General features: G+C 38.3%; 6 protein-coding genes across 10 annotated transcripts; all 6 read right to left on the bottom strand.

The window, feature by feature from the left end:
• Window positions 1–2,177: 2,177 nt before the first annotated feature.
• On the bottom strand, window positions 2,178–23,623 carry fam199x (family with sequence similarity 199, X-linked). Its single transcript, XM_083561413.1, has 7 exons — window positions 23,503–23,623; window positions 15,928–16,109; window positions 10,838–11,057; window positions 9,790–9,942; window positions 7,498–7,659; window positions 5,819–6,061; window positions 2,178–4,482 (listed from the first exon to the last, which is right to left on the bottom strand). The coding sequence occupies exons 2-7, from the start codon at window positions 16,092–16,094 to the stop codon at window positions 4,309–4,311; spliced, it is 1,119 nt and encodes a 372-aa protein (XP_083417539.1). The 5' UTR covers window positions 16,095–16,109; window positions 23,503–23,623; the 3' UTR covers window positions 2,178–4,308.
• Window positions 23,624–24,355: 732 nt separating this feature from the next.
• On the bottom strand, window positions 24,356–39,627 carry LOC310736651 (uncharacterized protein). Its single transcript, XM_083560373.1, has 7 exons — window positions 39,532–39,627; window positions 31,523–32,552; window positions 31,309–31,439; window positions 31,087–31,235; window positions 30,822–30,976; window positions 25,040–25,122; window positions 24,356–24,931 (listed from the first exon to the last, which is right to left on the bottom strand). The coding sequence occupies exons 2-7, from the start codon at window positions 32,533–32,535 to the stop codon at window positions 24,843–24,845; spliced, it is 1,620 nt and encodes a 539-aa protein (XP_083416499.1). The 5' UTR covers window positions 32,536–32,552; window positions 39,532–39,627; the 3' UTR covers window positions 24,356–24,842.
• A 2,842-nt stretch (window positions 39,628–42,469) lies between these two features.
• Window positions 42,470–44,731, bottom strand: gjb1b (gap junction protein beta 1b). Of its 3 annotated transcripts, none has more exons than XM_083560456.1 (3): window positions 44,569–44,730; window positions 44,094–44,331; window positions 42,470–43,932 (listed from the first exon to the last, which is right to left on the bottom strand). In XM_083560456.1, exon 3 carries the CDS (start codon window positions 43,916–43,918, stop codon window positions 43,091–43,093), a length of 828 nt encoding a protein of 275 aa, XP_083416582.1. In that variant the 5' UTR covers window positions 43,919–43,932; window positions 44,094–44,331; window positions 44,569–44,730; the 3' UTR covers window positions 42,470–43,090. The 3 variants fall into 3 exon arrangements, with proteins under 3 accessions (XP_083416582.1, XP_083416581.1, XP_083416583.1); XM_083560455.1 differs by having other exon boundaries at window positions 44,094–44,267; XM_083560457.1 differs by lacking the exon at window positions 44,094–44,331 and having other exon boundaries at window positions 44,569–44,731.
• Window positions 44,732–52,828: 8,097 nt separating this feature from the next.
• Window positions 52,829–62,128, bottom strand: rnf128b (ring finger protein 128b). The gene is made up of 7 exons (XM_083559906.1): window positions 61,528–62,128; window positions 58,675–58,919; window positions 57,298–57,369; window positions 57,126–57,208; window positions 55,270–55,357; window positions 54,725–54,851; window positions 52,829–54,216 (listed from the first exon to the last, which is right to left on the bottom strand). The coding sequence occupies exons 1-7, from the start codon at window positions 61,946–61,948 to the stop codon at window positions 54,119–54,121; spliced, it is 1,134 nt and encodes a 377-aa protein (XP_083416032.1). The 5' UTR covers window positions 61,949–62,128; the 3' UTR covers window positions 52,829–54,118.
• A 2,658-nt stretch (window positions 62,129–64,786) lies between these two features.
• Window positions 64,787–78,140, bottom strand: commd5 (COMM domain containing 5). 2 transcript variants are annotated; one of them, XM_083560480.1, is made up of 8 exons: window positions 78,028–78,140; window positions 76,600–76,904; window positions 76,323–76,483; window positions 71,258–71,286; window positions 69,296–69,346; window positions 68,420–68,515; window positions 67,465–67,540; window positions 64,787–65,692 (listed from the first exon to the last, which is right to left on the bottom strand). In XM_083560480.1, the coding sequence occupies exons 2-8, from the start codon at window positions 76,709–76,711 to the stop codon at window positions 65,585–65,587; spliced, it is 633 nt and encodes a 210-aa protein (XP_083416606.1). In that variant the 5' UTR covers window positions 76,712–76,904; window positions 78,028–78,140; the 3' UTR covers window positions 64,787–65,584. The 2 variants fall into 2 exon arrangements, with proteins under 2 accessions (XP_083416606.1, XP_083416605.1); XM_083560479.1 differs by lacking the exon at window positions 78,028–78,140 and having other exon boundaries at window positions 76,600–77,161.
• Window positions 78,141–80,249: 2,109 nt separating this feature from the next.
• On the bottom strand, window positions 80,250–119,602 carry LOC310736677 (uncharacterized protein). 2 transcript variants are annotated; one of them, XM_083560433.1, is made up of 7 exons: window positions 119,169–119,602; window positions 106,011–106,095; window positions 100,348–100,524; window positions 100,214–100,248; window positions 81,653–81,704; window positions 81,363–81,493; window positions 80,250–80,857 (listed from the first exon to the last, which is right to left on the bottom strand). In XM_083560433.1, the coding sequence occupies exons 1-7, from the start codon at window positions 119,448–119,450 to the stop codon at window positions 80,597–80,599; spliced, it is 1,023 nt and encodes a 340-aa protein (XP_083416559.1). In that variant the 5' UTR covers window positions 119,451–119,602; the 3' UTR covers window positions 80,250–80,596. The 2 variants fall into 2 exon arrangements, with proteins under 2 accessions (XP_083416559.1, XP_083416560.1); XM_083560434.1 differs by having other exon boundaries at window positions 81,369–81,493.
• Between the last annotated feature and the right edge of the window lie 2,294 nt (window positions 119,603–121,896).

The raw sequence follows: 121,896 nt of genomic DNA, 5'->3' as shown, positions 1-121,896 counted from the left end.
GACAAGTCTGAGATTCAGGGAAGAGGTCAGACTGGGGCTCGGTGGTGGTGAAGAGGTGCTGGATGATTGGGAAACTACTGCAGGAGTGATGAGGGAGACAGCTAGAAAGGTACTTGGTGTAACATCTGGAAATAGAAAGGAAGACAAAGAGACGTGGTGGTGGAACGAGGAAGTGCAGGAAAGCATAAGTAGAAAGAGGTTGGCAAAACAGAACTGGGATCGACAGAGTGATGAGAAAAGTAGGCAGGAGTACAAGGTGATGCGGCAGCAGGTAAAGAGGGATGTGGCGAAAGCCAAGGAAAAGGCATATGAAGAGCTGTATGAGAAGTTGGACATTAAGGAAGGAGAAAAGCATTTATACCGATTGGCCAGGCAGAGGGACCAAGCTGGGAAGGATGTGCTGCAAGTTAGAGCAATAAAGGATGGAGATAAAAATGTGTTGACATGAGGAGTGTGTGTTGAGAAGATGGAGGGAGTATTTTGAGCAGCTGATGAACGAGGAAAATGAGAGAGAGAAAGAAGGTTGGATGATGTGAAAATGGTGAAGCAGAAAGTGGATAGGATTAGTAAGTAGGAAGTGAGAGCAGCGATTAAGAGGATAAAGAGTGGAAAGTCGGTTGGACCAGATGACAAACATCTCCATGCTTCTGTTCTGTCTGTCTAAGAGAGATGGCAGTGGAGTTTTTAACCAGATTGTTCAACAAAATTCTGGAAGGTGAGAGGATGCCTGAGGAATGGAGGAGTGTGCTGGTACCGGTTTTTAAGAATAAGAGAGATGTGCAGACCTGCAGTAACTACAGGGGAATGACGCATTATTTGCTTTGAGAATGTTGATGGAGAAGTATAGAGAAGGTCAGAAGGAGTTGTGTGTTTGTGGATTTAGAAAATGTGTACGACAGGGTCCCGAGAAAGTAGTTGTGGTATTGTATGAGGAAGTCAGGTGTGCCAGAGAAGTATGTGAGGGTGGTGCAGGACATGTCTAAGGACACTGTGGTGAAGTGTGTGGTGGGAATGAAAGGCTGGTTCAAGGTGGAGGTTGGACTGCATCAAGGATTGGCTCTGAGTCCTTTCATGTTTGCAGTGGTGATGGACAGGTTGACGGACGTGGTCAGACAGGAGTCTCCATAGACTGATTTTTGCGGATGATATTGTGATTTGTGGTGAGAGTAGGGAGCAGGTTGAGAAGAGTCTGGAGAGGTGGAGGTACATGCTGGAGAGAAGGGGAATAAAAGTCAGTAGGAGTAAGACAGAGTACATGTGTGTGAATGAGAGGGAGGGCAGTGGAGTGGTGCAGTTGCAGGGAGAAGAGGTGGAGGAGTTCAGGTACCTGGGGTCAACAGTGCAAAGTAATGGAGAGTGTGTTAGAGAAGTAAAGAAAAGAGTGCAGGCAGGGTGGAGTGGGTGGAGAAGAGTGACAGGAGTGATTTGTGATAGTAGGGTATCTGCAAGAATGAAAGGGAAAGTTTATAGGACTGTGGTGAGACCTGCGATGTTGTATGGATTAGAGACAGTGGCATTGAGTAAAAGACAGGAGGTGGAGCTGGAGGTAGCAGAGCTGAAGATGTTAAGGTTTTCGTTGGGAGTGACGAGGATGGACAAGATTAGAAATTAGTTTATTAGAGGGACAGCACATGTAGGATGTTTTGGTGACAAGGTGAGGGAGGCGAGATTAAGATGGTTTGGACATGTGCAGAGAAGGGACATGAATTATATTGGTAGAAAAATGCTGAAGATGGGGCCACCAGGTAGGAGGAAAAGAGGAAGGCCAAGGAGGAGGTTCATGGACGTGGCGAGGGAAGACATGCAGGTAGTTGGTGTGAAAGAGGCAGATGTAGAGGACAGGGTGGTATGGAGACTCATGATCCGCTGTGGCGACCCCTAATGGGAGCAGCCGAAAGAAGAAGAAGAAGATATAATTATATAATTATATAATTATATATATATATATATATATATATATATATATATATATATATATATATTTTTTTTTTTTTTTATAATTTATTTATTATTTATGTATATTCTAACTTTGTGTTAGAATAAACCTACCATAAAAATTCTAGACTGTTATTTTCTTTATAATGGGGTAAATTTACAAAATCAGCAGGAGATTAAATATTTATTTCCCTGCTGTGTATGTAATACAGTGTATGTATTGCTGGCAAAAGTTCACAATGTTTTGATCCAAAAAGATTTAATGTTTCCATTTTTACTGATATACTGCCTTTAGAGCAAACCATTTGCAATTAAGCGCAATAGTCCTGAAATATAATGTCAGAAAAACAAGTATATTTTCAAATGTACAACTTCTAAGGGGTAAGTTGAGAAAAACAACACAAATACAGTAGAGGCTCTGCTTTTTAAACACAGTGTTCTTGTCCTGTGAACACAGAATAAGTGCTTCATGCAGTGTTTAAACACCCAGATACCTTCTTGTGAATGTGTGCACACATGCCCACAGCATTATTGTCAGTGTCTCACATGGTGTCACCTAACTTTTTAATATAAAAATAAAAACCACAGGGCCCCTTGTCCACATAATCTTGTCAGTTCCTTCTGTTCATTGTTTGATTTGATCTAAAATCTTTTATTTTCTGATCAACACCTTCTTCCAGGTGATCACTTTGACAAGAAGATGGAAGGCTGCATGCTTTATTGCTAAGCCTGCCATGCATACACTGCATTTGTCCACAAGTAGAAAATCTAATCGCCAAAGTTCCTGCTAATAGTCAGATCACCCACTTTTAAAAGTAAACAGACTATGCAGTCCTTGCTATGACCAGTGTGTGCTTCATGGTTCAATGTGGTCATTAGATCAGTTGATCATCTCTTTTATTTGTGGAAAGACTTGTGAAGCTCCCCAGTATAAGCAAAGACTGACCCACTGTATAGTATATGCTAACACCTGGGCAAATGCCCAGCATACCACTATGAGTAGTGCCTCCTCATCATATGCAGTGTGTGTAACAACCAAATTGGGTATCGCCATGCACCCGTCCCAAATTCAGGTCAATCACACTATTGGTGTTTAATTACATGCAGGTGTTTAAGCGCTGTTCCTGTTGGTTAAGAGGGGTATAATAGAACAATATTTAAAATGACATGTACTCTACTGTACAAAATTATTCATGAAACCGATCATAGAAACCTGAGTGGTTTACGCTCTCAATCTTTATCAAATAAATGTGAAACTTATGACTAGATATCAATTAAATAAACATAGAAATCCCCCCCCACTGAAAGAAAAGTAAGAACATACCTCCTCATTAAAACAAATCTGGTTTATGCAAGTCACAATACTTAATTTTTTTAGTGAGTTTAGAACTTGACATCCGATAACTAAAAGGTTGAACTGAATTCTCCAATTATAAGTGCATACTATGAAGATTATAATATTTACAAAGAAAACAAAGTCACAAAATTATTGATCCACAAGGACTGATGTATATTTAGCTTCATGTTCAGTAATTCTTATGTTCGTTTCTCTAAACATGCCCAACACAAAGTATAAATGAAAGACCTCAGACATAGATGCTTGTAGAATGTAGCACAAACCAAATTCCAAAAAGTTGTGTAAAATGTAATTATAAAAGTAAGACAATGCTAAACCGCATTTAGCATCTATTACAGCATGGCTTCATAGCAGAAGAGTCAGAGTGCTGAACTGACCAGCCTACAGTCCAGATATTTCGCCAATTGAAAAAAATTCCAAACAAACAAACAAAGAAAAAAGTCCCGAGACTATTGAGCAGCTAGAATCCTGTATCAGTGATAAATGGAACAACATCCTCTCCCAAAACTCCAGCAACTGGTCTCCTCAGTCCCAGATGTATACAGGTCATTATTAAAAGAAAAGGGTTTGCTGAACAGTGGTAAACTTACCCATGCCCCAACTTCTTTGAGACATTTTGCAGCCATCAAATTCAGATTGACTTTTGATTTTTCAGTAAAATGGTACATTTCCTCAGTTTAAACATTTCACATATTTTCTTTGTTCTATTGTGATTTAAATATGGGTTTATGAGATCTGCAAATCAATGCACTCTGTTTCTATTTACATTTTACAGTCATTTTTTGGACATGGGGTAATACAAATTAATAGACACATTTTTGGTCTAGTAACAAGTAACTGTGCGCTACTTGAATTTTTTACATAATTTAATTTTATTACTTACAAGTAATATTTATTTATCAGGTTTTGTTTGTTTTCTGCTTGACTTGTAGTTAATGTACTTAAAAGTGAGAGAATAATGACAGAGGTGGAATAAATGACAAGAATTAGAGGGAACACTGAATAATATGCTTTCATCACATTAGGATGTCTATGTCATCACCATGGTCATCCTCTTCAGTGACTTTAAGCGACAGGACCTCTTCATTCAGAAACAGACCACTCAGTCTTTCCTTGCGAGCCTGTCTCTGTTCTTTCAGATGTCTTTTACGCAGAGCCTTCTGCTGCAGTTTTCTCTGCTTAGAGCGTTTCTATAAAAAGGATGGCAAACCATATAAAAACCTTAAACAATTATTCAAGTCATTCAACTAAACTCAAAATGTGACTGCAATACACACTTATTAAACTGTACTTTGTTTTGCTGTGAAATGATAAAATAAAAAAAACTGTGAAAAGTTCAGCGAGAAAAAGGATACAGGTTTAGCAACAAGGTGACAAATGTAATAACTGACACGCTTTTTAAAACAATTGAGCTTCCTATTAGGCTAATAGACTAGTGTATTTCTAATGGATACTTCTTTTTCCAACGTGATATTAAAATAAAGAACATCTTTATTTTTAGTTTTCGTAAAGACCTAGGTTTTTATTTTGGCCCTCTGGATTTTATTAGGGCCCAAGCACCGAGGAGCAGGCCAGAATGGCCTGCACCAAAGGTGCGAAGCCCTATTGTTTTCCCTAGAATTTATTATTATTATTATTTATTTATTTATATTATTTTTTTTTACACACATTGGCCAATTGGGGTACCTTACCATGCTCGAAAACTCTTGAAATTTGGCACACACGTCAGAGTCGTTTGTCACTAGGCCCGGGCAAAGGCTGAAACACGGGTGTGGCAGGGGGGCTCTGTAGCGCCCCCTGTAATGCAAAAACAAACATTGGTGCACGGATCGGGCAATTATGTACGCACATGCACGAGAGTTGGTATGCATATAGATCTTATCGACCCGAACAACTTTCACAGTCAAACCTATTAGCTCCGCCCTACAGGGAGTCGGCCATTTTGGATTGTTTTATAAGTGCATGCGGTGAACTTTTCAATACTCCTCCTAGTGCATTCATGCGATTGACATCAAACGTGATTTTTGATATCTTGAACGCTGTTTCCATGGCAACGCATCAAACTTTACTTTTATTTTAGGCATATTTAGGGCTTTTGGCATGCTTAGATTAACTTGAAATTTGACACGTACATCACATGTTAAGTGTGGACAAAAAGGTCGGACAACGGTGTGTCTCTTAAGTGGCTCACTAGCGCCCCCGTTTGTCTAAAATGTGGGGATTCTTTTACCTACAGTCCCCAAATGGGTCAGTAACAACATAAAACAGTCCACTGATATTTACCCACTTGATGCACTTGCCCACCGTGCATTGTTTTCTGGGAGGCACCGTATAGCGATACACAAACGTGCGAGGGAACGCCATCGCTGCTTGCAGCTATATTTTCTATTAAAATAGTAGTTTGTACCCTATAATACTAAGTCCTTGAATACGGTTCTATTCAAGCTGAAATATCCACAAATATTTAAGGTGCTTCTCTGTTTAAATGTTTTACAATAGAAAAAAAAGACATGATCTTATGTTTACCTTGGAATCTCGGATGCGCTCAGCCACAGTGGCCAGGTTGCCATCGCTGTGAGCACAACTGATGCTTGTGGACGAATTGGAGCTTACTGATCCTGCACTGCTGCTGGTGCTGCTAACCATGCTGACATTGCTGCTGCTTTGCACACTTACAGCACTGCCACTGCTGGGGACACTCCTTTTCCAGTTGTCTCGCATGCCTGTGGGTCTCTGGCGTGGATTGTGATCTCTGATGTAATTCCTTACCTGGATAATCACAAAATTATTAGACACTATTAGATTTGGCTTACTTCCATTTACACTCTTCGAACAAAAGAACACTGCTGACCACATACAGAATCTCACAAAAGTGAAAACCCCTCACATTTCAGCAACCATTTTAGTATATCTTCTCAAGGGACAATACAATAGGAATTAATCTTCGATATATTTTAGAGTAGTCAAATGTGCAGCTTGTATAGCAGTACAGATTTACTGTCATCTAAAAAATAATACCAGCAGCACCCATGCTGGACACCATCTGAGCCAAACAAGTTTATCTTGGTGTCATCAGACTACAGGACATGGTTCCAGTAATGCAGTCTTGGACAGGTTGTCTACAGAATATGTGGCAGATTAATAGGACATGTGGCTTTGTATGGTCAAATGACGTACAGCTGTTATCACTTAGTGTGTACTCACTTTTGTTGCCACTTATTTTGACATTAATGGCTGTATGTTGAGTTATTTAGAGGGGACAGTAAATATGTACTGCTACACCACCTGCACATTGACAGTTTTTAAATGGTCAGAGCTGCACATTGACTACAGTGGTACCTCTGAATACGAATGCCCCTGAATACGTTTCCTTTCAAAAAATAATTCTCCCTCCTTCTCCTCCGAACGTCATCTCCATCATGCCAGCATTCACTCTTCTCAAAAGGTAAAGTAAAGATAATGGTTAACTCTTTTAGATGTTTAGGCACCATTTTTAAATGCTAAATACAAAATAGTATTAGTGCATATTGGTTGTATTTTTATATTAATATTTTGGGTCTTCCTTCTTTTTTTCCAAGTTGAGAAAATACAGGAAAATATAATAGCTGTTGTCTTTTTAGGTGAAAAGGTCAAATCTCTGTTTATTTGTAAAAGATTACTTCATGAACAAACTGACTGCTAAGGTTATATTTGCATGTGGTTCTTTCAGTTCGCCACCCTTTTCATCAAGATGAAAGAGAATGAGGAACAGTGCATTTGAATAATATAAGTCCTAAAACAAGCCAAGGTCCTAATGTGTTCTTGTGTTGGTAATAACAATCTGCTACATTAATCTGTTGTTCATGGCTATATATATTCTGCTATATACTACACTATACATGTGTAAAAATAACCAATGACTTCATAAGCATGTGTAAAATGTGTTTACTTTTAGCTAAAACCTAAATGTGCATCCTACTGTGGTGCAGTGATATTAACAGTATTTAATTTAATTACAACCCAAAGGAATAAAATTATGATAAATGTTCCTAGAATTCTACCTTATAAACAGCAGTATAACTTTTTACTGCACCCTTTCAGCCCAATTCATTGTGGGTTTTAATTAGTGTGTCATTCCATAACATAGAAAGCACAACATACAATACTAAATGCTTAGATATATTTTTTTTATTTCTCTCTCTCTCTCTTTTTTTTTTTTTACCAACCTGTTTTAGTTTATCATCCGTGAGGCAGTTCAGCTCAATGATGAACTCACTGTCCGTTGGAGATATCTGAGCACTCGGGTCGATTATTTTGATTATGTCAAGTTGCTCCCTTAGTCCCATTTCTGTACTCACTTTCCGGCTCAAATACTCAATATACTCCACCTAAAAGAAAAACAGGCAATGTTTTTAGAAGCCTGCAAACTGTGTGCCAAACGCATTTTATTCTTTTTGTATCCATCTTGAAATCACCATTCCATTTAAAATCGGAACAGATCAATAATCAATATGTATTATGTAAACTCTAATACAAACTCATTCTGTGATTTTTCTTTAGTCTTTTGACTGTCAGCTAAGGTACAGACATTAATAGAATAATGCTATGTAGTAAATATGACATTATATATAATATATACACACACACACACACACACACACACACATGCAGTGAGGAAAATAAGTATTTGAACACCCTGCTATTTTGCAAGTTCTCCCACTTAGAAATCATGGAGGGGTCTGAAATTGTCATCGTAGGTGCATGTCCACTGTGAGAGACATAAAAAAAAAAATCCAGAAATCACAATATGAGATTTTTTAACTATTTATTTGTATGATACAGCTGCAAATAAGTATTTGAACACCTGTCTATCAGCTAGAATTCTGACCCTCAAAGACCTGTTAGTCTGCCTTTAAAATATCCACCTCCACTACATTTATTATCCTAAATTAGATGCACCTGTTTGAGGTCGTTAGCTGCATAAATACACCTGTCCACCCCATACAATCAGTAAGAATCCAACTACTAACATGGCCAAGACCAAAGAGCTGTCGAAAGACACTAGAGACAAAATTGTACACCTCCACGAGGCTGGAAAGGGCTACGGGGAAATTGCCAAGCAGCTTGGTGAAAAAAGGTCCACTGTTGGAGCAATCATTAGAAAATCGAGGAAGCTAAACATGACTGTCAATCTCCCGCAGACTGGGGCTCCATGCAAGATCTCACCTTGTGGGGTCTCAATGATCCTAAGGAAGGTGAGAAATCAGCCCAGAACTACACAGGAGGAGCTGGTCAATGACCTGAAAAGAGCTGACCATCCCAAGAACACCATCCCTACTGTGAAGCATGGGGGTGGTAGCATCATGCTTTGGGGGTGTTTTTCTGCACATGGGACAGGGCGACTGCACTGTATTAAGGAGAGGATGACCAGGGCCATGTATTGCGAGATTTTGGGGAACAACCTTCTTCCCTCAGTTAGAGCATTGAAGATGGGTCGAGGCTGGGTCTTCCAACATGACAATGACTCGAAGCACACAGTCAGGATAACCAAGGAGTGGCTCTGTAAGAAGCATATCAAGGTTCTGGCGTGCCCTAGCCAGTCTCCAGACATAAACCCAATAGAGAATCTTTGGAGGGAGCTCAAACTCCGTGTTTCTCAGCGACAGGCCAGAAACCTGACTGATCTAGAGTAGATCTGTGTGGAGGAGTGTGCCAAAATCCCTCCTGCAGTGTGTGCAAACCTGGTGAAAAACTACAGGAAACGTTTGACCTCTGTAATTGCAAACAAAGGCTACTGTACCAAATATTAACATTGACTTTCTCAGGTGTTCAAATACTTATTTGCAGCTGTATCATACAAATAAATAGTTTAAAAATCATATATTGTGATTTCTGGATTTTTTTTTTTTTTTAGATTATGTCTCTCACAGTGGACATGCACCTACGATGAGAATTTCCGACCCCTCCATGATTTCTAAGTGGGAGAACTTGCAAAATAGCAGAGTGTTCAAATACTAATTTTCCTCACTGTATATATATATATATATATATATATATATATAATATATAAACTTTTTTTTAGCAAAACAGTTTATATATAACATGTTTTGATCCCAGTTTCTAACCCCCTTGGTTGTCTGCCAATTCATACTCAGCAGGGCAGTATAACAAGTGGTACCTGCCCTCTTCCAAATGCACAATCCCATATGCACACAATGGTCTTCTGTTGATGAAATTGTTAGTGGGAAGAGTAACACCAGACAGCATAACCAATTTAGTTTTTTTTTGTCTTTCTGGACTTGCATTAATTGATTTCTATAGCACTGTCTGGATTTTGACTGTGTCAGGACTCACAGAATCACCTGAGGATTGGACAAACTTTTCTGTTGGCTCTCTTTCAGAAAATACGCATCATTTATAAAAACATTTGTTTAAGTTAGTAGTATACTGAGACTAATAGTACACTTTGCTTATGAGACTTGAAGGATCATTTAAGCCAATTTTGATGTCAGACATACCTGTTCATCATTAGTCATGGCACTCCAGGGAAGTTCATCTAAGTTCCTATTAGGTTTGGTCTTTCGTTTTGAAACAAGGCAAGGTGAGCTTGGTATACTGGGTATGATGTCAGAGAGGACATCACTACTGCTGGCAATATCACTTCCTGGTAACTAAAAAAAAAAGAAAATGCAAGTTTAAGCAGCTTAAATATGCAAACATCAAGATAAAAGCCCTTTACACATTTTTGTGCGTGTGATATGACTCGCAGAGCCCCAAACAAATGGTTTCACATCTACACTTAAAATACACTGCCTGGCCAAAAGAAAATAATTAACTAAACAAATAAAGTAACATGTGGTTGTGGTACAGATGTTACTCTGTTTCTGTTTGGCCTGCAACAAGCAAAGAAAGCAACTAAGGTGATTGCTAAAAGTATTAAAAAAAGGTTTAAAACTGTTTAACACAATCTTGACATAATTGGAGATCACTTTGTAAAAAAAAAAAAAAAAAAAAAACAGTGAACTCACAGCTATGTTTAATAGTAAACGTATGAGCATTATCACATGCCTGATTAAAAAAGAACATGGTATTGGGACTACACAGAAGAATAGCCATATTAACTTCACTTATCGCTAAAGCTAATTGGAAAAAGGCTTTAATTTGCCAAAAGCATAAAGACTTCATGTGGTCTGATGAGTCCAGATTTATTCTCTAACAAAGTGATGGATGCATCTTGGTAAAAAGCTACTGCACCAATCATTCCTTGTGCCTAGCATACAAGTCTGTGGTGAAAATGTTATGATCTCAGGTTAAATCGTGAATGCATGGCATAATTAACCAAAAGGTAGTCCAACAAATTAATGCACATTTAACATATCACAAAACTAGAATCACATTTAAACTAAAATTAATTAACATACACAAAATTTAATGAACAACTGGAGGTGAATTCAGCTGCATTGTAACCCTAATACAATAACTTATTTTTAGATCGTATCTTTAGAGCCTCAAAGTCAAATGTTGGGTCTAAGCAACTATTCGATATGTGCCATTGATGAGCCTCACCTGCCACTCAAACTCACTGTCAGACCAGTCCCAGTATGTGCTGATTGAAGATGATACATCACTGCAGACGCTGCCTTCTGGGAAGAAGTCAAAAGATGTGAGATCCTGATCATCCAGGAGAGAGAAGCAGTCATCTTGGTCTCCGACTGACACAGAAGAAAAGAGCTCCTCACTGCACTCTGAACTTGCCACACTAGTTCCACAAGAGGTCAGGTTCCATCTGGACCAAAAATGCAAAGGGAATGCAATTAAAACCAGATAGGAAAGGTTTGCCATGAAAAACTTTTATGTTGGCTTCAGAGAGTCAGGTTGAGAGTTTAAAATAGTTTATGAACTTAATAATTTGAAGCTAAAAGACAGAAAGAAAAAAAAGGTTGACAGACAGAATTTACTTGTAGAAAGATAGATACCGATACAGAGTGAATTAGAATAGATAGAAGCAGACAAAAGGAGAAATAAAAAGTAACTGTTCCATACAATGATTTGTGTAATGTTCGATCGCTTACGATCAAACAAAGCTAATTTTAATATTTTTGCAAAAAGCTGTTAGCAAAATGTTAGCTTGCTGACTAACAAACATGGCAAATTTTATTATTGTGAACACGAAATGAAAACGAAATGAAAACGCAATGCGCCAGGTTTACCCTCTAAGAGATATGAAGGGGTTATGTAATAAGAGCATGTCAGCCAAACAGTGTCAAAGATGTTATAACACCCATGTTTTATTGCAAAAAGGCTGCAATTCTGTAAAAAAATTAAAATTATTGTAAATAAAACAATATAATGATTTGCAAATCCCCTCAAATCCATCCTCAATTGAACATAAAATGAGAAACTTTTTAGTATAAAACTAGATACACCAAAACAGCCTTTATCAATTCTTCTTGAACTGTTTTTTAAAGGAATTTGGCACGTAGGTTGTTCTAAACAACTTGAAGAACTAACCAGGCTGTCTAAAATCCTTCTGTCTCTACATGTAATCTCAGATAGACTTGATGTTGTGATCAGGGCTCTGTGGGGCCAAACCATCAGTTCCAGGACTCCTTGCTCGTCTCAAAGCTCATGATAGTTCTTATTGACATAAGCTTATGGTATTGCATAATGAAAAGTATCTGCCTGTATTTCTCAGCATTGGAAACACCATTAATCCTGAGCCCCAAACTTTCAAGGAACTTCCACCATGCTTCACTGATAACTACAGACACCAGCCCTTCACCAAACAAACTACCTTCTGCTACAAACAAATATTTCAAATTTTTGAGCTTATATTTGCATCGGCTTGTAAGTTGTTTAACCTTGTTTTCGAAGTATGAATTTTGGCAACAATTCTTCCATTAAGACCGCTTCTCGCCAGACTTCTCCAAACTGTAGATGGGTTTACCTGGGTCCCACTGTTTTGTGATAGCTTGCACTTTGCATTTTATAAACAATAAAAAAAATGTATATATATATAGTAAGGAAAATTAGTATTTGAACACCCTGCTATTTTGCAAGTTCTCCCACTTAGAAATCACGGAGGGGTCTGAAATTGTCATCGTAGGTGCATGTCCACTCTGAGAGACATAATCTAAAAAAAAAAAAAATCCAGAAATCACAATGTATGATTTTTTAACTATTTATTTGTATGATACAGCTGCAAATAAGTATTTGAACACGTGAGAAAGTCAATGTTAATATTTGGTACAGTAGCCTTTGTTTGCAATTACAGAGGTCAAACGTTTCCTGTAGTTTTTCACCAGGTTTGCACACGCTGCAGGAGGGATTTTGGCCCACTCCTCCACACAGATCTACTCTAGATCAGTCAGGTTTCTGGCCTGTCGCTGAGAAACACGGAGTATGAGCTCCCGCTAAAGATTCTCTATTGGGTTTAGGTCTGGAGACTGGCTAGGGCACGCCAGAACCTTGATATGCTTCTTACAGAGCCACTCCTTGGTTATCCTGGCTGTCTGCTTGGGGTCATTGTCATGTTGGAAGACCCAGCCTCGACCCATCTTCAATGCTCTAACTGAGGGAAGGAGGTTGTTCCCCAAAATCTTGCAATACATGGCCCCGGTCATCCTCTCCTTAATACAGTGCAGTCGCCCTGTCCCATGTGCAGAAAAACACCCCCAAAGCATGATGCTACCACCCCTATGCTTCACAGTAGGGATAGTGTTCTTGGGATGGTACTCATCATTCTTCTTCCTCCAAACACGTTTAGTGGAATTATGACCCAAAAGTTCTATTTTGGTCTCATCTGACCACATGACTTCCTCCCATGACTCCTCTGGATCATCCAAATGGTCATTGGCAAACTTAAGACGTGCCTGGACATGTGCTGGTTTAAACAGGGGAACCTTCCGTGCCATGCATGATTTCAAACCATGACGTCTTAGTGTATTACCAACAGTAACCTTGGAAACGGTGGTCCCAGCTCTTTTCAGGTCATTGACCAGCTCCTCCTGTGTAGTTCTGGGCTGATTTCTTACCTTCCTTAGGATCATTGAGACCCCACAAGGTGAGATCTTGCATGGAGCCACAGTCTGAGGGAGACTGACAGTCATGTTTAGCTTCTTCCATTTTCTAATGATTGCTCCAACAGTGGACCTTTTTTCACCAAGCTGCTTGGCAATTTCCCTGTAGCCCTTTCCAGCCTTGTGGAGGTGTACAATTTTGTCTCTAGTGTCTTTGGACAGCTCTTTGGTCTTGGCCATGTTAGTAGTTGGATTCTTACAGATTGTATGTGGAGGTGGACATTTTAAAGGCAGACTAACAGGTCTTTGAGGGTCAGAATTCTAGCTGATAGACAGGTGTTCAAATACTTATTTGCAGCTGTATCATACAAATAAATAGTTTAAAAATCATATATTGTGATTTCTGGATTTATTTTTTTTTAGATTATGTCTCTCACAGTGGACATGCACCTACGATGACAATTTCAGACCCCTCCATGATTTCTAAGTGGGAGAACTTGCAAAATAGCAGGGTGTTCAAATACTTATTTTCCTCACTGTAATATTTATATATATATATATATATATATATATATATATATATATATATATATATATATATATATATATATATATATATATATATATAAAAAATTTTTATTGTTTATAAAATGCAAAGTGCAAGCTATCACTTGTGTGTATATATATATATATATATATATATATATATATATATATATATATATATATATATATATATAAAACCCAGCCATTAGGGTTGCACAAGCCAGTGCACTCTTAGTGCCGGTCCCAAGCCCGGATAAATGGGGAGGGTTGCATTAGAAAGGGCCAAATCCAACATGTGGATCACAAATACAGACGATCCGCTGTGGCGACCCCTAATGGGAGAAGCCGAAAGAAAGTGTAGTGCATGTATGTATGTATGTATGTATATATATATATATATATATATATATATATATATATATATATATATATATATATATATATAGATATATAGATATATATATAGATATAGATATTTGTGTGTTTGTATAGCAGTACCGATTTACTGATCTCAAAAAATAACTCAACGTACAGCCATTATTGTCTAAACAAATGTGAGTACACCCTAAGTGAACATGTGAAAACTGGGTCAAAAGGGTCAATATTTTCTGTGAGAAATATTGTTACCTGGCACTGCTTTCATTACTTCTGGGCATGGAATTCAACAGAGCTACACAAGTTGTTTACTGGCATCCTCTTGCTGGATGTTAGACACATGGCGCTCCACCACCATCCGCCTAAGGATGCCCCACAGGTGCTCAATAGGGTTCAGGTCTGGAATTGGCCCGGACTTGGCCCATACTTGGCCACTCAATCACCTTCAGCTTCCTGAGCAAAACAGTTGTCATCTTGGTAGTGTGTTTGGGGTTGTTATTTGTTGGAAAACTGTTCAGAGTGCATCACTGTTCTGCTTCAGAATGTCACAGTACATGTTAAAATTTATGTTTCCCTCAATGAATTGCAGTTCCCCAGTACCAGCAGCACTCATGCAGCCCCAGACCATGATGCTACCACCACCATGCTTGACTGTAGGCAAGACACAATTTTCTTGGTACTCCTCATCAGGGTGTCACCACACATGCTTGACATCATCTGAGCCAAACGAGTTTATACTGATTTCACGATAAGGATGGTCTTCAGCAAACTGAATGTCAGCCAGCTTCAGAAAAGGCTTCCTTCTGGGACGACGGCCATGCAAACCGACTTGTTGCAGTGCGCAATGTATGGTCTGAGCACTGACAATCCGGACGTACTCACTTTTGTTGCCAGATATTCTGACATTAATGGCTGTATGTAGAGTTATTTTCAGAGGACTGTAAAACTGTACTGCTACACCACCTGCACATTGACTACTCTAAAATATATCCAAGTGTTATTTCTATACGATTATCCCTTAAGAAAAAAAAAAAAAAAATTAAACACACACACACACACACACACACACACACACACACACACACACACACACACAGTAATAATAGAAGTAATACAATTCCACCACCACAATACATCAACTCAAAGTATGTTTTATTCATCATCATCCTTGCCATGCTGCTGTAAGTCTACAGTGCTAAAAACATTTAGTTGCCATTTTAGTTGTCAGTTGTCTTTAAAGCATCATTTGTTTTTAAAGTGACGCCTCAGGCACTACTATATGGTACTTAATATGTTTTATTTTTCCTAGGTCAGAGAATTTGGTTATTCAGTCATATTTTGGGAGAATTTCTATGCATTCATTTTAAAAGATGATTTTAGAAAGATGCATTTTATTTACAGTTTTAAACTTCAGTTGGTAGCATTGTATTTTATTAAGCTTTATAAAGACAAAATGCACATTGGTTTACATTGGTATGATTCAGAACTTAGAAAATGTTTTCCTCATTTGCATTTTCATTTTGATTGAGTTAACCATGAATTTAAAAGCCGGTACTGTGAATTGATTTAAATTCAATTAATTAAATTGCCATGTACACTGTCTGCCAGAGGTTTGGAAACACCTAGATTTTATCATTTTTAAGACACAAACATGCTCCTTTTGTTTAAATGCAACAAACAACAAGACAATGTGTTTAAATTTAATTATTGTTATACCTGTTGCTGTGGAAGCGGTGCAGAGGGTCTGTCCGATGACAAGAGGACAGTCGATAGCCAAAGTCACTAACATCCACTGTGCCATCTTCACTGAGGTTCCCCTGCTGCAAGAGCATTGAAAAAGGCTCCTCAGGAGAAAGGAAGTCCTCATAAATGCTATCAGACATTTGTAACCTGAATACCTGTACGGGAAAATAATTAAAGTGATTTCTGTCAATACTTTGTAAACATTGCAAAAATTATACAAGCCCTTAATAACTCCAAACCATCAGATGTGTAATTATTATTTTCTGAATTCAATTTAATTTTTTTATATATTATTTATCTGAATTTCTATTACACTGCTAACTCAAAAATGTATTTTCACAAGAGTTAAAATACATAGAGTAATACATTTCAAACATAATATGTAGTCTTTGCAAGGGGTTTGTATAAACAGTGTGTGCCTTGAACTGAATACAGAATACCGGTATCAGAGCACAGTATTGCTGTATTTTTAACCTTTACTCAAACCTAAATAAAGCTAACATGTTACATACGTAAGCTAACATGTTACATACAGTTGAACAAGTAGTTTAGAAAGTTTAGTTCATATATGGTTCCTCCACATTCTGAAAGATTTTCAAATAGCAGCAGTTATTTAGTTAATTTAGGTATATTCTCCCATAGATGTTAATGTTAATTATTATTATGTTGTCAAATAGTAAATTATAGTTCATTATAAAATGTGTTTTTTCCACCCAATATTGAGGTGGGGCATACGTAAATAATATGCACTTAATTTGAACTTTCTGACTACTTTATTACAGTAATACATCTTACATATGCATTAATCAATTTGCAGTGTTATTTACCTAGATTTCATTATAGTTTTATAAAAATGTATAAATGTGATCATGGGAAACAAATAAAAGCTTACTAATAATTGCTATTTAAATAATGTTTCCACAAACATGACCACACATGATTACATGTGAACATTTTAAGTCTCTCACTGTTTTTTGTTTTGTTTTCTTGATTGATGTGTTTGCCTAAATTGTGGAAAACATGAAAAAACAAGCATAAAAAGATATATTCCCTTTTTTTTGTTTGTTTTTTGAGTAGTAGCAGCAAATGCCAAAGGGGCAGGGGAAATAAATGCTACATTAAAGGAAGAAACAGGGAAAATGTGGAGAGCTCTAAACTGACACCACAAATCAGACTAGTATCAGAGATGAGCGAGAACACTCCTGGGCCCGGTTTTTCAGAAGGTTTAATCCGGATAAAATTGATCCAGATTTAGTAATCCTTTTTTTTGCGATCCGTGATCACGTAATCCATCTTACTTCTTGAGCCAGTTTTTCAAAGCAACATCGGATTGGATCAATCTGATCCGGATAGGAACTTTTCAGGATCACCAAATCTGGATAAACAGTGCTCAACAAGTAGAATAGCCAGTGTGGGGTCCAATATAAGTTTATTATTATTTGAAATGAAGACACACACATTTAAAAGAAACTAAACACAAGAAAAACCCCACCCCATCCTCTTCCAGCAGTCCGCTCATCTGAGACCTACAACACAAACACTGTACATTGAGGATATTTATAACAAGTTTCAAATATAGATGTATTGAATTAAAAAAAAAGACTTAATGTCAAATACTCCACAATAATTTCAGACTTCCTCATCTGATGTGGAGAGACCAGCTTGTCTGAGCGTAGCCTTTAGGAGGCGGATCTCAAGTCTGGCTTTGGTTTGCTGCAGTTTGGTCAGAGTCAGTTGTTCCTCTGCCAGATGAAGCTGTGCTTCTGCCCTTTCAGTCTCTTTTTGCAGAAGTGCCTTGTAATCATCATCTTTGTTTGATGAAGGGCGCTTCAAGCCTTTGCTCTGGGATCCTGTGGCAACTACCACTGGCTCAACCAATGAGGATCCAGCTTCTCCCTCAGGAACAGAGCTGAGATTCAATATAAATACGCTCTCTGGATCAGCCTCAGGAGGAACTGGCAGATTCTCCTCCTCCTCAATCCAAGGCTCGCCATCCCCTACAACACCTTGAATACCATGGAGAGCTTGCGACTTCTCACCTCCAATGATGTCGAGGACCACATCTGTGTAATCTCCCCTCTTAAATGGCTTGTTGCCTGTTTGTGGGTTTTTTGGCTTCAGCATGGTCCTTTGTTGCCCTGGCCTTAAGATTCTTCCACCGCAATTTGATTTGGTCTGTGGTCCTCCTCTGGCCAGACCCTATGGCATTCACATTTTCTGTGATTAAAATCCAAACATCATTTTTCTTTTTGTTGGTATCCTTAGCAGAATTCAAACTTCCCACTATTGTTCCATAATGGCACCGAACACCCTCTAGTAGTGCATTGGTTTCAGCAGCAGTGAAGTTACAGCTTCTTGAGTCCATGGTTCCGTTGCTTTACTATAGTGAACATTGTTCATCAATTATAGGCCTTGGGTCCAATTGGCTTAATTGAACATAAGCCAAAACTAATCAGTTGTAATAGGTGTGTCTGAAAAGACCAACTACACAGCCATATAAATCAGCCTTTCTCAGAGGATTCACAGAGAGACAGTGAAATGGCAGGCAGGGTGTATGTTGAACATACCAAGCCACTGGAGCAATACACCACTGAGGAGCTGTATGTCCGGTTTCGCTTTGGGAAGGCTGATATAGAGTACCCTGTGAACCTTCTCAGGCCAAAACTTCAACACAGAACCCAAAGGAGTCACGGTCTGTCTGTGGAAGACCAGATCCTCATTCCACGATTTTATACATGTGGGACTTTCTATCAGGTTGTTGGTGACTATATGGGAGTGGTGAAATCAGCTGTGTGTGATGTGGTGAGAGATGCGTCAATCGCACTGGCCAGCATGGTCAATGAATTTGTTTCTTTTCCAAAGGACAACCAGATTGCCCAGGCCAAGCGCAGCTTTTTTCTTTTGGGGAATATGCCCAATACTATTGGAGCAATCGACTGCACACATGTGCATATACAAGCACCTCGTGAGAATGAATGGGAGTTTATAAACAGAAAGGGAAGGCACAGCATCAATGTCCAACTTGTGTTACAAGTACCGACGACTGAAAACCCACCTCTTCCTGAAATACCTAAATTAGCACTTTCCAAGTTTGTAGAATTCGAGTTATATTTATATTAAGTTTGTAATCTTGCATACCAGTGTAGATTTATTCATTACTAGAGATTTAAAGCACTTTTGTACGTCGCTCTGGATAAGGGCGTCTGCTAAATGCCACAAATGTAAATGTAAATGTGTGTGATGCTGACCTCATCATCACCAACTGCGTTGTCAAGTGGCCTGGGTCTGTCCATGATGCACGCATCCTGAGGGAGAGCGCTCTATAAAGAGACCTCCAAACCAACCGACCGGATGGCATAATATTAGGAGACAGTGCCTACCCACTCCTACCATGGCTGATGACTCCTTTTCTAACAGCAAATATACTGGCACAGGCACGCTTCAACACTGCTCATTGCAGAGCAAGATGTGCAATTGAGCGTTTAAATGGAGTTCTTAAGAGGCGCTTTGCATGCCTTAACTACCTGAGAGCGGAACCACAGAAAGCATGCAACATAACCCTTGCCTGTATTGTCCTGCACAACATCGCTACTAAGCGCAATGTCCCTCTCTGTGCTGACAATGATGCACCTGAGCCCCTTGGAGACCCTAACCAACCTCCTGCATTCTGCCAGAACGAGCAAACAGGACGTGCAACAAGGGACGCAATAGTTAGACACTATTTCTGATTTGGAATTGTTTTGGATTTCAAAAATCAGTGATTGCCATTCTTTGCATTTTTGGGGTTATTCTGTAATCATTGCATGCATCACTAATAAATATTCTAAAAACAAAAATATTTTCGATTGTGATGAAATTATATATAATATACACACAAATATATATATATATATATATATATATATACACACACACAGTGAGGAAAATAAGTATTTGAACACCCTGCTATTTAGCAAGTTCTCCCACTTAGAAATCAAGGAGGGGTCTGAAATTGTCATCGTAGGTGCATGTCCACTGTGAGAGACAATCTAAAAAAAAAAAAAAACAGAAATCACAATGTATGATTTTTTAACTATTTATTTGTATGATACAGCTGCAAATAAGTATTTGAACACCTGAGAAAGTCAATGTTAATATTTGGTACAGTAGCCTTTGTTTGCAATTACAGAGGTCAAACGTTTCCTGTAGTTTTTCACCAGGTTTGCACACACTGCAGGAGGGATTTTGGCCCACTCCTCCACACAGATCTACTCTAGATCAGTCAGGTTTCCGGCCTGTCGCTGAGAAACACGGAGTTTGAGCTCCCGCTAAAGATTCTCTATTGGGTTTAGGTCTGGAGACTGGCTAGGCCACGCCAGAACCTTGATATGCTTCTTACAGAGCCACTCCTTGGTTATCCTGGCTGTGTGCTTCGGGTCATTGTCATGTTGGAAAACCCAGCCTTGACCCATCTTCAATGCTCTAACTGAGGGAAGGAGGTTGTTCCCCAAAATCTCGCAATACATGGCCCCGGTCATCCTCTCCTTAATACAGTGCAGTCGCCCTGTCCCATGTGCAGAAAAACACCCCCAAAACATGATGCTACCACCCCCATGCTTCACAGTAGGGATGGTGTTCTTGGGATGGTACTCATCATTCTTCTTCCTCCAAACACGTTTAGTGGAATTATGACCCAAAAGTTCCATTTTGGTCTCATCTGACCACATGACTTTCTCCCATGACTCCTCTGGATCATCCAAATGGTCATTGGTAAACTTAAGACGTGCCTGGACATGTGCTGGTTTAAGCAGGGGAACCTTCCGTGCCCTGCATGATTTCAAACCATGACGTCTTAGTGTATTACCAACAGTAACCTTGGAAACGGTGGTCCCAGCTCTTTTCAGGTCATTGACCAGCTCCTCCTGTGTAGTTCTGGGCTGATTTCTCACCTTCCTCAGGATCATTGAGACCCCAGGAGGTGAGATCTTGCATGGAGCCCCAGTCTGAGGGAGACTGACAGTCATGTTTAGCTTCTTCCATTTTCTAATGATTGCTCCAACAGTGGACCTTTTTTCACCAAGCTGCTTGGCAATTTCCCCGTAGCCCTTTCCAGCCTTGTGGAGGTGTACAATTTTGTCTCTAGTGTCTTTGGACAGCTCTTTGGTCTTGGCCATGTTAGTAGTTGGATTCTTACTGATTGTATGGGGTGGACAGGTGTCTTTATGCAGCTAACGACCTCAAACAGGTGCATCTAATTTAAGATAATAAATGTAGTGGAGGTGGACATTTTAAAGGCAGACTAACAGGTCTTTGAGGGTCAGAATTCTAGCTGATAGACAGGTGTTCAAATACTTATTTGCAGCTGTATCATACAAATAAATAGTTTAAAAATCATATATTGTGATTTCTGGATTTTTTTTTTTAGATTATGTCTCTCACAGTGGACATGCACCTACGATGACAATTTCAGACCCCTCCATGATTTCTAAATGGGAGAACTTGCAAAATAGCAGGGTGTTCAAATACTTATTTTCCTCACTGTATATAATATATATATACATACACACACATACATATATATCTATATATGTGTGTGTGTATATATATATATATATATATATATATATATATATATATATATATATATATATATATATATATATATATTAGTGACAGAATAAAATGTATTGTTTTTTGTCAATTTTGACAGCTGTTTGGGGGATTATTGTATGAGGCCAAACTCTTTCTACTTTGCTGTAGGCCTATACTGAAAGGCTGAATACGTTAAAGCCTACCTAATCACTGTAGCCTGACGGATGAACAAATAAAATTAAACCCTTATGAATAAATAGGATATCTTGTAAGATACTGCATGATCCAAATATAGTATTATTTGATACATTTTTAAAGTTTTCATTACATTTTGGGCATGGAACCCACGCTGAATCCACCCTTCTGATGGGATCAGTTTAATCCAGATTTTTTGGATCAAAGTGATCCAAATCCTACAAAAAAGTTCTGAAAAACCCAAACAAAAGGTTTGATCCGGATCAAAACCAAGATTGGATTACATGATCTAATCCGATTATGTAATCCGTTTTTTCTTTTGAAAAACCCATTTTCAAGATTTGATCCAATCCGTTATCCAAAATCCTAGTGGATTACTTTTGAAAAACCGGGCCCTGAAGTCAGTAATTGCCCACCAGGTATGCAGGTTACATTAAGTTGTGTCTGCAAAAATAAAATAAAATTCCAGTACGCAATTGAAATCATTAGCATCTAAATACAATGAAGAATAATGTGGAATAAGGATTGGATATTATAATGTTATTTTACAAAGTACAGAGGTGAAGCTTCAGTCCAATCACAACTAAGGTTTCTCTTTAGGCAGACAGAAGAAGAAGCTTTAAGCGTGAGTGGTACACAATTCACCCCTGTTAGAATTCTCCACAAATGCAGACTCTACCTTCTGTTCTGCTCGTAGACATTTTAGCCTCACCAGCACACAGAATCAGTGCTCACTGCATGCTCAGGATATCAAAACTGGAAGAAATTGATATTTAATGAATATATTACTTTATTTAATTATTTATTGCGCATTTGAATGCCTGTAATTTCCTTATATTTTACATGCTATCTGTGTTGTTTAAATAACCTGCCTAATGTTTCTCATTTGTACAATTTCCCATTTTGTAATGTTATGAGAGTTCATGGTAAAGGCTTCTCTGACTAAACGAAACAGTTGAGGAATGTCTGCTCTAATATACAGATATAGTAAGCAAAAGGTAGAGTGTATATATGTGTGTGAAAGACTTGTGTTCATTTCGTTTAATGGGAGTCCCATAAGATTTTTTTTTCTTCCCCGACTTCATGAAACGGGAATTTTATACTGAAATTATTCAATTACACGTTTCCTTGTTTTTAAAGCGATTGGAAATGAAATGTTAGAAATTATACTTTATAGTATACATTTAACAACATTAAATTAAGTAAAATGTACATTTGTCTGTAGTTTGCTGTTGGCACAGTAAGTCACAGTCTCTAGTGATTTATTTATGATTAATTTTATTTTATTTTTTAACCCTGGTCATTTTAAAACCTCTTGAAGCAAAACATTACATACATTACAGCATAAACATCGGTCATTTTTTTCCTACCACACGATTTTTGGGATCTGGCTCCAGTTTAATGCTGACCCCTAAAATGACGACATGATTTACGTAGTTCTATCAAGCAGACCCGCTGCTACGGATTAGAAAATCCAAGTCTTGACTTTTCACTTATCCGGCCAGAAAAAAACAAGCTGCTGTTTAACTGTTAGTGTATAAACGCGATATAAGACTTGTTGACTCGTCATTAACCATCGATCGTTGCTGGGTCTCAACACACCAGGCCTTTGAAGACGCGCAAAACCTTAGTTAGCTTATGCTATCATGGTACAATACGCAATCATGAGCCAACTACAGCATAGTTGCTTATATCTGCTGATTAAAGGAATACTCGCGACTCTAAAAGATAATAAAGACTTAACAAAAAAACAATAGCCTTATTCTGAAGCGTAATACATACCTGTATTAATATCCTCACTGCACCAACACATCCGCTCGTACAGCTTACGCCTGTCCTCTGTCACATGACCAACACCCCCCCGCAAATCCAGTCGCTCCAACGCGTCAGCCATAAACTCCGCCCACTGAAGACGTTAGGTGTGTTCACATGGGTTTAACCTTATATTATATGCTTAAACAAAACTAACTTTTAAGTGCTTTAGTTATTAACGGCGATTTTTTCAATTTAACCCAGTCGCTCAAAACGTTTGATTCCAATAATATTAAACAGATAAGCCAATCCCATAAGCCCATGAGTCTGTCAGATGAGATCTTTGACTTGATGACAGAAAACACTAACACTGTATATTTGGTCTGCAACAATGTTTACATAATACATGTAAAAGTATGGTAATACTGTATGTGTCAAAGTAATACCCGCATGAATCACAGAATCCCAGGAGAATGCCCAGATAATTACTCTGAATCTTGATGCCAGCTTTCATCCATGTGATGTAAAAGAAAAGTTGATTCATCATACCAGTCCAAGCAATGATGTTCACATGCACAATATATGCTTATTTAGCAGAGGACAGGGGTAAGCACAGGCACTCTGACCAGTCTTAAAGGCTTGCCTCTTACAAGTGTTCAAGCAATTCCACAGCCAAACACATATGTGGATACCTATACATCAGACCCATATGTGGGCTTTCCCCAAGCTTTCCAAAGATGGAGAAGTCCTGTATGCTTACAATTACAATTTCCCCTAACTATAAAATTATTTGAAATAATTCAAATATACCACATTGGAAAGTATTTGAGTTCCATAGAGTACATGTGTAAAGATTCATATGCAAGTAGGATAACTTTGGGTTGATCTTCGTTTTAAGGTTATTCTAACACCAGCACAATGCCTAGGTTGCCCATTTACAGGTTCTTTTAAAACTGACAACAATTGTTTTTAACCAATCTCTTCTGCATGGGGAAAAAAGTCATTTTTATATGTATATAAGGGCATTTTTTTTTCAATTTGCAGAAAATTATGAACACAAATATGAATATTGCAAATCACTACAACACAAATACACAGCAATACAGCAAATTTGCCTCAAACAACCATTTTGCTTAATTATTAATTTGTAAGTTTGCAGTGTCCAACTTCAGGAAGTCATCTAACCCTGGCATTACCAATGGCCCAACACAAAAGTATTATAGTTTAACAATCTTGACTGATTAAGTCATTGACAAAAATGCAATATATAATAATTTTTAAATAAAAGACAAGGAACAAAAATGTCAACCTGTCAAAAAGATCAAGCTAATCAGTGACATAAAGCAGGAATCACTGTCATTCTTATATTGCTAAGATGTGTGAATGTCCATTCTGATACAGGATCTCATATACTTCTCCCAATCTGCAGAGTGTTTTCTTGATTGCTTGTGGGCATAACCTAAAAGATAATTATACACCCAGTTTTAGCATAAACCCCTATTATCAAATGAATCAAATGCATCCATTATTAACTAATGTTTAGTGTTAAATACTATAGTCTACTTACTTTTTTTCAGATGCATGCTGTTCATTCGATCATGCCTAGCATGACCATTTTGAGTCAGTCTCAAAGACAAGCAAGAACTTCTTCTGTTAAAATTAAACAAACAGAGAACCATTATACAAAATCCAGATTAAAAGTAGCCAATATTATGAGTACATTTCTTTTGTGGGGTCATTTTTCACTAAACAGTTTCCATTTGCCCCAACACAGACACAGTATTTCCATGTTAAGTAATTAATACATCATTCCACATTATGTAATTAGTACACACCAAATATGTACTTTTTGACTTTGTTGATACAACGGTCATTAACATCACTATACAATGTTAAACTGCCATGTTATCCTTTGATGTAAAAGTGATTACGTCTTGTAAGCCTACTAGCCAGGATTGCTTGATACTTGATACGTGATTAGGGTTGCAAAGGAGTGGAAAACTTTCTGGGAACGTATTTGGAGAAATTATGGAAGAATTCCAAGTTGGAATCTTACTAGGAATATATGGAAATTAATTAGAAAATCAGGGAAACGTATATTAACTGCATCATATACAAACATAAATATCAACATTTTGTTTGGTTATAAGCTGACATGCATGCAAACATACAGATAATAAAAAAACATTGTAATTGTAGGTAGAACTTGAATAAATACTCCTAAATTAGCATGCTTGCTAAAACAAACTAAAACCTAGTATATACAGTACCGGGTAAAAGTTTGGACACATTAATAATTTAAAGTTTTTTTGTTTTTGTTTAAAAAAAAAAACAGTATTTTGCTCATCAAGCTTGCATTTGATCAACTTGATCATATTTGATCAGAAATACAGAACAGATTATATTGTGCAATATTTTTACAATTGTTTTCTGTTATACTTTTAAATATATTTTATTTCTGTGATGCAAAGCTGAATTCTCATCAACCATTATGCTAGTTTTCTTCTGTATTTATGTGATGCCTATGATGCAAATAAATGCATCACAGGCTTGAAAGATGGGCATAAGATACTTCTTCCAATAACAGTGCTGTAATTCTGTATGATAACATAAAACTGGCTAGCAGAAGGTAATAGAAAGAACATCATAAAGAACTAGCTAGCGTCATAAATTGTCAATAAAATAGTAATAGCTTACATTTAGCATATCTGATTTACTGGCTGGCTAGCTACTGTATAAATACATTTTGGGATTTGTTAGTTAAACTTTAATATCAAAACTTTCAAAACTTACTTGAATAGATGTAATCTTCAAATGCAAATGCAGAACTGTTTCTTTAATATTCCTGTGGTAGTCAGAGTCCGAAGACGGTGGGAACCAGTTGACTAAGGGGGATTGTTTGTGAGGATTGGTCGTTTTTAATTTTTTGATTAGTATGATTTTTTTTCACTGTTATAGGCTAACCTCAATTATGTAAATTTCCAGTTTATTGCCATTAATTCTAGGTTAATTCCCATATATTCCTGTTAATAGTCATATTTTTCTGATAAATTCCATGGAAAGTATCCAGTCTTGCAATTTCCCAGAATTTTTCAACCCTACTTCTGAGGCAAGGTCAAAACATCACAGCTAACAGTAACACATTTTGGTTAAAATGTCCGGTGTTTTCGAGCATTTTAAGGCACCCAACGTGCATGCCAAGAGCTTAAATACGCCTAAAAATAAAAGTAAAGTTTGACGCGTTGCCATGGGAACAGCGTTCGAGATATCAAAAATCCCTTCACAATTTATCATCTACAATGTCTCAGCATCATGATGACCACGTTTGGTGTCAATCGCATGAATATCTTAGGTGGAGTATTTAAAAGTTCACCACATGCAACTGTCAAAAAATCCACCTTTTGTGACTGACACACTTCCTGGCGCCTGTTGGTGGCGCTATGTCCGAGATTCACAATAGGCACATCGATGCGATCGGAATCTTTGGCTGAACATACACACTGCGTGTCATCCCAATAAGAAATTTTTTGCTTTAGATATTAGACGCTTCCTGTTCTCAGAATGCGCCATAAATTAGTCGCCTCGCCATGGCAGCACCGTTCGAGATATCAAAAATCCCTTCGCAATTTAGCAGGAGGAGTAAAAAGGCTTGCAACCGAAAGCCCTGTACTAAAATGTTCGGTACGAGTTTTTCAAAGAGCAAGCAAGATTCTGCTTTTTTATGAACTGATTGATACATAAAATCAAAAATCCATGATGATGTATTTGTGTAGAAGAGGATATTTTGTTAAGATAGCCATATCACAATTAACCTAGCCAGTGCACTCTTAGTGCCGGTCCCAAGCCCGGATAAATGGGGAGGGCTGCGTTAGGAAGGGCATCCAGCGTAAAAGGTACCAAATCAAATATCAGAATTTCATACCGGATCGGTCGAGGTCCGGGTTACCAACAACCGCCACAGGTATCGTTAGCCAACAGGGTATTGGTGGAAATTAGGCTACTGTTAGCCAAAGAGTGAAAGAGAAAGTTTATAGGACTGTGGAATAGAAGAAGAGTAAGAAGATGTCTACAGAGATGGCGTTGAAAGGAGAAGCGTTGGAGAGTGGAGGTTCGGGTTGGTACTTTAAATGTTGGTAATATGACTAGTAAAGGGAGAGAGGTAGCTGATATGACTGAGAGGAGAAAAGAGGTAGATATGTTGTGTGTTCAGGAGACCAAGTGGAAAGGGAGTAAGGCCAGGAACATTAGAGGTGGGTTTAAACTGTTCTATCATGGTGTGGCTGGAAAGAGAAATGGTGTAGGAAATTCTGAATTCTGAATAATTCTGAAGGAAGAATACAGAAAGGGTGTAGTGGGGGTAAAGAGAGTTTCTGATAGGGTGATGAACGTGAAGCTGGAAGTTGAAGGGGTGATAATAAATGTCATCAGTGCTTATTCTCCACAAGTGGGTTGTGAGATGGAGGAAAAGGAAGATTCTGGAGTGGGTTAGATAAAGTGGTAGATGGGGGTACCTAGGAATGAAAGATTTAAGACTTAAATGGGCATGTAGATAAAGAGAACAGAGGTGATGGGTAGGTATGGTTTTAAGGAGAGGAATGTAGAAGGGCAAATGGTGGTAGATTTTGCTAAAAGGATGGAAATGGCAGTGGTGAATACGTATTTTAAAAAGAAGGAGGAGCATTGGGTGAGGTATAAGAGTGGAGGAAGAGGCACACAGGTGGACTATGTTCTATGTAGGAGATACAACCTGAAGAAGATTGGAGACTGTAAGGTGTTGGCAGTGGACAGTGTAGCTAGAAAGCATCGGATGGTGGTCTGTAGTATGGTTTTGGAGGTAAAGAAGAGGAGGAGAGTGAGAACTGAAATAATGAGATGGTGGAAACTGAAGGAGGAAGACTGAAGTGCGAAATTCAGGGAAGAGGTCAGACAGGGGTTCGGTGGTGGTGAAGAGGTGCTGGATGATTGGGAAACTACTGCAGAAGTGATAATGGAGACAGCTAGAAAGGTACTTGGTGTGACATCTGGAAATAGAAAGGAAGACAAAGAGACGTGGTGGTGGAATGAGGAAGTGCAGGAGAGCATAAGGAGAAAGAGGTTGGCAAAACAGAATTGGGATCGACAGAGAGATGAGAAAAGTAGGCAGGAGTACAAGGAGATGCGGCAGCAGGCAAAGAGGGATGTGGCAAAAGCCAAGGAAAAGGCATATGAGGAGCTGTATGAGAAGTTGGACACTAAGGAAGGAGAAAAGGATTTATACTGATTGGCCAGGCAGAGGGACCGAGCTGGGAAGGATGTGCTGCAAGTTAGAGTAATAAAGGATGGAGATGGAAATGTGTTGACTAGTGAGGAGAGTGTGTTGAGAAGATGGAGGGAATATTTTGAGCAGCTAATGAACAAGGAACATAAGAGAGAGAGAGCGAGAGAGAGAGAGAAGGTTGTATGATGTGGAGTTGGTGAAGCAGGAAGTGGATAGGATTAGTAAGGAGGAAGTGAGAGCAGCGATTAAGAGAATGAAGAGTGGAAAGTCGGTTGGACCAGATGACATACTGGTAGAAGCATGGAGATGTTTAGGAGAGATTGCAGTGGAGTTTGGAAGGTGAGAGGATGCCTGAGGAATGGAGAAGGAGTGTGCTGGTACCGATCTTTAAGATTAAGAGAGATGTGCAAACCTGCAGTAACTACAGGGAATTAAGTTGATCAGTCACACCATGAAGTTATAGGAAAGAGTAGTGGAAGCCAGGCTGAGAGAAGCAGTGACCATCTGTGAGCGACAGTATGGATTTATGCCAAGGAAGAGCACCACAGAAGCGTACGGCAGGGTGCCGAGAGAGGAGTTGTGGTAATGTATGACATGCATTAGAGCCTTGGCCATGACCCTGTTGCTGGTTTACCACTGTTCATCCTTAAACAACTTTTGATAGATACTGACCATTGCTGACCAGGAACACCCCACGAGAGCTGCAGTTTTGGAGAAGCTCTGACCCAGTCGTCTAGCAATCACAATTTGACCCTCGCTCAACCCTTACCCTTTCCCATTTTTTTTGCCCCACTAGCTCCAGTAAAGGGTTAATGCAGAATACGAAGCATACAAAAATTAATACAAATCTGACTGGTATAAAATTCAATTAGAATGACCAAACAGTATGTGATCTATGTTGCTCAAATAGAGCTTAAATATTTGATGACACAGAAAAAGGTTTGCTACACAAAAAGTGTACCGTATTTTCCGGACTATAAGCCGCTACTTTTTCCCATGCTTTGAACCCCGCGGCTTAAACAACGAAGCGGCTAATTAATTGATTTTCATGCCAAAAAACTGACCCCCCATAACATTAGACCAATGAAATCGCTGAACGGGATCAGGTGAACCAATAAAAATCCTTATATTAAATCAGATGCGCTCCCACTGAATCGGCCCGCACCACATCATAAATATGGATGAGGTTCCTCTGACGTTTGACCTGCCGCTCACTCGGACTGTCTACAGGAAATGCGAATCATTCGCACTTTACCTGTGTTCTGAGCTGCACGGCATCTGGAGAAAAGCTTCACCGATGGTGATTTTTAAACGCACGACGATGCCAAAAGATAAACTCTCCAGAGAAATTGTTGTGGAAGACAGTGAACAATGACTTTCTTGGTAGGCTACTGTTTAGATACAAGCCGTGTAACAGCCACTGTCTTTCGTTAAAGCCTGTGTAAAGTTCATTAGTTTCAGTGTAGACAGTTTAGGCTTATAGACAGGTGCAGCTTATTTATGTTCAAAATAAAAATCTTTGTAAAATTCAGTTTGTGCGGCTTATATTTTGGTGCGCTTAATAGTCCGGAAATTACGGTAACTTCAAACATCAACGGCCACTGCTCATGTAAATGTTTTTGCAACATGCACCTGGCGCAGTGCAATTTACTTTAAATTCGTTTGAGGAACAGTTTGTAGTCATGCAGCAGAGAAGCAAATGCGCAAATTGAACTGTACAGAAAATACTAATTTACATATTTAATATGTGCTACTACGGTGCTACTATGACTTCATTCTGTAAGTGCTACAACTTTATTCTCATAATTTCGACTTTATTCTTGTATTGCTACAACTTTATTCTCATAATTCCGAGTTAATTCGCATAGTGCCACGACTTTATTCTTGTAATCTAATTTTTTTTTAACGTGGCACAAATGCCGTTAAAGAATTAAAATGTATCATATTTATGAAAAAAAAAAAAAAAAAAAAAAAAAAAAAACAGCACTGTTGTCAGAGGCTTCTTATATAGCAATAAAAGCTATATAAATAAACTTGTAATATTAGTTACTACTGCTTTACATATATTATATCGAATTTATATCAAACCTACCTCATAGCCCCAATTTTCCCTTTCTCCAGAAAGAGTTCCACAATAACTCTGCTTTCCGCTGGATAGAGCCTAGCATACAGTGTCCTCTTGTTTACTTTGTCTTTAAACCAACTGACAGCTTCAGTGGACCAGCTCTTTCCATTCACTGGTTTTACCTAAAAAAAAAAAAAAAAAAAAAAAAAAAGTAAATAAAAAAAAATATAATATAAATTGTTTTGTAAGGAATGTCACCAGATGAAATAAGATATAAGATGATAATACCTACATCTGCCAGAGAGACTTGTAAAGCTTGAGCTGGTATTTTAGCAACTTCACCACAAAGTTGCTTAATTTTCCAAAGTGAAAGGCAAGTTAAATCTCCATAATCAATTCTTCTGATCTCCACTTCAATGTTGATGCACAAGTGACCACTTCCTAATAAAAAAAAATAATAATAATATAATGGTCCATTAATTCTTAGCCATTTTTATTTGTTTTCTTGTCTCACCATGGTTCATTCCACATATCTTTGTCACCTGGGCACGACACCACAACTCTTGCTCTGCGTACCAGCCCATTACATAAGCACCTATATCTGGGATGCAGTTTAATTCACCATAGGACTTACTGTTTTTCTTTCTGTTTTAAATAAAACAAATAAAGCATTAGGAAATATTAGCAAGCATGTGGAAAACAAGGAAAAAACCCACACTACTACTTACACAATAATTTCAGACAGTTCCTGTAGGCTGTTATCCTTAAGCTGTATGTAGAAGTTGTTTGGGCTGACCACATGAGTGACAACAACAGGAATCTCTTCAAATTTCTTAATCTGAAATTCAGGTATTTTTCCTGTTGCCTCTATTTTACTGCTGCGATCCACTGATTTACTGCTCACTCCTTCAATGCCACATTGGTGTGCCATCGATTCATTGCTTGAAATACAGAAGCTCTGTGTAAATGGATCTATGATACATGAGTCATTGCAGTCAGCAAAAGTCAAACTTTCAATTATGGAAGCAAGTGAGTTTTTCACTTCTGTGGAAATATCCCCAATATCCCACAATTCAGAGTTTGTAGCAATCACACATCTGTAGGTGACAGACCCTGCACAGGTGTTTTTCACATTGAAAATGCATGCAGAATTATTCCTCGGCTTCTTGTGTGTTTTCTGGCATTGTATGACCTCCTGATCCATATTTGTTTCAGTTTTGCCTTTTAATTGTTGCTTTAACTCAAAAGCCCCCTTCTCAGAGCCTGCAAAACTGAAACATTTCATATTTCTGTTTGTTCTTAGAAAATGTATGAGCTGAGAAGAAGTTTGTTTCTGGTGTTGAATTCTAAAGTTATTTTCAAACTGCTGCTCAGTTATGCTGTTGGTCATACTCAGGAATTCCGCTTCTTTCTTTTCAGTTTCTGTTGGAATTATGTCCTGAGGAATTAAATACTTGCCATTTTCCACCTTACACACTTTTGATTCCTGCTTCAAGAACATCTTTGTAGAATGTTCTGGTGGAATACTGTCAGGTGACTTTTTTTCAGCACCATTAAACAAAGCTAGTTGCTGGAGGGGCAGTACTGCTTTTGTTTTTGAGTTTGCCAAGACAGCATTTTGAAGCAAGGACCCAAACTTTAACACATGTGGAACACATTCTCCAGTCTGACGTCTTAAGTTACTGAACTGGAACAAGTGTTGTGGTGACAGGCTGGATATTTGTGCAAGATTCATGTTCATACACTGGGAACCTATAGCTAAAGAGAATATTGATTAGTTTTGCCAACATCACTATTACAACAGGTAAAATCCTTATAATGCACTTTCTACATCAACTTTCTACTCGACAAGTTTTTTTGTCAAGCTAAAATTTTAGATAAGATTTTAGATAATATTTTAGATTTTTTTATTTCATGTTTCCCACATTAAATATAAAACAAACATTTCCTGAAGATTGCATGTTAAATAATAGGACTAGAAACAGTGCTATGTTGATATACATCTCTTGATTAAAAAAAAACAAAAACAAAACAAAAACAAAAAAAACAACAAATCGGATACAGTCTTTTATCATTAAATGTGAAAATAGACAGAATCACCATTTTCCAAAGCTGCTTTTGGAATTGCTTTAAGCCTACTGAAAACCATTAAACATCATTAAGCCTATATTGTCGAAGAATTAACATTGCAATTATTCAGAGGTGGAAAGTAACAAATTACATTTACTTGCGTTCCTGCTATTTTTTTACATCCCCACTTTAAAATTTTTTAAATATCACTTGAACATTCACACATCTGTTTATTTTGAAGTGACTGTAGTTATATCCTAAAATCCTAAGTTATATACCAATCTACATTTAAACAGGTACATAGTATAATTAATAACTAGCTTGCATAAATAATAACTAGATAACAACAGGTTACTAGCGCTGGACCCCACAAACAATGTTACAAACATTTGATTTTTGGTTAATTTAAGCAAAGGCTCTTACTAAACTATTAAAACATTTTTTTAACTACCAATGCAGCAGTACAGATATTATATAAACTCTAAATGCTTGTGCAGGCTTGATTTGGATATTTTAAAAGCTGCTAGTTCGGTCTCTGTGCAAACACAGCTTACTGCATATCAAAGACAGAACTGACCGATCTGAGAGCAAAGTTAATGATATGAAAGGGAAAAAGCAGAGAGGTAACATTCGAATTTTGTCAAGCTCCACCATGTCCGTATCTAAATTACTGACCGAAATCCTGCAGATGGATAAGTACCTCCTTATCAACCACTTGTATAGAAGTCCCGCTCCTAAGAAGCAACGGGGATTGCAATTGTTGCTAAGTTACACTACCATCAGGACTGTCGAAGTACTGTGCCATGCCTGGTCTCGAGCTCCACTTTGCTTCAAGGGGAGCAAATATCTTTATTTACCGACTATATTCCCTGCATGGCCAAGGCTCGGGCGGCATTTACAGAGGTCAGAAAACTCATAGGAACCAGGGATGGTGTATGCCCTGGGATTTTCGTTAGCTCAAGTCGTCTCATCTCCAAGGAAAATACACTGAATAAAACCTTATTATATCTTTACATACTCTTTCTATTATGTTTTTATACAAGATTTGTTATTTAGAAATGTATTTTCCAATTTAATAACATGAAACATAAAAACAGGTTGTCATTTTAAGGGTTGAAACGGATTAATGCCATTTTAAGTATTTTCAATATGGAAAACTGATTTGATGTGCGAGCAAATTGAGATACGAGCTCGTCCACGGAACGAATTAAACTCGTAGATCAAGGTACTCGGAAATTTCATTGGTCTAAATGTTATGTTGCTCAGTTTTTTGGCTTGAAGTTTGTGAAACCCAGGAAAAATCCATATATTAACCGCTTCGTTGTTTAAGCTGCGGGGTTCAAAGCGTGGAAAAAAGTAGCGGCTTATAGTCCGAAAAATACAGTAGTTAATGTTTAGATCAGTTTATGTAATTTACATACTTTAAGTTTATATGAAAGCCAGTGAAAGCCTGATCTTTGGTTAAATAGATATTTGGTTCGTGAGGGTTGGGTTAATTACCTGGTTATAATGTGTGATAGGAGTAGGGCTCAAGTCAGTCAATTTCCGCTTAAAGGCGAGGGGGGCTGCTATTTTGATGAATAAAAACCTACTGTTTATAGCAACAACTGTAGACTCAGACACTGCAGGCCATCATATAATTGTAGTCGAAAAAGTATACAGGCTCCCACTTATTCTAAATCCTACTACAAGAAAATACTAATTTTATTCTTCAGTACATAATACTGTTTCACACAGATTATTTTCTTTTAGATAAAAGACTTCTTGCTCTGATATCAGATTCAGACCACTCTCCACTGACTTTGTCAAACCATATTACCGAGGCTGGATCTAACTATTGTCTGTGGAGATTTAACTCCTCACTTCTTTCAGATGAAAGTTTGATGAGTTTTATGAGAACAGAGTTTTTTTTTTAAACGTCAACCAAACTCCAGGCATGTCATCCTTAAATCCCTAAAGGCATATCTAAGGGCAGATTATTTGATTTTGCGCAAAACAAAATAAAGAGGCCACTGAACTGCTTACAAAACTAGCACTGTCAATGCCACTGTCTCTAAACCATACAACATTGCAGCTCTCACCACAGTCCTATAAACTTTCCTTTTCACTCTTGCAGATACCCTTCTATCACAAATCACTCCTGCCACTCTTCTCCACCCACTCCACCCTGCCTGCACTCTTTTCTTCACTTTTCTAACACATTCCCCTTTACTTTGCACTGTTGACCCCAAGTACCTGAACTCCTCCACCTTCCCCACTTCTTCTCCCTGCAACTGCACCACTCCACTGTCCTCCCTCTAATTCACACACATGTACTCCGTCTTACTCCTACTGACTTTCATTCCTCTTCTCTCCAGCACGTACCTTTAGCTCTGCAGGCTCTTCTCAACCTGCTCCCTACTCTCACCACAAATCACAATATCATCCACAAACATCATAGTCCAGGGTGACTCCTGTCTGACCTCGTCCGTCAACCTGTCCATCACCACTGCAAACAGGTAAGGGCTCAGAGCCAATCCCTGAACCAGTCTGTCGTTTCTACTGCACACTTCACTGCTGTCCGCATACACGTCCTGCACCACCCTCACATACTTCTCTGACTTTCTCATACAGTACCGCAATTCCTCTCTCCGCACCCTGTCGTACGCTTTCTATAAATCCAAAAACCCACAATGCAACTCCTTCTGACCGTCTCTGTACTTCTCAATCAACATTCTCAAAGCAAATATTGCATCTGTGGTGCTCTTCCTCGGCATGAAACCATACTGTTGCTCGCATATGGTCACCTGGCTTCCACTACTCTTTCCTATAACTTAATGGTGTGACTGATCAACTTTATTTCCCTGTAGTTACTGCAGGACAGCATCTCCCTTATTCTTAAAGATCGGTACCAGCACACTCCTTCTCCATTCCTCAGGCATCCTCTCACCTTCCAAAATCTTGTTGAACAATCTGGTTAAAAACTCCACTGCCATCTCTCCTAAACATCGCCATGCTTCTACTGGTATGTCATCTGGTCCAACCGACTTTCCACTCTTCATCCTACACTCTTTATTTTCCTCCATCCTCTTCATCCTAATCGCTGCTCTCACTTCCTTCTTACTAATCCTATCCACTTCCTGCTTCACCATTTCCACACCATCCAAACTTTTCTCTCTCTCTGCCCTTCCACATTCCTCTCCTTAAGGCCATACCCACCCATCACCTCCTCAAAACCTCCGGTTCCTTCACCTACATGCCCATTAAAGTCTGCCCCAATCACCAATCGTTCATTTGGTCCATCTACCACTTCATCTAACTCAATCCAGAATTTTTCCTTCTCCTCCATCTCACAACCCACTTGTGGAGAATAAGCACTGATTACATTTATTATCACCCCTTCAACTTCCAGCTTCACGATCATCACCCTATCAGAAACACTCTTCACCTCCACTACACTCTTACTGTACTCTTCCTTCAAAATCACTCCTACACCATTTCTCTTTCCATCCACACCATGATAGAACAGTTTAAACCCACCTCCAATGTTCCTGGCCTTACTCCCTTTCCGCCTGGTCTCCTGAACACACAACATACGTTATATACCTCTATTCTCCTCTCCATCATATCAGCTACCTCTCTCCCTTTACTAGTCATAGTACCAACATTTAAAGTACCAACTCTCTTAAATAGGACCTGCCTGACAAAGTGAAGTAGACCAAAAGATCCTCAAAAGCTAGACATCATGCTGAGATCCAAAGAAATTCAGAAACAAATAAGAAAGAAAGTATTTGAAATATATCAGTCTGGAAAAGGTTATAAAGCCATTTTTAAAGCTTTGGGACTCCAGCAAACCACAGTGAGAGCCATTATTCACAAATGGCACAAACATTGAACAGTGAAGAACCTTCCCAGGAGTGGCCGACCAACCAAAATTACCCCAAGAGCACAGCGACGACTCATCCAAGAGGTCACAAAAGACCCCACAACAACATCCTAAGAACTGCAGGCCTCACTTGCCTCAGTTAAGTTCAGTGTTCATGACTCCACCAGAAGAAAGAGACTGCCATGCAGACCATTTTTGCCCAGAGTTCCAAAACGAAAACCGCTGCTGAGCAAAAAGAACATAAAGGCTCGTGTCAGTTTTGCCAGAAAACATCTTGATGATCCCCAAGACTTTTGGGAAAATACTCTGTGGACTGACAAGAGAAAAGTTTACATTTTTGGAAGGTGTGCGTGTCCCATTACGTCTGGCATAAAAGTAACACCGCATTTCAGAAAAAGATCATCATACCAACAGTAAAATATGGTGCTGGTAGTGTGATGCTCTGGGGTTGTTTTGCTGCTTGAGGACCTGAAAGACTTGCTGTGATAAATAGAACCATGAATTCTACTGTTTCCCAAAAAATCCTGAAGGAGAATGTCCAGCCATCTGTTTGAAACCTCAAGCTGAAGCAAACTTGGGTTCTGCAGCAGGACAATGATCCAAAACACACCAGCAAGTCCACATCTGAATGACTATAGAAAACCAAAATGTGGCCTTTGGAGTGGCCTAGTCAAAGTACTGACCTGAATCCTATTGAGATGCTATGGCATGACTTTAAAAAGGCGGTTCATGCTCGAAAACCCTCCAATGTGGCTGAATTACAACAATTGTGCATAGACGAGTGGACCAAAATTCCTTCACAGCGCTGTAACAGTCTCATTGCAAGGTATCGCAAATGCTTGATTGTGGTTGTTGCTGCTAAGGGTGTCCCAACCAGTTATTAGGTTTAGGGGACAAACACTTTTTCACACAGGGCCATGTAAGTTTGGGATTTTGTTTTCCCTCAATAATAAAAACCTTCATTTAAAAACTGCATGTTGTGTTCAATTGTGTTATCTTTTACTAATATTTAAATTAGTTTGATGATCTGAAACATTAAAGTGTGACAAACATGCAAAACATAAGAAATTAGGAAGGGCCAAACACTTTCACACCACTGTATATAACTTTCTTTCGGCTTCTCCCATTAGGGGTCGCCACAGCGGATCATCCGTATTCATGATCCGCATGTTCGATTTGGCAAGTTTTTACGCTGGATGCCCTTCCTAACGCAACCCTCCCCATTTATCCGGGCTTGAACAGTGCAAAGTAATGGAGAATGTGTTAGAGAAGTGAAGAAACGAGTGCAGGCAGGGTGGAGTGGGTGGAGAAGAATGGTAGGAGTGATTTGTGATAGAAGGTGAAAGAAAAATTTTATAGGACTGTGGTGAGAGCTGCGATGTTGTATGGTTTAGAGACAGTGGCATTGACTAAAAGACAGGAGGTGGAGCTGGAGGTAGCAGAGCTGAAGATGTTGAGGTTTTCGTTGGGAATGACGACGAACAGGATTAGAAATTAGTTCATTAGAGGGACAGCACATGTAGGACGTTTTGGAGACTAAGTGAGAGGCACCAGGTAGGAGAAAAAGAGGAAGGCTAAGGAGGAGGTTTATGGATGTGGTGAGGGAAGACATGCAGGTAGTTGGTTTGAAAGAGGCAGATGTAGAGGACAGGGAGGTATGGAGACGGATGATCCGCTGTGGCGATCACTAATTGGAGGAGCCGAAAGTGAAAGAAGATGAAGAAGACTTTTTTGTCTAAATTAAAAATAATCTGTAAGAGTGAAAACTTGCAAACTACAGAACATGCATAATATTGCTAAATTTTGTGCATGCTGGTGTGCAGTCAGTTGTTGATTGCAAGTCAGCTATTTTTAAACCAAATATAAATTTATACAAATTATGCAACAGTTTAAAAAAAGTGTATTAAATTCTATAGAATTGTACAGCATTTCATAAAACCACTAACAAAAGAAAGATATCTATTTAAGCTGATGACATCTTCATTTAGTGTTATATTTTAATCAGTCACATTTTTATTACAAAGTTAAATAGAATAACCGCATGTATTTTTGATAAGCAATAATTTTTAATTCCAGATTTCACTATAAGAATTTAGTAGATGGTTGAAGTGAGTTGCATTTCGTAGCTCGTATTAACTTGTTACATTCAGGCGGTTATGTCACTCATCACATTTGCCTTTTTTTTCTGGGATTCAGAGCTACATACTCTATCGGATTTTATAGTATGTCTAATTATATTACATTTAAATGACAAATTCAAATCATGCATTCTTGCTAATGCAGGTCCTTCCAAAATCCTGACTATAAAACTTACTTTATTGCAGGAGCCAAAATCCTGATAACACGGGATTTTCCCACATTCTTGGACACTTGCTATTGAAAATCTAATTATCCAAAACAACATTTATTTCGTTTGGTAGGCAGATTTCACCCACCGTCAAATGAGCGTAATTGCAAAACTCGTTTATGCAACATTACGTTAACTTTAAAGATCATTGCGTTTATTATAATAAGGTTATTTATGGCTAGTTTAGCTAAATAGCTGTGCTAAAGTTTGCAACTAGGCAACAAACTACTGTTAGCAAAAAGAAAGAGGTATGCTAACTAGCAAAATCTACCGCGAACAAGTTTAGTTGTTTAAAAAACAAAGTCGTTTACCCTACCGTTTCCGTAAAATGGTTCAGTGCTTCGTTTAGCCTGTTTCTGCTCGGTTTAATTAGGAGCCATTTTTAAATAAGCGTAGTTGTCATGTCTTTAGGGCCGTATCAGCCGGCAGACATCATTTTTTTTTTTTTTTTTAACCAAATCCAGGTTTAATCTGAACTCTCCCGGCGCACCTGCCCAATTTCTCGCGCAGACACACGTGAACAGAGGCCCTGTAGAGCCCATCAAGATGTTGTGCTGCGTTTCATCAAATCTGTGAAAACTACTTTTTAACTCAAATAAATGTTTTTTTAAAAAATCGCATTTTTATTGTGAATCGTTTTAATTTGGCATTAAATTGTAATACAAATTTTGCAATAATGAAAAAAAAAAGTAAATTGTTTTATTATACATACGGTGTCAAGATACAAGACAATAAAAACCCAGTGTTTTTTTCGAATCAATGAAATGCAAAGTAAATATTTTTAATTTCACTGTTCTCATTGTTCTCATGAACACTTTTAGTGCTTCATTAAATTATGCAATAAACTGGAATTTATTTTATAGATTACAAAGTCACACACTTCACACTGTGAATTAATATATAGATACATGTAAATTAATAAATAAAAAAATAAATGTGCATATCCTGGTTTTAATACGCATAAGATGAAACACGTTTTTAAATAATTGATTAATTTGTCTGTCTCAGGAACTGAGAGCAGGGTTGGGAGACTTGTTCGATGCCATTCGTTCATGAGGAACCCTTCATGAAGCCACTTTCCCAAACTTTTCCTTAGGCTGCCGGACCTCTGGAGTAATTTCAGCCAGTCAAGCTTCCTCTGGCTCTCCTAGATCTGCTTCGCAGCGTCCTTATACAATCTGTGAATGCTGTGCACAGTATATTTACAGAATGCATAAAGAAGCTGAGGAGCAGAAATATTGAGAATACAGTATATTTTAATAATAATAATTAAAAATATATCTCTTTTTTTTGTATCACAAAATCACATTTACTTGCAAAATAGGAATGAGTAAATTACTAAATGTCCTCACCAAGGACAAGTCTTTTGGTTTTTGTTATACCTTGAAATGAATGTAAAATTATTATTTTCATATTTCATTTCCTAAACAACATGCAACATTACATTGTTTGTTTAACCGAACCATTTCGCATTCCAAGTGATCCAAAATATTGGGACATATGACCGAAAGCTGTCTTTGTTTGGTTTAGTGTGCCATAAAAACACTGCATTTGCTGCAACAAAAACCTAGAACTCTGAAAGCGTTGATAGACATGAAGAGCATGCTTAGCAGGTGCGTGAGAGAAGGTCAAGATGAAATCCAAATACAAAAATAATTTTTTTAGAAAACCCTGGATACTGTAGTTGATCATGGCATGGAACACTGTTGGAGCATTAGTGAGGCCTAAACGCATGATCAAATGTTCAAAGTCGCCCAATGGGTGTGTAAAAATACAGTTTAGTAAAGATATTGGTCATAGGCAGAGGCTTAAAAGCCAAATTACAGAGATGCAAGTGTATTGATTTTAATGGTTAAGCAGTTCATATCCTGGTAATCTATCCAAAGACAAAACAATTATTGGCCATAAAAGTAAAGCCAGCACCCAAGTGTAGAGAGTAGAGAAAGGTCAGATGGTACTAACAGCAAGCGAGCCATAAATGTGTGTATGAATAAATAATCCATGGCGACTTCTTCTGGAGATGCTATTTAGCCAGCTGAATGTAGTGTGGAACATGTATCGGTTCAGTGGTAATGTATTTAGAAAGACACATTTTATAATTAATAGCATCTGCATATAGAACAGGGAAGCATGTGGTGGCACTATCATGCACTGGAGCTGCTTCTCTTTAACTGACACTGGAAATCTTGTCAAGTTAAAACAATAAAAATCTTAAAGGCTGAAAAATGTCACCTTCTGCCATGATAATGTTTCAAATAACAATTTTAAGCAAATAAAGTAATGGCTGCATAATAAGATCAATATTTTACAATGGCCTGGTCCGATTTCAGATTTAAATCCTATCAAAAAACTGTAGAACATGGCTGTACACAGGAGATACCACCATTTGAAACAGCTGTAGAATTATTGTGAAAAAGCATAGAATAAAATTGCCATATGAAGATGCTATGTTGTAGATTCTTATCTTAAAAGTGTAAGTGCTGTATTGCAAGCAAATGTATTAGTTAAGCAGTGTGCACACAAACAGGTTGCTTGAATTTTGTTGGTTATAACATGAAATGTTGGAAAATAATCCGCTATGATTTAGTGAAAGTTATGTTTTGACAGTCATGATATTTATTTTTTTTACAGAAGACTGTATAATCCTATTAACTAACTTATTCAATTTATTCAAGCAAAATCCCTGAACATTAACACAGCTAAATATAATGTTATCATGGGTAGATATATAAATGCAAATATAATTTCTTTATAGTTTCCTTTATTGACTAATAATGCAGATTAACCAATAGACTGGTTTTAAAAATTGTAAATGGAAATATATTATGTGTACCAATCACTTGTCACCTAATATCAGAGTGACTAGGATACTTATGCAAGCATATTTTTGAGCAATAATACTTGAACAAGCTGTGACTCACCTTTTTAATGAATACACTGCAATAGTAGAAGAGAGGCTGTATGCATCCATGTTATTTATTCACACAAAGCCAAAAATGGGTCCTTGATTGAGAACAAAATCCACACTGCCTGTGGTAGGGTTTTGATGAGCAGAAATTAATCTAATTTTGTCTATATTCAAATCACTGTTTTTTAGGTAGATATCTCCTTTTATATACCTTTTGTCATTATTTGTTCACATTTTCACATATTCAAGCTTTCTGAAAACACTACAAAAAGGTTTCTGCTCATTTCAAATTTTTTACTCAGATTAAATATGATATATCGCTTACCCTCTAATGTAAACTATTAGTCAAGTGACAGGGTGGCCAGCAGGTGAGACATCCATAACCTAACCAAAAAGCATAGCTAAATGTAGCATTTTTTACTTTCCTACCATAGCACAACACTATTCCTTGTGGAAAAAATTTTTAATTGATCTAACGAGCAAAATGTTTTTATGTTTTATTTATTTGACTGCAGAAAAAGGCAGTAAGCAAAATCCTATTAATAGTCCTGTTGTGCCAGGATATTAATCTACAAAATAGGAAATCTCTGAACCTCAAGTTACATTATGCAAACACTGAACAAATACAATAGCCTTGCAGTTTATGCAATATCATTAAACTTTACTTCACATAATAACATTTACATTACATTTATATATACCTATTATAGTATTTTAAACTTAATTTGGGCTAGATTGCTTCTTAATTTTACTGTATTTTAAAGCATTAACATAACATTTAATGCATGTGGGTGCTTTTACATATTAAACATAACATTTTACAGAATCACCCACACAAACAATTAAAAATATCCTGGGGAAGACAATAAATTGAATCAACAGTAGTTCTTCTGTTGCCTGGACCCCCACGTTCTAAGTTGAAGGATTCCACAATATATGCAAATGTTGCCTTTTATCATTAAAAAAAAAAAACTCTTTAAAATTGCATAAATCCAACATTTTTGTGTAGTTTAACATTAACATAATAAATGAATAAATATGAAACTTGATTACTAAAAATCCGAGTTAGTTACCACTGATTAGTGAAACCTCCCAATTTGTAGCAGCTAAAAAGCAGAACATCTCTCGCCCTTGTCAGTAGGGCTCTTTCTGGTTAAATTTAATCTTGGCTTAAATGAATGCTCCGATATGAGCTGATTGATTTCATTTTGCTTGTACGGGGACAGCATTTGAGTGAGCCAAGGTCCCTGTGGATCCCCTTCTGGTTTCCGAAAGTAACGGACACATGCTCTTCCTACCAAATACAGCACCTCTGCGATGTTTAGCAAAACACAAACTCCAGATACCACCAGCATAAAAACCGTAAAGATGGTCTTCTCTGTTGGACGAGAAACAAAGCAGTCCACTGTGTTAGGGCAGGGATAAGAATCACATTTTACAAGACGCACCATTTTAAAATCAGGGTATATTACATAAAATATGTACAAGAAAGCCACCTCAAAAATGATGCGGAAGATTATGCTTATCATATACGTCCACCAAAGTGCACCAGTAATCTTGAATTTCTGGTTTTTTAACTGTTCAAACTCCTTAGTGGCACCTCGTCCTGATAATTTGAGGATCTTTTTGTCAATGTGTCGACGATGGGCAACATGCATAGCTACCAGCAGTGCTGGCGTTGAGACAAGAATCAGTTGCAGGGCCCAGAGGCGGATATGGGAAATTGGGAAGAACTGGTCATAACACACACTGTTGCAACCAGGCTGCTGGGTGTTGCAGGTGAAGCCAGACTTCTCATCGCCCCAAACACTTTCAGCAGCCACTACCAAAACCATAATGCGAAAGATGAAGATGACAGAAAGCCAGATGCGACCAATGCCTGTTGAATGCCTATTTACACCGCTGATAACGGCGTAAAAAGACGCCCAATTCATTTTTGATTCCAGGTCTGTGAAAGAAAGAAAAAAAACTATTACAATTCCTGAATTAGTTTTGGCATATACTAATAATAAGACCTAAATGTAAAACATGATAAACAACAGCCAGACATACCCGTATAAAAAGACAATAATGTAAGCCCTTTATATTAATAATAAACTCAAAGTTTACCAGCTCAGCCCGTGGTGTAAGCAGCATAAGCCTTGCCAGGTCCAAAAATATCGACCATCAGGTGCAGTCTTGACATTTGGACACTTTGGGCATTTGGACACTTTGTGCAAATTGTGTGTGCCCTGGAGTTGAATAAAAGAGCATGGGCGATGCTCTATTGCCACATGCTGTCACCTGATGCAAAAAGAAAAGCCAATCGCAATATTTTGGGCAAGGCCATGTGACAGCCTCTCCAGCTCTATAAAAAGCAGATTAGCTGTATTTAAAGCACCTAACTAGACTGTAATGCAACTAACTGTATACAATACCAAGAACTAGATTAAACAGGGCAAGGAGATTTAAAGAAGTATAGGGTCTAAAACAATATGTAAAACAGTATGAAATAAAGGAAATATAGATATTATTGCCTCATAATGACAGTCACTAAAACATTTTGTTCTAAAAAATGAACTACAACAAATATTTAGTCATTTACCTTCAGCAGTAGTGGTACACAAATATGTCCAGAAAATTGTTGAAACACTACACAAACTGTTGCCGTGAAGAACACCATGCCATTTGGAAATGCAAATATTTTCCTCAACACTAGCCGCTGCCCTGCACCATAGAAGTCATATGCTCTTGTATAAGTCATTTACATACAATGGTGTCCCTTATTGAGGCTAACAAGACTGGAATTCATTTCAAATGCCTCAAGTTCCGCCTACCCAGGGCAAAAGAATGAATCTGTGTGGACACAAAGGCCTCAGCAAAATTATTTATTGTGCCTGGCAGCTGAAGGGAGAGAACTATCTTTGAACTGAATGACTTATGAATGAATGAAAAGGACAAGCACTGCTTTATGAATTTCTTCTGAATTATTATAAAATGTTTTGTGTCAATATTTAGGTTAGATGTTTAAAAAAAAGTATATATTAGGATTATAAATTAACTGTACAATATATAGTCAAGCAGTGCTAAGTGTGGTGAAAGCACAAGCACCAAGGTAAAGATTATAGTATCTACTTTAATTATTCTGTGTATAAAGAATGTAGGTTGTAGTTTTAGTAAATGCAATCATTTATACATCCAGCTGAAACATATAGCTATTTTGTATGTTTCCATGAAGCACAGCAATCATACAGCAAAATTATTTAGTAGAGCATCAAGATGAGCCAGGCAGGTTCAGAATACAGGACAGAATGTCTCATTAGGCAGCTGTCATAAAGTGTGGTGAGAGAGAAAAAATGTTAATCTCCTTCTTCTTACTTCTGTCCGGGAAAGACAGAGAATAGTTTAACCTTATACAGTGAGGAAAATAAGTATTTGAACACCCTGCTATTTTGCAAGTTCTCCCACTTAGAAATCATGAAGGGGTCTGAAATTGTCATTGTAGGTGCATGTCCACTGTGAGAGACATAATCTAAGAAAAAATCCAGAAATCCCAATATATGATTTTTAAACTATTTATTTGTATGATACAGCTGCAAATAAGTATTTGAACAACTAAGAAATTCAATGTTAATATTTGGTACAGTAGCCTTTGTTTGCAATTACAGAGGTCAAACGTTTCCTGTAGTTTTTCACCAGGTTTGCACACACTGCAGGAGGGATTTTGGCCCACTCCTCCACACAGATCTTCTCTAGATCAGTCAGGAAACACGGAGTTTGAGCTCCCTCCAAAGATTCTCTATTGGGTTTAGGTCTGGAGACTGGCTAGGCCACCCAGAACCTTGATATGCTTCTTACAGAGCCACTCCTTTGTTATCCTGGCTGTGTGCTTCGGGTCATTGTCATGTTGGAAGACCCAGCCTCGACCCATCTTCAATGCTCTAACTGAGGGAAGGAGGTTGTTCCCCAAAATCTCGCAATACATGGCCCCGGTCATCCTCTCCTTAATACAGTGCAGTCACCCTGTCCCATATGCAGAAAAACACCCCCTAAGCATGATGCTACCACCCCCATGCTTCACAGTAGGGATGGTGTTCTTGGGATGGTACCCATCATTCTTCTTACTCCAAACACGTTTAGTGGAATTATGACCCAAAAGTTCTATTTTGGTCTCATTTGACCACATGATTTTCTTCCATGACTCCTCTGGATCATTCAAATGGTCATTGGCAAACTTAAGACGTGCCTGGACATGTGCTGGTTTAAGCAGGGGAACCTTCCGTGCCATGCATGATTTCAAACCATGTCGTCTTAGTGTATTACCAACAGTAAACTTGGAAACGGTGGTCCCAGCTCTTTTCAGGTCATTGACCAGCTCCTCCCATGTAGTTCTGGGCTGATTTCTCACCTCCCTTAGGATCATTGAGACCCCATGAGGTGAGATCATGCATGGAGCCCCAGTCCGAGGGAGACTGACAGTCATGTTTAGCTTCTTCCATTTTCTAATGATTGCTCCAACAGTGGACCTTTTTTCACCAAGCTGCTTGGCAATTTCCCCATAGCCCTTTCCAGCCTTGTGGAGGTGTACAATTTGTCTCTAGTGTCTTTGGACAGCTCTTTGGTCTTGGCCATGTTAGTAGTTGGATTCTTACTGATTGCATGGGGTGGACAGGTGTGTTTATGCAGCTAACGACCTCAAACCGGTGCATCTAATTTAGGATAATAAATGTAGTGGAGGTGGACATTTTAAAGGCAGACTAACAGGTCTTTGAGGGTCAGAATTCTAGCTGATAGACAGGTGTTTAAATATTTATTTGCAGCTGTATCATACAAATAAATAGTTTAAAAATCATATATTGTGATTTCTGGATTTTTTTTTTTTAGATTATGTCTCTAAGAGTGGACATGCACCTACGATGACAATTTCAGACCCCTCCAAGATTTCTAAGTGGGAGAACTTGCAAAATAGCAGGGTGTTCAAATACGTATTTTCCTCACTATATATATATATGAGAGGATTTGAGCAAGTTTGACAAGGGCCAAATTGTGATGGCTAGACCGCTGGGTCAGAGCATCTCAGAAACACAGCTCTTGTGGGGTGTTTCTGGTCTGCAGTGGGTCAGTATCAATCAAAAGTGGTCCAAAGAAAGAACAGTGGTGAACTGGTAACAGGGTCATGGGCAGCCAAGGCTTATTGATGCGCGGGGGGAGCGAAGGCTGGCCTATGTGGCACGATCCTACAGATGAGATACTGTAGATCAAATTGCTAAAGAAGTTAATGATGTTAATGCTTGATGGGTCAGGACTGTTTTAGCAGCAAAAAAGGACCAGTAAAACGGACGGACAGACAGAAAGACAGACATTACTGTGTACAGTAAACCTAAATAGAATAAATGTAGCAGTCTGTATGGCTGTGAATAGTGGATGTTAGGTTAAAATATTGGCTAATCCTAAGACAAGAGATCGGCCTACTGCTGCTTGCTGTGTGAGGATCTCGGCCTACTCCACCTGGTTCGTTGCCTATCTGCTTGCTGTGTGAGGATCTCGGCCTACTTCACCTGGTCCGTTGCCTATCTGCTTGCTGTGTGAGGATCTCGACCTACTCCACCTGGTTCGTTGCCTATCTGCTTGCTGTGTGAGGATCTCGGCCTACTCCACCTGGTTCGTTGCCTACCTGCTTGCTGTGTGAGGATCTCGGCCTACTCCTCCTGGTTCGTTGCCTATCTGCTTGCTGTGTGAGGATCTCGGCCTACTCCACCTGGCTCGTTGCCTATCTGCTTGCTGTGTGAGGATCTCTGCCTACTCCACCTGGTTCGTTGCCTACCTGCTTGCTGTGTGAGGATCTCGGCCTACTCCACCTGGTTCGTTGCCTATCTGCTTGCTGTGTGAGGATCTCGGCCTACTCCACCTGGCTCGTTGCCTATCTGCTTGCTGTGTGAGGATCTCGGCCTACTCCACCTGGTTCGTTGCCTATCTGCTTGCTGTGTGAGGATCTCGGCCTATTCCACCTGGTTTGAGGCCAATATTCGTTGGCTGACGGGAGCTAAGGACATTAGCTTACTGCGTGCTAATATGGATGCCTAGCTGGTTAGCTGTGTGGCTCTACTGGGAAAATTGACAGTTCATTGCATCGAAGTAAGTGCACGCCCCTCTGGAATAAGGTCTTTTCGTTGGCTTTTTGACTTTCTCTGTTAAACCATGGATATACTCAAACTATTTTGCATTCTCTCCGCACTTTTTTCATGTCTCTCAGTTCCTTGCGTTACTTCATGTGCAATCAAACAAAATGGCCTTGCTTATTTAGGCAGTAAAACAGACAAAGTCTATTCAAATGATAGAGACTCTGCCTCTTTAATGATATTACAGACTTTTGGGTTAATGCCTGACAGATTTTCCATTACTCCGGCTCTGCTGTCATGTTTTATTATGAAAAAGCTCATTAATATTATTCCATTACCTAACAAACTGCATACAACTGTATTGTCAAATCAGCATTACTGTAGTACCTCAGCTGTGCTCTGTCGGGCCTTGATTATATTACTGCTTATGATCTCTGGTAATGTTCATGTCAACCCTGGCCCTTCTTCTGATGTTCTTTCTGATGTTGTTTTCCCTACGGATCATGTGGCCTCAAATAATATATACTTTGATGATTTTTGTAATCGCCATAACCTTGGGTTTTTGCATTTAAACGCAAGAAGCATATTATCTAAACTGGACCAGCTTAAAGTATGGGTTGAGAGTTCTAACCCTGATGTTTTAGTAATTACTGAGACATGGTTGCGTAACTCTATTCTCTATCCTGACCTGTATTTATCTGGTTACAACCTGTTTCGGCAGGATAGGTCATCTAAGGGGGGGGGGGAGCAATTTTTACTAAAGAATATTCTCAATGCAGTATAGCCCTGGCAAAGTCTATACCCAAACAGTATGATCTTCTTGTTCTTAACATGAAATTATCTAACAGTTTTTCTTTATCTGTGGCTGGCTGCTATCGCCCTCCATCTGCACCAGCATGTACCCTAGAGACCTTGAGCAATGCTCTTGCGCCATTCACTAGGTCCGAGTTGATCATACTTGGTGATCTTAACTGGGACATGCTTAAGCCCCCTGAGAAAGTTGTACGACAATTTGATTGCTTAAACCTTCATCAAATCATAAACCTACCTACTAGATATAACCCAAAAGGTTGTGACAACGCCACATTGATAGATGTTGTGTTCACAAACGCCCCACACATGTACCTATCGGGTGTTTTTTGCAATGATCTCAGCGACCACTGTTTTATTGCCTGTGTTAGAAAACAACTTTCTGTCAAACAGCCAGTCGTAATCACCACTAAACATATTCTAAAAAATTTTGATGCTCAAGCCTTCTTACATGATTTGAATCATTTAAGTTGGTATAGAGTCAGTCTGATTCCTACAGTGAATGATGCATGGTTGTTGTTTAAAGATCTTTTAACTGCTGTGATCAACAAACATGCCCCAAACAAAAAGATGCGTATAAAAAACCGCAACAGCCCGTGGATTAATCGTGATCTAGTGGTTCTGCTTCAGCAAAAAAATACAGCCTGGCGCAGAGCACGCAAGACACATTCTGTTAAAGACAACATTTTATTTCGTCAAATCAGGAACAAGGCCACACAAGCGGTGAGGGAGGCTAAAGCTGGCATTTTTAAAAAACAGCTCACACTTTGTGGCGCGAACCCAAAAGCTTTTTGGAATACGGTAAAAAAACTTGAGAACAAACCCCGGACCATACCATTGTCCCTAAAATTGGATGACATAGTTGTCACTAATAAAAACTCCATGGCTGAAGCATTCAATCACCACTTCATAAATGCTGGCTTTGTTTCAAAGACATTAAAACCTATTTCTACAGCCCCTGCAACCTCTAATACTTGCAACCTTTTAGCACCTCCTTACAGTTTTTCCATCCAGCCTGTTTTAGAGGGGGAAGTCTTGAACGAACTGACTGCTCTGGACCCCAATAAAGCAGCTGGGTCAGATGATCTTGCTGCCTTTTTTATTAAAATTGCTGCCCCTGTCATTGCGGCTCCACTAACAGCCCTCATTAACCTCTCCCTCTATACAGCCGAGATTCCACCTGCTTGGAAAGAAGCGGTTGTGCTTCCTCTGTATAAGGGCGGTGATCAGGCTGACCTTAATAATTACAGGCCGATTTCCATCTTGCCATGTGTGTCTAAAATTCTGGAAAACCTTGTCAATAAACAACTAATCAATTATCTAAATGTTAACGGCATCATCTCCGGGGCACAGTCTGGCTTTCGATCAGGGTATGGTTGTGTTACAGCTACCACTAAAGTGCTCAATGACATTACATCTGCATTAGATAACAAACAAAACTGTGCTGCTATATTCATTGATCTTGCAAAAGCTTTTGACTCGGTGGACCACAACACACTTATCCACAGACTCCGCAGCATTGGTGTCACTGATCACTCACTGGTTTGGTTCTCAAATGATCTTTCTCAACGGGTTCAACGTGTAAGATTTGAAAACCTTTTCTCCCATTCTCTTCTGGTCACCAGGGGTGTCCCCCAAGGCTCCATCCTTGGTCCCACACTTTTCTCAATTTTATATTAATAACATTTCCCAGGCAGTTGGTAATTCACTCATTCACTTATATGCTGATGATACAATCCTTTATGCCATAGGTCCCTCCCCTGATGCTGTTCAAGCTACCCTGCAACATGGCTTTTACCAACTACAGCAGTCTTTTACACAACTCAAACTCACTCTCAATACCTCCAAAACAAAAAGCATGTGGTTTGGCCGTACGGGTACTACGCCTCCTCCTGCCCTTAACATCACCACCTGCAAGGGAGCTATTTTAGAACAAGTCACTGCTTATAACTACTTAGGCATCTGGTTGGAAACTTCACTCTCTTTCTCTATCCACATATCAAAGCTGCAATCTATGGTCAAAGCCAAGCTTGGTTTCTTTTACAGAAACCGCTCTTCCTTCACCACTTCTGCCAAACTTATTCTTATTCAAATGACCATTCTACCCATGTTAGATAATGGAGACACTATATATAGGGTTGCTTGCAAGTCCACCCTATCAAAACTTGATGCTCTTTACCATTCTGCTATCAGGTTTGCCACAAATGCTCCTTTCAATACACACCATTGTGCTTTATATTCATCTGTTAACTGGCCCTCCCTTCACAATCGCCGTAAAATTCACTGGTTCACCTTCATTTATAAGACCCTTCTCGGCCACTCACCTCCTTACTTAGGTCACTTGCTGCAGCTAAAGCCTGTCACATATAACACCCGGTCCTCACTTCATTTTCAATTAAGCATTCCTAAAACCAACTCTGCGTTTGGTCTCGCATCTTTTCAATCTGCTGCCGCTCGCGACTGGAATGCTTTGCAAAATACTCTCAAACTGGACAAATTTATTCCAATTTCAACCTTTAAAAATAGTATATCGTATTTGTTCACGGATATATGCAGTTGCTTCTCGTCATAATTTTGTTTTAAAATGTATTTATGTAATTGTTTACATGTATGTATTTTTAATGTTTTGTACTTATTTTAGCCCTATTTCCCTAAGTGGTTTTTCCACTTGTCAGGCCGCCATTTTAAATAAGAACCTGTACTTAATGACTTGCCTGTAAAAAATAAAGGTTAAAAAAAAATAATAATAAAGGTTGGAACAAACGCACTCCTTTCTGCATCCATGCTGAATGAATCTTCTGCAAAAGGATCTTCACTGTTTTATCAGTAGATCATGGAGGGTTGTTGTTTATTGTCCAGAATGCCTGTGTCTCCTCTTTTTGGGCAATTTCTTGAGCTTTTTTTTTTTTTTTTTTTTCATCACTAGCACTGGTGCTTTCTCCTCAGCATAATGCTGCAAAGATAACTGCACTGGCTACCACAGACTGTTTAAAGATCTCCAACTCTTACTGCAACTATAAAAGGACCAGAAATTCTTCAGAAAGTAGTCCCTTCATCTCATGTTTACAGCCTTTTTGGATTTACCCTTGTATTGGTTACTGATTGCATGACTAATTGCCTGTCACAATTTAAATATTTGGCTTTATTTTCTAGATCAAAGTTTTAGAGGAGTAGGTCCACAAATCAGCCAATATTCAAACCACTCAACATAGGCAAATCCAAAATACCAAAACCAGGAATTAAGAAATATAAAAAAAACAAAAAAAAAACAGATAAACACAAGATAATGTAGTGCTAACTGCAACTGGTGCTTGTGTATTGGGAAGTGTAGTCCAAAATGGCGATTTTTGTAGGCTGTGACATGTTCTGGGAAACAGTTCTTGGTGTATGAGGGAGTTATTGGCATAGATTAGGATTCCATGGGCCAGAATCCAGTACTTTTTCTCAGGGCCATACCCCTCCTCTTCTAGGAACAATTTTTATTCCTCTCAGAGATGTCGACTTTCACTATGAAAAACTTTGGATGTCTGCAAGTCAAGTGTGTGCAAACCATTGTTGTCAATTATATTACATTTCCATTTGTAAGAAAATAAATAATGGTTTACTAAAACAAACCTTTAGTTTTATTGCAAAAACATGAGTGCAAATGCAAAGGCAATGACAAAAAAAAAGGTTCAGTGGTCTTTCCCCCAGTAGATTCTTTTTTAACACTTTATATAAAATGCACAAATTTGTCATGGTAACATTACATCTATATCTACATCGGACAAAAGCAGTGCTTTCTTTGTTCATTACTAAAAATAAGCATAAGTAATCATTAGGGGTGTAATGGTACACAAAATCCATGGTTCTGTACTTACCTCGGTTATTAAGTCACGGTTTGGTACATGTTCGGTACAATCAGGGGGAAGAAATGCTAAATTTAAAATGCGCAGTTTATTATAATTAACATTTGGGAACATCAACAGTTTACATTTTTAAAACAATTTAAAATAAAATACCTGCATGGTTAAATAATATATAAAATTATATTTTATAATATTTTATACAAATAATAGATATACAAATAAAATATAATACCTAAATTAATACAATACACATTTTTATCATATTGATGTATGGAGTAAGTAGCTACAGTGACATTGGGCTTACTCAAGTTTCTTTTTTTATACCCCTGGCATTGCTGTGTACGTTTTCAAATTAAATAATAATTAAATAAATGTGCTCAAAGTGGCGTGTCGAAAATAAACAAAACTTGCGGTCCACCACTAAATACGTTTCAAGGGGAACACAGATTTTAACACAGATGTTCAGCACATCAAAAGGATTGCATTCCGAACACCCTGTACTGGAAAAGTTAAGTACGAATACATGTACCATTACACCTCTAGTAATCATATAATACATTTGGCAATTTAGTAGTGAAAGCAGTTTGATGTATGTTAAGTTCTTTTTTCTGACTGTTTCATTCTGTTTTTATGCCCCTTTTTTCTTTCTTAATAATATTTTTGATGGGGGATTCTATTCATTTCTGTCTTTTTGCTCATTGGTATGAAGTGAGTCAAGGAGGATCCATGATATTTCATCCATGATATTTTGTGATATTTTAAGCTGTTTGGCTGGATAAAATATGTTAGTAAATCATGTGTATTAAAAAGTAAACAATTGCATGAATTTACTGTACCAGATATGTTTTAACACATCTAACTTGCAATTATAAAATTACATTGGTCTCGCATCATTAAAATATTTGTATTTATTTATATAATCTCACTGGCCAATGAACATATGAACAGTAAGTAATAATAATGATTAAACAATAGTACATGGGAAAAACTATAAATTATTTGATTGCACAGTTCAGAAACATGCATAAATCACTTGCAGATTCTTAGAATCTATTGAGGTTCTTGATAAGTAAAATATTTTTTGCACAGCAGACCACTAAGCAAATGATCTTGAACTACAAAATTTGAAAATCTGCAATGTGCATATTTTTTTTCTAAATTAAGAACTTTATAGTGACACTATATTCTAAATATCTGCTGGATTTTCAGTTTCATAATTTTTATCATTCAAATACATGCAAACCATTGTAATATGGTTATTAGTACTACTTGTTTAAATAGATCTAAATGGCACAAATAAGTACACAGATCCTTTATTGCCATGCTATAAAATAGGAAATACACTTCAATTTAAAAAAACTGCATGAAATCTTTAAGCTTAATGCGAATAAATGTCAGTGATCTGGTGTTCCTCTTCAAATGCTGGGTTCATATAGCTGTGATCCATTCGGCTGCTGTTTTGCTCTTCAGCAGCTACTGTGGGGTAAAAGCATTATACAACATATATCTCAGAATGTGGTCAATATTTCAGCATTATTACATTCTGAATGTAAACTCAACATTAAATCATTTTTGGGTAAATTTATATTTTACTTGAGTTATTGAAATTTAATGTTTTATTATTTAAACAAACTTTACATACAAACTTATACTTTTTACTCATTAAATGTTTTATTTAGACCTTTTAAAAATTTCAAAGTTATTTTTTTCTCTCATCCAGCCAATAATGTCAATCAAATATGTGTGCATCTGAAGATGGATAAGTCTTAAGAGCCAAAACATTACAAAATAGTACATTTTGTGTAAATTGGTTAAATAGGCTTGGCCCATTAATGGCTGGACATTATCTATACCTTTGACTACAATTTTACATTACTATTATGCAGTTATTTTATACAACATATTATTTAAGGAAAACTGGGCTAAAGGGAATGTGAAATATAAAATTACTCAAGGTGAATAAAAACATATTTAAGTTACTTACATTCAGTAGTCTGGAATCCTTGTTGCTCTGGAGACGTGACCACCCCTGGTGAGTTGATCAGTAAACCTGACACAGAACTTGGATAAAATCTGACATCTGCTGGTGGGATAGGGGATTCCTGGCCAGGCTTCATGGCAGCGTTTAAAAAACAACATTTGTTATTAATTAAATTTGTAATTGTACTGAGCTATCCTAATGTCTCCAAAATATTTAAGTTAACCTCTTTGCAACTTTATTCAAGTGTTTTAAATATGATATGAAATGTTAAAAATGCTAGAATTTTAAATCAGACAAAAAGGTTTTTTTTCTTTTTACCATAAATAAACTGTAGTCAAATAAGAAAGAGTGGATTTAATGACTATAATAAAAGTAATCCTTAAAATGTATTAACCACTGTAAAGTACATAATATGAATTATTTGTTTATGTAAACATTTTTTATTTAGTAAGATGAAACTTTATAATAATGAAAAAAATATGCCTGAACCTGTCTACAGGCACTGGAGATTTAAATGGTTAAGTCAACAGTGTATAAAAGGAACTTACCTCTCCTATAAGAATGTCATATTTACACATTGGACAGGTGTGATGTTCCAGTAACCATGGCTCAATGCACGTTTTGTGGAAAATATGGCTTGCAAAAGCAATAAAAGACCATAATAAAATTAAAGTGTCATGAAAATTCTCATAAAGCTGACAATCACAATCATTTTATAAAAGATCTATGATCTTGAAGTGAACTCTGCTCATATCATGTGACATATCATAAGGCACATTACAGAAATTAGGACAATACTGTTCCATGAACAGTTTATACATTAACCACTTTATTTAGTAGATTTACAGATTAAATATAAAGATTTACAGATAGTGATGTGGTAGCTCAGTGGTTAATGAGTCCAAATCCCAGCACCACCAAGCTACCACTGCTGGACTCTTGAGCATGGCTCTTTAACCTCATCTGCTCACTTGTAAGTCACTCTGGATAAGGGCTTCTGCCAAATGCTCAAAATATACAGATGCATACATTAAAGATTTTAATTTATAAGATAAGCCCCTTTTCACTTTTCAATTGACAATATGCTCAAATTGTGTTAACATCAAATTGTGTTGAAACATCAAATACAGTGGGGTCCAAAAGTCTGACACCATGTAATTTAATTACAAATTAAATACTTGAAAACAAATGTAATAAAAAGTACTCCACTTTTTTTATTTTTAATTACAGTGTGCAAATGTACAATGTTTTTTTTAAAGAATGCTTTCGCTTAAACAGGGATGAAAACAGAGCAGAAAATGGAAGTAAAGAATGTTTTTGGTGAACTATATCCCTGAGCTTCCTCGGGCCTGTGTTACCTTCTGGCACTCCCTTTCAGTAATGCTATCATTGCTGTTATTGAAAGAGTCTTTAATTGCACCCTAATTATACTGCAGTGTCCTTAACTATTATGTAGCAATAAGGATACTTAATAACAGATGTTTTATCTCTCTCGACTCACTCACTCATTTACTCACTAATTTACTCACTCATTTATTCACTCACTCACTTACTCACTCACTCACTCACAAGTTAAACATGGTAACATGGTAAACAGGTGTTAATGACCCTGTTTCTTATTTCTTTACAAACCTGCCTAATTCATCCTGGCACTCTACCTCTGGAGAGAGGTATTTTCAATTCAAGACCACTCAGTGCTGCTAGGGCATTCTACAGATCAATGAAATTACTGTGGAGGGTTACACTGAAGAACCATGCTGATGGATTTGGACTGTATTTAATGTAAACAGTCTGCTACAATGGCTTAGGGCTGCAATTGCAATGAACTGCCATTCACCTGCCATTTAGGTAAGGGTTAACAACAATTAGGTTCAGTTAACAACAATGAGTGTTACTCAGATGAGGATGGGTTTCCTTTTGAGTCTGGTTCCTCTCAAGGTTTCTTCTTCATAATATCTCAGAGATAGTATGAGGATGTATCCTTGCCAGTGTTGCTACTGGTGTGCCCATTAGGGATTAACATTCAAACTGCTTAGGGACAATGCCCACTGTTAAATGGACTATACAAATTAAATGTAATTGATAGTGTTACATACTGCTGTATGATACAATACTTGCAGTAAATATCACTCAAATACAAACCATCAATCTCTGGAATCTTACTGCATTCTTACTAAGTTGTCTCTGTTTTCCTAGCTTAATTTTATATGAATATGTAATAAAAATTGATTGTCAGTTAACTCAATATTATAAGACAAAATCTAAAATTGGATGCAAATATATAAACTAAGAAAGTCTGAATTTTACCATTGGAAGGGATTCAGTTCGGAATATTTCTATCTGTGAACAACTTGATTTACATATGTCAAAGCACAGTGTTTTTTAAAGTTCAGCCATTAACTACCTGCAAGGCAGAGTTGTCACGACATCACACCTCATAAAGGCATCCAAGCAAACAACACAGCTGCTCTCTTCTGCCTCAACTTCCTGTAAAGACATTTATTTAATTATTATTAATACTTCACAAATAAATACTTAATACTTAGTTAATAATTGTCTATTGTGTTAAAAAGTACCGGATCAGTTCGCCGAAGAGTCCGAACTTCTAATTTGGCAATAGCTTTCTCTGCCACTTTTTTAAGCTTTTTCTGTAAATTATTGAGAGAACATTAGCTTATTAGTTTTCTAAATGGTTGTATTTACTTAAATGTTTAATATAATAAAAACTTCCAACTTCCAAACTTCCTTAAATAATGGCGCTAATATAGTGTACATTCACAACTGCTATAGTACATTATATATATTTTTTTTCTTAACTGTAGGACAAGTTTTGTGAACAGATAAAAAATTAGGCAGAATAGCTATTTCACAAATTACAGGCTCAATTTAAAAATGATTTGTATCAATTGGAAGTACACCCTCTTTAAATTCTATAGTTTATTGAATTATTAGTAAAAAGATTCTGTCCTTTTCATGTTTTGAATTTTGGTAAATACAACCTCAGTTGAACAACATATAACATATTACACTGTAATTATTTATTTTACAACAATTAAGCCAAAATGGAAATGTCATTTGTACACAAGTACACATTTACTCCTTCTGAAGGACATAAGAGGCTAAGTAGCAGCCAGGTGCTGTGAATTAAATGCCCATGATTATTTGATCATCAGCAAATGTGACCAGGTCTATAAAATCACTTCACACAAGTCTCTTTAATTTGCTGGTCTGGATCATTCATCAAATTGTTAAAACAATGCAAAGGAGTAAAGACATCATAAATGAACTTTCAAGCAATTTAAAGGAAATGATTTGGGCATATTTTGCAGTTACAGACCCTGGGCACCTTGCGTTTATTGAGTTGGGCATGAACCTCTCTGTATACCAAAGTATTTAAGAGTCAAATATGATGCCATCTGTCTGATAGCTTAAGCATGGTCAAAACTGGGTCATGCAACAGGACAATGATCCCAAGCAAACCAGCAAATCTTGAAAAAATGGCTGAAAAAGAACAGAATCAAGGTGTTGCAGCAGCCCAGTAACAGAACACATGTCAACCCAACTAAAATGTGGTGGAAGGACCTTAAGAGAGCTGTGTGTTAGCAAATTGGTGTGCAACTTAATAAACTTAAGCAACATTGTAAAGAAGAATGAACTAAAATTCCTCCACAATAATGTGAGAAACCTCATCAAGAAATTACTGATTATATCGAAATGATTACTTTACATTATTGCTGATAAAGGTGGTTCTACAAGCTACTGGATCACAAGATGGGTTTAATAATGACAATAAATTATGACACAGTGTAATATGTGGTTGTGTTTATGTCAGGTTGTATTAAGCCAGATGATTTTAAAGATATATAAAACCATAGAATTTAAAGAGCACTTTAATTTTCACACATCTGTAAATTTATATTAATTAGTCAGCTTAAAGCTGGTAAATGCCTAACCTGGTGGATCCGAAGCTGTCGGTTTTGGTAGAATCGGCTAAGGACTACATAAATGAAGTAGCCCAGAATGATAGCTGTTATACCAAAGAAGATGAAAGACATGATGTAAATCCAAAAAGGGTTCCAGGGACCATGTCGGTTAGCCACTTCTATGTTCATATAGACATCAGTCCCTCTCTCAATCAGGTCTATGATGTCTCTGCCCAGATTATGTCCAATCATAATTGCTACTATGCCTTCCGTTTCTGTGTAATAGAAATAATGTATTCAAAACAGAACAGAATTAAAAATATATTTAAATAAATAATGCATAATGTGGTAGTCTTTTTTTTATATTGTTTTATGTTTATTAATTTATATAAACTTTCACTAACAATTTAAAATGCATATGCATGTTATACAATTATAAGAATAGGGTAACAGACTTGTAAGTTCAGAGGGAAATGAAGAAATAGGAGGCAAGCTAAGAACAATCCACTGGGTTCTTGAAATTGGTCTATTAAGCACAATAGTTAATTTAACACTTTTTTTAAATGTAGTCTGTAAGGACATGTACCATAAGCCTCTGCTCCATGTCACATGAAATTGCACCTGATTCTAATTTACAGGTCATTAGCACTTTTAGTTTCATTTAGATGTGTTTGCTGTGGAAAGAGTGTAAAGCTTCATCAGAAATATTATCAATATAATTGCATATGCATTATTATTTTTATGTCTACCCAAACAGTTTACAGCTTTCTCAATTTCAATGTGTTGTGAATAGAAAGACTATTTATATATAGAATATATAGAAAGTCTGTATTTAAACAACTGTTTGTTAGAAGCTTAAAGATACAAATTTATATTGTTTCCTTGTGGGTTTTGTTGAAATCAAATTTCATGCAACTATAAATAGCTGTGGCAGTACCACATGCTTCATATAAGAAGATGTAAACAAATGAATGGGTACTGAAAAATAACAAGTCTGGATACTTCTAGACAAGTGCAAAGAATAATACAATTAAGCAGTTTGACCAAGCTTTGTCATGTATAAAAACACTGAGATGGATTGATTTTGTATTTTATATCACTACAATAAGGGAAAAATGAGACATAAGTGGCAGGTGGTTTTTATCAAATATATTTCTCAATTCCTGTTACAGAACAATGACTACACATGACAATTAATCATGATGAAAGCTCTAAACTTTCATAGGATAATTCAATGAAAGTAATGCAACGTAGTCAGAAGAGACAAATGCTGAATCAGACAAAGCATCTAATGTTATATACTCAAACAAGTATCTATTGGAGGTGGTTCGACTGACTATGGTCACGTGCTAAAGAATGACTGCATTTGTTCTCAGTTTAGCAGAATATGTTTTAGTTTTTAATAAAAATATATCCTTATAAGAAGATTCCTACTGGTATACAAAGATGTTATTATAGTATTAGTCATAATTATTGTAAACACTGTTCTAGAATCTTACATGCCTCAAATATACTGGGCCCTCCTCCAATATTGGCACCTTTGTTAATTATGAACAAAAAAGGCTGGTATATATATTTTAAATTGTCCTACTGAAAGATCCAACCACTGCTCATTTAAGCCTTCTAGCAGAGTCAAGTGGTCATTTAATTTCTGTTAAATTTTCTGGTGAAGTCCTTGAAGCCATGCATTCTAAAAAAAAATGCCCAGGTCCTCTGGCAGAAAAACAGCCCCAAAACATTAAAGAGCCACCACCATTTAATATACTGTGGTACTTTTTTGTGTGCTTCAAACACAGCTCTGTAATGGTTTCATGTAACCAAAGCACCCAAACTCATTTGAAATTCGAGTGGTGTGTGTCTGGCAAAGAAAAGATGCTTGAGTTTGTGTTTTAATTAGTGTATAGGCTTTTTTCTTGAAATCTTTCCAAACAACTTTTTGGTAATGCATGAAACGTTAAATTGTAATTATTGAGACTTTCTGACACCAAGATGCAAACAACTTCTGCTTCAAACTATCTAAATTCTTAAGCTGTGACTTTTTTCGTGACTGTGCCATTTTTTTGGCCATTCAAACTATCCTCTTCACAGTGCATTGAGACTATATAGACACACTATAGAGTTCTTTTCCTAATAATTCATAACATTTCTAAGTTTTCGAGTTTCCTAATTATTGCCTGGATGGACTAAATAGGCATTATGTGTTTGTTTTTTTATTTTTTGTTTTTTTTACTATTTTCTGATAAGATACTTTCCATTTTGTAAAGCTTAACATGTGAAGCTTAACATTGTGATGAATAACTAAGGGAATTTGGCCTGTGTGTTACCTCATATTTAAACTCCTGTAAAATAGGATGTCATGGTTGAACAATTCCCTGTTCCTATACACCTAGATATACTAAAAGATTTCAAATATAAATAAGAATATACTTCAAATATATTTTACTCATATGAATTCAGATGGGTGCCAATAACTTCTGCCACATAGAAATAATAAATGGTTGTGTTTGCAATTCTTTGATCTCCATTAGAGCAGCCCAAGTGTTAATGGTCACCTTGCTCATAGTTACAAATAGTGCCAATATTAGTGGAAGGCACTGTATTACATAATCTACGTGTCTTTTTATTAAGTAAAACCTTTCCATAAATAAATGTTTCTTTATTTACACTAAAACACTAAAGATAAAGCACAGTGCTAAGAAACAGCCTGAGCATGGAACTGAAACTGTAAAATGTTTGTACTGTATGCAATACAACAATCATTGTATGAGCCTAATCTGTTATAATGGTATAATAAACATTCAGAACATTATGTATTTAAACAATAGGCATTATTTCTGTCCTGATTTCAACCAATCACTGTATTACAAAAAAGAACAGTCATACCTGCGTGAGACATTCTGTTTGTCCCATTTCCAGTCCCATCTACATTGTAAATGACTACAGCCGATGCTCCCGCTCGTCTAGCGGCTTGAATTTTCTTTGAATAGGTACAGTTGCCTCTTTTGATGAGAGCTATCCATGGCTTCGCTTTTTCGTTAAATGTGGTATTCGGCTGGCAGGCCAGTGAATCTGAAATTGGAAGCCCCACTAATCCAGAGGCCTGTTTCAAAGGTGATTCTGATCCATACACTCCGCACTCACACATACTGCTAATCGTTTGATTAGTTTCTTGGTTCATGTAGAACACCTCAACATATGCGGTCCAAAATATCATTGAAGAAACTGAATAGCTCCGAGACTGAAAAACCCATAATGCCAGCCATGTCCAAGTTGACCCATGTATTCTCCTATAGTCACTTTTCATTTTCCAGAGCCAGGTAAACAATCCGGATGTGCTTTGTAATGCTGTCCAGTGTTGCTCTGTACCTGTAGGTAATTGTAATCAGATATTGCTCCAGGTAATCCAAGATTGCTTTACGTCAACTGGAGCTGGTTTTATCATTCTGGACCTTGAACACAGGCTAAGATAGGATTTATTTGAGTAAGATAACATTCACAGTGCCCAACCCATTTCTCGAAGTGCTGAAGAAATACACCCTTTAGAGAACAAAACAAATATACAAAACAATAAAAGTGGTTTATAGTACTATAATACAAGAATGTTTATAGCACTAGGCCAACTTTTATACTGTGGAATTAAAAAAAAAAAAATAAAAAAAAAAATATATATATATATATATATATATATATATATATATATATATATATATATATATATATATATATATATATATATTCATATGAACCTGGGGGTCAAGTAAAAATATGTCATCAGTCCCTTTTATGTCCTTGACATTTAAACTTTTTAATCAGCTGGCACTTATTATTGGTATCAGTAGTGCAACTGAACTGCTAGCAAGGATACTGTAAGGCACAGTGCAATTTATTAACACTTGAATGTTACCTAGTTGATAAAAGTTTACCTAGTTATTTTAATATACAGTGAGGAAAATAAGTATTTGAACACCCTGCTATTTTGCAAGTTCTCCCACTTAGAAATCATGGAGGGGTCTGAAATTGTCATCGTAGGTGCATGTCCACTGTGAGAGACATAATCTGAAAAAGAAATCCAGAAATCACAATTTATGATTTTTTAAAACTATTTATTAGTATGATACAGCTGCAAATAAGTATTTGAACACCTGAGAAATTCAATGTTAATATTTGGTACAGTAGCCTTTGTTTGCAATTATAGAGGTCAAACCTGTAGTTTTTCACCAGGTTTGCACACACTGCAGGAGGGATTTTGGCCCACTCCTCCACACAGATCTTCTCTAGATCAGTCAGGTTTCTGGCCTGTCGCTGAGAAACACGGAGTTTAAGCTCCCGCTAAAGATTCTCTATTGGTTTTAGGTCTGGAGACTGGCTAGGCCATGCCAGAACCTTGATATGCTTCTTTTCAGAGCCACTCCTTGGTTATGCTGGCTGTGTGCTTCGGGTCATTGTCATGTTGGAAGACCCAGCCTCGACCCATCTTCAATGCTCTAACTGAGGGAAGGAGGTTGTTCCCCAAAATCTCGCAATACATGGCTCCGGTCATCCTCTCAATACAGTGCAGTCGCCCTGTCTAATGTGCAGAAAAACACCCCCTAAGCATGATGTTACCACCCCCATGCTTCACAGTAGGGATGGTGTTCTTGAGATGGTACTCATCATTCTTCTTCCTCCAAACACGTTTAGTGGAATTATGACCCAAAAGTTCTATTTTGGTCTCATCTGACCACATGACTTTCTCCCATGACTCCTCTGGATCATCCCAATGGTCATTGGCAAACTTAAGACGTGCCTGGACATGTGTTGGTTTAAGCAGGGGAACCTTCCGTGCCATGCATTATTTCAAACCATGACGTCTTAGTGTATTACCAACAGTAACCTTGGAAACAGTGGTCCCAGCTCTTTTCAGGTCACTGACCAGCTCCTCCCGTGTAGTTCTGGGCTGATTTCTCACCTTCCTTAGGATCATTTAAACCCCACGAGGTGAGATCTTGCATGGAGCCCCAGTCCGAGGGAGATTGACAGTCATGTTTAGCTTCTTCCATTTTCTAATGATTGCTCCAACAGTGGACCTTTTTTCACCAAGCTGCTTGGCAATTTCCCTGTAGCCCTTTCCAGCCTTGTGGAGGTGTACAATTCTAGTGTCTTTGGACAGCTCTTTGGTCTTGGCCATGTTAGTAGTTGGATTCTTACTGATTGTATGGGGTGGACAGGTGTCTTTATGCAGCTAACAACCTCAAACAGGTGCATCTAATTTAGGATAATAAATGTAGTGGAGGTGGACATTTTAAAGGCAGACTAACAGGTCTTTGAGGGTCAGAATTCTAGCTGATAGACAGGTGTTCAAATACTTATTTGCAGCTGTATCATACAAATAAATAGTTTAAAAATCATACATTGTGATTTCTGGATTTTTTCTTTTAGATTATGTCTCTCACAGTGGACATGCACCTAAGATGACAATTTCAGACCCCGCCATGATTTCTAAGTGGGAGAACTTGCAAAATAGCAGGGTGTTCAAATACTTACTTTCCTCACTGTAGTTAATATGTTTAGAAGTAAACTTTTATAGTATTTTTATAGAGACATACAGTACTCGCATTTAGGAAAATGCTTAGCGCCATGTTATTAAATCACTACATGACACAAGCTTGCTTAAAAAATATATGTATATGCTATTATCAAAAACTTGATAATAGCATATACACCTTGCTTACAGTGTGTTACAGATGTTTGTCTGTCAGTGAACAGGTCTTAACCCCCTAATGCACAGAATCTGGATCATGTTACTTTTGTGTAACCACCTGGAATTATTAATAATGTCAGTTTCCTTGAATCTGGCTAGAAATATGTTAGTTTAAGGTTAGATTCGTTAAAGTGTTTAAGACAATTGGTGGTGCTGTTGCACTTGATTAAAAAAAGAACAGCCTTAATGCATATGTAAACAGCAAATAATCGGGAGCACAACATGGAAGATGTATGCTAAGAATGAGAGGTGGCTCAGTATTAGATTTCATTTGCATAGTAGGGTTCGAATTGATCGCTGTTCAAGGGCTTTTTTATGGGCACTTTTAAAGAGAAATTTGAAATAGGACGGTTATTTTCCAACCAACTAAAAATTTAATAATGACACATCTCACCTTCATTGATTCTGCCCACAATGAAAATTTATATTTTTATTCCATCATTAAAAGCACACACACACTTGTAGCATTTAGCAGACACCCCAACCCAGATCTCATTTACACAACAGAGCAGATAAGAGTGAAAGAAAAAGAGTCAAGGGCCCAGCAGGGGCAGTGCTTGGATTTGAACTAAAAAACTAAATGTGGTGACATAAAGCAAATACTGATTTGTATTAACAGGCACAAAATGTATCAAAAACTATATGAAACTATTAGAAAAGCTGAGTAGACTAGGTTTCTTGTTAAAATCAAAGTGCAAATGGACAGAGAAAAAAAAGAATACAATAGGATAGTACAACCTGCTTGAGTCAACCAAGCAAAAACCTAAAGCCTTTTTAAAAATCACACTGGTTTGCAAATTCTGCTGTTTGTAATATAGTTTAATCAGATGACTTAAAAGGAGTAAATACTTTTGTGAGGCAACAAGGTTTGGTCCACAGCTTTTTTGTTGCATTGCTATATATTGAGTGTCAATCAGCAGCCAATTACACACAAGTTAATTAAGCCAAATAAGGAAAAGAAAAAAAGCCAATTTTCTTACTTCATTACAATCACAGTGTATTTCTTACAATATTCCATAAACATTAAGTGGATGTAAATAATGTCCTTTCTGCTAAAGGGGAAAAAAATCAATAAGCTGATTCATTGCACAATGTCTGTATGTGTATATCCAAAACCATGCAACACAGTAATTTATTCAAATGAACTATTGTATAATCAAACATTTTACTGTATTAACAAATGCTCTGTTATAACTAAACTCAATTTACATCCTGGATCTTAAGAACACTTCGTTTCTCCAAATCGTTCATTTCTTTTAAAATGAGTGTTACATTGTAGCGCAGCTCCTGGAACTTCGACATAGGAACCTATGAATAAGGAAATCAAATATATATTATAAATTAAATTTAAAGAGGTTAATGTAGTTAGGTTGTAAATATAAAGCTAAGCTTCAGTAACTCCTGCACTGCACATGATACACTTAGTTTTAAGTGAGGAGTACAAAAAGACATTTATTGTGAGCTTGACAGATGTTACTTCATATTCCTAGGCAACAAAAGGTTAAAATATGAATCATATATCCTGATTACTTTGATTATGTCTTGGAGATGAATTCAAAATGTGAACAATGCTTATGGTAGATATTTATGTCAGGAACTGGATAAGCAGTGAGGGATGCAGTGTTGCTCAGTAAATATCAATAAATTCAGTGAAATATGTTTCAGGTGGCTACAGCTAATAATAAGCAATTGATTTGTTTTTTTTAAGTGAATAATTGTGACAGAAATGACTCAATGGATGAGTATTTTTAGTGAATTTTACAGTGACGTTTAGAGTGAAATACAGAAGAACTGTGGCAGCAAGAAACTCAACAATTTTTTACACTGAGCCTTACACATGATCATGTTAGCTGGCAATGTTACATGATGGCCTACTGTTATGTAAATGCCTTTCTAGCCATCTTACTAGCAGTTACAACAGTAAAGACATAATACTCTTAAGTCAGCTCTTTTGTGCAATAAACAGACAGAATCAGCAATTTCTTTATCATCAATGGATTAACTCTACTTTCAAATCTTGTGCTGGTTGCACATTTAAATATACATCTTTTTTTCTGTGGTGTAGAGATCACTTGCATGTACACAAAAAGACAGAGAGAAAATGATAATCTGGTAAGAATAAGACATGATTCTCATATCGAATAAACATCTTTATTATAATCGAACCAAATTATCTATCAAGAAGCATATTTAGTAATCACTGTGACATTAGTTATTCATATATTTTTATGGATTATCACTTAATGCCAGGGAGTGTTTTTTTAATGGTTGAAATGATAGCCATTCGCTAAATGATACTAAGCAGAGGTCTACCCTGAAATAACTGGACATATATATGAAATGGACAAAAGTATTAGAACACACCTCTTCATTCCTAAAATTCAGGTTAAATCAGACACATTGCCACAGGTGTGTGAATTCAAGCACCTAGCCATACAGTTTGCATTTATTCCACAGTAAATCAACTATAAATTTTATTGGAAATTGGAAGCGTTTCGAAACAACAGCACCCCAGTAGAAGCAAAAGACCACATAAAGTCACAGAACTGAGTGTTGAGGTGGATGGTGTGGGGAAAGTCCCCAATGCAAAGCAGATTCCATAGCTAAAGATTTCTAAATTTACACCGCATTAACATGAGCACAAAATCTGCACAGTTCGGAAGGGGATTCCCATGGCTGAAATGCAAGCCTTACATTACTAAGTAGAATGCCAAGCGCCAAATTTAAGCATGTGGAGTAATAAATCACGCTTTTTAAAATTATTTTTTATTTGTTTGGCACTCTCGTGAGCAAGTCTGGGTTTGGCAGATGCCAGGGGAACTTTACCTGCCTCACTGTATTGTGCCAACTGTAAAGTTTAGTGAAGAAGAGATACTGGTAGGAGGCTGTTTTTCAGGGGTTGGGCTTGGCCCCTTACTTCCAGTGAAGGGAAATCTTACCAAGACATTTTGGACAATCTTGTTTGGAATGATATACTTAAAATAAACTGGTTAAGAGAAACCTCTATGCCTTGTCCTAGCAATAGGTTCATTCTCATTATAAATAAATTATATGTAAAAAATTATAGACAATATAATTACCTCAAATTGATGAAGATTCCCATCAGAAAGTTTTAACTGCATTAGAATAGATGGCTGTAAAGCTCGAGACAAGGAACTGAAATAAATAAGGACAGTGAACTTTGTTGAAATAATGATTAATTATTTTAGCTAAGCATTTATGGGAAATATAATTAACTTGTATCATGCTCCTACTGGTTAAAAGAACCCAAGGCAAGTGTTAGGATTTTATCATTTTCAGACACACTTTTTGGGGCAAACTAGTTCTAGCATAGTCTACTGTCGACCTACTCAGTAAAGCCACTGGAAATGATCCAAACTCTTTGTATTTTTAAACAATATGGTAATAACATTGCAATTATTACAAAGGCTACATTCATATGGCTTTATGGCTTTCATACTGGTGACAAGATTTAGCCTTTAGCATATAAATTACTACACGATAAGTTTTGTTTGTCTTTAAAATGTACTTCTATTAACTTAAAATAAAAAAAAAAAAGGTAAACTACTAATAAACTACTCAGAAATATGTAAACCTAAATAATAATCAAAGATATGCCTAAATCTATTATCATATCTTCAGAAAATTCAATATTAAATGCAAAACACACACATTTACATACACATCTGTATTACCCAAATGGGGTCTAACAAATGTAAATTATTCAATTTAATTTTTACAAAATATTTTCCATTATATAACTAAGCAGACATTTAATCAGAAATTGTATATTAAAAAAAAAAAAAAAAAAAAAAAAAGTAAAACTATATCACTTTCTACACTCCTAATATGTATATACACTTCTAATGCTATTAAAAGACACAGGCAAATGCTCTTATTTGCTTTTATTTATATTCAATTCCACATTCATATAAGCTTTTGTTTAGGGTTAATTTTTTTAATGGAATAAGATAAGAACTATTACCTCAATATTCAATATCACCTTTTAGCTTATTATGTGCATCACTACTGTACCTTGTTGAAATTGCAACATCCACTCTCCATCTTAATTTTTCTAATTTAGGTAATCTTGGGCCATGCTGCATAGCATAAGCATTGAGTGCTGGTCGTCTAAAGGAGAAGTCAGAAAAGGATCAGGTTGAATACTCATCGTTTTCTTGAATGCTTTAAAACTATTCATCTATCAGCCATAACATTAAAACCACCTGCCTAATAGAATGTAGGTCACTGTTGTGCCACCAACATTCACATTTTATAAATGTTACACACACAGTAACTAGACATAAAACCATTTAGGAATGTACTCCACAATAGGTCTGAAGTTATGCTGTGGTATTTAGCAGCAACGTGTTGGTAGCAGATCCTTTAAGTCATGTAGATTTTGTGGAGGAGCATCCATGGATCGAAATTGTTTGTTCAGCAAATACTACAGATGCTCCATAGTCCCAGGGCCAGACAGGCTGACTACCCATACACATCAATAAGCCTTAGACACCCATGACCCTGCTACCAGTTGTCTACTCTTGATGCACTTTTTGCAGGTACTAGCCACTATCTGAAAACTTCACAAGACCTGCTGCTTTGGAGATGCTCTGACCCAGTCATCCTACACACAATTTGACCCGTGTTAAAGTTGCTGAGATCCTTGTGCTTGCCCAATTTTCAGCTTCTAACATCAACTGACTTTATTTGCTGCCTAATATATCCCACCCCATGGCAGATGCCATTGCAATAAGATAATTAATGTTATTTATTTTACCTGTCAGTGGTTTTAAAGTTATGGCCTATAGGCATAGCCGGTGACAGCACAAATGAAGTAAGTGACAACTTCTAATAAAGAATTGAAATTTGCATAGCAGAAATGACATAAAAATTTGTTTTACTTCATACCCATTTCCAAAGACAACATGGGAGAGGTCTGCAATGAACTCATCAGAAATCCTGTAAATGACACAAAAGCAAATGGCGAAAATAATTTTTTGTCATACATGGAAATGTTTTTACCAGATATGCACATCATTAATCCTAGATTGTTTCTTACGCTTTGTAATTTTTTTCCCTTTTAAAACAATATACAAAATAATTGAGAAATAATGATGTCTTTTGATCACACACACACACACACACACACACACACACACACACACACACACACACACACACACACACCTCAATAAATTAGAATATTAGTTGATTTATTTTAGTAATTCAACACAAAAGGTGAAACTCATTATATAGATTCATCTCACACACAGACTGATATTTTAAGTGTTTATTTCTTTTAATTTTAATGATTATGGCTTATAGCTAAAGAAAACCCAAAATTCAGTATCTCAGAAAATGAGAATATTGTGAAAAGTTCAATATTGGAGACTTGTGGTGTCACACTCTAATCAGCAAATGAACTCAAAACACCTGCAAAGGTTCAGGCTACACAATCATGTGGTAAGACTGCTGACTTGACAGTCAGAAGCCGATCATTGGCACCCTGCACATGGAGGGTAAGACACAAAAGGTCATCGCTAAAGAAGCTGCTGTTCACAGAGTGCTGTATCCAAGCACATTAATGGAAAGTTGAATGGAAGGAAAAAAATGTGGTAGAAAAAGATGAAACGAAGCCCATTCAAGAATTTGGGGGAGATTCACCAAGAGTGGACTGCAGCTGGAGTCAGTGCTTCAAGAGCCACCCCGCACAGACGTATCCATGGGCTACAACTGACGCATTCCTTGTGTCAAGCCGCTGCTGAACCAGAGACAACGTCAGAGGTGTCTTACCTTGGGCAAAGGACAAAAAAAGGACTGAACTGTTGCTCAGTTGGCCAAAGTCGTCTTTTCAGATGAAAAGAAATAAATTTTTGCATTTCATTTGAAAATCAATTGCTGTAGCAATGCTGTAGGAGCCTCTTAAAGAAGATGTTACAGGTCTGTGAGAGCCAGAAATCTTGCTTTTTTGCAGGTGACCAAATACTTATTTTCCACCATAATTTGCAAATAAATTTTTTAAAAATCAAGACAATGTGATTTTCTGGATTTTTTTTTCTCATTTTGTCTCTAATAGTTGATGAAAATTACAGGCCTCCCTCATCTTTTTAAGAGGCAGAACTTGCACAATTGGTGGCTGACTAAATACTTTTTTGCCCCACTGTAGTTATAGATATATATACATACACACACACAAAGTGAGGCAAAGATTTTGGAGAATGGCCTGGTGGTACAGGGATTGGACTGCTGAGGACTGGGGTAAAGTAAAAGTTGAGCGCTACTATCAGTCCTGTGTCATGCCAACAGTAAAGCATCCTGAGTGGGGTAGCACAATTTTGCCTGAGAACACAGCCATGAATAAAGAATGGCAAAAAACATCCTCAGAGAGCACCTTTTCTCATCCAGAAATGCCTTTCTTCAACATGATGGAGCACCTTGCTATAAGGCAAAAGTGATAACTGAATGGCTCAGGGAACAAAACATTGAAAGCTTGAGTCCATGGCCAGGAAAGTACCCAGAACTTGATCAATCCTCAACAGGTGGGTGGATAAACAAAAACTGATTATGCAAGAATGAGCTGCCCTCAGTCAGAATTTGGCCCAGAAGTTGAATGACATCATGCCAGGGGCGAATTACATAGAGCTTGGAAAAAGAAGGGTCAACACTGCATATATTTACTCTTTGCATAAACATATACTTCAGTATACCATAGTAAACATCTGACAAAAAGATATAAAAACAATGAAGCAGCAGACTTTGTGAAAATTTATATTTGGGTCATTCTTAAAACTTTTGGCTGTACAGTTAAAAACAACTAGAAAAACAATTGTATTAAAAGTAATTAAATGGCAAGCCAACTAAACCTCTTACCTGAGCTCACAAAGATCTTCTTCAAAACTCTAAAGAGAGAGAAAAAAAGGCTTAGGACATTCTGCAACTATTAATTGTTTTAAGGTCTCGCCTTAAGCGATATCTGCATTACCTTCATCATACAACATAGAAAAGGCCCACAATACTGCTCAAAATTTTAAGCAATGAAAGCCTTTCTCCCTATTCAAAATGGCAATATCCACAATTATTCTCTCTCTCAATATATATTTTTTATACATATATCTTCTTCTTCTGCTACTTTCGGCTGCTCCCATTGGATGATCCGCTGTGGCGACCCGTCTCCATACCCCCCTTTACATCAGCCTCTTTAAAAACAACTACCGGCATGTCTTCCATCACCGCAGCCATAAACCTCCTCCTCGGTCTTCCTATTTTCCTCCTTCCTGGTGGCTCCATCCTCAGGAATCTCCTACCGATATACCCCATGTCCCTCCTCTGCACATGTCCAAACCATCTCAATCTCGCCTCCCTCACCTTGTCTGTAAAACGTCCTACATGCACGGTCCTTTCTTACTAATCCTATCCACTTCCTGCTTCACCACCATCTCCACACCATCCAACCCTCTCGCTCGCTCTCACTAATTTTCCTCGTTCATCAGCTGCTCAAAATACTCCCTCCATCTTCTCAACACACTCTCCTCACTAGTCAACACATTTCCATTTCCATCCTTTATTGCTCTAACTTTATTGCACATCCTTCCCAGCTCGGTCGCTCTGCCTGGCCAATTGGTATAAATCCTTTTCTCTTTCCTCAGTGTCCAACTTCTCATACAGCTCTTCATATGCCTTTTCCTTTGCTTTAGCCACATCCCTCTTTACCTGCTGCTGCATCACCTTGTACTCCTGCCTACTTTTCTCATGACTCTGTCGATCCCAGTTCTGTTTTGCCAACCTCTTTCTCCCTATGCTTTCCTGCAATTCCTCATTCCACCACCAAGTCTCTTTGTCTTCCTTTCTATTTCCAGATGTTACACCAAGTACCTTTCTAGCGGTCTCCATTATCACTTCTGCAGTAGTTTCCCAATCATCCAGCACCTCTTCACCACCACCGAGCCCCTTTCTGACCTTTTCCCTGAACCTTAAACTTCAGGCTTCCTCCTTTAGTTTCCACCATCTTATTATTCTTTCAGTCCTCACTCTCCTTCACTTCTTCACCTCCAAAACCATTCTACAGACCGCCATCCGATGCGGTCTTGCTACACTGTCCCCTGCCAACACATTGCAGTCTCCAATCTCCTTCAGGTTGCATCTCATATTTATTACACAGTCCACCTGTGTGCCCCTTCCTCCACTCGTATACGTCACCCTATGATCCTCCTTCTTCTTAAAATTAGTAAGAGATACATATGTATACACACACAAACAGTCAGGTGCTGAAATATTTGGACAGTGACAGGTTTTGTTTAGCTGTTTACCAAAACATATTCAGAATACAGTTATATAATTAACAGAGGCTTAAAGTGCAGACACTCTTCTGTAATTTGAGTACATAAAAATTTGAAGAAGGGTTTAGGCATTACAGCTCCTTAATATGTAGCCGATTCTTTATCAAGTGGCCAAAAGCTTATCAAGTGGCAAAAAGTCAAAAATATTTGAAATAGTTGTAATCCTACAAGTCAATCACCAGATCTCAACCCAATCAAGCATGCATTTTACTTGTTTAAGACAAAACTTAAGGCAGAAAGACCCACAAACAAGCAACAACAGCAGGAACGGCCTGGCAAAGAATAACAAAGGAGGAAACCCAGTATTTTGTGATGTCCATGGGTTCAAGACTTCAGTCAGTCATTGCCTCCAAAGCACTCTCAACAAAGTATTAAGAATGGACATTTTATTTATGGTAATGTTAATTTAATTCAATATATTTTTATCTGTATAGTGCTTTTAACAATAAACATGCAGCTTTACACTGATAATGTGGTGATAAAAATGAACAAGATGTTCTTCATAAGAGTAAGTTTGTCCCTGATGAGCAAGCCGATGGCAACTGTGACAAGAAAAGCTTCCCGAGATGGCATAAGGAAGGAACCTTGAGAGGAACCAGACTTAATTTGTCCAATTACTTTTGAGCCCCTGAAATGAGGTAACTCTGAAAAGAAATGGTTGTAAACCTAAATGCTTCAGAAGATATTTTTGTTCAACCCCTCTAATTAAGCCTGAACGTCTGCTCTTCAATTGCATCTCAGTTGTTTCATTTCAAATCCGATGTGGTGGCATGCGTATCCCAAATCATGAAGATTGTGTCACTGTCCAAATATACGTACCTTACGTACCGGCTTGTGCTTGTTGCATAGAAATATCAATATTTTTATAATTTTGTTTTATTGATATTATACGAAAACCATCGTAACTCGGGGACCATCTGTATTATATTAAATATTATACATAATTATATATAAAAATTGGACAGTATTCAAAAGTCAGTAGCCAGAGGACAGTCATTTTATAATCATATACAAGCTGCACACGTTTAAAACTGGTTTTGCATCATATTATGACTTTTCTTCATATAATCAGACTACAATACATTATTTTAATAATGAATAAATCTGATTAAAAAAAAATTATAATAATTTCACTACACAAATTTTATTATTATTATTGACGACATACCAGAAGAGACTATTAAGCTTTTTATTCTAAATTTCACTTGTGAAAGGTAAATACCGTTTTTATAAAAGTATAAGGAATTGACCCATCGCAAAAACCCGCTCTCCTTAGTTACTGTTGCTATGACTCAATCAAGCGCTGTGCGAAGGGTCAATTGTTTATACATTTATGAAAACTGTATTTACCTTAATCCATGTCGACCATGAACTGTATGTATGAAGGCATCAGAAATGCAAATGCCAAAGGAATAGCAAATCCTTATAGGTTTTGGGCAGGTTACATACGCAACGCAGTGTGAAAAAGCAAACGTGGTAATTAATATTGCTATTTAAATATGGCATGGTCATAACTCATAAGAGACTGGAAATACAGTTGCAAGTTGCAAAAGTAAAACCCCAAACGGTATGATATAAACCCAAATGCAAGATTTAAAATGTATGCATCCATATGTGGATCCAAGCACGCTATCGAATTACAGACCAATTTCAAATCTCCCATTTATGTCTAAGATTTTAGAAAAGATTGTCGCTGCCCAGCTATGTAACCACTTGCAGGAGAACAATATCTTTGAAGAGTTTCAGTCAGGTTTTAGGCCCCATCATAGCACAGAAACTGCTCTAGTTAAAATCACTAACGACCTGTTTTTAGCTTCAGACCAAGGCTACATCTCCCTATTAGTTTTACTAGATCTTAGTGCTGCGTTCGACACTATAGATCATGATCTTCTCCTCGATCGCTTACAGAATTACATCGGTATTCAGGGACAGGCATTAAGCTGGTTTAAATCCTACCTGTCCAATCGTTACCATTTCGTAGATTTAAATGGAGAGCTATCCAGGATAATGCTAGTAAATTATGGCGTGCCACAAGGGTCAGTTCTGGGACCCCTGCTTTTTACAATATACATGCTTCCATTAGGAAATATTATTAGAAGGCATGGAATTAGCTTCCATTGTTATGCTGATGATACCCAGCTATATATTTCATCCAAACCAGGCGATACAGCTCAATTAGCTCGCATAACTGAGTGTGTTGAAGAAATAAGAGATTGGATGACCCATAACTTTCTGCTATTAAATTCTGATAAAACGGAGATTTTGCTCATCGGCCCAAAAAATAGTACACAGAAGCTCCAGCATCTCAGCCTGCATTTAGACGGTTGTTCTGTAACTACTAGTTCAACGGTAAAAGACCTGGGAGTTATTTTAGACAGCAACTTATCTTTCAAAAATCACATCAATCAAGTTACAAAAACAGCCTTCTTTCACCTTAGAAATATTTCTAAGCTAAGAAATATGTTATCTATATCTGATGCAGAGAAGCTCGTCCATGCGTTTATGACCTCTAGAATAGACTACTGTAATGCATTACTAGGTGGATGTCCTGCATCATTAATAAACAAGCTTCAGTTAGTTCAGAATGCCGCAGCAAGAGTTCTTACTAGGTCAAGAAAATACGATCATATAACCCCAATCTTATCGTCCCTACATTGGCTTCCTATTAAGTTTCGAATAGACTACAAACTACTGCTACTCACTTATAAAGCACTAAATGGTTTGGCTCCCATGTATCTATCCAGTCTCTTAACACGCTACAATCCGTCACGCTCCCTGAGATCTCAAAACTCTGGGCTTCTAGTAGTTCCTAGAATAGCAAACTCTGGAATAGTCTTCCTGACAGTGTTCGGGGTTCAGATACACTCTCCCAGTTTAAGTGCAGATTAAAAACATATCTTTTTAGCAAAGCCTACACATAACACACATCACACACATCACATCATAACCTTGTGCTCCAGAACATCTGATCACATGCACATTATCAACTTGTGCTGTTAATATCATGAACAGCAGCTACGCTAATTCCTCTCCACTGCTTCTCTTTCTCTCCCCATCCCGAGGCATCCTGAGGTTTGGCCAGCTCCAGTCACGTCCCACCTCGTGAAGATTATGGACCTATGGATGATCATGGAGAAGTAGATGCCGAGTGTTTAAAGGCCCTGGCATGGAGAAGCTGATGCTGGATCTATGATGATCACAAAATGTTCTGTATTGTTGAAAGATTTATGACCAAACTTTTGATGTCACCCATATGAGGATGGGTTCCCCTTTGAGTCTGGTTCCTCTCAAGGTTTCTTCCTCATATCATCTAAGGGAGTTTTTCCTTGCCACTGTCGCCACGGCTTGCTCATCAGGGACAAACGCACACCATTCACCTTCACTGTTGTTTTCTGTAAAGCTGCTTTGAGACAATGTCTGTTGTGAAAAGCGCTATACAAATAAACTTGACTTGACTTGACATGTGGACAACGCAACTGCAAATACAATTTACAATTCATTTTGAATATTGTACGAAATATTCATCCATAATTATGGAAGTAGGCTTTTGGTTGGCTAAATGTCTGCCCCATTTCTGTACAAACACATAATACACGTACCTCTTGTTTCATTGAAGTTGACGGTTGACGAAAAGCTTCTTTCAGGAGCTCATACATGCCTGAAACAATGTAGCCAAGTTTTTCTTCTGAGAGGGAATTATTTTCGATAATGTCTGTCATTAACACACTGCACTCCTTCTCCTCCAGGGCATTTACCACAACTGCAAATCAATAGTGCAAATATTTAACAACTCACATTTTATTGTGCAACTCCTTACAAAGACTGTTTTATGATTATCTGCTTTTTCTCCTAATGTTGCTCTACTAGCTTTCTCACCTTTAAGAATTTGCCTGAAGAGTTGCTTATCCAAATCTTTTAAATGTTTTGCCATGCTGACGACTTCTCTGGGAATTCTCCCTCCCCAAAACCCAACTTTATGCTCAGACATCGTGTCGTAATTCGTCCCGAGTGTCTCTTTAGGTCAGTATATAACCACATCGGCAATAAGACAGCACAAAATACTGCCTGTTATACTAAGACTATTGACATGGTACATTCATCACCAAGTGTCAACTGCAAATGTTTTCCTCTCCCAGTTGTATCTCCAATTCGCAATTTCGAAGTATCGACACTTCCGCCTTCTGCGGATAGTAAAAAAAAAAATAAGAACAGGAAGTAAGAGTTAACACTGTGATTAAAGATTTCGTGTATCATTTAGAGTTTGGGTTTATATTTTAATTATGTTGTATGATTTTTTTTTTTATATATGTATATGTCTCTAACGTTGGGGGAAAAAGAGGTTCCAAGCTGTGAAGTTCCGAGTTCCCAGTTGTCGCGAACACGGCTTTAACGGTACTGATTCGCAAAACGTCCGCCCTAGTTAATGCGTCATGTGATCTGCCCGAACAGAACTATGGGAAAATAAAATGTTTGCGGAAGCTGTGTTCAGCTATTGTTGTTGCAAATTTAGAGACTTTGTTCCCTTTTTCACATTTTGTTAGGTTTACTTTTGAATAATATTAAACGTTTTTAATTTTTAATATAATGTGTAAATATCACCTAAACATATTTTATATTTTATTAAATAATTCATCTTATTACATGTATTACATATATATATACACACACACACACACACACACACAAAACTAAATATAAACGCAACACTTTTGTCTTTGACCCCATTTTTCACGAGCTGAACTCAAAGATCTAAGAATTTTGCTATGTACACAAAAGGCCTATTTCTCTCAAATATTTACAAATCTTACCTCATAGGTGTGGCATATCAAGATGCTGATGAGACAGCATGATTATTGCACAGGTGTGCCTTAGGCTGGCCCAAATAAAAGGCCACTCTAAAATATGCAGTTTTCTCACACAGCACAATGCCACAGCTGTCACAAGTTTTGAGGGGATGTGCAATTGGCATGCTGACTGCAGGAATGTCCACCAGAGCTGTTGCCTGTAAATTGAATGTTCAATTCTCTACTATAAGCCGTTTCAGAGAATTTGGCAGTACATCCAACCGGCCTTACAACCACAGACCACAGGTAACCACACCAGCCCAGGACCTCCACATCCAGCATCTTCACCTACAAGATTGCCTGAGACCAGGCTCCTGGACAGCTGCTGCTACAATTGGTTTGCATAGCCAAAGAATTTCTGCTCAAACTGTCAGAAACCGTCTCAGGGAAGCTCATCTGCATGCTCGTCGGCCTGACTGCAGTTCGTCATCGAAACCGACTTAAGTGGGCAAATGCTTACATTCAATAGTGTCTGGCACTTTGGAGAGGTGTTCTCTTCATGGATGAATCTCTGTTTTCACTGTACAGGGCAAAATGCTTGAGGCAAATGGTGGCCACACCAGATACTGACTGTTTTTGGACCCCCCCAGTACAGTAAACTGCACATTTTTAGAGTGGGCTTTTATTGTGGCAAGCCTAAGGCACACCTGTACAATAATTATGCTGTCTAATCAGCATCTTGATATGCCACACCTGTGAGGTAAATAGATGATCCTGGCAATAAGAAAAAAGAAGTAGCACAGATTTGTAAACAAAATTTGAGAGAAATGGGCCTTTGTGTATATAGAAAGTCTTGGCTCTTTTGAGATCGGCTCATGAAAAATGGGGGCAAAAACAAAAGTGTTGTGTTTATCATTTTGTTCAACACACACACACACACACACACACACACACACACACCCACCAGGCATAACTTTATGGCCACCTGTGTAATATTGTGTTGACCCCCTTTTTGCTGCCAAAACAGTCCAGAGCCCTCAAGCATTAACAGCATTACCTTGTTCCGTAATCTGAGCTACAAAGTTACCAAATTTTGTGAAAAATGTTTGCCTTGGTAATAGTCAATACATTCTTAGTATTTGTTGAGCTAATATTAACTGCCTTGGTTTGGATATAAGACTGTCAAATTAACATATAAAAAGAACATAAGACTATTCAAGAAAATAATTTGTGGAATTGTAACTTAAAGAAGTTTGTCATAGGTCCAATTCACTAAACTGAAAATGGACAGGCTTACAGTTGGCATGTGAAAGTTTGGCACCCCTGGTAAAAATTTCTGTTAATGTGAACAGTTAAGCAAACGGAAGATGAAATGATCTCCAAAAGGCAAAAAGTTACAGATGACACATTTCCTATTATATTTAAAACAAAATCTTTTAATTTTCATCCTTTTACATTTGCAAAATAACAGAAAAGGAAATGGGCCTGCAGCAAAAGTTTGGGCACCCTGCATAGTTAGTACCTAGTTGCACCCCCTTTAGCAAATATTACAGCTTGTAAATGCTTTTCATAGCCAGCCAAGAATCTTTCAGTTCTTGTTTGAGGGAGTTTTGCACATCTCTCTCTCTCTCTCTCTCTCTCTCTCTCTCTCTCTCTCTCTCTCTCTCTCTCTCTCTCTCTCTCTCTCTCTCTCTCGTTAAACATGCTCCTGAGGTTCCAGTGACCACTGTTCCTGCCCCTCTTCCCTCCGCTGATCTTCCCACTTCATCCAGACCTGATTTTGGATAGTGTTCTCTTCGAGTGAAGGCCACTCTGTGCAGCTGGGGATGGTTTCTCATCAACGCCCTGGGGTTCCATGAAATTATGGAGTAGGAACAGGAGCTTTGGGGATGATTTGGACTGTAGTTAATGTGTAACTGACTCAGGACTACAGTTTGCTTCTGATCACCATCACTGCACCCCGCAACATTGTTTATCTGTAATAAATGGACATTCGGTGCAACCCAAATAAGATTGGGTTTCCTCTTGCGTCTGGTTCCTCTCAAGGTTTCTTCCTTATGCCATCTCAGGGAGTGTTTCCTTGCCACAGTCACCAGCGGCTTGCTCATCAGGGACAAACTTGCACTTATAAAGAACATCTTCATTTTTATCACTACATTATATGTGTAAAGCTGCTTTGAGACAATGTTCATTGTTAAAACCTCTATACGAATAAAAATGTATTAAATTTAATTGATACCTTGGTCAATGTTATCTGAGAGCTTAAGTCTCCTGGGGTTCCCATTCTTTTGTAGGGTGCTGCTTTCCCTTTTTCATTCTAAAATTGTAGTAAACAAAAACACTACACTGATATTGCTTAAAATATTGCAAAATAGTGTTTCATGTTTAACTTTATGCCTTTTGCATATCATTTTGTCTTCCACTTGCTTAAACGTGACCAGGGGTGCCCAAATTTTCGCATGCCACTGTAAGTATTGTGATATTGCCATTCACTCTATTTAAACTATTAAGGCTAAGTTCCACTGCTGCTGACACTGCTGAATAGCATTGTGTAGAACTTAGTATCTGCTTAAGAACAAGGTAAAGCAAAAGAAAAGTAAATTAATACATTTTATTACAAAATAAATATTCTGGAAGACGTTTAATTAAGAGTTTGATTATGTTTTTGTCTTTATTTTATATTAGGCTTTTTTAGTCACAAGCCAGAAAATCTTATTAAGGTTACATGAGACAGAAATTGAATTTTATTAGTTTTTAAGAGTACATTTGATTTTTTAAAGATTTCTACTGACACATTGTTTAGCATCTTATGTTTGAGATACATAGTAATGCAATTTTTTTTTAAAGCCACAGGCCACAAAAATAATACATAAGCATTTATTCAAATTCAATGTGCAAAAATATCTTTGGTTTTATATACAAATATACATTGAGTAAATTATTGAATGTACAGTGCAAAGTGATTTATCCAATTAAATATAAAAGCTGGTAAAACACAGAAACACAGACAGCAGTATTATTAGGCATTATAGTGCAAATAAATGTAAACATTGGCTGGATGACTCATAAGGCGATAATGTTCTCTGTATTTAAAAGTGACCAGAAGAAGGCACATCTCCCAGGCGCACACTGCCTAGAAAAGTGGAATGATCAGTCATGCTGATGAACAAGTCCTCATAAACAATGCGGATGGAAATGCGTTGGTGGGCATGCAGAATGTTTACACCAGCTGTATAACATGTGTTGAACTTGCGTTGTCTCGTCTCAAAGCTACATGTACAGCGCAGAAATGGTAAGCGATCCACCAGCACTTCGTAGCTTGCTATGTCCATGAAGTTGAGATAGTAGATCTGTTTAGCACCAAAACACACAAAAAAATTATCCTGTAGGAATGTTTTCAAGCTCACATTCTTTCTTTGCAAGAGTGTAAGGACAAACTTAGGTGAGGATGTTGTAAACGAACAAGTAAGTCATATGATTGTATGTAGTAAACATATGTAAAACCTTTTAGTTATTAACTTTTGTTAACATAAACACTAATTGAAACCGAAGCAATTACATGAACAAAACAGATCTATTGCACAAACTTGTTATAAAAATAACTTTCTGTTTTAAGTCATGGTGTAACTTATTCAGTGACCTCATATTTACACAATAATTAATCAAACTAAATCTTTAAAGGTTTTATTTATATATATATATATATATATATATATATATATATATATATATATATATATATATATATATATATATATATATAAAACATTTTTTTTTATATATTTATTCATTTCTTTTTTACATTTTTAAATAAGAGATGCATGCCTAAATAAAAAAGACCAAGAGTGTACTCACTTCTACCTGACTATAGATGAAGTAGATGCCATCCATGAGCACCTCTAACTCTCCAGAGCGTGAGTGCAACTTGAAAACCTTGTGGTGGTTTAAGACCATCTTCCAGTTTTTTAGCAAACCCTCTCGAAGATCTCAATATAAAAAAAACCCCCTCAATATTAGACACAGAACCATATTTTGACTGTTATTATTTTTTTACTGTTATATAGTCAATTCTGAAATATCTTTTGAGGATTTGTGGGCCTGAAGGATATTTAACCTTTACCTTGTAAGCAAGAAATTATCCTTACCTTCTCTTCCTAGTATGGTTGTCTCTTGGCCTTGCAAGTGAACAACAGCAGACTGAAATCCACAAAAGAGAAATAAATTACGTACACTTGCCTGTGAAAGCCTGTGAAGATTACAGTAATCCCCCGCTTTACCATGGTTTGAATCTCATGCCCCTAGTTTATCGTGGAATTGCGTTTGCCACATAACTAATTGTTTCGCTGATTTTCTCGGCCTCTCACGGATAGCACGATAGACCAAAAAACTTATAGGGAATTTTAGAGAGTTTTATGTTGAAATAATTAAATTTATTAATAAAAATATAATTAATTATAAAATAAAGTATAATGTTAATACAGTACACTACTGTTTACATAAAATAGCATTTTTGGGGTGGTGTCCATTTATCGCAGTTTTTCGTTTATCGTGGGTGGTTTTGAAACGTAGCGACCACGATAAATGGGGGATTACTGTATATAAAACCAAACATTTAAATGAACATCAGGGAAGATTTGTCTTAAAAAAAAAATCCTACAGTTAATTAATGCTACATTCATGAGCGAGTATATGAACTGGGAAATCTTTTGACTTCACAGTAGAAAAGATATGTTTAAACCACTCTCCAACTCATAACAGCTCACCAATATCTCAAAGGTGTAATGTGAAAATTTTGTTCTTCCTGTTTTTATTTAGATTTAAAATTGTCAAATGTTGGATTACACCATGGACAAACGTTGATTACACCATGGTTTGTATTTATTTATTTTTATTTATTTTTTTATTTTTTTATTTTATTTTTTTACAAAATTTACCTTTAATTCTGACAGCTGGTCTGCACATTCCCTGAGCACTCTGCCAGGAATGTTTTCTGATTCTATACACAACATATAGACAGCCCACAATGAATATCTGTTTTATTTCAGATTTCAAATGGCTGAGTTTGTATAAATGCTTAAATGTGAGATAAAGCAGTTTCTGGTTGTCATAAATGTACCTTAAATCTCTGACAGTTATGTAGTCAAACAAACATAACATTTTTTTTTTTACTACTTGAGCCCAACCTATTTACTGTTCACAAAGCTCCACCCTCAAGGCCTGAGCAAATGATATGATCTCTGCTTGTTAGAGCGACAAGCAACAGAGCTCTGTATAAGGGTTAGCTAATCTTAGCATTTTAGCATTGCCCACTCAGTCATTCAATAAATAAAAGTCTTCGTCTTCTTTCTGCTGCTCCCATTAGGGGTCGCCACAGCGGATCATCCGTCTCCATACCACCCTGTCCTATACATCTGCCTCTTTCACACCAACTACCTGCATCTCTTCCCTCACCACATCCATGAACCTCCTCCTTGGCCTTCCTCTTTTCCTCCTACCTGGTGGCTCCATCCTTAGCATTCTTCTACCAATATAATTCATGTCCCTCCTCTGCACATGTCCAAACCATCTCAATCTCGCCTCCCTCACCTTGTCACCAAAACATCCTACATGCGCTGTCCCTCTAATAAACTCATTTCTAATCTTGTCCATCCTCGTCACTCCCAACGAAAACCTTAACATCTTCAGCTCTGCTACCTCCAGCTCCACCTCCTGTCTTTTACTCAATGCCACTGTCTCTAATCCATACAACATCGCAGGTCTCACCACAGTCCTATAAACTTTCCCTTTCATTCTTGCAGATACCCTACTATCACAAATCACTCCTGTCACTCTTCTCCACCCACTCCACCCTGCCTGCACACTTTTCTTTACTTCTCTAACACACTCTCCATTACTTTGCAATTCAATAAATAAAAGTAACACTAAAAAACACAAAAGCTGATTAATGACAATCATCTTTCGTTGTGAGTGACGAGGATGGGCAGGATTCGAAATTAGCTTCCTATATGAACAGCACATGTAGGACATTTTGGAGACAAGGTGAGGGAGGTACCACTGAGATGGTTTGGACATGTGCAGAGGAGAGACATGGGGTAGATCGGTAGAAGAATGTACAGGATGAAGGTGCAAGGCAGAAGAAAAAGGGAGAGGCTAAGGAGGAGATTTATGAATATGGTGAGGGAAGACATGCAGGTAGTTAAATTGAAAGAGGCAGAGTAGTATGGAGGCAGATGGTCCACTGTGGCAACCCCTAACGAGAGCAACCTAAAAAAAGAAAAAAAGAATCCTAGTTTGACACAAACCGATTTATGAGAATGGTTAAGAGTTTATCTGCTGCACTGTCATAAGTTCTGAGGCATTTTCAGCTGAAACTATTATGATTAGTGTTGGCCCATAGCCAGAGGTGGGAAGTAACAAAGTACAAATACTTTGTTACTGTACTTAAGTAGATATTTTAGTATCAGTACTTTACTCCATTATTAATTTTAACATTTTACTTTTACTCATTACATTTTTACACAAATATCTGTACTTTCCACTTCTTACATTTTCAAAACAGACTCGTTACTTTAGTTTTAATCCATTGATTTAGTTAAATATATATTTTTTTATTTTCACTGTGCGGCGATTTCAGCCGAACAAACGATTTCCTGTCATTGTGCGTCTTTTTCAATCCACTGGTGTATAATGTCCTGTCTCTCACTCACCACAGATGTAGACTAGCTTACGAAGCTAAGAATGAGCAGGCAGAAGGCAGTAAGAAGTTTGGGGTTCACGTGGATGAGACAGAGGGAGTCAGTGATGTAAACATGACTGAGAACAGATACATGCATAATGATCATTCATCTTTTCTCTGCTTGTGTTCTATATGTGGCTCTTCAGCCTGGACACATTCATTCGGTAACAACATTTTAAATTAGTTTCGTATTAATATATATATATATATATATATATATATATATATATATATATATATATATATATATATATATATATATTTGGCTGTCAAAATTAAAATTATTTTAAACGTCACTAAATTGTATTAACGCGCTATCAATTCAGCACGCATTTCTGTTTTACCATTTTTATAAAAAATGTAAATACATAAATAAATATCTAAATATTAAAGAGGTGAAATTAAAACCTTCGGCAAAAATACACTTATTCACGACGTCCTTTCTTTACTTAGATATAGAAAATAAGTAAATAAACTCCAGATAAAAATATTTTTAATCAGTAAACAGTGTTTTATTTCTGCGCCAAGTCTCAAATCAAACACCAAATCCGCCATGTTTTACACCATTAACCCTCTAGGTAGCGTTTTGTGAGTTTGTCCCTCATAACTTAAATTACTGTCTTTATTGATCGTACAGATAAGAACAATACATCATTTAAATCTGTAAAATGTCTATGATTAAATATATATAAAAGCTTCTTGACTTGCCTTGAAGCGATGCAGTGTCTCCGGTATCACCTCATTAACTGTCCGTGTGGAAACATAGCAAAGGCTCTTAATGATGTCCACACATCTCTGCACTGTTATAGCCTTTATATTTAATCACTGTACACATGCTTACATATATATCACATGCTGTAAATATGATACATGTTTCTTCTTATTCTTCTTCTTTCGGCTTCTCCCATTAGGGGTCGCCACAGCGGATCATCAGTCTCCATACCACCCTGTCCTCCACATCTGCCTCTTTCACACCAACAGCCAGCATGTCTTCCCTCACCACATCCATGAACCTCCTCCTTGGCCTTTCTCTTTTCCTCCTTCCTGGTGGCTCCATCCTCAGCATTCTTCTACCAATATAACTCATGTCCCTCCTCTGCACATGTCCAAACCATCTCAATCTCGCTTCCTTCACCTTGTCACCAAAACGCCCTACATTGGCTGTCCCTCTAATATACTCATTTCTAATCCTGTCCACCCTTGTCACTCCCAACGAAAACCTTAACAACTTCAGCTCTGCTACCTCCAGCTCCGCCTCCTGTCTTTTACTCAATGCCACTGTCTCTAATCCATACAACATTGCAGGTCTCACCACAATCTTATAAACTTTCCCTTTCATTCTTGCAGATACCCTTCTATCACAAATCACTCCTGTCACTCTTCTCCACCCACTCCACCCTGCCTGCACTCTTTTCTTCACTTCCCTAACACACTCTCCATTACTTTGCACTCTTGACCCCAGGTACCTAAACTCCTCCACCTTCTCCACCTCTTCTCCTTGCAACCGCACCACTCCACTGCCCCTCCTCTCATTCACACACATGTACTCTGTCTTACTCCTACTGACTTTCATTCCCCTTCTCTCCAGCACATACCTACACCTCTCCAGGCTCTTCTCAACCTGCTCACTACTCTTACCACAAATCACAATATCATCCGCAAACGTCATAGTCCAGGGAGACTCCTGTCTGACCTCAACCGTCAACCTGTCCATCACCACTGCAAACAGGAAAGGGCTCAGGGCCGATCCTTGATGCAGTCCGACCTTCACCTTGAACCAGTCTGTCGTTCCTACTGCACACTTCACTGCTGTCACACTGTCCTCATACATGTCCTGCACCATACTTCGCTGACACACCTGACTTCTTCATACAATACCACAACTCCTCTCTTGGCACTCTGTCGTACGCTTTCTCTAAATCCACAAATACGAAATGCAATTCCTTCTGTCCTTCTCTATACATCACCATCAACATTCTCAAAGCAAATAAGGCATCTGTGGTGCTCTTCCTCGGCATGAAACCATACTGCTGCTCACAGATGGTCACCTCTTCTCTCAGCCTGGCTTCCACTATTCTTTCCCATAACTTCATGGTGTGACTAATCAACTTAATTCCCCTGTAGTTACAGGTCTGCACATCTCCCTTATGCTTAAAGATCGGTACCAGCACACTCCTTCTCCATTCCTCAGGCATCTTCTCACTTTCTAGAATCTTGTCAAACAATCTGGTTAAAAACTCCACTGCCATCTCTCCTAAACATCTCCATGCTTCTGATGATGGTATGTCATCTGCTCCAACCGACTTTCCACTCTTCATCCTCTTAATCGCTGCTATCACTTCCTCCTTACTAATCCTATCCACTTCCTTCTTCACCAACTCCACACCATCCAACCCTCTCTCTCTCTCTCTCTCTCTCTCTCTCTCTCTCTCTCTCTCTCTCTCTCATTCATCAGCTGCTCAAAATACTCTTTCTACCGACTCAACACACTCTCCTCACTAGTAAACACATTTCCATCTCCATCCTTTATTGCTCTAACTTGCAGCACATCCTTCCCAGCTCGGTCCCTCTGCCTGGCCAATCGGTATAAATCCTTTTCTCCTTCCTTAGTGTTCAACCTCTCTTACAGCTCCTCATATGCCTTTTCCTTGGCTTTCACCACATCCCTCTTTACCTGCTGCCACATCTCCTTGTAAAATATGAAACATGTTTATCTAAACTATTTGCACGATTGCTACTTTTTGCACTTCTGGTAGATGCCAAACTGCATTTCGTTGCTGTGTACCTGTACAATGCAATGACAAAGTTTGATCTATCTCTCTATCTCTCTTACTTAATGTGAGGTCCAGTTAACAGCTAAAACAGGTAGAAGTAATAACTACTTTTTACTTAAGTACATGTCAGAGCCAAGACTTCTTTACTTATACTTGAGTAAAAAAGTATAATCAGTACTTCAACTTTTACCCGAATATTTTACAACATGAGTATCTGTACTTCTACTTAAGTAAAGGATGTGTGTACTTTTGCCACCTCTGCCAATAGCTATCTAACATTATAAAAAATGTAAAGTTGGCAATTCAAAGTATTTCTCTATTTAGCAAAAAGGAAAAAATATCTACTGGATTTGTAAAGAAGGCCAGTTAAACAATTTACAGGGGTTCAATCTGTATTCAAGCCAGATGTACTGGTATGTAATGCTTTTGTGCTTCTAACATGTTTCTTTTTCCAATCCATCATACTGCAAGGATTACAGCAGAGTGAATAGGCATTTGGGAGTGTCTATAAAATGTTTGAAATAAGGCCTATCCAAACAATTCTGAAATAAAGTGTATTTGCATGTCTGCGATTTTTTTCATACACAAATCAGCCATAACATTAAAATAACAGAGAGGTTAAGGGGATAAAATTGATTATCTTGTTACAACTGCACCTCAAAGTTGAATTTGAAGCAGGACAAATAAGAAGAGCCAACATATGATGGCAAACTTATAATAAGAGCATTTTTTTAAAGAAAGTCTTGTCAGGTGTTTCTATCATGCAATGTTTAGTAACAGCCAAAAGAAAGAACAGCCAGTAACACAACCTGGGTGCCAAGGCTAATTGATACATGTGAAGAATGAAGGTTAGCCTGTCTGGTCCAGTCCTACAGAAGAGCTACTTTAGCACAAACTGCGGAAAGTGTTAGTGCTACATTTATATATATATATATATATATATATATATATATATATATATATATATATATATATATATATATATATATATATATATATAATGTATATATAATGTGTGTATATATATATATATATATATATATATATATATATATATATATATATATATATATATATATATATATATATTGCCCCAGATTGGTTAGAGATCCAACCTGCCATAGCAGTAGCACCCAGTGGCCTGTCTGGGGTCCAAAATAGTGCTTTGTCTGTGTTCTATATTTGTGTGGTATGCTGTTATGAATGGCATAATGGCATCAGAGCAACCAGTGTTCGTGTCCTATCTCGGCTTTCTATGGGGACCAGGCATTCAGAGCTTGTTTTTTTAGCGTTTATTGTTACCTGAAACGTACAAAAGTAACTGCTAAACTGACAGAGGTGGAAAAAAAGCTTAGGTTACCAAAACATTTTTTGATTATTTAAAAATCCTCTGTCAAAAGGCACTTGGGATCGAGAGTCCAAATTGGGAACCTCCAGCATTACCACACTGAGCTCACAGTCTTCTGCTGTTCACACTGCTGACTTATAACATCACAGCAATGCACAACCATCATCAAGTTTGCAGATTGCATGACTGTAGTGAGTCTCATAAACAAGAATAATAATTCAACATGCAGAGAAGTGAAAAGCCAACAACCTGTCTCTAAATATTCAATTCAATTCATTATTTCTTGTATAGCGCTTTTAACAATGAACATTGTCTCAAAGCAGCTTTACACAGATAATGTGGTGATAAAAATAAACAAGATTTTCTTTATAAGTGTAAATAAGAGTTCTTTATAAGTGTAAGTTTGTCCCTCATGAGCAAGCCAGTGGCAACTGTGGCAAGGAAAAACTTGGTGGCATAATCAAGAAACCTTGAGAAGAATCAGACTCAAGAGGGACCCCATCCTCATCTGGGTTGAACCGACTGGCCATTTTTTTTACAGATAGACGATGTTGCGGGGTACAGTGATGGTGATCAGAAGCAAACTGTAGTCCTGAGTCAGTGTAGCAGACTGTTGACATTAACTACAGCCCAAATCCATCCTCAAAGCTCCCGTTCTTACTCTTGAAGTGGAAAGATCCACGGAGGGAAGAGGGGCAGGAAAAGTGAAAAAAAATATGAACAAAAGAGATTTATGCTGACTACAAGAGGACATACAGCTGTCAGACAAAAGTGACCACTCTACATTAAACATTAATAGATCAATTGTCAAGAAAACCTATATTTCTTAGTGTTCACATGGTGGAGAACCTCACCTGGATCCTCAACACCAAATTATATAGACAAGAAAGTAGCTGCTTCCTGAAAAGGCTGAGGAAAGTCCAGCTCTGACCACCAATCACCACCACATTCTACAGAGGGACTGCTGAAAGCATCCTGATTGGCTGTATTGCTTCCTGATTCGGGAATTGTGCCATATTGGATTGCAAAACTTAGTAGAAGGTAGTGATTACAACAGAAAAAATAATGATATTTACACAACATGCTGCATCTTCAAAGCCACCAGAATTGTGGCTGAAAACAGAGACCTTTCACTGTAAGGATCTTCCAGATCGGACACGGAACACACACTTGGGTTTTGCGGCACGCACTTCCGGTTTTGCAGCACCACTTCCCGGTCAGCGGCCATCAGTCGCCAGTCGCCACCGGCTTGCTCATCAGGGACAAACTTACTCATAAAGAACATATTCATTTTTAATCACCGCATTATCTGTGTAAAGCTGCTTTGAGACAATGTTCATTGTTAAAAGCGCTATACAAATAAAAATGAATTGAATTGAATTGAATCTTGCCGTTTTTCCACGCAACACCCGGTATATAATTACATTAAGACTTTAGCTCAGGGCCAGATTATCTAAACCGGCTTCCTAGCCCCTAAGATTATTCTTGCCACCCTGCCTGCTCTGGATTCTGTTTCTGTTCCTGACCCCTGTTCTGCTCTGCTTCTGCTTTGGACTCTGGGCTGTTTTTCCAGTCACCCAGTCAACGCGGTTCTCTGAAAATCACACGCACTTTTCACCCTTCTTACATATGGAAAAACCTCTAAAGCTTTTGGCCCAGTTTCTTTCTGTGCAGTAAGTCATCAGACTCCTCCAGAAGAGCTGTGCAAAAATTTTAGGCACTCGTAGAAAAAAGTTTTTTTTTTTGCTACAGCAAAAAAAATATTTTTTTGAAAGAGCACATGCTGCCATTTTCTCCACCACAATTCCTATGTTTTTATCCATAGTTGAGTCACTTGTTTACCAGTCCGAAGTATGACTTTTTGACTGCAATCACTCCTGGGTCAGACTTCTCCAAAAGGTAAATGGTGTGCCTGGATCCCATTGGTTTCTGCCAGATTTTTGGTGATAGCAAATGCTCCGTTAGGTTTCCTGGCCCACCACTCCCTGTTTGTATCTGCTTTTTTAAAATGGCTTACACAGCACATCTTGAAACCCCAGTCTACTTTGAAATCTTTGCTTGGAGAGACTTTGCTGATGCACTATATCTACCTTGTGTCTTGTTGTTGGGCTCAGTCTTGCCATGGTGTATGACCTATAACATGAAACTATCTTCCATAACCCCATCTTAGTTGTAAATGTTGGGTGCTCCGCAACCAGTTATAACCCTCCGACACAGCTGTTTCTATTTCAACTAAAATCTGTGTTTCAACCTACATATGAAATTGATGATCATTAGCAGCTGCTTTATATAAGTGGTTAATCATATACCTGACTCTGATCCTACAAACTCCCTGACTTTGTGCAAGCATACAAACTGTACCAAAGAAAGAACTGAAAGCCAAAGGGTAGTCACACCATACATTGATTTGATTTAGATTTCTCTTATGTTCATTTCTTTCCATTTTTTAATTGATAAAAACAATAAGGAATCTCACGGAACACGATGCACTGGCAGATTTCTCTGTCAGTGAATGTGAGTGACTAGGTGGTGAATCAGAAGGAAGGACCCAAATGCAGGATGCACACAGGGGTAAAGAAAATACAGGCTTTAATAAAAAAAAAAACAAAAAAAAAAAACTGAGCAATGGGGCAAGGCAAAAACAATCAGGGGTCAAAAACACAGGCAAACAGGGCGATGCAGGCAAGACAAAACCAAAAACAGTCCAAGATTCATAGAGCCGGCAAACAGAGCAACATAGGCAGAGCAAAAACAAAACTGAAAAACAGTCCAGAGTCCAAACCAGAAGCAGAGCAGAACAGGGGTTAGGAACAGGAAAAGGAACAGGATCAGGAACAGGATCCAGAGCAAGCAGGGTGGCAAGAATAATCTCAGGGGCTAGGGAGCTGGTAAAATAATCTAGCCCTGAGCTAAAGTCTTGGGTGTCCTTAAATACAGGGAGGGAAAAACGGCAACACGGCCGCACCGTGTGCCTGAAAGATCCTGACAATTAACACTTATTTCTAAAAGCATTTATTCAGTTGTTTTTCTGTATTTTTAATTGTTTCCAAAATTGTACAAAAATATTAAAGACTTTTAAATTATGACAGAAGAAATATAAAATTATGTAGTAAACAAAAACGTTAAATAACCCAGAATGTTTTATATTTTTTTTATCTTAAAAGTAGCCACCTTTTGCTTTGATGACAACTTTGCATACTCTTGGCATTCTAAGTCAGCCCCATGAGATCATTAGTTACTTGGTACAGTTTTCCAACAATCTTGATGAGTTCCCAGAAGTGTTTAGTGCTTGATGGCTGCTTTTCCTTCACTCTCTGGTCCAGCTCATCACAAACCATTTCAGCTGGATTTAGATTGTGTAATTTTGGAAGCCAGGTCATCTGATGCATTCATCATTCTCCTTCTTTAACAAACAGCACTTACATAACCTAGAGATATATTTGGAGTAATTGTTCTGTTGGAAAATAAATTATGTCCCCACTAAATGCAAACCAAATGGAATGGCATGCCCCAGCAAAATGATGTGGTCGCCATGCTGGGTAATGTCTGGTATAGCAGCTGCACAGTACTATATTGCAAGGCCCTACAGAGAGTCGTAAGAGCAGCGGAACTCACCATTGAAAATAAACTTCCAGCCTTACAGATCATCTACTGCACACAATGTCTGAGGACGGTTGAAAAAATCACAGCTGTTTCCAGTCACCCAGCACACAGCCTGTTCAACAAACTGAGTAATCATTCCAGAACCAATAAGCAAAAAAATATTTTTTTACCCTCAGGCTATCAAAATCCTCAACAAACTGTAATACAATCTCATTGCTGACCATAACTGCCAACAGAGTCTGTTACACATTTCATACATATTGTTTGACTATCTGTTAACACACTGGGTCCGTCAATTGACTCTGCTATACATTTCATACATATTTTTTACACAATTGTCAGAACTCTTAATACCACTGTTCTCTGTACTATTGCATCTTACTTGCAAACCTTTTCTTAGCTAATATATGTGTCATATATGCAAAAAATTATTTTATATACATTTAGGGAAATAATGATTTGATACCCTGCTGATTTTTTTAAGTTTACCCCCTTACAAAGAAATTAATGGTCTAGAATTTTTATGGTAGGTTTATTTTAATAGAGAGACAGAATCTAAACAAAAAAACATAAGGCACACATATTAGTTCTGTCCCTTTAGAAAAGTACTTTAATTCTCAACTCATTATGTGTATAAAAGAATCATCCTCATAGATACTATATCTATACATCTATATCTATAAAAATTATCTACATCTATACATATACGTCTGCACACACTTGGAAATAATTTATAATATAAAAATATTTTAATGCCTCATTATTACTATTTTTTTTATTTCCTCTTCTCTTTACTATTTAATATTGTTGATGTTTAATATTTGCTTAAGTTTGCTGTAGTTGGCCTGTAGCCTCATTTAAGCATTTCACTGTACAAACTGTCACTGACATCTGTACATATGACAAGTAAACTTGATACTTGAAACTAATGTGCTGTCAATTTTGACAAAATTGACCAACCATGTCACCAACAAATCACCCCCATACCATCACAGGTGTGGGGGTTTCACAGTGGGAACCACACATTCAGGAACCATCTGTCCACTCCCACTACTACATCTAATGGCATGTAGAACCAAAAATCTAAAGTTTTGACTCATCCAATTGAAGGACATTTTTCCTTTGATCTGGGGAAGTCCTCTTGAGTGCTTTAGGATACAGTTAAAATTCTTAATATTTTTGGATTGGCTGACCTTTATTTCTTAGTAATGATGGACTGTTTTTTTTGTTTAACTGAACGTTTCTAGCCATAATAAGAATTTGTGTAGTAGTTGTTGCAGCACTAGTAGGGATATTGACTCTGTACTCATTCTTTCCTCTGCAAAAGGCAATTGATAATCTAAAGCACATTAAAGAGGCAAGAAATGTCGGAAAATGTATTAATGACAAGGCATACCTGTGATTTAAAAAACATTCCATGTGACTTCCCCATGAATCTTATTAGAGAGTGTGCCAAACTGTCAAATGTAGCTACTTTGGACAATCTAAAATATAAACAACATTCTGGGTTGATAAATATTTTTTTCTTTACTATATATTTCCAAACGTGATCTTTTATGGTTAGGATACCTTTATCAGTGTTCAATGTTAAAAATATTAAAAATAAAGAAAAAACACTGAACGAGAATCAAAAATCAAATCACTAAATCAAAATCCTTAAAGAAATGTAATATGGCTCTGGAAAGTCATTCGTTATATTGCTAAAACTGTTAAATTTTTAATTGTATAACCCTTTTTACAATGGACATCTAAATGCAGCTTTAAACAGATAAAATGGTTATAAGGTTGTATAAATCTTTTTATATAAGTTTAACAAGTTTGTTCCTTATAATTAATTATCCCTGATGAGCAAGCCAGTGGCCAGGAAAAACTCCCTGAGATGGTATGAGGAAGAAACCTTGAGAGAAATCAGACTCGAAAGGGAACCCATCTGTGTGGCATCGAATGTCCATTCGATGCAGTTCTATTGTTGAGGAGTGTAGTAATAGGTGCTTAAATGGTCCTGAGCCATTATAGTAGACTGGTGATATTAATTACAGTCAATATCCATTCTCAAAGTTTACATTCTGCCTTTATAACAGTCTTTGTGAATAAGTCTTTATTAACTTCACACATCTAGACTTTGGAATTTAATCCCACTCTTATTTTTAGGCCATTCCATTCGATGGGATTAAGGTCTGGCCATTCCAGGAAATTTAAATATCCGATTTTGTCTTTGTAGGTTTAGATGTGTGCTTTGGGTCATTGTAATGTTACAATATGAAATTTAGTGCCTTCAATATTCTTTTATACCCCTCTTCTGATTGGTACCTTTTAAAAATTAAATCTTACAGTTTCTTTGGCAGCTCTTTGTGGCCAATGGCTCTTAGTATGCCTATTTTTTTAAGTGACTGGTTAATGCTAAGGCCAGTTAGATCTTCTATTATAAAAGGATGTGCAGACTAGGCTTTTTTATTTTAAATGTTTCCAGTTAATAAACCTTTTTGGATTTTTTGTTCATTGGAAGATCACAATAAAGATGTAACAAGTCTGACATTTATGTTTTTGTTATTTCTGTGTTTATATTTGAAACAACCTGCAATTTTATAAGGGTGTTAAAACTTTTAATATCCACTGTACTCTATATTGCTCAACAGTGATAACCCATGAATAATCTGTAACTTCATCATAGACCTAGAAAACATCTTGGAAAATAGACATAATAAAGAAATAATCATGTAACTTTGTAGAGGGTGATGGCTGATGACAAACATTTCAACAAAAATTAATTAATACATTACCTACCATCTTATTTTCAATCTAGTGGTGAAAATTAATTCCAGAATTAATACCAATAGATTTAATCTAAAATTTTAATTCAATTAAATCATCACTAGAATTTGATCTGGAAAATAGAATATGCGTTGTTTATTTAAATTATTATCCAGAAACCCCTCCAACACTTCTATGCCAACCCATCCATGGAAGACACCTACTACATATTTGGGTGGTTGAGTATGCTAAATCAACACTTCTCTGATCTGGTTGGACAAAAACTAAGGACTTTAAGAACTTTAGATCAGCATTCAACATCTTCTTCTTCTTTTTCTTTCGGCTGCTCCCATTAGGGGTCGCCACAGCGGATCATCCGTCTCCATACCACCCTGTCCTCTATATCTGCCTCTTTTACACCAACTACCTGCATGTCTTCCCTCACCACATCCATGAACCTCCTCCTTGGCCTTCCTCTTTTCCTCCTACCTGGTGGCTCCATCTTCAGCATTTTTCTACCAATATAATTCATGTCCCTTCTCTGCACATGTCCAAACCATCTCAATCTCGCCTCCCTCACCTTGTCACCACAACATCCTACATGTGCTGTCCCTCTAATAAACTCATTTCTAATCTTGTCCATCCTCGTCACTCCCAACGAAAACCTCAACATCTTCAGCTCTGCTACCTCCAGCTCCACCTCCTGTCTTTTACTCAATGCCACTGTCTCTAATCCATACAACATCGCAGGTCTCACCACAGTCCTATAAACTTTCCCTTTCATTCTTGCAGATACTCTTCTATCACAAATCACTCCTGTCACTCTTCTCCACCCACTCCACCCTGCCTGCACTCTTTTCTTTACTTCCCTAACACACTCTCCATTACTTTGCACTGTTGACCCCAGGTACCTGAACTCCTCCACCTTTTTCACCTCTTCACCCTGCAACCGCATCACTCCACTGCCCTCCCTCTCATTCACACACATGTACTCTGTCTTACTCCTACTGACTTTCATTCCCCTTCTCTCAAGCGCATATCTCCACCTCTCCAGGCTCTTCTCAACCTGCTCTCTACTCTCACCACAAATCACAATATCATCTGCAAACATCATAGTCCAGGGAGACTCCTGTCTGACCTCGTCCGTCAACCTGTCCATCACCACTGCAAACAGGAAAGGGCTCAGGGCCGATCCTTGATGTAGTCCAACCTTCACCCTGAACCAGTCTGTCGTACCTACTGCACACTTTACTGCCGTCACACTGTCCTCATACATGTCCTGCACCACCCTCAAATACTTCTCTGACACACCTGACTTCCTCATACAATACCACAACTCCTCTCTCGGCACCCTGTCGTACGCTTTCTCTAAATCCACAAATACACAATGCAGCTCCTTCTGTCCTTCTCTATACTTCTCCATCAACATCCTCAAAGCAAATAAGGCATCTGTGGTGCTCTTCCTCGGCATGAAACCATACTGTTGCTCACAGATGGTCACCTCTTCTCTCAGCCTGGCTTCCACTACTCTTTCCCATAACTTCATGGTGTGACTGATCAACTTAATTCCCCTGTAGTTACTGCAGGTTTGCACATCTCCCTTATGCTTAAAGATCGGTACCAGCACACTCCTTCTCCATTCCTCAGGCATCCTCTCCCCTTCCAGAATCCTGTTAAACAATCTGGTTAAAAACTCCACTGCCATCTCTCCTAAACATCTCCACGCTTCTACCGGTATGTCATCTGGTCCAACCGACTTTCCATTCTTCATCCTCTTAATCGCTGCTCTCACTTCCTCCTTACTAATCCTATCTACATCCTGCTTCACCAACTCCACATCCTCCAACCTTCTCTCTCTCTGATTTTCCTCATTCATCAGCTGCTCAAAATACTCCCTCCATCTTCTCAACACACTCTCCTCACTAGTCAACACATTTCCCTCTCCATCCTTTATTGCTCTAACTTGCAGTACATCCTTCCCAGCTCGGTCCCTCTGCTTGGCCAATCGGTATAAATCCTTTTCTCCTTCCTTAGTGTCCAACCTCTTATACAGTTCCTCATATGCCTTTTCCTTGGCTTTCGCCACATCCCTTTTAACCTGCTGCCGCATCTCCTTGTACTCCTGCCTACTTTTCTCATCACTCTGTCGATCCCACTTCTGTTTTGCCAATCTCTTTCCCCTAATGCTCTCCTGCACTTCCTCATTCCACCACCACGTCTCCTTGTCTTGCTTTCTATTTCCAGATGTCACACCAAGTACTTTTCTAGCTGCCTCCCTCATCACTCCTGCGGTAGTTGCCCAATCATCCGGCACCTCTTCACCACCACCAAGCCCCTGTCTGACCTCTTCCCTGAACCTCACACTACACTCTTCTTCCTTCAGTTTCCACCATCTTATTCTTCTTTCAAACCTTACTTTCCTCCTCTTCTTCTTCGCCTCCAAAACCATCCTACAGACCACCATTCGATGCTGTCTAGCTACACTGTCCCCCGCCAACACCTTACAGTCTCCAATCTCCTTCAGGTTGCATCTCCTACACAGAAGATAATCCACCTGTGTGCACCTTCCTCCACTCTTATATGTCACCCTATGATCCTCCTTCTTCTTAAAATACGTGTTCACCACTGCCATTTCCATCCTTTTAGCAAAATCTACCACCATCTGCCCTTCCACATTCCTCTCCTTAAAACCATACCTACCCATCACCTCCTCATCACCTCTGTTCCCTTCACCTACATGCCCATTAAAGTCTGCCCCAATCACCAATCGTTCTTTCCTAGGTACACCATCTACCACTTCATCTAATTCACTCCAGAATCTTTCCTTCTCCTCCATCTCACAGCCAACTTGTGGAGCATAGGCACTGATGACATTTATCATCATCCCTTCAACTTCCACCTTCACGATCATCACCCTATCAGAAACTCTCTTCACCTCCACTACACTCTTACTGTACTCTTCCTTCAGAATCACCCCTACACCATTTCTCTTCCCATCCACACCATGATAAAACAGTTTAAACCCACCTCCAATGTTCCTGGCCTTACTCCCTTTCCACTTGGTCTCCTGAACACACAACACATCTACCTTTCTCCTCTCCATCATATCAGCTATCTCTCTCCCTTTACCCGTCATAGTACCAACATTTAAAGTACCAACCCGAACCTCTACTCTCCTACACTGCTCCTTTTCCTGCCGTCTCTGTAGACGCCTTCCTCCTCTCCTTCTCCTCCTTCGGCCAACAGTAGCCCAATTTCCACCGGTACCCTGTCGGCTAACGATACCTGTGGCGGTCGTTGTTAACCCGGGCCTCGACCGATCCGGTATGAAATTCTCATTTGTGATCCGCATATTTGATTTGGCACATGTTTTACGCTGGATGCCCTTCCTAACGCAACCCTCCCCATTTACCCGGGCTTGGGACCGGCACTAAGAGTACACTGGCTTGTGCCCCCCTAATGGCTGGGTTATCAGCATTCAACATAATCATCCTAAAACAACTGACAGAAATAATTAAGCCTACTGGGCATGACCTCTCTTTGAAGCTGGATCCTAAACTTTATGACTGAAAGACCCTTCAGGATTGGTAACTTTATCTTCAGCACCACCACACTGCTGTCACATTAATCTACAGTTCAACAGAACCAGCTTCCAGGAGCATGTATGGACAAAGAGTTCTTGATGTTGATAAAATTAAAGGACAATATGCCCTGTCCAGCTATCTTACCATGCGGTACTAGAACTGCATAGTCTCTAACCTGCAGCACTTGTATTGTGTGAAGAGTTGCAAAGGTTCTTCTTAATAGTTTTCTCTTTCTACCACCATCATATGGACTCTTTACTCTTTTGCCATCTGACAGAAGCTACAGAAGCATCTCTGCCACCAGCAACAAACTCTGCAACATTTTCTTACTTAAGACATCCAGACTCTAACCTCCCTGATACCTTCCAATGCTCACCTGAGCTAATCGAATGCCTAATATTAATAAACACAACTGCACACCTGTAACATATTGCTGCTACTCTACAAAAGTTTACAGTCTAGAAACCGTGTTTTATTTATTGCTTTTTTTCTGTGTTTAATGTCCTGTATGCATCTCACATTATAAAAATATGAACATTTCTAACAAACCTTATTAAATTAAATAAAGAATGAGCAATAATCACATTCATCAAGAGCTCAGCAGGAAATACCATACATATCCCAGAGGAAATTAATAATATTTTAGACCTTTTAGGACATATACTTTTCACACAAGGACCAAGGAGAGGAGACAACACATTTACACAATAACAAGCATCCAAAATTAATTGAAGAAAAAGCAAATAGCAATAAACCAATAGAATAAAGACACACAGTACATAATGCCCCTAATGCACTAGGTCCCAACAGATTGCCTGACTTTTTCTATGAACACATCTGAACTATTTTATCATTAAAATATATCGTAGATTACTAATGAAACTATTAACCATATAGAGCGCTACCAACAGCAACATTTTACATAAAACACAACAAATATCCCACCTTATCTATCAGGTATCAGCCACTGTCAGTCATAAACAAAAATACTATATAAAAAAATTCTCTAACTGCTAGAATTAAAACTTTTTTTTTTTTTTTAACCTACCCACCTAAATAAATTAGTTTTGAGTCGATTATTAAAATGTGAATTATTAAAATTCTCTACAAATCAGCCAAGGCCACAGCTATCATGTTTATAGAACCACTAGCATGTGACAATAAAACAAAATTAAATATTAATGAATTATTAAAACAAAATCTGCCTATATGCTAATAATATTTTACTCTTACAGCATAAATCTACAAACCTATTAAACTATAGAATTCAACTATATTTTTTTACAAATTTCATCATCTACATAAACAAGTGATTCATTTGACTATAGCTAACAGGTTGTAGAACCACAAGAAACAGCATTAACAGCATAATATTTGCAAACTAAAATTATCTGACAGATGGCACTTTACATTTTAATGGTTAAATGCTCTTACAATTACTTACCATCAATACACTTTAGATTTTTTACTTTTTTCTTTTATTCCTGAGACATTTCTTTTAAGTAAAAAAATAATTAACTTGATTAAATATAATAAAATAAAAAACATAATTGCTTCATTACATTATAAATCACTTCTGTTGGTATTTGCTTAATTTGTTACCCATATTTAAAAAGGGAAAGTGCCTTAATCAAGTGACATCTTTTATTTGAATTAAACTTATTTAATTAAAGATGTGAAATATTTTACACTAATGAAGTAAAATGTTTTATATTTATAAGCCCATTGTTACTAATCTCTTCAACCACATCTCCCCTTGAAATCCAACCCTTTTTGTACCACACTTATCACCCAGATCTAATCACCCAGGCATTCCCTGGTAAAATTATTATACAGAAAAATTCAAAATATTTTGAACATGCAGAACAAGAATATTTAATAATAGAACATTTATTTTCTTGAAAACCCACCTGTAAATCTCTTGCTTTGGTTTTATCAACAGATCCTGGTGATGGGGGTGTGGGGAGGGAGTGCATTTATTTAAACTGATTGGACAAATTCAAAATAATCCTGTTAGGCTAGAAGATTGATGTACAATTTTCACCTGCTGGCCCTAGTGGGCCTGGAGGGCCCCTCGGACCTGAAGGTCCAGGGGGACCCAATGAGCCTAAACAATTGCTGCCAGGAATACCAGGAATACCAGGAATGCCAGGGGGTCCCTGTGGCCCTGGAGGACCTGCAGGCCCAGTTGGACCAGTTGTGCCTTGCAATCTTTTCCTGCCTGTGACAAAAGAATTAACTATGTGTAGACATAGACCTCATATTAAATGTGTAATGTCCTGATGATAACACGTTCCCTTTCAGGAACTTGAGTTGCATCAACAACGCTTTGGGAATGCCTCCACGTCTTCATGCTATGAATCAGGCGTGAATTCTGTCCAACGGAAAGGGGCAACTTGCCGTATATATATATATATATATATATATATACACTCCCTTAAGTAAGGAGGCCATCAAGGCTTTCCCACCGCGAGACATAGAGTCTGGGTTCTACAGCTGGTACTTCATAGTTCCCAAGAAGGATAGGAAGTTGCGTCCCATGCTAGATCTACACTGGTTGAACCACTCACTATTGAGGCTCAAGTGCAAGATGCTCACTCTCAAACAGGTTGTGTCTTAAAACAGATCCAAAGACTGGTTTGTCACAATAGGTCTGAAGGATGCTTACTTCCACATATCCATCCTTCCTTTGCACAGGACGTTCCTGAGGTTTGCTTTCGGGGCTGAAACTTACCAATATCAGGTCCTTCCGTTCGGCCTTACAGTCTAACTCCACACCTTCACAAAGTGTATAAATGCAACTTTTAGGGCATCTGCATTTTTAACTATATAGACGATTGGTTGATACTAGCTTAATCGGAGCTTCTGGCAGTCTGGCATCGAGATGTCATTCTCGCCACATGAAGGAACTGGGTTTAAGACTAAACGCCAAAAAGAGTACAGAAAACCAGTACAGAAAACCACTTATTTAGGCGTAGTGTGGGAATCGACTGGTATGCGAGCACAACTGTCTCCTCCCAATCGTCAAGTCTATCCTCACAGCCATCAAGAGAGTGTGAGAAGGTCAGTCAGTCATTTTATAGACTGCTGGGTCTAATGGCAACCACATCTAGCGTGGTTCCACTTCCACTGCCTCTTGCACATGAGACCCCTCGAGTGGTGGTTTAGATGAAGGTCATGCGGCGAGCTCTACAGGCCTTAGACACATGGAGAGAAACGGGTTCCTGTCCCAGGGCCCCTTGTTGGGAACTCCCTGTCATCGCATAATGCTAATGACAAATGCCTCCCTCACAGGGTGGTGGGGTGGTCACAAGTGCTCGCTCCGCCCAAGTTCTATGGAGTGGGCTCCATCTCACATAACACATTAACTGCCTGGAGATGCTATCCATGTTTCTGGCTCTGAAGCACTTTCTCCCAGATCTGAGAGACCGGCATATGTTGATCTGTATGGACAATCAGTGGTCTCCTACATCAACCATAAGGGGGTCTGCTATCTTGCCCCTACACAGGCTGGCACATCAGATCCTCCTGTGGGTCCAAAGAAACCTGCTCTCTGTCAGAACAGCATAAATCCAAGGGTGCTTAAACCAGGGAGCAGATTTCCTGTCAAGGCAAGGGCCGAGGCCCGAGGAATGGAGGCTTCACACAGACATGATGGAGCAGATATGAAGGAAGTCTTACAGAGCACAAGTGGACCTCTTTTCTACTGAAGCGACATTGCACTCTGTCCTCTCCGGTTTTCCCTCACTCACCCAGCCCCTCTTGGGCTGAATGCAATGGTACAGGTGCCTGTATGCCTTTCCCCCTGTTGCACTGCTCCTGGGAGTTCTGGAGAGAGCTCACTGGGACAGAGTCTCTTCCAGGTAGCCCCGTCTGTGGCCCCGTCTCTCCTGGAGTTTACCCAAGGCATGGTCAGTGCCTTTCTCTACCCCAGACCTGAGGTATGTTTCTGAGGTGCCCTCGGTTCCCCCACGACCCGTCGTGCTGAAGGCATTCTATCCTCCTCCCTTTCAGGCCCCATGACCAGAAGAAGCTTAATACATCCACAGAACGGAGCTATGATGAAAGTAGGAGCAACTGTTCATCTGCTACTGTCCCTATAAAAAAGGCCTTCCTGCAAACAAGCAGTGGGCTGTGGGCTGTGGGCTGTTTCACCCCGCTGACCTTTGTCAGGTTCTATAGCCTTGACCTCAGGTCCACTCCTGGCTCATCTCTCCTGCAGCCTAGCTGTGCCCGTAGACACTAGGCAGGGACTGGTCAGTCTGGCGTGATTGGACACTCGTTCCCAAAGCATTGTTGATGCAGCTCGAGTTCCCTCAGGGAACCAGGGATACATATATCTAACCTAGAGACGTTATACTACATATGATTCTGAAAAGTTAACACAACCCAGTTAAAATAGGAGGTTGTAATGCAGTAAATAAAACCATGAGAAATCATGTCAGATTTTTTTATTCACTTTTAATGTGAAAATAATTTTAAATAAATTACAGTAAATGGTTTTAAAAGATTTACAAAAATAACATTGGCCTGAATGTTTTTATTTTCAATGAAAGGCTTCCATCTAGCCACTAAGTTTTTACTTTGCTTAAACGGGTGTAGGTTATAGGTCTTGTTATTGTTAAAGTGTGTGGTAAGATTGCCAGCACCAACCTGATTGATTTAAACAGTGTGCATAAAGCAAGGACTCTGAGGAAGACCGAGTTAATGTTAAGAGATTCCAGCCATCCCTTGCAGAATCTTTTTATGTTGTTACCTTCTTCACGTAGATATTTTTTACCGCTTTGCAGGACAAATAGATAAAAAAATTATTTTGTACAAGTTGCTATTGGGTATTTAAATACTTAAATGTTTTTTTTTTTTTTTTTCTCTCTGTACTGTTTGTTGCTGTGTGTTTGGGATTGTATGGATTCTGCTGGCTGTGAAACAAATTGCCCCTCGGGGATAATAAAGTTGACCTAACCTAACCTAACCCACTCTGAAAGAACAAGGAATCTTAGGATGTTAAAAATATTATTAATGCCTCCCTGGTGCATTTCTTATGGTCAAATGGAAAGGACACAAGACAAGGCAAGAATCTATGAACCATGAATAATAAGTCTGCTGGGGGATTGTTCATTTTAGCTTTTTACATTCTCCTATTACACCCAGTGCAGAAAAGAGCAGAGGTGGAACAGAATTTCTTTGTGTATTTCTACTTTCTGAAGTAGTTTTACTTTTATTTAAGTAAGTTTTGTTTGAGGTTTTGTACTTCTCTACATTTCAAATCACATTCATTACTCAGTAAAAAAAGTATAAATAAGAATTCAGTAAAAATAATCAATTTAAATAACAGCTCTTCTTCAGACAGCGCAACCTCTTCCTCAGACCTATCTATTGCAGCGGGCGATGCAGCCACTTCCTCACTACATCTACTGATGACAGGGGTCCCCCTCCCATGGCCTGCTTATGCCAGTGGAGCAGGCGCAACCTTTTTCCAAGACCTGCCCATGCCAGGGGACAACAGCATGACTGCTTTTCATGCCATGCTCACACCAGGGGCATCAGCACAAGCTTCCTACTCAACATGCTCACATCAGGGGACAATGGTGTGGCTGTCTTCTGGGCATCCTGGTTGGTACCCCTTGTTCCTTTGACAGAATTATGATGCAGCTTACACCGCCAAAGACTTCCAGGCATCTCTTTGTGTCTGTGCCATGTGGATTTTGTTTTAATTCATGTTATGACTTTGCCTCGTATTGATTTGATTTTTCATCTCCTCATATGTCTTGTGTTCCGAACTGTTTTAAGTATATCTCTTGATTAGTGTGTGTTTAAAAAGCCTTTTGTTTCTGTTTGATTTTCACGAAGTAACTTATTAAGATCCCTGCATTTTACTAAGCCATTTGTGTTCTATATTTCATGGTTTTTCCAGGTTCTCCATCTTGTTTTGGTTTCTCATTTCATGCCATGGTTTTGTTCTTAGTATTGTTGTTTGCTAATTGCCCAACCCATGCCCAGATTATGTTTTTGTCTGCTAATTTGGATTTTCAACATTGATATCAATAAAACATTCTTATCTACACTTGCATCTAAATCTGCTATTGTGTACTGTGCATTACATGACACATGAGCATTTTGCTTTGAATTACTATTAGAAAAAGGCTGACATGTTGTGAAACCAAATTCTAAGCATCCTATCAAGCCAATATCCCAGTATAATGGGAGAAATAATTTCAAATGCTTAACTCCATCTCTGATTTATCCTCAGGAATTACAGACCATAAATTTTACCAATGCATCATAAAATCCCACTCCTTCTAAGGTAAAAAAAAAAAAAGGGTTAGGGTTAGGTAAGGAAATCATCTACAATTTCTACTACTAAGTAAATGAACTGACCACAATTAGAAGTCCATTATTTGCTAATATTTACTTAGTTATATTTATGAAATATATTTACTTATATTTACTGCTGATCATCACATCTCAACCCTATCAAGCTTGTTTGGCAAGCTTTTGTAGCACTATTTTACCAGAAAACTTCTGCAATGACACATAAGCAGCAATGATACTCAATATCAAATTCTATTAGTTAAGATGAAGTGGAACTTGTTTATAAAAATTGTATTATTTATGTATTTAGTTGTTTTTAATATATAGAGGATAGTGAAGACTATACCAGAATCAAACTTGGGTCCCATTTAAACAAGTGCAACTGCAATATTTTGTGGTCTTTGTGGCTATAAAAATAAAACTTGCAAATAACAAATTGTCAGGGATCCACCAGCCTGACACAAATGTGTATTTTTTGTAAAAGTATTATAAAGCTGTCAATAAACCTACAGATTATGATCATAAAGATAACATATAAACTTTACTGGAACATTGGGTGCTGCAGTGGCAGTAAGGTCATTCTGAATGAGAAAATAATTTAAGACCATCAAAACTTAACTTACAAACTTTTTACGAAAATAGTTTTGCATACCCCTTTACTACTATTAATATAATTACTTTGTAACCTTTCTTTGTTCACCATTTGGCTATTCTATTACAATCTTCTAGTTTTTTTTAGAAATTCTAGTTTTATAAATTTGTAAGGGACATCTCTAGTGCACAGCTGCCATCAAGACACTGCATGTCTTTCATTGAATTTAACTATTTACTCTGATTGGGTCATTCCATTTAAATGGTAATCTTATTTGTCTAAATCCATTTTGTTGTTGACTTGGATTTTTGCTTTGGGTTGTCATCATGCTTAAAAATTCTTCATCTTCTAACAGAAGACTACGTTTTAGGCTAAAATTCATTGTTATTTAAAGCTACTCATGCTCTTCATCTTGGCCAGAGCTCAAATCTAAGTTAAAGGAAAGACATATATTCAGACTTGATTGTTTTTATTTTTGTGGAAGAGAACAATGAATCTAGAAAGCCAGATATGTGAAGAATATTTGATTGTTGATAGTTACTTCATTGATGACATATGCATAATAATTCATTTTAAACATGAGTTTGAATGTGACTAGTTAATTATAAACACAGTCACACTCATGCAACCAGGTCATTAAATGTTATTTGTATTACCCACCCAAAATGTTTTTGTTTTTCACTTGAAAAAACATGCTTAATCACATTAAAGGTGGAAAAATACCTGACATGATTTTATACATATTAAACTCTTCCAATTGTATCCATTTATATATATATATATACTGTATATTAAAGCCTTACCTTTAGTTGCTCTTTTTGTTCGCCAAAAACTGATTATGTTTTCTTCTGTTAGGTGGGTAAAAGTATGGTTTTGTGCTGGGATATCCTGTAATTAACAAATATACCCATTACTTCTGAATGAACCCTGCTAATATTGACACATAACACATTTTTCAGTAATATGCAAAATCAGACATCAACAGGGCGTTATATTAGGAAAAATAAATGTAAAGGCATTGTGATTGTAGTTTATTGCTGATTTATTTATTTATTTTTTTTTACTTACAATATAACATATTTTACACTAAGCAATTCAGAAAATATGGAAAAACATTTAAGACATTTGCCATCATCCCAGGAGTCATCAGCCCAAGTTCAGACCCCTTTTCTTTGCTCTAAAAAGAACATGGCAGCCTAGGTTAGGTTTGCAAAGTTGCATCTGGAAAAAACGCAAAACATCAAAAAAATGTCCTTTAGACAAATGAGACCAAACAACCCAATTTCATGTTTTTTCTATAGCGTTTTTCAAAATGTACATTGTCTCAAAGCAGCTTTACAGAACATGAATTATAGAAAGAAAATAAATCTCCCTTAGATAATTCATGTTCTGTAAAGCAGCTTTACAGAACATGAATTATAGAAAGAAAATAAATCTCCCTTAGATGGTGTGAGGAGAAAACTGAGAGGAACCAGACTCAATAGGGGAAACCATCCTCATTTGGGTAATATCAAGAGTGTGATTATAATGTGAGAATGCTCTTCCACCTTTAGTGGACTTTGCTATTGTAGCAACTACTAAAAGTCCAGAGTTTTTCAAAGAGTGTAATGGATTGTAACATGTTAGAAGACTGGATAGATACATGGGAGCTAAACCATTTAGGGCTTTGTAAGTAAGTAGCAATAGTTTGTAGTCAATTAGAAACTTAACAGGTAGCCAGTGTTGGGATGATAAGATTGGGGTTATATGGTTGTATTTTCTTGACCTTGTGAGAACTCTGGCTGCTGCATACTGAATTAACTGTAGCCTGTTTATTAATGATGCAGGACAACCACCTATTAATGCATTACAATAGTGCAATCTGGAGGTCATGAATGCATGGTCGAGCTTCTCTGCATCAGATATACAGTGGGTACGGAAAGTATTCAGACGCCCTTAAATTTTCACTCTTTGTTATATTGCAGCCATTTGCTTAAATCATTTAAGTTAATTTTTTTTCCTCATTAATGTACACATAGCACCCCATATTGACAGAAAAACACAGAATTGTTGACATTTTTGCAGATTTATTAAAAAAGAAAAACTGAAATATCACATGGTCCTAAGCAGTGTTGTGCTCGTTACTAAAAAATAGTAACTAGTTACAGTTACTCGTTACTTAATTAAAAAATTAACTCCGTTACTTTGTTGATTACTTTCACCAAAAAGTAACGCGTTACTGTTAAAAGTAAGTTTTTAGTAACTTTTTTAAAGAACGTTCTTTAATGTTCCCATTAATGCCCTTTTATGCGTTATGTTCTATACAAACACAAAACACAGTAATTTTTTAACTATTTTATTGAAGTCAGACCAACACAAACTAAATATATCACAAGGATTTCAGAAATAAATAACAAGCTGAATAATATATTCACAATCAAAAACTAAAGTGGCTTCTGCTGTTGTGTTGAGCTCTTAAAAATGTTCCTTTCACAGCTGAAGTATGAAAACAGAACACTGGGTTAGCTTCTAGCTTCTAGCTTCGTCGAGGCATGTAGATTCTGAAGGAGCTTCGGGAGATTGGAGTTGCTGTTTATCGCAGTAGATACGAGCTTCGAACCAGAAAGACACAGCTTAAAAAGTTTTTGTCTTTGAAATAATGAGCATATTTCCACTTTGAGAAACTCGTCTTGCTCTCGCCTCGACTCGCCATTACTGCCGCACAGACCTGAATAAACAGAGACATGCCCACAGTGCGTCTTCTTCGTGTTTACAGTGGTTCATCCACCAATCCTACAATGCGTCTTCTTCCTGTTTACAGTGGTTCATCCACCAATCCTACAATGCGTCTTCTTCCTGTTTACAGTGGTTTATCCACCAATCCTGCAATGCGACGCTGCTGTAAGCAGGTTAGACTGTAGTCTACACTTCAGCCAAAATTTATTAATTTAAAAAAGTAACGGATAACGCACCATACGGTAACGGTAACGAAGTTACTTTATTTTTAAAAGTAACGCGTTACAGTATTAGTTACTGTCAAAAGTAACGTGTTACTGCCCAACACTGGTCCTAAGTATTCAGACCCTTTGCTGTGTGTCAGGAATCCCCCTGCCACGCCCCCTTCGGGGGCTGTCTTCCCATGGGATTCCCTGACGCACCGCGCTCCTGTTCTCGTGCGTGCCCCGCCCGCATGCAGCTGCTCGCAAACGGGCTTCACGAAGAGCAGCTGAGACTCATCTCCGTTTCCCCTTACGCCACCCATATAAACCCCACGCTGACCTTCACGAACTGTCGGTTATTAGATGTACGTGTGTGTAGTTTCGTGTTGGTCTGTGCAGGTTCCTGGTGGCTCGCTGCACCTTCAGGTCCCTCCAGAGAGCTCCGCCCAGCTCCAGGTCCCTCCAGAGAGCTCCGCCCAGCTCCAGGTCCCTCCAGAGAGCTCCGCCCAGCTCCAGGTCCCTCCAGAGAGCTCCGCCAGCTCCAGGCTCCTCCCGAGAGCTCCGCCTCTCCGCTCCAGGCTCCTCCCGAGAGCTCCGCCTCTCCGCTCCAGGCTCCTCCCGAGAGCTCCGCCTCTCCGCTCCAGGTTCTTCAAGGGAGCTCCTCTCCGCCTCCAAACGACCCCGTGAGATCCGCTCCGCTCCAGTGTCCCAAGGAGTGCTACGCTCGGCCCCAATGTCCAGAGGAGAGCTCTGCTCTGCTCGTGGATCTCCAGGCGAGCCCCTCGCCGCTCGTGGATCTCCAGGCGAGCCCCTCGCCACTCCTCGGCCTCCATGGGAACTCAGCTCCGCCCCAAAACTCTCAGGAGAGATCTGTTAAGCCCAAGCACGTCCCCGTAAGCTCCTCTCCACCCAGGGGTTTCCCTGTGCACTCACACCGGCTCCAGGACTGCGAAAGGGAAGTCGAACCGCTGGCCCCGGGTTCCACGGAAGGCGACGGCTCGCCCCACAGTCCTACAGAAGGCGACGGCTCGCCGCACAGTCCTACAGAAGGCGACGTTTCGCTCCCTAGCTCCTCTCCGGGCGACGTCTCGCTCCCTAGCTCCTCTCCGGGCGACGTCTCGCTCCCTAGCTCCTCTCCGGGCGACGTCTCGCTCCCTAGCTCCTTTCCGGGCGACGTTTTGCTCTCGATCTCCTCCCACGGCGATTTCTCGCTCCCGAGCTCCTCCCACATAGCACTCCAGGGGTCCTCCAAGGGCGTCGCTCGGCCTCCTGACTCCGCCGAGTACGTCCTCCAACCTCCAGTCGGGGTCGTCAACACCATCCATTTCCGGTTCCCCACCGAGAAGGGCGCTCCGCCTCTGAAGACCACCGGGGTCTTCGTTCCGTCTCCGGCCTCCATCCAGGGGGTCCACCAGCCGGTAAGCCTCGTTGACTGCTCACCCCCGCCTCCGGCGGTCTGTCCCTTCCAGGTCCCCGTGGGTGAGAAGGCTCCGGTCCAGACCTCCGGCTAGGACATCGCCCAGCCTCAGGTCAGCACCAGGGACGTCACGCCCTTCCCGGTCGATGCGGTGGAAGGGGCCCCGTTCCAGGCCTCCACGGGGGCAGCCGATCCGTTCCGGGTTTCCGTGGTGGCCAGCCCGCTTCCTCAGACCACCACTGAGGACGTCTCGCAGCTACCAGCCTCCACTGAGGGCGTTGCTCCGCCTCCAGACTCCCCTGAGTGCAACGTGCAGCTCCTGGTCCCCGTAGGAGACGTCTCTCCGTCTCCAGTCGACGCCAGGGGTTTCGCTCCGTTTCTGGCCGCAGCGTTGGGATGTGTTCCGCTCCTAGGTCCAGCGGTGTCCATGGTCCCCTTCTGGCTCTTTTTGCAGGGGGTCGCTCCGCTTTAGGTCCTTCCCGGCTCTCCCCGGCTCCGTGGCGGTTCCTACCTGGTCCCTTTAGGCCCTAGACGATCAGGGGGGCCGTCCTCCGAGTGCCCCGGCCCTCCGGGCTTTCTGTGGGTTGGGGGAGTCCGGTGCCGCCCCGTCGGGGGGGGGGGGCATGTCTCAGGAATCCCCCTGCCACGCCCCCTTCAGGGGCTGTCTTCCCATGGGATACCCTGACACCCTGATGGATATTATTGTTTATCATTTGTATTTCGGACTTCCGTTTGCCGGTTTTATCCCGCGCTGCGGGTGTTTTGTTTTGGCTTTGCCTGTTTTGTTTAATAAAGACACCGGCTTCTATTTCTGCCTCCGCCTCCATCTACGCCGCGTGACACTGTGACACTCACATATTTACTTAGGTGCTATCCATTTCTTCTGATCATCATTGAGATGGTGCTACACCTTCATTTGAGTCCAGCTGTGTTTGATTATACTGATTGGACTTGATTAGGAAAGCCACACACCTGTCTATATGAGACCTTACAGATCACAATGCATGTCAGAGAAAATGAGAATCATGAGGTCAAAAGAACTGCCTGAAGAGCTCAGACACAGAATTGTGGCAAGGCACAGATTACAAAAAAATTTCTGCTGCACCTAAGGTTTCTAAGAGCACAGTGGCCTCCATAATCCTTAAATGGAAGACGTTTGGCACGAACAGAACCCTTCCTAAAGCTGGCCGTCTGGCCAAACTGAGCTATCGGGGAGAAGAGCCCTGGTGAGAGAGTTAAAGAAGAACCCAAAGATAACTGTGGCTGAGCTCCAGAGATGCAGTCGGGAGATGGGAGAAAGTTGTAGAAAGTCAACCATCACTGCAGCCCTCCACCAGTTGGGGCTTTATGGCAGAGTGGCCCGACGGAAGCCTCTCCTCAGTGCAAGACACATGTTAGCCTGCATGGAGTTTGGTAAAAAAAACACCTGAAGGACTCCAAGATGGTGAGAAATAAGATTCTCTGGTCTGATGAGACCAAGATAGAACTTTTCGGCCTTAATTTTAAACGGTATGTGTGGAGAAAACCAGGCACTGCTCATCACCTGTTCAATACACTCCCAACAGTGAAGCATGGTGGTGGCAGCGTCATGCTGTGGGGGTGTTTTTCAGCTGCAGGGAAAGGACGACTGGTTGCAATCGAGGGAAAGATAAATGCCGCCAAGTACAGGGATATCCTGGATGAAAACCTTCTCCAGCGTGCTCTTAGCCTCAGACTGGGCCAAAGGTTTACCTTCCAACAAGACAATGACCCTAAGCACACAGCTAAAATAACGAAGGAGTGGCTTTACAACAACTCCGTGACTGTTCTTAAATGGCCCAGACAGAGCCCTGACTTAAACCCAATTGAGCATCTCTGGAGAGACCTAAAATTGGCTGTCCACCAACGTTAACCATCCAACCTGACAGAACTGGAGAGGATTTGCAAGGCGGAATGGCAGAGGATCCCCAAATCCAGGTGTGAAAAACTTGTTGCATCTTTTCCAAAAAGACTCATGGCTGTATTAGATCAAAACGGTGCTTCTACTAAATACTCAGCAGTACAGTACCAGTGTGGTGGAGGTGAAGAGACTTTCTGATAGGGTGATGAATGTGAAGCTGCAAAATAAATAATTTTCTATTTCAGATTAATAAAGTTTTCTTTAAAAAAAAACTGGATGAAGATGCACACAGGTGGATTGTATTCTGTGCAGCAAATGCAACCTGAAAGAGATTGGAGATGTAAGTTGTTGGCAGAGTATAGTGTAGCTTGACAGCATTGGATGGCGGTCTGTAGGATGGCTTCAGAGGTAAAGAAGAAGAGGAGAGTGAGGACCAAAACAAGAATAAGATGATGGAAATGAAAAGAGGAAGGGAAGAGTTCAGACAGGGGGTAGGTAGTGGCAAAGAGGTACTGGATGATTGAGCAACTACTGCAGAATTGACAAGGGAGACAACTAGGAAGGTACTTGGTATGACAAAGAGAAAGAAAGACAATGAGACATGGTGGTGAAATGAGGATGTGCAGGAAAGCATAAGGAGAAAGAAGTTGGCGAAACTGAATTGGGTTTAGCATAGAGATGTAGACATAAGTACAAGTAGATGCTGCAAAAGTTGAAGAGGAATGTGGCAAGAGCTAAGGAAAAGGCAAATGAGGAGCTGTATGACAAATTGGACATTAAGAAAAACAAATTGACCGATTGCCCAGACAGAGGGACTGATTTGGGAAGAATGTGCTTCAAGTTAAGGCAAAAAAAGTGTGCAGATGGAAAGTTGAGCAGAGTGTGTTATGAACGTGGAGGGATTATTTTGAGAAGCTGATGAATTAAAATTCTCATTAAAAATGAGAGAGAAAAAGTTTGGATGATGGGGAGATGGTGAAGCAGGAAGGGTATTGGTATTAGTAAGGAGGAACTAAGAGCCGCTATTAAGAGAAAGAAGAGTGGAAAGTTGTTTGGCCCAGGTGACTTACCAGTAGAAGCCTAGCGATGTTTATTAGAGGTGGCAGTAGAGTTTGATTAAAAAAGATTGTTAAACAAGATTTTGGAAGGTGAGAGGATGCCTGAGGAATGGAGAAGTATGCTGGTACCAATTTTTAAGAATAATGGGAATGAGCAGACCTCCAGTAACTACAAAATAATAAAGTTGATAAGCCACATCATAAAATAATTGGAAAGAGTAGTGGAACAAGACTGAGAGGAGAGTTGACCATCTGTGAGCATCAGGTATGGTTTAATGCCAATGACGAGCACCCCGGACACAATACTTGCTTTGAGAATGTTGGTCAAGAAGTATAGAGAAGGTCAGAAGGAGTTGCATTTTGCGTTTTAAAGAAAGTGTATGACAGGGTGCTGAGAGAGGAGTTGTGGTATTGTATGAGGAAGTCAGGTTTAGCAGAGAAGTATGTGAGGGTGGTGCAGGACATGTATGAGGACAGTGTGACAGCAGTGAATAGTGTGCAGTAAAAATGACAGACTGGTTCAAGGTGGAGGTTGGATTGCATCAAGGATTGGCTCTGAGACCTTTCCTGTTTGCAGTGGTGATGGGCAGGTTGACAAACGAGGTCAGACAGGCATCTCCATGGACTATGATGTTTGCGGTTGATTTTGTGATGAGAGTAGGGAGCAGTTTAAGATGAGCCTGGAGAGGTGAAGGTATGCGCTGGGGAGAAGGGGAATGGAAGTATATGTGTGTAAATGAGAGAAAAGGCAGTAAAGTGGTGCAGGTGCAAAGAGTAAAGGTAGTAAAGGTGGAGGAGTTTAAATTCCCTGGGGTCAGCAGTGCAAAGTAATGGAAGTGTGTTAGAGAAGTGAAGAAAAGAGTGTAGTCAGGAAGGTGTGGGTGGAGAATAATGACAGGAGTGATTTGTAAGATGGTATCTGCAAGAGTGAAGAGGAAAGTTTATAAGACAATGGTGAGGCCTGCTATCTTGTATGGTATGGAGACAGTGGCACTGACAAAAAGACAGAAAGTGGAACAAAAAGGTCGAAGATGCTTCCATTTTCATTGGGTGACAAGGATGAACAATATTAAAAAAATTTGTTTATAAGCGGTACCTCACAGGTACCAGAAGCCTGGCCATAGCCTTCTTTGTATGTCGAAGTATTCTAGAGTCAAACGTGAGGCCATCTATCTGACAGCTATGCTTGGCAAAAATTGGGTCATCCAACAGGACCAATGTCCAAACATCTCCACTTTTGTCTCATCTGTGTTCAATGCTGCCTCCATTGTAGGTCGCCACAGCAGACCATCTGTCTCCATATCCTTCTGTCCTTTAAATCTGCCTCTTTCAAATCCAAAGTATATGAGCAAATCTATAGCAGAATGGCTGAAAAAGAATTTAGGTTTTGCAATGGCCAAATCCAGACCTCAACCCAACTGGTTATGCTATGGCAGGACCTTAAGAAAGCTGTGTGGGTCCTCAATAAACCTCAGTGAACTGAAGCAATGATGTAAAGAACAGTGAACCAAAATTACTCTACAACAGAGGTGTCCAATCTTTTCCAGAGAGGGTCGGTGTGGGTGCAAGTTTTTATTCCAACCAGTCAAGGGCCAACCCCCGCTATACAACAATGTGAAAGACTGATAAAGTCAAGTAGAAAATAATTACTTTAAGTGTTTGCTGCTTAAGATGGTTATACAAACTATTAAATTATTAGGTGTACACATTTAGGTTTTTTACACATGGATTCTCAATTTTGGCTAGATTTTTATTTTTATTTTTATTAAATAAATCTGAAGCATTAAGATTTGCCTTCAATCGAAGTAAGGGAGCCTAGCTCTAAAGCAACTTCTGAAAAGCAACCCCATACCATTACCCTTTTCTAGCACTATACTAGCTTTTATTGGCATTTAAAACAGAATAATGTTATTTTCTTTAATATGTCATTTCATTTTCAAATTACTTTTGTTTTGCATGTAAAAAATTTTTTTTTAAATGATTTGATAAAACAAGACAATACATTTTCTTGCAGTATAAGATCCACTTTGATAATTTGTCAAAGAAACATCAGTGTTTTTGCTTGTAAACTTCTTAGCCACCATTTGCAAATTCTAAATGTTTAGATATACGGCGGGTAAAATAAGTATTCCCTGTAAGATCACAGTAAGATCCCTGTCCGAGAAGTCCAAAAAATAATCAGGAGAGTTCGCCAAGAGCAAAGAACCACTCGGGCAGAACTTCAGGAAGACCTTGCATCAGCAGGTACTGTTGTTTTAAAGAAAACTTTAAGCAATGCACTGAACCGCCATGGCATCCATGCACGCTCACCACGCAAGACTCCATTGCTGAACAAAAAGCATGTTGAGGCTCGGTTAAAGTTTGCGAAAGAGCATTTGGAGAAGCCTGTGGATTATTGGGAGACTATAGTATGGTCAGATGAAAGCAAAATGTAACTTTTTGGCAGTCATTCTACACACCATGTTTGGAGAAGAAATGGCACTGCCCACCACCCCAAGAACACCATACCAACAGTTAAGTTTGGGGGTGGAAGCATCATGGTTTGGGGCTGCTTTTCAGCAAGGGGTACTGGCAGACTTCATATTATTGAAGGCAGGATGAATGGAGAAATGCACCGGGACATTCTGGATAAAAATTTGCTGCCATCTACCAGAAAGCTAAAAATGAAAAGAGGGTGGACATTTCTGCAAGACAATGATCCCAAGCACGAGGCCAAGGAAACAATAAAGTGGTTTCAAAGAAAGACAATCAAGTTGCTTGAATGGCCCAGTCTATCACCTGACCTAAATCCCATAGAAAATCTATGGAGAGAACTGAAGATCAAAGTTCATAAAAGAGGCCCAAGGAACCTTCAAGATTTAAAACCATTTGTGTGGAAAAATTGGGCCAGAATCACTCCTGAGCAATGCAGATGACTGGTCTCTCCATACAAGAGGCGTCTAGAAGCAGTAATCACCAACAAAGGCTTTTCTACAAAGTATTAAATAAAGTGTGTTCAATACTTATTCCCTGTGTCATTTCACTTTATTTATTATGACTCAACTTGTATACTTAAATGTTCTGTTTTCATTTTATGAATTTAATATTTGGCTTGATGGCTACATCTGGTGGAAATCTTGTGTCACTAGCCCACTTAGAAATCCCCTTAATGATAAAAATGCTGATGTATCAAATACTTATTTTCCCCACTGTAAGCATGATACAAAGAAGAAATCTTAAATTAATATTTCAGACACACAAGCACAAATGTAAAATTGTAAACCATCCAATAAGTAAATTCAGTCTCAGGATTTCTGGCATATTCAAATATGAATAAAATACCTGGTTTCCAAATAGGCCAGTATCAAGTTTATCAAATGGTAAAACCAAGTTGATCCCTGTGAATAATAAATAGGCACCTGTTTCCCATGGGTAAATTGAAAGTTTAATCTGCACTGCCGTGAGGTGCATTATTTCAATATACCACAAATATATGTTGCCTGATGTCAAATTAAATTATATGCATTTTCGTCACATATATAAAAATAGATATTCATTTCAGTCTGTGAGATACTGACTATTGTGAGACTGGAGGTTGGCTAAGGTCCCAGCAGACAGTAAAACACAGTAAATAGGCAGAGCACTGGCACATACAGTGACCCAAAGCAAGAAAATAGAACAACTTGTCTAGACTATGCAACCTGAGTATTAGCATCTGTGTATTGGATAAAAAAACAAGGTTGTATTTCACAATCTGCTTCAAGAAGAAACCCTGTGCATTTCAATAGGATGTACATGGATATCATGAGAAGGTGTGCATATTGTGGTCTAAGTTTACAATCAAGAGATGCCTTAATAAATGTAAATTCAGAGGGTTTAACCTCAAGATGCAAACCCTTATTTTGCCATCAAGTCAATTAGTCTCTATTAACTTTACACATCTAGTCTTTTTCAACATCTATTTTATCCTACTCTTCTTTGCAAAAATGTTCATGTTCCTTTAATTTATGAGGTGATCCTTGAGTATAGCTATTTGTCATTCCATAGGTTTTTCCATGGGATTCAGGTCTGAGCTCTGTCTGGTCCATTGTTGTTCCTCATTTGATGTTCTGTATTGGCTTTGTTCCAAATATATATTCCTGTAGTTCCTTTAGTGTTGCTGTTTGCCTCTTGGTAGCCTCCCTGATAAGTGGTCCTGGTCTATTTATCAACTTAGAAGGGTCATCCTGATCTTTGCAAAATCTTGATGATGAATTTGACAATGTTCCATTGCATAAGCAAATTCTGTTGTACCTACAAATCGTGCATAAAGATTATATTATTGTTGTGTTGCCTGTACAGCCTTAGACCTTTTCTGTAATTTTCTTTATATTGTGTGTTGTTGAAACTTTATTCTTTTCCATTCAATCATGCTTTCTATTGTTAGCAGTTTTGATGGGAATCACATAACAGCACTGATTTACACTGGGGTATACGGCCAGTGACATGGTTTATACCATTAAAAGCTTCTATAACCATGTTGTCATATGATCAGTAATATAATATCTACTTGTTTATCAAAGCTGTGGGGCAAAAGATAGAGCTTTACAAAACTGGCAGAAGGTGAATCGAGCTCAAATAAAGTCTGAGGATCAAAGCTGAAATAAAAACAATCCAGCATCATGCATGTTTTTTTTAGAAGGGTTGGGGAAACAACTTTGTTCTAAATTAAAAACAAACTCAAGCATCTTCAGTTTGCCAGGCACTACTGGAACTTCAAATTGTATTTGTTTCTATGGCCAGATGAAACCAAAATAGAGCTTTTTGGCAACAAACACCAGAGGTTGGTTTGGCACACCCAGAGAGGCAGCTACTGTTAATGGAAAAGTACTTTATGTCCAGATGTGTTTTTAAAATGTGTCATTTTAACTTTACCTGAACAGGATTTGTTTGAATTATTGTACTTTTTGTGATTGCAAATCACATATATTATTAAGTAAAAAAATGTACATAAAAAAGAAAATAATTGGGCCCTAAAAACTACTGCAATAAAGTCTCAAAAAAGTTGAAGACAGAAAGTCCAGACAGCATTACTGCAGACTGCAGACCCAACTTAAAGATAAACCCCATCAAATTCTGCTCAAGTTGAAATGGAAAGAAATGAAGTGAAGCCTTGGCCATATTTAATCAACCACTTTGGCTTCAAACGAAGGAAAGGCAACAGGTTTATTATGTAGTGTAAGCTGCATTTGCCCAGATAGCAAATTATCAGCTTTTAGAAACTTTACATCAAACATGAACAAGCATGTAGAGATCGGTTGTATGTAGTTATATGTAGCTGTAATGTTGCATTGGAAGTTAAAAAAATCTGCATAATTTAGTAAGAGGCTTTGCTTAATTTAGCCAAAAAACACATTGGTGCATGACACTGTTCCTGGCACAAGTAACCTGGTTGTAACTAGCTAATTTACATGTGAAAACTCATTTATTAAACAAAAGTATCTTGAATATCTTTTGTCTAAATATATATGGCCTAACGGTAAGTACGTCATCCAACAGCAAACTATATAGGAAAATGATGTTGACTACACTATAGGCATACCTTTTACTATTTTTCATAGTCATGTTTATAAGTATGGTCTTACAGAATCCATAATTTATGCAGAATATATGCCATCAATGGTTGTATTGTTTGTAAATTGTTTATTTTATAGAATGGGCTGCACTAAAATGGAACATTATACTTTCCTAATTATTTTTGCATTTAATTTATTTAAAATTTTGTGTAAAATTTATGTCAACATGTTTTATTTTGTTATTGCATTTTGTACTTTACAATAGAAGAAAGTGCTGGTATAAATGTAATCCTAATAATAATATTAGTAATATTTAGACTGTAATTTTATTTTACTATATTTTTATGGAATTTCACCAAAATAATAGTACCTTTATTTGAACGGTGTATTTAGTACCCTTTCCACCTTTGCTAATGCCTAGGTCTCAGGGGTGTATTTATTTTGTTTGCATTCTTTGATATTACTGTCATTTGACAGTATAGTATTCAACATATAGTAAACTGGTTGTCAAAAATTAAACACTAGTTACTAAGCTTACATTTTACCTCACCCTATTTTTCTTTTTTTTTTATCTCTTGGCAAACATTAAAGCCCAGCATCTTTTCTTTGATTGATTTTTGACAGCTATCCAAAAGAAGGTCGTGTGTCTTCCCAATAATGAGTTGCATGACACTTGCGAGAATGGAAGTCAATGGTAGTATTCACGAAAAGTAATTCGAGCAAAAATTTGAGTCAGGCTATAGGAGACGATTCATTAACACTAATGACACGCAAACAAAAGCTTCAAAACAGAAAAGTGACTGCACAACAGAAATATACAGAAGGGAATGTAAACGCACCTGAGTATACAAATGTCCAACTTTAAAATCCATCAAAATGAACTATTACTAGATACTGATACTATTAATAGAATGGTATTAATGGATCAACATAAATGTTATTATATAACACTTGTCGACAATCATGTGTGCCAATGATTCAAAGCAGAAACCTGAAGATATAAATGATTAGCAAAAAAAAAAAAAAAACATAAGGAAGAAAAGACAACCACACCAAAAGTAAAACAGGAAGCCGATAGATAAAATCTAGTGAAATATCTATTTGGTGAGGGCGGTGATATTAGTGTAGGTAATTCTAGACAAGAATTTGGCTTACATATAAACTGAATATTAGTTCTTTTGGATCCGCTCTTCTCTCCATATCTCCTGCAGCGACGCTAACCGGCTCGTCGTGTCTCGTGAGAAGTTCTCGTTTCCACTCGGATCGTAGGTCCAGAACGCACGAAAGCGTGACAACGTGCAGTGAGAGGGACACGAGGAAGAAGCCGAAGAAAATGTTGCAGTTTCTGCAACTCTTCTGGCAGACGCTTGATGAATGAAGATGGGTACACTCGTCCTTGATGCCGCAAAATTCATCCTCAAAACTTTCCAGTGCCATGGTCGCAGTTTAAATCTGCTCTTCTGTAAGAGTTGCAGGCTACAAAATGTGATGTGTATTGTATTGCGGTTTCTCTCCCCGTCCCCGCTATTTCTTAAGCGGATTTGACAGCACCACGATTTTCGTGTTCAACATTCGTAGCGTGTTTTGGATCCGCCTACTCTTCTCCGATGCACCAAGCCACACTGCCACATGAAGTAAATGTTTCCAGAATATCAGAAATTGTTAACTTTTATATATTTTTCAATAGACGTACTTTACTCAAATATGATTTATCCACCTTAACTAAATAAATAACCGTGTAATGGGTTTATTTATTCAAGCATCGATTCAAATAAATGACTTATGAGCGTATTCGATTTTTATGCACAGTGTGTATGATTTATGTCTTTCAAACATGTATGTATATGCGTCGAGATCACAAAAAGTAATCACGTAAAAAGTCGGATTTTATGCAGTGGTTGTCGAACTACTCAAAGCATGTACTTGAGTAAAAGTACACACACACACACACACACACACACTCTCTCTCATTTCTACTATACACAGTGGTACAGAGTACACAGTAAAAACGAGACAACGGAACCCTGGTGCTACTATAAACAACAACATAGAGATACAACACAACACAAGCTACGTAAAGTGCATCGAGTGCAACCTAGTGCAAACAGTGCAGACGAAAAACAGTGCAGACAGACAACACAAGACAAGACACAAAACCCAAGATAGCGCGGACCAGTAAACCTACTGTATACTCTGATTATACAGTACTGTGCGAGGAGAACTGTAAAAACTATAACTGGGAGTATATATAAACAGACACAATGCAGTGCAAAAAACAGCAGCAGTCAAGAGGTGCAAAAGATAGCATGTAAACAGGATAATATAATACAGGTGCAAAGGTGCTCTCTCTCTCTCTCTCTCTCTCTCTCTCTCTCTCACTCGCTCGCTCGCTCTCTCTCTCTCTCAGACGAGTTAAACATGCCCCTGAGTGCCTACCAAGTAAGAACAGGAGCTTTAAGGATTCGGATTGGAAATGTAGTTAATGGCAACAATCTGCTACACTGACACAGCGCTACAGTTCACCATCACTGCGCACCTCAACATTGTTAATCTGTAATAAATAGACATTCGGTGCCACCCAGATGAGGATGGGTTCCTTCTTCAGTCTGGTTTCTCTCAAGGTTTCTTCCTTATGCCATCACGGAGAATTCTTCCTATGCCACAGTCACCACCGGCTTGCTCATCAGGGACAAACTTACACTTATAAAGACCCATTCTTATTCATTCTTTAACACCACATTTTCTGCTTTGAGACAATGTTTACTGTTAAAAGTGCTATACAAATAAAAATTATTTGAATTGAATTGAATTAAAAGTAGAGATTTATTAGGTAAATATTACTCCAGTAAAAGTAAAAGTGTTCCTATTAAACTTTTACTTGAATAAAAGTACAAAACTATTTACCTTCAACTTTAGTATCCAAGTACTATAATAATAAATCATGTCTATAATGTGCTACTATCATTTTTATCACAAGACTCTTGCTCAATTAACTCCGTTTATGTGTAAAGATGCTGTTACTCGTAGCACCTCAATTTATTAATAGAATTATATAAATATTAATTATAACATTTATTAAAACACACTGATTAATATAAAATTTATTATTATGAGCCCAAAAACCTTCTTTCCCACTACTAAATTTTTTTTTCGAAATAAGACCACGATTGTTGTGGCAAATTCGAGTCAGAAGATTCTTCCATCATTTATTCCTCTCAAAATGTTCTGCTTAATGCTGAACTGATGCTGAACTGTATGTTCGTGCTAAATAGATACCACTAACTCGGCAATGGTGGTTCTAGATTGAATGACGCCTGGGTGAACCACGCCATTAACCAACATCTCCCCCATTGATTTTTTTTTTTAGCTTTAAAAGCTTCTCTCTGCTTCAGCTACCATCACTGGACGAGAAAGAAATATTCTCTTAGCAGTCCACACATTTGGATACATATCTAAAAGCTCCATTTGAACACTCTGAGTCCCCACCAGGTTATTTCACTGTAACATGATATAACAATTGCTGTGACCGAGCAAATAAGCAGTAAGAGCTAAATGTTTTTTTTTTACGCATCGGCAGCCCATTATTGCTTTTCCATTTATTGGGATTGACGAGGATGAACAGGATTATAAATCAGTTGACTAGAGAGACCATGCATGTAGGACATTATGGAAAACAAGGTGAGGGCGGCTTGATTGAGATGGTTTGGACATGTACCATTAGGGTTGCACAAGCCAGTACACCCCTAATGCTGGTCCCAAGCCCAGATAAATGGGGAGGGTTGTGGTAGGGCATCCAGCGTAAAACATGTGCCAAATCAAATATTCGGATCACAAATCAGAATTTCATACCGGATCAACAGGGTACCGGTGGAAATTGGGCTAC

Source organism: Silurus aristotelis, assembly GCF_946808225.1.
Source record: "Silurus aristotelis genome assembly, chromosome: 14".
Taxonomy (NCBI): domain Eukaryota; kingdom Metazoa; phylum Chordata; class Actinopteri; order Siluriformes; family Siluridae; genus Silurus; species Silurus aristotelis.
The sequence above is the reverse complement of the archived record's forward strand: the minus strand, read 5'-3'. Positions and strand labels throughout refer to the sequence as shown.

Coding starts and splice junctions, on each gene's coding strand:
- LOC310736677 (XM_083560433.1), bottom strand. CDS start 119,450: ATGGCACTGGAAAGTTTTGAGGATGAATTTTGCGGCATCAAGGACGAG. Junction 106,096..119,168: donor AACTAATATTCAGTTTATAT/GTAAGCCAAATT, acceptor TGTTAATTACAG/GATATCCCAGCACAAAACCA. Junction 80,858..81,362: donor TCATCTATAGTCAGGTAGAA/GTGAGTACACTC, acceptor GGTGCTAAACAG/ATCTACTATCTCAACTTCAT.
- gjb1b (XM_083560457.1), bottom strand. CDS start 43,918: ATGAATTGGGCGTCTTTTTACGCCGTTATCAGCGGTGTAAATAGGCAT.
- commd5 (XM_083560480.1), bottom strand. CDS start 76,711: ATGTCTGAGCATAAAGTTGGGTTTTGGGGAGGGAGAATTCCCAGAGAA. Junction 68,516..69,295: donor CATGTTGTCTTTGGAAATGG/GTATGAAGTAAA, acceptor CTTCTCCTTTAG/ACGACCAGCACTCAATGCTT. Junction 67,541..68,419: donor GATGTTGCAATTTCAACAAG/GTACAGTAGTGA, acceptor TATTTATTTCAG/TTCCTTGTCTCGAGCTTTAC.
- LOC310736651 (XM_083560373.1), bottom strand. CDS start 32,535: ATGAACATGAATCTTGCACAAATATCCAGCCTGTCACCACAACACTTG. Junction 31,236..31,308: donor GATATGTGGAATGAACCATG/GTGAGACAAGAA, acceptor TTTTTTTATTAG/GAAGTGGTCACTTGTGCATC. Junction 24,932..25,039: donor CAGCATGCATCTGAAAAAAA/GTAAGTAGACTA, acceptor ATTATCTTTTAG/GTTATGCCCACAAGCAATCA.
- rnf128b (XM_083559906.1), bottom strand. CDS start 61,948: ATGAAAAGTGACTATAGGAGAATACATGGGTCAACTTGGACATGGCTG. Junction 58,920..61,527: donor AAACAGAATGTCTCACGCAG/GTATGACTGTTC, acceptor TCTATTACACAG/AAACGGAAGGCATAGTAGCA. Junction 57,209..57,297: donor CTCTTCGGCGAACTGATCCG/GTACTTTTTAAC, acceptor ATGTCTTTACAG/GAAGTTGAGGCAGAAGAGAG.
- fam199x (XM_083561413.1), bottom strand. CDS start 16,094: ATGTCTGATAGCATTTATGAGGACTTCCTTTCTCCTGAGGAGCCTTTT. Junction 9,943..10,837: donor ACAGTGAGTTTGAGTGGCAG/GTGAGGCTCATC, acceptor TTTTTTTTTTAG/TTACCAGGAAGTGATATTGC. Junction 4,483..5,818: donor AGCGCATCCGAGATTCCAAG/GTAAACATAAGA, acceptor TCCTTTTTATAG/AAACGCTCTAAGCAGAGAAA.